Here is a 142,102-nt window from a genome sequence, read left to right as displayed (position 1 = left end):
CGTTTCGGGCGATAGCCGGCGCGGGGTGCGGGGGTGCGGGGGCAGCTCCCCCCGCACCCCGCGCCCGGTGTTGCGCGCGGGCGGTTCTCGTTTGTCACTGGGCCGGTAATGTTATCATCCATCAAAGCATGTTAATATGGTGTTTTAGTTAATCTAAAGTAATTCTTTTAAAATTTTGTTTTAAAATTGATATTCTAAAAATAACAAATTGTATTAATTGTTTTTATTAATAAAATAACTTGATTAAAATTTTACGTTTCTAGCAGCTTTTGGTGTTTTTTCTTATTATTATACTTTTACTTTGTACAGTAACACTAAAATAACAGATCCTATTAATTTTATGCGAATGTTTGTATGAATGCTAACAATGTTTGCACTTTATCCCATAAAAACTTTGCCCCCCTTTTTCATGTCCTTAGGGGTAGGAATTCATCAGTGGCGAGTGCAGTACTTAATCATTATTTTGCTTCAATGTTATTTTAAAACTGCGATATTATCTCCTAAGATAATTATTGAAATCGAAGAATCCCAACTAATATTATAAATGCGAAAGTAACTCTGTCTGTCTGTCTGTCTGTCTGTCTGTCTGTCTGTCTGTTACGCTTTCCCGCTTAAACCTCGCAACCGATTTTGATGAAATTTGGCATAGAGATAGTTTGAGTCCCGGGAAAGAACATAGGATAGTTTTTATCCCGGTTTAGGAAACAGGGACGCGCGCGATAAAGTTTTTCTGTGACAGACAAAATTCCACGCGGGCGAAGCCGCGGGCGGAAAGCTAGTAATAAATAAAGGCAAGTATGTTTAAAAATAAATACTTGTGTTGAATAACTTATTTATTTGGATAAAGCGCATGAGTATAGAGACAGCCCATATTGCACTGCAATAATAATATACAATAAACTTTGGTAGTTTATTGTATATTCGTTATTCGTATTAAGTAAAGAAACAAAAAAATATTCCTCAGAAATCTAAAGGACTTACTAATAAAAAAATGCTACTACAGCCTAAATGAGTACTTCAGTGACTCAAACTTCAATTAAAAATACTATCTTATTGCTAAGCCTAAATGGGTAACGACATGTTACTGTATAAAATGATAACCACGTCATCTTATAAACATTCATGAAATGCAATAAACACATTTTGACTTTGACTTTGAGTTTGAAATTATGAACTAAATCTGCCGCCCTAGGCTTCAGCCAACTCAGGCTGCTGGTAAATCCGCCACTCAAGGGCGGATCCAGCTTTGGCGCCAGGAAGGGGTCACATAGTCGTGTTCAAGTCAAAAACTTATAATTTAATTTTGATTACTAATATGTAAAAAGTAGGTACTCGCCGTTGATATTTATGCCGAATCCACTCCAGTCCAGAAGCTTGAAAACATCTTCTAGTTTCGGAGATATGACTGTCTCACCCCTCGCTGCAACTGTATAGGTTTCGAGTTCTGATCCTGGAGGCGGACTGACATTGTGGCGTTTTCGTAACTCCACAACTGACAGGTTCGTGGAAATTGTCCAAACGACTGGGTCTAAGTTCTTTAAAACCCGTCGTTCGAAAGGAACCAAAAAGATCTCTGACCAATAAACTTATAGAAGATAGACGAAACTTGGTTCTGCATTCCTCTGAAGATGCTGCTCAGTATCGGCGTCTTAACAAACAGATCTTCAAGTCTTTGACTCGCGACCTACGCCAATTTAAGTACCTAATACAGATCGTATCATATAGGCGATTGAGCGTAACAAGGGCTCTAAAGGGTTCGCAAGGGATCTGTCTGTTGGCCAAAGCCAACTGACCAAGCTGAAGACCGAGGATGGCTAGATTGACCCGACACTACACCGAAGATATCCCGGACGTCAGTCTGTACGAGATTAGAATGGTTCTCAAACAGCTGAAAAACAACAAGGCACCGGGTGATGATGGAATCACGGCTGAGCTTCTGAAAACAGGCGGAACGCCGGTACTAAAGGCTCTTCAGAGGCTATTCGATGCCGTCATACTCGAGGGAAAAACGCCTACGGCATGGCACAGAAGTGTGGTGATACTCTTCTTCAAAAAAGACGACAAAACCTTGTTGAAAAATTATAGACCCATCTCACTTCTGAGCCATGTCAACAAGCTGTTTTCGAGAGTCATCACGAATCGTCTCGCACGCAGGCTTGACGACTTCCAGCCTCCCGAGCAAGCCGGTTTCCGGAAAGGCTTTAGTACCATAGACCACAATACCACATACATATTCTACGGCAGATTATACAGAAGACCGAAGAGTATAATCAGCCAGTTTGTCTGACGTTTGTGGACTATGAAAAAGCCTTCGACTCGATCGAGACCTGGGCAGTGCTACAGTCTCTCCAACGGTGCCAAATTGACTATACAGGGTGGAAACGATAAGTGATCTCACTCGATTATTTCTAAACTATACATGATATCAAAAAACTAGTTACTGATCCTGAAAGTGCTTTATGAGCTCTATCAAATGGCATTAAAAATAGGTTACAGAATAAACTGGATCTATCCGAAAATTCAATGTTTCCAGCTTCCATACATTTGGTAAAGTCACATTATTTTACAAACTACACATGATATCGTAAAACTGATTAATGATTCTTAAAGTGCTTCACAAGCTCTATCCAATGGTATCAATATTAAGTTACAGAATAAACGGGATCTATCCAAAAAATCAATGTTTCCTTTTCCATACATTTAGTACTACCACAGTCATGACACTCATCTCTTGACAATATTATAGCAAGTAAAGCCTAAAACTAATGTTTTACATGAATAATTTTAAAGAAGAATACAATTTAAGAATTTATTTTAAGAGTTTATTATTAAATTAAAAAAAAATACACTTCTAATATTGTGTGTCTGGCATACATTTAGTATGGAAGCGGGAAACATTGAATTTTCAGATAGATCCAGTTTATTCTGTAACCTATTATTGGTACCATTTGAAAGAGCTCATGAAGTACTTTCAGGATCAGTAACCAGTTTTTCAATATCTTGTATAGATTATAAATAATCGAGTGAGATCACTTAACGTTTCCACCCTGTAGATACGTCGAAGCGCTGAAGGGCTTGTACGAAAACGCCACAAAGTTATTATATTATATTAAATTAATTCTTCTTCACTCAGCATGTGGCTCTCTCTAGGTCAGGACCTAGAGCATAACGCTGGTATTCTGTGGCAGCAGACACTAATATTTAAGTTTAACACAAAAAAAATAACACAGTGCTCTTCAAGTGTGTGTTGCGTGTGTAATGTATGTATTGGGTATCCTACTTCCTACTAATATTAATAAATGCGAATGTTTGTATGGATGTCTGGATGTTAACATGTTTGTTACTCTTTCACGCAAAAACTACTGCACGAATTTTGATGAAACTTTACAGTATTATTGTTTAAAACCCAGAATCCTCCTATCACATAAAAAAAAAACCGGCCAAGTGCGAGTCGGACTCGCGCACCGAGGGTTCCGTACAAACCTGCAAGGTTTACAAAGTTCGTTCATTACGACAATCGAGTCATAACTATGGTATTTTTATTGCAAAATGAAATTCATAACATTACAATGGGGAAAGATGGAGGAGCATAAAGGACATCATCCACGTTTCATATATTTTTGGTCCAAAATCAAAAGTGCCGGCCAACAAAAAAAAGTGCTGTATTCTGACAGAATACGTCTGCCTTAGCATTTGTTACCAAAGCCGTAGCTCCACTGTGCGTCGAGTATTTGAGATCTAAAAGTCATCGACTATTCATACATTTTTTGTTCAAAATCAAAAGTGTCGGCCAATAAAAAAAAAGTGCTGTATTCTGACAGAATACGTCTACCTTAGCATTTGTCACTATGGCACCAAAGCCGTAGCTCCACTTTGCGTCGAGTATTTGAGATCTAAAAGTCATCGACTATTCATACATTTTTTGTTCAAAATCAAAAGTGTCGGCCAATAAAAAAAAGTGCTGTATTCTGACAGAATACGTCCGCCTTAGCATTTGTTACTATGGCACCAAAGCTGTAGCACCTCTGTGCGTCGAGTATTTGAGATCTAAAATTCATCGACGATTCATACATTTTTTGTTCAAAATCAAAAATGTCGGCCAATAAAAAAAGTGCTGTATTCTGACAGACTACGTCCGCCTTAGCATTTGTTACTATGACACCAAAGCTGTAGCACCACTGTGCGTCGTAGTATTTGAGATCAAAGTCAGTCGTTTCATATATTTTTAGAACTCAAATACTACGATGCACAGTGGTGCTACAGTTTTGGTGCCATAGTAATAACTGCTAAGGCGGATGTATTCTATCAGAATACAGCACTTTTATTTTTTGGCCGGCACTTTTGATTTTGGACCAAAATGGATGATGTCCTTTAAGACAAAGATCTCTTTATCGTTTAAGTAATCCTTTATTTTATAGTATTTGATATGAATTTCAACTTGATAGCTCTACGCGTTCATGAGGAAAAAAGTAATCCCAACTAATATTATAAATGCGAAAGTAACTCTGTCTGTCTGTCTGTCTGTCTGTTACGCTTTCCCGCTTAAACCTCGCAACCGATTTTGATGAAATTTGGCATAGAGATAGTTTGAGTCCCGGGAAAGAACATAGGATAGTTTTTATCCCGGTTTTTGAAACAGGGACGCGCGCGATAAAGTTTTTCTGTGACAGACAAAATTCCACGCGGGCGAAGCCGCGGGCGGAAAGCTAGTAAGTTTATATTTATTAAAAAATATATATTTTGTAATGTAACTAAAAATTTAAGGTTTTCGGAATTTTTCCTTTATGTGTGCTATAAAACGTTGCTTCATGCCAAATTTCAAGATTCTAGGTCGACTGGAAGTACCCTTTAGGTTTTGATTCCCTTGCGAGTACTTGCGAGTTTCAAAATATGCAGCTTAAATTGCTGTTTCTTTTGATTGCGTTGACATAGAAGTTTGATTTTGTTACAGCTTAAAGGTATTATAGACCTGAGTATTTGGTATAAATTTCAATTTAATACCTCTACGCGTTTATGAGGAAATGGGTAGTAAGTTTAAAATTATTAAAAAAATATATATTATGTGATGTAACTAAAAATTTATGGTTTTCGTAATTTTTCCTTTATCTATGCTATAAGACGTTGCTTCGTACCAAATTTCAAGATTCTGAGTTCACGGGAAGCACCCTGTAGGTTTTGATTCCCTTGCAAGTGTCGAAAATTTGCGGCATAAACGGCTGTATCTTTTGATTGCGTTGGCTTAGAAGTTTGATTTTTTCACAGCTTCAAGGGACAGTGTACCTGAGTATATGATATAAATTTCAGCTTCATACCTCCACACGTTCCTGAGAAAAAGGGTCTTGTAAATTTCAGCTTCATACCTCCACACGTTCCTGAGAAAAAGGGTCTTGACAGACGGACGGACGGACGGACGGACGGACAGACGGACAACAAAGTGATCCTATAAGGGTTCTGTTTTTTCCTTTTGAGGTACGGAACCCTAAAAACATAATATTATAGGCTATAATTTTTGACGATTGTGATAAACTAAATTTCATGCGGGTGAAGCCGCGGGCAAAAGCTAGAATAAAACAGAATGTGAGTCTTGATAAAGTGCACATAGTAATATGAAAATGGATAAAACTAGTTAGCCTTATACCAATTTAGTGCCATAATTTGTTTTGTATTTTATTTTTATTTATTNTATCTACACTAATATTATAAAGAGGAAAACTTTGTTTGTTTGTTTGTTTGTTTGTTTGTTTGTTTGTTTGTTTGTTTAGTTGTAATGGATAGGCTCAAAAACTACTGGACCGATTTTAAAAATTCTTTCACCATTCGAAAGCTACATAACTCACGAGTAACATAGGCTAAATTTTATTTTGGAAAAAAATAGGGTCCCGTAAAATAATTAGGATTTTCATAAGACGTGGAAAAGCGCCATCTATCGTCATTGGTTAAAATCTTCTTGCGCCTGACAAACATTTTTGAGGTACGTAAATGTTCATGAAGGCAAAGCTGTCAAACGCCATCTATCGACATCATTAGTAAATAAGTAACTAAATATTACATGTACTATGAATAGCGCTGTTCATGTCATGCTGTCATGCCGTAAATAATATTGAACATTTAATAAATAAAGATATTTTATGTAATTGAACCATTCACTGTATGTACCTTTTTGAATCATTCACTGTGTTTAAACGAGCAAATCAAAGTGTTAATTAGTGACTTTTTACAACTTCCTTGCAAATTCTTACTATGTGCCGCCATCTACCGAGATGAATATTAGGGTACGGTTCAGCGGCGGACAAATGGGATGGGCGCGTGGGCGATTGTAGTTAAATAGGATAAGAATTACTTCGTTTTTATTTTCTGTATGTAATTTGTAAATTTTTTGATAGGGTCTTTATTTTAATTACTTAGGTTGGTAGGTACTCATTTATTTGATTTTAATGATAATTACTATAGGTACGTATAATTTTAGTAGAAAGAAAGGTCATTGAATGACTAAGTGACTCACTCACTCATCACGAAGTCTCGGAAACTACAAGTCTCAAAAGAGTTCTCATAGGGGTTAATGGTCTATCTATTCCACTTTGATCACCTGGCTTTGATCACCAAGATGATCAAAGTGGACTCCAGTTAAATGATTTTGTTAGTGTTCTTTGATCACCTATAAATAAATCATACCTCTGAATTGTCACATAGGTACATGTCCAATTTGTTTATTGCGGTTTTTAGAAAATATCAAAAATGTTACAAAACAAAATATTATGTAGTACAACAATTGGACATGTGACTATTCAGAGGAGGTGTGATTTGTTTGTAGATGATCAAAAGACACTAAAATAATAATTTAACTAGAGTCTACTTGGCTCACCCAGGACATCGTATCCGTGGGTGATCAAAGGCACAGAACAAATTCAAAGGACACTAATTGTCGCTGTAAGTCCACTTTCACGCTGTAAGTCCACTGGCTTTGATCAGCCAGGTGATCAAAGTGGAATATAGGTACCTCCTTTTAGAACGTAGGTAGTCACTAAGACGAAATTTTGCAAAATTCAACCCTTATGGGAGTTAAAAAGGGGGTTAGAAGTTTGTATTGTAGTCCTCGGTTTTTAAAGTAAGAGACTTGAAAGTTAAAATGTATGCTAACTATGATCTCTAGATATTGTGGAGGTGTACATATACTGTTCGGTACACTTTGGTACTGTGTACACATCGGTTTGCCGACGATTGTGGTCATGCCAGAATCGTTGGAAGATCTTGACACAATGCTCGAAGACCTTAATCGATTTTCCCAACAGGGCCTACCTGTTGGGAAAATCGATTAAGGTCTTCGAGCATCTTGAGGATGAACATGGACAAAACGAAGCTTATGTCGAATGTCCATGTTACGCCCTACCCAGTTTCAGTTGGGAGCTCAATTCTCGAGATTGTCGACAAGTAGGTATGTCTACCTCGGACAAACGATCCAGCTAGGTAGGTCCAATTTCGAGAAGGAGGTCAATCGTCGAATCCAACTCGGCTGGGCAGCGTTCGGGAAACTACGCAACATCTTTTCGTCCAAAATACCTCAATGCCTGAAGACTAGAGTGTATAACCAATGCCAATGTGTGTTACCAGTGATAACTTATGGCTCGGAAACGTGGCCTCTCGCTATAGGCCTTATACAGAAGCTCAGTTGCACAGCGTGCTATGGAGAGGGCTATGCTTGGTGTTTCTTTGCAAGATCGAATCAGAAATGAGGAGATCCGTAAACGAACCAAAGTCGATGACATAGCCCGACGGATTAGCAAGCTGAAGTGGCAATGGGCGGGGCACATAGTACGCAGAACTGATGGCCGATGGCGCAGAATGGTTCTGGAATGGAGGCCGCGTACCGGAAAACGTAGCGTGGGACTTCCACCTACAAGGTGGACCGACGACATCGTAAAGGGAAGCGCTGGACGCAGGCAGCTTCCAATCGATCAACATGGAAAGCATTGGGGGAGGCCTATGTTCAGCAGTGGACGTCCTATGGTAGCTCGATTGATGGTTTCATTTAATTTATTTAAACCAGGTTACCTATAATAATATTTTTTCGTTAATTTAGGAAAATATCAAATTAGCCCGTAATCCTGAATCCTGATACATAAAGTTAGCCTATTAATTTAACACAGGTACGACTGTACTCAGTGTTGCACTATCAAATGCAATTGACGCGCCTCTATGCCAGGGTTTTTATGTTCCTGGTCAGGCTATAGTGCCCTTATTTAATTTCTACTCTCCATTAAATTGGGCTGAAAAAGTTAAAATGAAAGGCATTTTAAGATTCCACATAGCAATAATATTATGTGGCATGGAAATTCATGGAATGGAATGTAAAATTGCTAAACATATTAAATAATTTCCTGCAATGGAACACGCCAAACAATGGGAGGTTGTTAAATGTCAAAGTCAGTCAGCCAGTTTTTTATTTAAAAACAAGGTCTGCGCGGCGTTGTCGAACGTTTCCCCAAGCTGTCGCAGCAGGATCGTAATGAATTTAATCTAATTACTGCGTGCGTCCCCGAGCGCAGCGCCAGCGAGCCGCAGTGCACGTCCCCAGCTAGCGAGCAGCGCATCAGGTGGGTTTGTTTACGTGCACGCCGCCATGTGATCCTCGACTACTGCGTCTCGGCCTTCGACGCGTCGCCGCCGCTCGATCGAGGCGCGGCCACGTGCTTTCTAGTGTAATCCAGTTAGTCGTTCGTCGGAACTCGCGGTGTAGTCGCGAAGAGCGCAGCGGCAGCGCTCGTCGCTCGCTGATTAGTGTCGTGGCGTGCGGTGGCGGAGCAGAGTTGACCTGTAGCGTGGTCTGTGCAGGTTGGAGCCGACGGAGCGCGAGCCGCGGCCGGGAAGCCACGACATGAAGCCTCAGGACGACTACAGGAACGGCGACGGTGAGTCCTTGTAACTTTGTTGCAGTCCTTCGCCTCTTAAACGTTCTTACATCACAGATTCAGGGTCAATGTCGGCTTCCTTCCTAGTTTGCTTGTCAAATGTAATTGGTTTACTTTAACTACTTATAGTCGATGAAGTAGGTTTTTTTAATTCACTTTAAATAATGTCAATGTCATTGACTACAGTAGGTATTTTTTGTATATTGCAAAAACAAACTTGGTTTTCTCATTGCAGAGCACAGTATTGTGATTTCACAAATTATATCTACTTGTAGTTGACTGACTAAACAAGATTTGGTTGTCCGTGAGCAGTTCAATGTGGAGTCAATTGAATCAATTGGCTGCCAGAACTCCAATGACCATAACAATACCTAGTTGCAATTGCCCACTGTGATTAATGTCTCGGCATTTTTAGCAGTTTATTTTTCTTAACAGTATGCATCTACATTGTTTCACTTTTAATATTATCCATATTTTCATAACATCATTTTAATTTATTATATGTAATGTGGCAAGGGCAATTACCAGATAGTTTAAAGAGCTTACTGTTATCAACTGATATAGTGCCTGGAACAGTGTAGTAGATAACCAGCAGTACATCAACACAGCTAAATTATACTGCCAAGCGCCTACCTTTAACCACAGAAGAAGTACTATGTACTTATGTGCTTTTGAGGCTGCTTTATTCTTTACCTCATAATCTTGACTCTTTTTTTATTTACTTTTTTATTTCTATTCTAAACTTGTTTACAACACAACAGGTGTTTGCATGTCAGGCCTAAATCATATGTTATTGACTAGTAAACATTCTATGATTGTACATTTTATTGGACTTAAATCACAATGCTGGAGCTGGTTTAGGGAAAATAATGAAGTAGTGTGATAACTCAAGGAAAATGTGTTTTGAAGAGCAAGTGGTGATTTATTTATTTGGTACACCAACAAGGTCACATACATAATACAGTTCATACATTTTAACATGGTTTAACACATCTGTGATCTGGAGGTACTCTCTTTATTGACTCATCATAACTAAAAAGCTTGTAAACAATAAACAGTAGACTTAGGCTGGGTTGCACCATCTAACTTTAACTTTGACAAACGTCAAAAATCTGTCAAACTCCATACAAAAAATACTGGTAATTGTTATAGTTACGGTCAAAGTTAGGTGGTGCAACTCAGCCTTATAGTTAGTTGAATTGGCTGGAACTTCACTTCAAGTACTCATTCACAAGCATAATGCAATTAGATTATAGGGAGCTTCAATTGTTATATTAGTTTCTGTTTGTTTGTTACCAAATTACTATTATTGTATCGAATTACATATTAGAACTCATTTATAGCCTGACCAGGAACATAAAAACCCTGGCATAGAGGCGCGTCAATTGCATTTGATAGTGCAACACTGAGTACAGTCGTACCTGTGTTAAATTAATAGGCTAACTTTATGTATCAGGATTCAGGATTACGGGCTGATTTGATATTTTCATAAATTAATGAAATACTATTATTATAGGTAATCTGGTTTAAATAAATTCAATGAAACCATCAATCGAGCTAGTAGGATTTATTTTATTATTCATCAATATCAAATTCAGAACTTGAATATTCGACTGCAATGTCTGCTCATGAACGCTTCAAACTCGGCACTTCTTTCCCAATTCCATAAAATTCAACACTTAGAAAGTGACAATTTTTTTTAAAATAGGTAGTTGAAACAAACCACACATCATTTTCATAGTGGACTGTACTATACGATAAACATGTCAGTCAATTTGACAACCTTTGTCGGAAACATTATTCAATGAAAATATTATCCGAACCATTAGTATTTCTCTTCGACAAATACTTTAACACATTGTGAACCACTTTTCTTTTACGACTATAAAAAGATTTTAGCAATTTAATTCACGAAATCAATTGCGCACATTTAAAATAAAGTTTGTTTACACTTTGACAGCAATAGACTGACATGCAAGGTGACATGTGAATGAAGTTTTCAGTTACTGTTGCCATTAAAAGAAATTAGTACCATTAGTTTTCCGCAACATGGCGAGGGTTTTTATGTTCCTGGTCAGGCTTTACATTATCACATTGTGAAAAATCTTGTGATGCAATATTGATTTATGGTTGCTGAGTATTTTTTTCTAACGGGTAAACTGTCAGCGTACCCTACACAGTCAGCGTGTCATTGTGTTCGTGTGTCGGGCGCAGACGGCGGCGGCTGCGGCAGCGCGTCGGGCTCGGAGGACAGCTCGGGCGCGGAGGGCGCGGACGAGCTGTCGCTGCGGGACGCGGCGGCGCCGGCGCGCGCGCTGCTGGCGCTCAACGCGCTGCGCAAGTCGCGCCAGCACTACGACGCCGTGCTCGTGGCCGACGGCGCCGAGGTGCCGGCGCACCGCGCGCTGCTGGCCGCCGCCTCGCCCTACCTGCTCGAGGCCTTCCAGGCGCCGCCGCCCGCCGGGCCCGCGCCCGCCGCGCTGCGCGTCGAGGGCGTCGACGCCGAGGCGCTGCGCACGCTCGTGGAGTACGCCTACACCGGCCGCGCGCGCGTGCGCGAGCCCGCCGCCGCGCGCCGCCTCTACCGCGCCGCCTGGCGCCTGCGCGTCGAGCCCGTGCGCGCGCACCTGGCCAGCCGCCTGGCGCGCCGGCCCGCGCCCGCCGACGCGCTGCTCACGCGCGCGCTGCCCGACCTCGAGCCGCACCTGCTGCGCGACCTCGACGCCTACATCGCCGACCACGTGAGTCCGCCGTCCGACGCTCCGGCCGCACCGGCGTCGCAACGGAACCCGACCTGACCCGCGTTCCTTCGCCCGCAGTTCGACGAGATCTGCGCGAGCGGCGCGCTGGCCGCGCTGCCCAAGATCAACATCGAGATGCTGCGCGAGAGCAGCGCCGAGGGCGGCGAGGAGACGGCGCCGGCGGTGGCGGCCGCCGCGCTCACGTGGCTGCGCGAGCGCCAGGCCGCCGACCTCGACGTATGTAGCCCCGGCCCGGTGCGTGTGAGGCGGCGACGTGTGACCTGGTACCAATGAGCCGTGTTTCCGCAGCTGGAGGAGCTGTGCTCGCGCACGCACCTGCTGTTCGTGGACGCGCGCGGCGCGCTGCGCGACTGCGGCGAGTTGCCGGCGTCGAGCGGCGAGGCGCCGGCGCTGGGCGAGTACCGGCGCGAGGCGGCGGAGCGCGCGCGCGGCGGGCGGAGGTGAAGGCGCCGGTGGCTGCGTCGACTGCGCTGGGCGCGCGCGTGGCGCGTGCGGGCGGCGCGGCGGAGTNTGCGTCGACTGCGCTGGGCGCGCGCGTGGCGCGTGCGGGCGGCGCGGCGGAGTGCAGCGTGGTGGCGGCGCGCACGGCGGGCGGCGGGTGCACGCGCGCGCTGGTAGCACTACGCGGCCGGCTGGCGGCGGCGCGCATCTCGTGGCGCGCGGCCGGCGGCGACATCACGCGAGGCGGCGTGCTCGGTGAGTGCCGATTTCCCTGTAGCCGTTGGTTGTGGCCTCTGAGGCCACCGTCTACGTATCTAACGCATTCACAAACATTACTATGAGGTCTCACAGTGCGCGTGGACGCATAGGGTGACACACGAACCAATCACAGAGCTCTATTCAACGCTGTGCGTTCGATTTTCTGTTTCACTTAAGCAAACATCGTTTGTGAATACGGACGTAAGACTCGATTGAAAAGATGTAGTTAGAATAAAAAGTTGAAACTTTTTCCAAATCTTTAACTGGAAGTAGGAGGCTGTGACCGATTTGTGTCAATCATGCTCATTGTTAGTGACGCACGCGGTGTATCTTATTGTTTTCGGTTGAGTGACTCTGAACTTGACATGAATTTGGCGGTCATTCAAACGAACCCGGCCGGTTCAACAACAGCTCGTTTATTCAGTAGAGGTCCAGAACGTACTGTTGAGCTACGATTTATACGTTACAAAATACATTGACCACTCACGTGGTCGGTACCGTAGATTCCAGGCGTATTATTTTATTAATATGTAAATAATATCACTTGAGATCCTATATTCAGTTACCGTAATATTGAAGTTTTTTTTGTTTAATAATAGGTCGTCAATATCTTAACGTAGTGGTTCCAAAAGAGAAACCACTCGACGCGCACATTTGATCTATCATTATGACGCAGCCACCGTCGGTCAAGGTGTCTAATCTATCATTCTTAATCTTATCACTACACCGAGACCGAACGTAACGTGACGCACTCGTGTATTTCGAAAGCGAGACAAAGAAAGACGTTCGGGTTTGAGGTCGCGTGTGCGGTCCGCAGGCGGCGCGCGCGAGCCCTCGGGCGGCGACCGGCTGGCGGCGCTGTCGCGGGCGCGGTGCGCGCTGGGCGCGGCGGCGCTGGGCGGGCGGCTGGTGGCGTGCGGCGGCTACGACCGCGCGCGCGTGCTGCGCGCCGCCGAGGCCTACGACCCCGCCACCAACACGTGGGCGCCGCTGCCCGACCTGCGCGGGCCGCGCGCGCGCTTCCCGGCCGCGCGCCTCGGCGACGCGCTGTTCGCGCTCGGCGGCAGCGACGGCCACGCCGACCTCGACTCCGTGCACGCGCTGGCCGCCGGCGCCTGGACCGTGCGCGCGCGCCTGCCGCTGGCCCGCACGCACGCCGCCGCCGCCGCCGACGATGCGCGCCGCCGGCTCTACGTCATCGGCGGCTGGGCCGGCGGGCTCAGCCTGCGCCGCGTCGACTGCTACGACCCCGACGCCGACGCCTGGTCTGACGCTCCACCCTTGATCACTGGTTCGTATTTTTCAAAGAAGAACGGTCATCTGTGACCCAGACCCAACAGAAACGAGACATACCTCAGTTTTTTTGTCATGTCTTAATTAGTTAAATTGTATATTTTTTATATTCGAAATCTATGTATAACACCAAAATATTACCCTTTGTTTTTGTTCAGGCTTTATACAAAAACATACAAAATGCCTATTTTATCACCAAAATTCACTTGTTTAATTTTGCTAATATCATCTCTTCGATGCGCGCAGGGCGGTCGCAGTGCGCGGGCGTGTACTGGGCCGGCGCGCTGTGGGCGCTGGGCGGCTGCGACGCGTGGCACTGCCTCGCCTCCACCGAGACGCTCTCGCTGGACGCGCCCAACGCCGTCTGGACGCCGGGTCGGTGCCGCTTTTGATCTACACTCGACAGCGAATAAATCGCACCACCCGCGACAAGCACTTGCAAACGTATGCATCCCCACTTCACACCAATATTGGTACCATTCAAAAGCCTAGTTCTAAACTTCATTTCATTATAGGAAAGGTTTTTACCCCAAAAATGTTTCTTTACAAGGATCCAGAGTCACTTCTTCAAAAAATAGATAGTTACGCTTGAGCCAACTTTTATGGCTATAAAACTGTTAAGTTGGGATTAATCGCTATCCATCTGTTAAAGAGGACACGTGTGATCATCATTTGGTTTTATAACCATAGGTCTAATTGATCCCAGAGGTGAGCCCAAAATGAGGTCTTTTTTCAAGTCACATTTATGGTATTTGTTAATCATTTATTAAGAAATTAAATGTGTTTTTCTTTAAGGATATTTATTGGGCTTTAAAATAACACCAATATTGTTGGGGCACCATTATTGTGTCAAAAGAAAATCTTTAAAGTTCGCGTCGCGTGTGGTGCGATTTATTTGCTGTCGAGTGTATATTATGTAGTGGAATAAGGTCGCGGGGAGTGAGCGGTAGTGACGTGCTTGGTGCGCACTGTGCAGGGCCGGCGCTGCCGACGGCGCGGCGCTCGGTGGGCGGCGCGCAGTGGCGCGGGCGGCTGGTGTCGGCGGGCGGCTCCGACGGCGCCGCCTCGCTGCGCCGCACCGACTTCCTGCTGCCCGGTGAGACTCGTTCCTTCACAGCTGCACGACTGCATCCGAGCGCGTGTCGGTGACCTGTTCACTTGCGGCCAGGGTGGAAAAAATCATGATTTTTTTATTTTAATCAAAAAAATCGTGATTATTTTGATTTTTATTACATTTTGCAATCATTGCCTTAGTTTTACATGCCGGAACAAGCCAAAAAAAGTAAATTGTGTAAGATGGTATGACATATTTTTACTGAAACAAGAAAAAAACTTTCGTCAATAACAGCTCGTATTAAGTGGTGTCCGTTTCCATTACAAATGAATACCTATCTTAATACAATTATCAATTTTATTATTTTTTTTCGCAAAAAGAAAATCTATGGAAAAATATTTTTTTACCAATTTTTCATACAAAACGGCTATTTCACACTTGAACACCTAAATCAACGTTGTTTTCGAACATTATAGTTGATTAATATGCACTCCCAGTGTTGCATTAATTCCGTTTTCGGATATTGATTTAAATCAGTGATTTTTATAAAAAAAATCATGCAATAAAAATCGTGATTTAAATCAACTCGATTTAAATCAAGCAACCCTGCTTGCGGCGCAGGCGCGGACGCGTGGTCGGCGGGCCCCTCGCTGCGGCGCGCGCGGGCGGCGCTGGGGCTGGCGGTGCTGGGCGGCGCGCTGTACGCGGTGGGCGGCTTCGACGGCAAGGAGTTCCTGGCCTGCGCGGAGACGCTGCGCGAGCCCGACGCCGAGTGGACCACGCTGTGGGCGCCGTCCGCGCCGCCCGCGGCCCTCGCGGCTCCCGACGAGCCCGGCGAGAACGGTACCGGCGACGGCGAGCCGGTGTACTGATAGCGGGGTGCAGGCGGCGACCCCGCGCTGCGATCGCCGGCTTTTACCGTGGTCCCCCCGACATGTCCCCCTGGTGGATCCACGGGTAATTTATTTTACCCGTTGTCCCACCGTTCTGAACGGTGTTTGCCAGTGGGTCTACGGGTAATTTATTTTAACCATGGTCCCACCGCACTGAGTGGCAAACGTTGCATGTCACCTATGTCTGGGATGAAATATCAAACGCCGAGTAGGATATGAGTGACTTTAACTCACATGTGTGATGTGAAGATAGTATAAAGATATTATGGTGCCGTACCTACCTATAATTATTTTCTATATTAATTACTAGCGGCCGCCCGCGACTTCGTACGCGTGGACCTCGTTTTACTCCATTAGGGGTGGAGTTTCGTAAAATCCGCTCTTAGCATCTATAGCGCATACATTTTAAATTTCAACTCTCTTACTTTAAACACATAGGACTTTCATAATATAAACTTCCAACCCTCCTTTTATCTCCTTAGCCCCCGTAGTTGATTTCTAATGATACATTTTCAGTATATGTACCACCACCACCACCACCATTTCAGCCATAGGACGTCCACTGCTGAACATAGGCCTCCCCCAATGCTTTCCATGTTGATCGATTGGAAGCTATCTTGGACTTGTCATGCTCACTAAAATGTCTCTGGGGTAGTGGCGTGTGAGGCGGGTCGTTACATTCCCTATAATATGGTCGAGTGAAGCGATGGCTGGTTCACACGTCATGTCTGTGAACAGGCGCTGCCTTCGGGGACTGGTCAAGGAAAGATATACCTGACATAAAATATATATGTATCAAAACGCAACAATTAACCTAGAAATTAGCACGGCACTAAATAAATATATTCAAAACTGCCACGCGGTCTCGTGCTAGATGGGCGTCTTAAAGGCCACCTTCTATCAACGGGAGCGCGTGGTAAGTAACTTGCTTCTGAATGTATTGTAACTTCCTACTTTTTTATATTTTTAAACCGGCAGACAGTGGTGACTGAGTTTGTTGCGGCGCTTCTTCTCAGCACTCGCCAAATGTTTGTCTCGAAGCGCCGGTAGGGCAAAAAAAGAATGAGACATGTATAGGCTCCTTAAGAGCATTTGACGATTTGCAAGAACTAATTTAATTAGTCTAAACAAATAAAGAAAATTTTGATTTTGATTTTACTTCCGAGCGCGTGTCGTTGACCTGTTCACTTGTGGCGCAGGCGCGGACGCGTGGTCGGCGGGCCCCTCGCTGCGGCGCGCGCGGGCGGCGCTGGGGCTGGCGGTGCTGGGCGGCGCGCTGTACGCGGTGGGCGGCTTCGACGGCAAGGAGTTCCTGGCCTGCGCGGAGACGCTGCGCGAGCCCGACGCCGAGTGGACCACGCTGTGGGCGCCGTCCGCGCCGCCCGCGGCCCTCGCGGCTCCCGACGAGCCCGGCGAGAACGGTACCGGCGACGGCGAGCCGGTGTACTGATAGCGGGGTGCAGGCGGCGACCCCGCGCTGCGATCGCCGGCTTTTACCCGTGGTCCCCCCGACATGTCCCCCTGGTGGATCCACGGGTAATTTATTTTACCCGTTGTCCCACCGTTCTGAACAGTGTTTGCCAGTGGGTCTACGGGTAATTTATTTTAACCATGGTCCCACCGCACTGAGTGGCAAACGTTGCATGTCACCTATGTCTGGGATGAAATATCAAACGCCGAGTAGGATATGAGTGACTTTAACCCACATGTGTGATGTGAAGATAGTATAAAGATATTATGGTGCCGTACCTACCTAAAATTATTTTTTATATTAATTATAGATTTTTTTATAATATTATAGATACCCAGGCTAGGTGACAAGCAATGTTTGCCACTTAGTGCGGTGGGACCATAGTTAAAATAAATTACCCGTGGACCCACCAGGGGGACATGTTGGGGGGACCACGGGTAAAAGCCGGCGATCGGACGCTGCGGAGGCGGGTATGTCCCGGCGCGACGTTCCGGTCGCGGGCGGCGCGCGTGGAAGCGTCCCGTTGCGAGGGCGCAGCTTCCTTTCGTACCGGAGCGCGTGTGACACGCTGTCTGAAGTTTCTATTTCTTTACTTATTGTTTGACTGAGCAGACTTCAAGTTGCAGTAACCGTTAGGTTGATAAAATGAGAGTATTCTATTGAATCATGTAACAAAAAAAACCATGAAAATTGTCTTCGATATGGATTACTTTTGCGATAATTGATCATTAGATAATTTGGACAGCGTAATGTGTATTGGGTCACTACGAATTAAGATTAATGTCTAACTAATCTGTAAAGTCACGCGAGCGCACGTCGCAATTTCTATTGATATACATACTTCGCTACGATAGGCTACGGAATATATGTAAGAAGTGAGCACCGTCATCAATAAATTATATTAGTGAGGTTTTGGGTGTTATCGTGTAATATTCAAGTGTACAAATAATCTTTGTTATAAAATAACATCGTATTTTGTAGTAATTTTGAAATATTTTGTGTACGATCAGCGTGTGTAAGAGATACTTTATAAAATGCCGTTATTGGTTGGTTAACAAATGTTTGTTCCTGTACCGGCGCTCGCTCGCCGTGCCCGAGCACGCGCCGCCCGGGCCTCGTCCCGTGGCCTGGCAGGCACCCGCGTCACNGCCCCGTAGCCTGGCAGGCACCCGTGTCACGGCCTGGCAGTCACCCGCGTTGTGGCCTGGCAGGCCGAGGCCCGACGCGCGGCGCGACCCAGTGCCTTCGTTTGTTTCCGCGAACTTCACCGACAAAAGTTCTTAGGGACGGTTTCATTGTGATATTTAGAGTAATTATGTTCGTTCGCCGCGCCGCTGTCGTCGGCCGTCGACGTTACCCTGGTTCCGAGATTTCGTCTATCGGGACTTTGTTCCTTTGACCACGAAACATATTACATTTGATTTTTACATGGCGAGGACACTATGAATAAATATTTGAATAGACGGGATCTCTGAATCGGGTTCACCTTTTGACTATGAAATGTGTTTCGAGACGTTTACCCGCTGTGCGAGCGCTGACCGAAGCCCCGGGACTAAGTTTTATATGTATAGTTTAGTCGTGCGGTGAGATGGTTAAAGTAATTAGATATTGTGACATCGCGGCGCCGCTCGTGTGCCATTGACCGAGAAAGCATAAAACAAACTTGTCATACACATGCGCGCTGTACGACTAGTGTCGAGCGGCGCCGCGACCCGCCTCGGCGGTCACAACTAGATTGTACGATTATTTTCTGTACTAGGTATTATAATTTGCGTCCTACGCTGTTACTTTATTTTTACTTTTAATTTGAAGACGCCCCGACCGCGCCAGATCTTCGGGCTTTTACTGTCCTGTTAACGTAATTTTAGAAAATTCTAATTTATTAACATAAAGTTATAAAACGGCGGTCTCCTCGTCTTCATCTAACCAAATGTTACGTAGGCGGTGATTCACTCCTTGCATGAACGAACCATGACTTTTACTCATTTAGATGTAGTTGTACAATCACTGAAACCTGTCATTTACCTACACAGTGGCCTTGCCGACAGTGAATTGGCTGTGACAATGAATACTAATTTTGCGTAAATTAGTATTNATCCCACAAGTATGTAGTAGCGACGTTACATGGAAACGAGGAGATCTCTGTGGAGCGGTAGCAATAAGATAAGTACCTACTTAGATTGTGGCGGGCGGCGCGGCGGGGCGCGCATAGTTAATATTTACACTAAAAGACATTTAGCAGAATGGTCGAGGTCTCCACACCTCACGTATTCATCGCCGTATAATGTGCACACAAAAGGAAATGAATTTTGTATACTTTTAAGGAGCTTAATGAAATTGCATTTAAGAAAAACATTCCCTTTACGATGCTTTTAATACAATGAATTTTATACGTTTTAAAATAAGCAACCCTTTGCATTTATACGATTTTAATATTGCGATATTGCACGATGTTGGTGTATTTTAAAATCAAACGGAAGTGAATGCGCGAGGTGTAGGGCGAGAGAGCTTGTATGTATTGTGTGCGTGTGTGAGTTCACTCGGAAGAAATCTTCGGATTGGTCCCCACCAACGAATCCAATAACGCAAATTATGATGAATACGCGGCGTTTTTATTGCGTCGATATTTTTGTGTTATGGATAGGGGTCCCCTCTTGCAGCCGTGAAAAAATAGGATTGTGATAAGGAGTGTCCAATTTTAGTATAATCCAGTCCATAGACAGATCGTATCTCTTGCCGTTGTCACAGGGTGTTTTTTACTAAATACTAATTTCATCTAAATTGCGATCAGTTTTTGGGTTGAATTATAGTAATTCATAAGGTCATCGCTCACGTGAAGTTCCATTATCTTATCAACATCGCCTTCACTAAATATAAACCGACCACGGGCGAGAACTGTTGCTGGTTCCAATTCTACAAAAAATAGCTATTTTCATCTTTGTAACGGGGCGATGTTAATCCGGTAATGGGGCATTCTATGCCGCGGCTTTGATCCGGTGGGTCCGACAGTACGCGATGTCAATGTCGTCTAAAACGAGAGTCGCGAAGATTTCTTCCGCGCGGAATGGCTGCGCTTGCCGCGATGTGCGTTACTACTGTCAGTATTCAGTATTGTTTATGTTTAACTCAATAAATATTCCATTTATTATTACAATCGTTGTTTCTTTTCACATTTCCTGGGGATTACGTTATTACATAATTTTAATTTGATTAAATTTGGTGGATTAGTATAAGCTGACAATGTATCATGTGATTTGTATTAATGACATGGGCGTCGTCGATCAATTAATCTAAATTACTTTCGCATTATTATTTTGTAACAAATAGGGCAACAGAGTTAGTAGTAAAGCCCGGGTTTCACCAAGGCGGAGCGGAGCGGAGAAATGTTTCGTATAATTAATCAGATTGAATGAACTTGACAGAATGAAATCTGATTGGTTATTTAAAACATTTCACCGCTCCGTCTCAGTGGAAACCAAGGCTTAAAAGGATACCAATTTTTGCTCCCAGTGATTTTAATACGATTTATTATCTCCCGTGAATATAAGTGGGATCATAACATTTTAACATCATATCGTCAGTATAAAATATTGACTAAATTCAATACAAATCACAAAGCAAACGCTAGGCTTTAATTCGTACTATCGTAATGCAACGTGCCGTTAGGTGTGCACGGCGGCGCGCTCCTCGAGCAGCAGCTTGGCGAGCGCGTGGCGGTCGCCCAGCTCCAGCTGCGCGAAGCCGGACGCGCTTTGCGCCCGCAGGCACGTCTCCGTGTCGGCGCCGGACGGCCCGGACGCGGCCCCGGACGGCCCGGACGCGGACAGGCGGCAGGGCGGCGGGCGGGGCGCGAGCACGAGCGCAGGGTCGGGCGCGCGCAGGCAGCGCAGCTCGGCGCCCGCCAGCACCTCCACCACCGGCGCTTCCGAGCTGCCCGACCACGCCGCCAGGGCTGGGAATAGTAACTTACATTGAANTTAGAGAATTGCAAACATTAGTTAGTCCTAAGAAAGTCAAAAACATGTAACGGAATCTCCGACTTACCACTTTAGTGGAGCGATTACAGAAAATAATGGCCAGAAAATAATGAAATTAAGTACATGTTTTTTTGTGTTATTATGAAAGTTCAGAAAACTGCGCAGTTTTTAAAATTATTTTGGACCTATGGAAGTTCTTTTTTTTTTTTACTTTTAAGTTGAAAATTTTAGGATGTTCCGCTAAAAGCATATTTTTTTATGTTTCTAGCAAAAATTTTGTATCTTGCATCAAAGATAGGAAGTTGATCATTTTTTTCAAAAATCTGCAATTAATAGGGAATCTGTCAAAAAAAAAGAAATCTGAGAAAAGTCGACCCTAAAAAAAGATAAAAAAAATTAAAGCCTGCTGGGTCATACAATTTGAAAAAATCACAAAATTAACGATAACTTCTAAACTATGAAAAATCGTAGAACATACATGGGGGTGAAATCGATAGGTCTAGTCCTCACCTGCCTTCGGCTTGACACCTTACAAGAAACACCCTGTATATTACGATTAAGATAAATCGCTATTGTTTAGTTAAGGGACATCTTTTATATTTTTTATATTTGCAACTACCCACATTGCATGCCGCGGCAGTAATTAAGATAGCACTTAGTTTTAAGCACTTTTAGTTATAGTAATTTCTATGCGTGTTTGTCTTGTTGGTTGCCTTATAATTAAAATTAAAATAAAATAACTTTCAAACTCGAATCGCCATACAGATCATCTTAAGTGAAAAAGAGAATACTGGAAACACGATTCGTAAAATTCGTTCTCACAGAAAGCTACACAACCTACTATTCCGATCGAACCTTAACTTCGAAGTCCTCTTATGTTATTCTAATTAATTTCGTTGCGGATCCAATGACAGACAACTTTCCCCCGGGATAAACTTGACCTTCACTGGTTGGGTTTTTATTGGCGGTCGAGCTGTAGATTCTGGCTACACAGGAGTTGTAGCGATGGGAACGAGAGGTGATAATCACGAACCTACTGTTCACACATAGATACCCGATATTCTTATCTTTAACTCTAGTCTAACAGACGGAATCTCATTGGATAAAGGATTTTAAAAATAAAATACGGAAGCTCACAGGGGATATTCCATAGCATTTGTTTAAAATTCGACCGATATATTTTTAGTTAATTGTCTTTTTGAACAGCTTTCCGGCGGCAGATTAACATTTGGCATGAGTTCAGAACGTCCGCGATCGTTCGTAGATTGTCCCAAATTAAAAGAAAACTAAACTGACAACGTTCAACTACGATTCATAAGGGCCAAAATATTGGTCAATACTGAATAAAATCCTGACCATACAGGAACGGTAACGGTTGGGAATAGTCCTGTGTAAAAACAAAAATACAATGGCCTACGTTAAAATGGAGAAGTTTCGTGATGTTGAAAATATAAATAAATATTAGATTTCACTTAATGGGATTAAAATCTGCTCGTTTGCCTCCTATCACATAAAAAAAAAACTAAAAAGCCGGTGAAGTTATTTTTGAAATCCATCTAGAATCGGCGAACTTAAACATAGGCGCTGGCCGTGACGTCAGGCCACCTGTTCATGTTTCAATCACAATCACAATTATGCTTACCACCCCTAACGCATTGTCGAGAATGACACTATAATGTCAAAGCGTTCTTTTTATTTAAGGTCAGGTCTTGAATATGTCAAAAAAGGTGACACAATTCGACTACGAAAGAATCTTGAGTGACCCTGGCTGAAAAAGTAAAAACTACTAGATTCTAAAAATAATTGGATCTGTAAACAGCACTAGACCAGGGGTGATTTACTGTTTGTACTCCGAATGACTTTTGTGATTGCACCGATCAAAATAGCGCTTCGCTCTGCCTCGGTGAAAACCGGGCCTAAGTCTGCAGGCACGAGACTGGCGATGGCCGAGTGATGGGCGGCGATGAGGAATAGTATTGCGATCACCGGGTGCCGCGCCGCCCCGCTGTCGCAATCGCAGTTCCGTGCCCGCAGACTTAGACAGGTGTCCCGGTATAGTGTTGTGCCCTCACCCGCGTCCCAGTCGCGGCGGTAGAAGGCGAGGACGGCGCCGCGCGTGAAGCGGCCGGTGTGGCGTGGCCGGCGCTAGTGTCCCGCGTCACTCACCCGCGTCCCAGTCGCGGCGGTAGAAGGCGAGGACGGCGCCGCGCGTGAAGCGGCCGGTGTGGCGTGGCCGGCGCTAGTGTCCCGCGTCACTCACCCGCGTCCCAGTCGCGGCGGTAGAAGGCGAGGACGGCGCCGCGCGTGAAGCGGCCGGTGTGGCGTGGCCGGCGCTAGTGTCCCGCGTCACTCACCCGCGTCCCAGTCGCGGCGGTAGAAGGCGAGGACGGCGCCGCGCGTGAAGCGGCCGGTGTGGCGTGGCCGGCGCTAGTGTCCCGCGTCACTCACCCGCGTCCCAGTCGCGGCGGTAGAAGGCGAGGACGGCGCCGCGCGTGAAGCGGCCGGTGTGGCGTGGCCGGCGCTAGTGTCCCGCGTCACTCACCCGCGTCCCAGTCGCGGCGGTAGAAGGCGAGGACGGCGCCTCGGGTCGCGAAGCGTCCGGTATGTTGCTGCGGGCGCGCGCCGCGCTCGTCGAGGAAGCGCGGGTGCGCGTACTGCGCGTAGCGCGCGAACGGCAGCGCCCAGTACCACTGCCAGCCCGCGATCGTGTTCATGCGGACCTGTTTCAAGACACAAATCACATTTAATCTAAAGCCTGGTCCGTGAGCACGTAGAATTTTGTCCAATGAACCCAAGCTACCTATCCTTGTCGCTCGCGCGTAATTATATTGCTGTCGCGACTGTGCGACGGGCGCCCGCAGTGAGTGTGCGAGCGCGACAGCAACATAATTACGCGCGAGCGATAAGGATGAGTAGCTTGGGGTCATTGGACAAAATTCTACATGCTCACGGACCAGGCTTTAGTCACTAGTAACGGCAAACAGTAATAAAATATATTCTCAAAATTCAAAGTAGTTGGTCCTTCGAGCCGGATTCATGAACTTACACTGAGTATCGGTTTTGTACGTATAAATGTGGAAATAGGTGCTAAAGTAGGTAGTATAATATGCGCGGTAAATACAATAAACTTACCCTGTTCAAGAAATCTTGATTAAATTCCATGTGCGGCACAGAGAGCAAAATCAGCGTGTCCTTCGACAGTCGCGGCAGCGCCATGCTCAACGCCACCTGCAATCACACAAACAAATTACAACCCGGTCGAGTTAACTGCGCACTTGGCGGCTGTGACGTTACATCGACGCTCTGGTGCGGACGGGGCAAACGTGAGGTGTAGGGTCATCCATTGGTCAGTGGTCCAATCATCAGTGGTGGTCAAGTCATTGGTCAGTGAGGTGTGCATTTAGCTTGATTGGTTTCTATTCTTCCGTAGACAAAGTTGGGATTGACGTTCTGCACTTGTCTCGATCCCGCATCAGTAATCTCCATTCTTAATTCTTTATTAATATTGTCATTTTTGAATTGACATTGACTTGTAACATTGCTGACATAAATTTCTTGACCTTTTAAATAATTTTGGTGGAATTGACATTTCGAATAACAATATACTGTATCATTTCTAATCTAAATGTAATAATATTTGAATAATTTGTGAATACGCCTTAACTTAAATTTGGAGCGTTTCTATTATTAAGCCATGTATCTGCTATTGTTTACCTAAATTCACATTCACAATAAAGTTCATTTTCATTTTTCATTTTCAGTCTGACATGTGTCACGCACCTTCTGCAGGCGCTGCGCCCACTCGTGGTCGGGCAGCGCGGCGGGCGCCAGCGCGGCGCCCACGGCCTGCAGCGAGGCGCCGCGGTGCCGCGCGCTTAACACGTCCAGCGCCGCGCGCGTCGCCTCCAGCGCCGACTCGTCCTCGCCCGGCGCGCGGATCACCACCTGCACAGACACGCAAACTGTACACTTACGCCCGTACCAGGCCTGTTCATCTCCGTGAGTTTACATCGAAAACAAAACACGCACGATGGCCCACCTACAGGATACTATTCGACAAGGCCTCACATACGAGCGAACGTTGACTCACGCACGCGTATCTTGTGTATGATGGAAGAAAATAAAGAAAATGGTGTACTAAATAATGTGCAGTATTTAACTGCCTAAATCAATCATAAAAACACAGAATGTACTTTTTTAAGTTGCCTCAAGACACTGAGAGGTAAATAAATAGTTAATATTATTCATGATAATTCATGCTAAATCATGTATTTCCTCCGCCATTTTCCGCAGTTTGGCACCTCACGTCACATCATTTTACCGAAGTCAGCCCTATAGCTTCGGCGCAGTGCCGATCACTGACGTTTGTCAACTAAATGGTGCTTGACTCTTGAGACAGGCTAAATTACACCATATTACTTATTATTATTCTGTGCCCGTATTCACAAACATTATTATGAGATCTTACAGCGCGCGTGGACGCACAGGGTGTCACATGAACCGATCACAGAGCTGTGCGTTCGATTCGCTGCTTCGCTTATGCAAGTATCGTTTGTGAATGCGGGCGTTAAATACATAAAAAATCATCCATTGCCTGTTATAACCTTCCAGAAAACTTGTTTATGTCGATTGCCAAATGCCAATAGATGGCGTTGTTCATTTATGCGCAAAAAGCTGGACATAAATAAAGTCAAGAATATACCAAAAGACAATGCCGGAAATTGGCGTCTTTTTTTTTTCACGCGGCCATCGACCAAACTTTGTTTTTTGATTACAAAATCCCAACTAATATTATAAATGCGAAAGTAACTCTGTCTGTCTGTCTGTCTGTCTGTTACGCTTTCCCGCTTAAACCTCGCAACCGATTTTGATGAAATTTGGCATAGAGATAGTTTGAGTCCCGGGAAAGAACATAGGATAGTTTTTATCCCGGTTTTTGAAACAGGGACGCGCGCGATAAAGTTTTTCTGTGACAGACAAAATTCCACGCGGGCGAAGCCGCGGGCGGAAAGCTAGTTTCTACATGCAAGGACAGAATGCGACTCACCGGCGCGGCCTGGGCGGGCTGCTTGGGCGGCGCGTGCAGCAGCAGCCGGTAGCGCAGCGCGTAGGGCGGCTCCCAGCGCCACGCGCCCTCCAGGAGACGCACGTCCTCCGCCTCGGGCCAGTCTACATGCAAGGACAGAATGCGACTCACCGGCGCGGCCTGGGCGGGCTGCTTGGGCGGCGCGTGCAGCAGCAGCCGGTAGCGCAGCGCGTAGGGCGGCTCCCAGCGCCACGCGCCCTCCAGGAGACGCACGTCCTCCGCCTCGGGCCAGTCTACATGCAAGGACAGAATGCGACTCACCGGCGCGGCCTGGGCGGGCTGCTTGGGCGGCGCGTGCAGCAGCAGCCGGTAGCGCAGCGCGTAGGGCGGCTCCCAGCGCCACGCGCCCTCCAGGAGACGCACGTCCTCCGCCTCGGGCCAGTCTACATGCAAGGACAGAATGCGACTCACCGGCGCGGCCTGGGCGGGCTGCTTGGGCGGCGCGTGCAGCAGCAGCCGGTAGCGCAGCGCGTAGGGCGGCTCCCAGCGCCACGCGCCCTCCAGGAGACGCACGTCCTNGCGCCGCCTCCGTGACGTAGGGCGCCGCCGCCTCCACGCTGCGGACGCTGCAGTGACTCACCACAACGAGCTGTGTGTTCTTGTCCTGCGCGAGACACACGGGCTCCAGGCGGCGCAGGAAGGCGGGCAGGTCGGGCTGCGCGCGCGCGTCCAGCGGCAGCAGCAGCGTGACGCGCGCCGCCTCCGTGACGTAGGGCGCCGCCGCCTCCACGCTGCGGACGCTGCAGTGACTCACCACAACGAGCTGTGTGTTCTTGTCCTGCGCGAGACACACGGGCTCCAGGCGGCGCAGGAAGGCGGGCAGGTCGGGCTGCGCGCGCGCGTCCAGCGGCAGCAGCAGCGTGACGCGCGCCGCCTCCGTGACGTAGGGCGCCGCCGCCTCCACGCTGCGGACGCTGCAGTGACTCACCACAACGAGCTGTGTGTTCTTGTCCTGCGCGAGACACACGGGCTCCAGGCGGCGCAGGAAGGCGGGCAGGTCGGGCTGCGCGCGCGCGTCCAGCGGCAGCAGCAGCGTGACGCGCGCCGCCTCCGTGACGTAGGGCGCCGCCGCCTCCACGCTGCGGACGCTGCAGTGACTCACCACAACGAGCTGTGTGTTCTTGTCCTGCGCGAGACACACGGGCTCCAGGCGGCGCAGGAAGGCGGGCAGGTCGGGCTGCGCGCGCGCGTCCAGCGGCAGCAGCAGCGTGACGCGCGCCGCCTCCGTGACGTAGGGCGCCGCCGCCTCCACGCTGCGGACGCTGCAGTGACTCACCACAACGAGCTGTGTGTTCTTGTCCTGCGCGAGACACACGGGCTCCAGGCGGCGCAGGAAGGCGGGCAGGTCGGGCTGCGCGCGCGCGTCCAGCGGCAGCAGCAGCGTGACGCGCGCCGCCTCCGTGACGTAGGGCGCCGCCGCCTCCACGCTGCGGACGCTGCAGTGACTCACCACAACGAGCTGTGTGTTCTTGTCCTGCGCGAGACACACGGGCTCCAGGCGGCGCAGGAAGGCGGGCAGGTCGGGCTGCGCGCGCGCGTCCAGCGGCAGCAGCAGCGTGACGCGCGCCGCCTCCGTGACGTAGGGCGCCGCCGCCTCCACGCTGCGGACGCTGCAGTGACTCACCACAACGAGCTGTGTGTTCTTGTCCTGCGCGAGACACACGGGCTCCAGGCGGCGCAGGAAGGCGGGCAGGTCGGGCTGCGCGCGCGCGTCCAGCGGCAGCAGCAGCGTGACGCGCGCCGCCTCCGTGACGTAGGGCGCCGCCGCCAGCCGCGCCGCGCCCAGACCGCGCACCACTTCCAAGCTGCGGATGCTCTGGGACAGGCAGGTGAAGGGTTAACAACACGCATGATGCTCATACGCATGATACTTAAGGCTTCCACAGACCAAACGCGGGGCAGTAGCAGCGCAGTTTGAATGCGAGCCCGCGCAAGTTGTAATACAAGAAACTCTTTGAAGTGTGTCACACCAAATTTGAGCGCGGGCCCGCGCTCCAACCGCGCCGCACTGCAACTGCCGAACGACAAACGAGGCGGCGCGGGTGCGAATTTGTGCTCTTTAAGAGCAAAGGCAGATACCACACGAACGCTGACGTGACGTTGCGTTGTGTTGTATCTCCGTCCTAACAACGCAACACACATTGTACAAGTCACAAAAACTTCACATAAAACCAATATTCCAGTGGCATGTCTCATTTATTCCGAAACAAAATTGACTAAATGTACTGGCCCTCAAAAAATTTACATATCGCGATTCAACCTTCACACAGCGCCATCTATCGGTAACTCAAAACACTACATAATAATATATGAAGCTTTTCATTGAACACCCCTCCCCACCTCTTCTCCCTGTCTCTTTGTACATTTCGTAGTTTTGTATGTAAAATAAACAGATCGTCGCTACAACGACGTAGCGCAACGTTATCTCTGAAGGCTTCCACAAACCAGACGCAGGTCAGAACGGCAGGGACGGTCGTCTAATCCTATTAACATAGTATTTTAAGATCATTTTTTTACTAACGAAATATGGACTGCGTTGTCTGATAATAAATATGTTTTATTTTTATTGCATTTATTTATTTAAATGCAAGGACAGAATGCGACTCACCGGCGCGGCCTGGGCGGGCTGCTTGGGCGGCGCGTGCAGCAGCAGCCGGTAGCGCAGCGCGTAGGGCGGCTCCCAGCGCCACGCGCCCTCCAGGAGACGCACGTCCTCCGCCTCGGGCCAGTCTACATGCAAGGACAGAATGCGACTCACCGGCGCGGCCTGGGCGGGCTGCTTGGGCGGCGCGTGCAGCAGCAGCCGGTAGCGCAGCGCGTAGGGCGGCTCCCAGCGCCACGCGCCCTCCAGGAGACGCACGTCCTCCGCCTCGGGCCAGTCTACATGCAAGGACAGAATGCGACTCACCGGCGCGGCCTGGGCGGGCTGCTTGGGCGGCGCGTGCAGCAGCAGCCGGTAGCGCAGCGCGTAGGGCGGCTCCCAGCGCCACGCGCCCTCCAGGAGACGCACGTCCTCCGCCTCGGGCCAGTCTACATGCAAGGACAGAATGCGACTCACCGGCGCGGCCTGGGCGGGCTGCTTGGGCGGCGCGTGCAGCAGCAGCCGGTAGCGCAGCGCGTAGGGCGGCTCCCAGCGCCACGCGCCCTCCAAAAGACGAACGTCCTCCGCTTCAGGCCAGCGGTTTAATGCCCACGCGCGCGCCGTGCGCAGTACCAGCTGGAAACGACATTTAATTAAAGCCTGGTCCGTGAGCACGTAGAATTTTGTCCAATGACCCCAAGCTACCCATCCTTATCGCTCGCGCGTAATTATATTGCTGTCGCGCCCGTTGCATAGTCGAGTCGTCATAAAACGTAGAATTTATTTATTTATTTATTAGGTACACCAACAAAGTCACATACATAATACAGTTCATACATTTTAACATGGTTTAACACATGATGCGTATATGACCTCAATTATAGGTATACACAGCATTTCTTTTTGCAATGTTAGGGAACTTATACACTAGAAAAAACAAAAATCAATTGAATAGGGCTTAAGCACCGAACCAATATAAAGGATTTAGTAATTGTTCATTTTGTTCGGTGCCTAAGTCCTGTAGAATGACCTAATCGTTGAATAAATGAGTCCCACCTTCGGAAGAGATCCGTAAACAAATTCAAATCGCTGAAGTAACAATGAGCAGGGCACATAGGACGCAAATCTGATCGCCGATGGGGCAGCGAGGTTCTGGAGTGGAGGCCACGTACCGGAAAGCGCAGCGTAGGACGTCCACCCACAAGTAGAAAGAAGGCGCTGGATGCAAGCCGCTACCGATAAATATGGAAATCATTGGGGGACGCCTTTGTCAACAGGACGTGCTATGATGCTGAATGCTGAAATGGTGATGATGATGAGTCACCTCTAGTGCTTCCTTGGTGGCGCCGGTGATGAGGCCAACAGCGCGGTGGTCGTCCGGCATGAACGCGTGCGACTCGTTGAACAGCGTCCAGCGCAGGTGGTCGAACCTGAATGGATAAAACGAATTTAAAATTAACTTTTTAGTTTTTTTTTGCAAATAGGCTTTTAAAAGGCACTTTTACACGTCCCAATATTAACCCTACCACCGCTTCGGGACAATAAATGGGCCAGTGCTGAGAAGAAGCAGCTCAAGAAACTCAGTCACTATTGTCAGCCTCCTTTTCAAGGGTTTACAGTCTTTAAAATATACAAATTATAGTCATAAGTATTGATGTGTGCTAGAACTGTAAAATGAAATCAATTTGTAAATGAAGATTTTGAACGATCTACATTTGGAGACTCGTTACATAGGCCGAGAAATTGATAGCTGTTGGGCTAGAATAATACAGCATGTACCATGGACTCGAAACGTAATGTAAGTGGATCTGAGCAGCGCATAACCGGTCGATGTAAAAGTGCTTTTTTAAAGTTTTATGAGTATTTATGATGTGGGAACTCTGGAAATCCTTGGAGAGGTCTTTCTTGTAAAGCCTGGTCCGTGAGCACGTAGAATCCCGTCCAATGATTTAGCTGTTGGGCTAGAATAATACAACATGTACCATGGACTCGAAACGTAATGTAAGTTGGCCTCTCACTGGATCTGAGCAGCGCATAACCGGTCGATGTGGAAACTGTGGAAATCCTTGGAGAGGTCTTTATTTTGTAGAGAACAATCAAGATTGAAATCTAGTTTTGCAAACTAAGTTTTTTGCAGCGGTGGGTGTTGGACACTGCAAGGCAGACTACAACCCAATTGATCTAACTGCGCACCTCGCTGGAATCTCCCTCCCAATTACCCGCACAGCTCCCCGTTTTCGCCCCGATTCGTACCAGAGCGTCGATGTGACGTGACAGCTACCAGCTTTTTTTTTGTCGGGAAATGCTTTGCGCATACCATAGGCTGATGGGGGCGGTCATGGATTATGTGGGACTCTCCCAGCCAAAAGGGCGGGACTAATACTCGACGGTGTTGAAACGGAGCCGCGAGTTATTATCTTAGAATTGGACATTAGCGAGCCCCTCCAGCTTCGAGGGAAATGGCGAATCCTCCTTCGAGTCATTCACTAGCAGCGCACTGGATACCAACGGTCGTGAGGCCCCTAACTGAGGAGGTGCGTGAAGGGCCCTGGTTCCTGGAGCCGCGCCACCTCGGGCACGGTAATAATATCATACAGTATTANTTTCAGTCAGTTTGATTTGAAATAAAAATTATATTGTATTAAACCAGCTTTTGCCCACGACTTCATCCGCCTGAAATTAAAGTAACCATTATGATTAGTAGATTTAAAATTATTTTAGCACATTTTTTTAAATTAAATCTACTAACATAAAACGACGCGCATTTTTATCCTATTCCATTCACAAAGTAATTTGTTTGTCTAAAAAAAATACAATCACAAAACTAGATAGAAATTCTAAGTAGACAGATGTAATTAGAATGGGTACTGTAGGTGAGCAGCCCTATCGCATGTTGTCATACCGTGACGTACCGCGGGGCTGTTGACATTTATTTCAAAAATATGGCCGAGTTGGAATACTGTATAGATAGTATTACCGTGCCTCGGGCCGGTCGCGCCCCGGGAGCACCCTGTATGTGTGACCTGGAGTCGGGCGGCGGCGCGGCGAGCCCGGGGTCGGCGCGCAGGCCGGCGGGCCAGGTGGCGTTGCGGTAGCCGCGCGGGTGGCGGGCGGCCGTGTGCACCAGCTGCGCCCGCAGTCGCGCCACTGAGGCTCGATCCCGCTCCAGGAACACCTGCCAAGAACACATCAATATGTATAAATAGATCATCCACGAAGACGCGCCCCACCAATTTTAAGTCGAGAAAAGCGCGGTGTGCCGGGAGTTTGATCCGAGTAATCTGAGCGTCATTATTGTAGTGTGTGTTCGGTTACTGTCCGCTCATTTAAAGAAGATGGTATATAGATGAATGAAAGTCACTGGTAGAAAATATAACTATATTGCGAATAATTAATATTACGCTAAAATGGTCGAATGGTAATGAGCACGCGCGATTGGTATGGTGATTCGACGTGTACTGAATATAAAACTAAAATTATGGTTAAAATGAAAAAGTAGGCCAATGCGCGAAAATGCTGACGGCGCGCCGAGGCGCCGTGTTTGTGCAATGTACGTAGACCGTACAGTGTGCGTGTGCTGATTACACTCAAACATTAGCGAAAGAATGGTGAGGCGCGTCTTCGTGGATGGCACGATCTATAACTTGCTAGACATTGCGTCTTCACGGCACGTACCTACTTGCTAGACATAATCAAAAAATATTGACACTGATTTCCATATTGCACTTCCTAAGTCTTGGCTTAAAATGTAGACATTTTCAGTGCCGTCTTGATCAGGGTAAATCTATATTGCGCCGCTTTGGTCCCAACTTACTATTCCTATGGGTACTCACAAGTGGCAGCGTTTGTTTCGTTTAGTAGATGACGTGAATCTCCATAACATTTCAGCCTTGTTATCTGGCGCCAAGAGCCATAGTTAATCTCACTGAACCTCAGTGCCAACACTATTATTGCAATGTCAAATTCAAATTATTTATTGCATGCCACATGGGTAAGAGTTGGTAGAACATAATTTTGTACATGTGACGCCGACGATGTGTAACAACCAGACAATTGTAGGCTTAATAAAGCTGCGTATTTCAATAATACGTATGTATGATTATCTTAATAAAGATTGTTCAACAGCCAAGTCACACAACATTAACAATAATAATAAAGAAATCGCAGTAAGAAACCTTAGACTTGGCACGACTTTGTCTAGATTTCATTACTTTTTAGAGATAAACAGGCAGCTCCATCGAGACTTGGCTAGTTTTTTACAGAATGTTTTTGGTGGGATAAATGTTGTTCTGTTCAAGCGACTCACCCTGGAGACGTAGGCGTGCAAGCGGTAGAACAAAGCGGGCTCGGACACCGGGTGGGTGGTGACCGCGTCCGCCAGCGCCGGCGTTAAAGAGCCGCCTTCCTCTAGCCGCGCCGACGAGTAACTCTCACCCTGCCACAGACCATGCGGATTAGTTTGATGATACATTATCACAGAACAGATTTGTAGGTTCATAGTCTTGGGGCTGATTGCAAAAACACACACAGCAAAAAAACAAAAGTTATAGTCTGGTCCGTGAGCACGTAGAATTCGCACACTCACTGCGGGTGCCAGTCGCACAGTCGCGACAGCAATATAATTACGCGCGAGCGATAAGGATGGGTAGCTAGAGGTCATTGGACAAAATTCTACGTGTTCACGGACCGGGCTTTAGATGATACGTGATTAGTACAATATACACATCATTGTCACAACTTTCTCTTTCTTGCCTCAAGTTTAGGGAAAATACAAACAAGGCAAAAGTAATCTCATGAGTCATTCTTCGTTTAAAAGTGTGATAATGTCACAATTTTACTCAGACTCCCTCCTACACTTAGTCGGGCGATAGTTGTGCACGATTCTAATTTGTATGAAGAATCGGTTGATGTAATGTCACTGTCATACATATCCATATTATCCGTACTGCTTAACATCCCGACCCAACTACCAGTCGACAAAGAATCTGTAGTCTGCATTGAAGCCGTAGATTTTTTTAATCAGCCCAGCGGCTTTATTCGAGATTTGATGTTGTTTATTCGGCTATTGGAGATATGTTGTGGAAGTTTTATATCGAAGAATATCGCATTCTTCAGCCGAAACAGGTAGTTGTGTAGCCAGATGGTTGCTATGACACTCAAGGCGTTGCTTGAACAGACAGAGGAATATGGAATCCATAGAATGGAATACTGGTAGGGCGCAAAAGATAAGGAGACATGTAAAGTGCCGCATAAGGGCTACCATTTTTTTCCTACTATCCTATCCTATCCTACTAATATTATAAATGCGAAAGTTTGGATGTCATGATGTCTGGCTGGATGTTTGTTACTCTTTCACGCAAAAACTACTGAACGGATTTTGAAGAAACTTTACAGTATTATTGTTTATGACCCAGATTAACATATAGGCTATAATTTATGACGATCTGTGACAAACTAAATTTCACGCGAGTGAAGCCGCGGGCAAAAGCTAGTTTACTATATTTTGACGTTCATAAGTGCCACCAGTGGTGTAAATTGAATAAAATATTTTTGATTTAGATTTGAATGGCTGGCGGCATTCTGAAAGGCGTTACCTGCAGCGCGGTCGTGCAGCGCTGGTGCGCGGCGTGCAGCACGCAGCGGCCGATGTTCTCGTGGTGGCGCGGCGAGTACGAGTTGCGCACGCACCAGTCCAGCTCGCCGTGCACCGCGCGTAGCACCGAGTTCGACAGCAGGATGCCACCCTCTGCAAACAAATAGAATAGAATAGAAAACTTTTTATTTGCAAGAAAGGTATACAAGCAAGCAAGACATAGATTCAAACAGAGAGAAATAACGAGTGGACAATTAACTGCTTGTGCCCCTCTAACAAAAAGGCACCCGCTCAGCGTACATCAAGACCGCCAGGGCTTGTCTTGAAACTGATTTTTAGCGGGGACCCTCTGTTGTCACGGCGTACCCCTGCTGACGGAGATATAACAAATAACATTACATTAGTACCCTCTACATACAATGAGTACCTAAGACCCTGTTCGCGCCACGCATGCAACCTCATTAGCGTCGCGCCACATCACTAGCGCCGGGTGCGCGTGCAGCATCGTTGCACTCAAAGAAAGAAATCTGCACAGAGCAGACAGCCATTTTTGCTTGTATTTTACAATTAGTGTCCGACCGAAACTAGTTNATCCAAAAGTTAGAGTTAGGGGTGTCGCGAATGTGCCGAACGGACGTCGATGGCCTAGCTAGTGTTGAAAATGACAAGGTGATAGAATTTGACTACCGTCATTTACGGTCAAATTTGTCAAAAACAAGCTATTAACAGTCAAAAATGGTCATTTTCAGTCAGTTTGATTTGAAATAAAAATTATATTGTATTAAACCAGCTTTTGCCCACGACTTCATCCGCCTGAATTTAAAGTAACCATTATGATTAGTACATTTAAAATTATTTTAGTACATTTTTTTAAATTAAATCTACTAACACAAAACGACGCGCATTTTTATCCTATTCCATTCACAAAGTATTTTGTTTGTCTAAAAAAAAATTACAATCACAAAACTAGATAGAAATTCTAAGTAGACAGATGTAATTAGAATGGGTACTGTAGGTGAGCAGCCCTATCGCATGTTGTCATACCGTGACGTACCGCGTACATTTATTTCAAAAATATGGCCGAGTTGGAATACTGTATAGATAGTAGGGTGGTCCTTATTTTTCGACTTTTGAATTCTCTCCGGGGCACTTTCTCATTCGATTATATACCTCTAAATATGAAATTAGCTTTTTTTGTTTTTTTTTTGGTTAAGATTTAGAGGTCGCTACCAGCTGTTAAAATATTTACAAAAAGCTTTGAAGATCTTAAATCATGGTTTCATAAATGTTTTATTTAAGTGTTTATATCACATTTTAGGTGCAAATGAACATCGCATAGATAGAATAGACAATCGCTTCTTGTCCCCTTCTCCCCTCAACCCCTCTTCTGTACCGACCATGGTACCGACGCGTCGAGATACTAACAAGTAAACTCTTATATCTTAAAAATAATTGATTCAAATATGTACATTGTACATAATATCTTAGTTCATAGCAACAACAATAATTTTGTAATATTTTTACTTGGCTTCGGCTAAAAATAAATGAATCTAACAAATAAAGATTTCGTGTTTTTACTTAAAATTCAAACCTTGGTAGCGACCCCTAAATGTCTTTTAAAAATTAAAAAAATAATAATGAAAGACTTTCATATGGTATATATTCAAATTACGTGGTGCCCCGCAAAATATAAGAAAAAAAAATTTTTTTGTAGGAATAAGGACCACCCTAATAGATAGTATTACCGTGCCTCGGGCCGGTCGCGCCCCGGGAGCACCCTGTATGTGTGACCTGGAGTCGGGCGGCGGCGCGGCGAGCCCGGGGTCGGCGCGCAGGCCGGCGGGCCAGGTGGCGTTGCGGTAGCCGCGCGGGTGGCGGGCGGCCGTGTGCACCAGCTGCGCCCGCAGCCGCGCCACTGAGGCCCGGTCGCGCTCCAGGAACACCTGCCAAGAACACATCTATATGTATAAATAGATCATCCACGAAGACGCGCTCCACCAATTTTTAGTCGGGAAAAGCGCGGTGTGCCGGGTATTTGATCCGAGTAATCTGAGCGTCATTATTGTAGTGTGCGTGTGCCGATAACACTCAAACATTAGCGGAAGAATGGTGAGACGCGTCTTCGTGGATGGTACGATCTATAAAAAGACTGGTCCGTGAGCACGTAGAATTTTGTCCAATGACCCCAAGCTACCCATCCTTATCGCTCGCGCGTAATTATGTTGCTATCGCGCTCGCACACTCACTGCGGGCGCCCGTCGCACTGCGGGGTCATTGGACAAAATTCTACATGCTCATGGACCAGGCTTTAGACATAATAAAAAAAAATTGAAACTGATTTCCATATTGCACTTCCTAAGTCTTGGCTTAAAATGTAGACATTTTCAGTGCCGTCTTGATCAGGGTAAATCTAGATTGCGCCGCTTTGGTCCCAACTTACTATTCCTATGGGTACTCACAATGGCAGAGTTAGTTTCGTTTAGTAAAGTACGGTCAACTAGCAGCGATACAAAAGGTCGATACGACTGTCGAGTTGACAATATATTCTGTCTCTTCCCATCTTGTGTATTTGTCGTAATGTCTCGTTCTCCCGCCAAAATATGGCAAAGTCAGACGGGTTCACCCATGATATTGGTATCGCTTCTCGTTGGCCGTACTTTAGATGAAGTAAATCTCCATAACATTTTAGCCTCGTTATCTGGCGCCAAGAGCCATCGTTAATCTCACTGAACCTCAGTTCTAACACTATTATTGCAATGTCACATTCAAATTATTTATTGCATGCCACATGGGTAAGAGTTGGTAGAACATAATTTTGTACATGTGACGCCCAGTGAAGGCGTTGCAAAAACTTAAAAATAACATCAGTCATCAGTCAATCGTCAGCCGTTTGGTGTAGTGGTTTGAAATGGACTACTATTCCAGAGGTTGCGGGTTCGATTCCCGCACAGTACAAACATTTGTGTGCATGAACATATTTGTTTGTATTGGACTGGGTGTTTTCTATGTATAATATGTATTTATTTACAAAAAAAAAGTATTTAAGTATGTTTATATCCGTTGTCTAGTACCCATAGACAAGCTTTGCTTAGTTTGGGACTAGAAACGCAGTGTAAAATGTCCAAGGATATATAAACATTTATCTAAAACTAGCTTTCCGCCCGCGGCTTCGCCCGCGTGGTTTGTTATTCCAAGTCTGATTCTTTTTTGTTATACCACGTTTTATAGTGACTGACGTTTCATGTCAAATCACACGGGAATGCTGTCGAACGGGATAAAAAGTATCCTATGTCCTTCTCCTGGCTCTAAACTACCTCCCTGACAATTTTCAGCTAAATCGGTTCAGCCGTTCTTGAGTTATAAGTGGAGTAACTAACACGACTTTCTTTTATATATATAGATATACAGGGTGGAAACGTTAAGTGATCTCACTCGATTATTTCTAAACTATACAAGATATTGAAAAACTGGTTACTGATGCTGAAAGTGCTTCATGAGCTCTTTCAAACAGTACCAATAATAGGTTACAGAATAAACTGGATCTATCTGAAAATTCAATGTTTCCAGCTTCCATACTAAATGTATGCCAGACACACATTATTAGAAGTGTAATTTTTTTTATTTATTAATAAACTCTTTAAATAAACACGTAAATTGTATTCTTATTTAAAATTATTCATGGAAAACATTGGTTTTAGGCTTTACTTGCTATAATATTGTCAAGAGATGAGTTGTCATGACTGTGGTAGTACTAAATGTCTGGAAGAAGGAAACATTGAATTTTTGGATGGATCCAGTTTATTCTGTAACCTATTATTGATACCATTGGATAGAGCTTGTGAAGCACTTTTAGAATCAGTAATCAGTTTTACGATATCATGTGTAGTTTTTAAAATTATGTGATTTTACCAAATGTATGGAAGCTGGTAACATTGAAATTTCGGATAGATCCAGTTAATTCTGTAACCTATTATTAATACCATTTGATAGAGCTTATGAAGCACTTTCAGGATCAGTAACTAGTTTATTGATATCTTGTATAGTTTAAAAATAATCGAGTGAGATCACTTATCGTTTCCACCCTGTATATAGATTAAATAAAATGAAATGAACATTAAAATTATCAAATTAAATATTATTGCTGTCGTTCTGTTCAAGCGACTTACCCTGGAGACGTAGGCGTGCAGGCGGTAGAACAAAGCGGGCTCGGACACCGGGTGGGTGGTAACCGCGTCCGCCAGCGCCGGCGTTAAAGCGCCGCCTTCCTCCAGCCGCGCCGACGAGTAGCTCTCACCCTGCCACAGACCATGCGGATTAGTTTGATGATACAATGTCATTATCACAGAACAGATTTGTTCAGTCTTGGAGCTGATTGCAAAAACACACACAGCAAAAAACAAAAGTTATAGTCTGGTCCGTGAGCACGTAGAATTCGCACACTCACTGTAGGTGCCAGTCGCACAGTCGCGACAGCAATATAATTACGCGCGAGCGATAAGGATGGGTAGCTAGAGGTCATTGGACAAAATTCTACGTGTTCACGGACCGGGCTTTAGATGATACATGGCCACTACTTTCCTAAATAAAATATTGTTAGCAGTCTCGCAACTGGTTCCTTCTAGTATAGACCCTCTGTTCTAACTATGATTGGCATACCTAGTATTGGTATGCAAGGCCTGAATTCTTATTATGTTGATATTACTCGTACAAATATACATATGTACTTACTTTTTGAAACTGCTTTGATTGTAACTCAGGGGTATAATGTGGTATGCAATGAATAATAGTTGTATAGACAACCATGTAAGAGGCGGTTGGACCTTAACAAAAATTTAATAGACACAGGAAATAAAAGCAAGATAGAAGAATACACACAGAAAGACACAGGAAATAATAAGGAAACATTGAGCAAATGATTAATCACACAGGAACATTATTTGATTGAAGCTGTGATAATTGCCATGGGCGTATCCAGGGCAGGAAGGGAGGGTAGCTGCTGCCCCCCCCCTGGAAAGTGCTTTGAAGGAGCTAAGTCAAACAATCTGACCTAAAAAATCTGCCTTGCTTCCCCCTCCCTAGGCCAGAAGCTGGGTATGACTTGCTCCCCCCTAGGCCAGAAGTTGAGTATGACCACGAATCGGGCCTGACCTGCAGCGCAGTCGTGCAGCGCTGGTGCGCGGCGTGCAGCACGCAGCGGCCGATGTTCTCGTGGTGGCGCGGCGAGTACGAGTTGCGCACGCACCAGTCCAGCTCGCCGTGCACCGCGCGTAGCACCGAGTTCGACAGCAGGATGCCGCCCTCTGCAAACAATTAACATTAAATTAGTACTAGGGATGTTATGGATATGTAGTTTCGGTTATGGATACAGGATTAATATCATACCGGTTTCGATTACGGATATTTTTTTATTTCGGATATTCGAAAGTTACGGTTACAGATATCCATAACATCCCTGATTTGTACCCTCTACCACAGAATAATAATAAGTACTACGTACAGAAGTTTTACTTCGCGAAGGTATTTAAAAAAATGTATGCTCAATGTCATTAACAATATGGTGGAATTTAGCCTGTCTCAAGAGTCAAGCACCATTTAGTTGACAAACGTCAGTGATCGGCACTGCGCCGAAGCTATAGGGCTGACTTCGGTAAAATGATGTGACGTGAGGTGCCAAACTGCGGAAAATGGCGGAGGAAATACATGATTTAGCATGAATTATCATGAATAATATTAACTACTTATTTACCTCTCAGTGTCTTGAGGCAACTTAAAAAAGNTATATGCACCTGGTACCTACTTACTTATGTAAGTGCTATACTAAAATAAAGTTAGACTCAGTAAAATGTAGAGTACGTGTGTAATTCTCTACCTTCTCTACACGATGTACGGAATTCGGTGGTGAACACAACTCGCTCTTGGCTGATTTTATGAACATTTTGAGGTATATGTTAAGGTTATGAGGAAAGCGTGCCGATCACATACCATTAATATGGCGATTACGATATTATTTATACTATACAATCGATTGAAATGATATGTGTGTAAATGAGTTGAAGCATGAATAAATTAGACTTTTAAAGACAACTCGCGTGTCTATAAGGAAACGTGTCGGGCTTCCTTTCCTTCTTAAGATAAACGGATACACAAATTGGCAAGACAATTATTATTTTAATGAATTGACATTAAAAGCATTTAAAATAAATTGCCAATTCCAATAATTTACAAATTAATTGGGCTATTCAAGTAAATAACTTTTTTTGTAAATTAAACATGTTCCAAAATTCATACATACCTACATGTAAGGGGGCGTCCATAAATTACGTGAGACAATTTTGGCTATTTTTCAACCCCCCCACCACAGAATAATAATAAGTACTACGTACAGAAGTTTTACTTCGCGAAGGTATTTAAAAAAATGTATGCTCAATGTCATTAACAATATGGTGGAATTTAGCCTGTCTCAAGAGTCAAGCACCATTTAGTTGACAAACGTCAGTGATCGGCACTGCGCCGAAGCTATAGGGCTGACTTCGGTAAAATGATGTGACGTGAGGTGCCAAACTGCGGAAAATGGCGGAGGAAATACATGATTTAGCATGAATTATCATGAATAATATTAACTACTTATTTACCTCTCAGTGTCTTGAGGCAACTTAAAAAAGTACATTCTGTGTTTTTATTATTATTTAGGCAGTTAAATACTGCACAGTATTTCCATTTTCTTTATTTTCTTCCATCATACACAAGAATACGCGTGCGTGAGTCAATGTTCGCTCGTATGTGAGGCCTTGTCGAATAGTATCCTGTAGGTGGGCCATCGTGCGTGTTTTTTTTTTTTTCGATGTAAACTCGCGGAGATGAACAGGCCTCCCTCTACATACAATGAGTACCTAAGACCCTGTTCGCGCCACGCATGCAACCTCATTAGCGTCGCGCCACATCACTAGCGCCGGGTGCGCGTGCAGCATCGTTGCACTCAAAGAAAGAAATCTGCACAGAGCAGACAGCCATTTTTGCTTGTATTTTACAATAATATTATTATTTATTTATTTTATTCGGAAAACCAACAGCAATACAATACAAATAATGGGACCTTAAATTGTCACTAAAGTGCTTGCTATTAAGAAAGAAAGAAAGATACATTTATTACAATGGACATCACACAAATACAGGCAATTACATAGACATTTGGATCAAATATGTAATTGCTCAATAATGAATAATAAATAAAATAAATAAAATAAATAACATGACAGTGACACATAATACTTAATGTAAGAAAAAATAAATTAAAAACAAGAGTAAACTGAGCAGTGCCACCCATTCACCAACAAGATGCCCACTGCAACGGGACCCCACACAGACCCACTACAAACTTAAAATATTGATTCTCACCTAGGGTACAGTAGTGGCTGTCATCTTCTGCGATTGTGCCCATGTAGACATCCTGACTGACGCTCAGCTTGGACACAAGCTCGGACAGCCTCCGGGCGTTAACAAATGATGTGTCCGACACCAAGAAAAAGAAATTATACTCTTCGAGGTAATTGTCAGCCAGATATTTCAGAGCATGGAATGGTTTGAGCATTTCCCGAGTGTCAGTGAAGCCCACGACATTAGCGCGCCCGGGGGCGGCCTGAACGCTGGATGCTGCGATGAATACTCGGAATGCAGGTTGGAGACGGGCAGCGGTTTGGTTGAGAGCAGCCACTCTTGAATCCAAGGCATCTTCTGAGCTTAACACCCCAGCAAGTAAAGACCCTGTGGAAAACAAAATTATTTTTTGTAAAACAATAAACACGATCTAAAATTAATTATTAACTAGCCCACTACTGCTTTCAAAGTAAAACGTTTTCATTTCACTTGCTAGAAGTGTGTCCTGCTGATAAACTGACATGTCAGGATTTAGTTTACAAGTCTCAAAATGCAGAGTAAACAATTTTCTTTTATGTCTAGTTGACTTTACTCTTTTCATGAAGGTAACCTACAGCATAGTAGTTTAAAACCTCAGCTTAAATTTGCCTTACTAGCTAGATAATTTACAGAACCAAAAGTAGGTCAGCTCAGCTTGTCGATGGCGACAGTTACCTCTATGAATGAAATAGATTCATAATTTCCATGTTGATAGGGTGTACACACCTCTCATGCCCAGCTCGGTGCTGTAGTAGCGCGGGCGCTGCACGCTGCGGCCCGCCGCCGGGCCCGCGGGCCCTAAGGGCTTCTCCTCGCGATGCGGCTCGAACTCGTCGCTCAGCGCCGCCGTGCTCGCCTCCGCGCACGCCGCCACCTCCTCCTCCAGTGGAATCGCGGCCAGCGCCACCCACAGCCCGATCACCACCCCCACCAGGAAGTACGAATTGTGCTTCACTTGCGAAACCACGAAACGGGACAACATTGTTGGGCTTTTGATACATTCACATTGGGAGTTTTATAGAAGTGGGTTATATGCGAAAGTCTAAGTAAAGAAGGCACAGTTAGTAAAGATAAGGTTTGAAGGAACTAATCTAATCACAAATTGACGATAAAAATAAAGTTTATCAATCTACCCAAAACTTGACGATCTGACGTGACGAACCATTACTGTCAAACTGACAGTGACAAAAACTGACAAGAAACTTTTTTTTAATAGAAGTTTTACGGCTTTGGATATAGATCCTTACGGCAACAAGAAACTTCCTCACCGTTTCTGTTTTTACCCGACTGCGCCAGAAGGAGGGATATTTCTTTTCGTTATGGCTTTGTGCGGTTTGCACATATTATAGCCAGTGTCAAGGTATAAAAAGTATTCAATTATTGGATTAATAAATAAATATTGGTTGGCTAAACACATATTTCAGAAAATAAAACATGAATTTAAGAATTTAGATGACGCTTCATTTTCCCGCCACGCTCCTTAAACAACTCAAAAAAAACATCAAAACCTTTTTTAAGAATCTTCGAGGAAACTGTACAGGGAGACGGCATTTATTTATGCCTGTTTACCTACGGACAAAACAGTTGGTGGCCATAAAATTGTATTGGAATGCGAGTAATAATTATTATACATTTTATAATTAACATAAATATTCCAAAGTAAGCAAAGAACAATATGGGCATTATTCATAAAATATTTGATTTATTGAGCGTTCCCTTTTTATCTATTCTAAACAACTGTCCGCTAAGTTCTCTGGTATAGATCGATTTAAAGCGATAAGACCTTCTAAATTGTGCCGTATCTATAGTTTCTTTCTTTTTATTTTCTTGTCTTATTTTATTATACTATGTGGTGGTGTAGATTTCTTCTATTTATCTACCTGCTAGGTACAGTTTACCCAAAACGTATAAAGTAAGAATTAGGCCTAACAGAGCCTAAGTAAGACTAATAAAAAGGCGATTTCATTTTAGATTTAATGAAATTGAACCACACTGAATGATATTTCATTGATAATTAGTTTTTTTTATTAAATTTCCTTAAATTTGTTGCCACGCCATGTATGTACCTACTCATAAAAAGTAAATCTGCGGAGGAAATAGGTGACATGTTTTGCCCGGTGGAATGTCCCCATTTGGAGTGATCACAATCGTGCGCAGACTAGGTAATCAGCTCTGTGTCTTGTGTGATATTACACACAATAACCGATGAGGAAAATTCGCAAATCTGCCTACTCTCTGGAAAACACTTTACGCTCCATGCCTACAAAATCTGAGTAATTGGTAGACAGGTTCTAGTTTACCTTTTATCTGTAGGTATTATGGATGATTAAACAAAACAATGCGCAGTAGTTGAATACCTACAAAATATTGTCTTCTGTTCAAGCAAGCTAAAATATCATGAAGGTATGGAGAAGTCCTACCATAAAATCCAACAAAGCACCTACTTACTTACTCATTATAGTTCCATCCTACCTAATGAATCAAGGATTTAAAATATTAGCTTAATATTTTGTATTATTTAATCAAAATTAGACAATATATTATTTTTTAAAGTTATCATAGCCACGATAGCCGAACGGTGAATGGGGTCGGACTGGCGGACTCGAGATCCGAGGAACGCGGGTTCGAATCCCACCCGCTCGATTATTGGTGAGCCCACTACTCGTACGTAATACATGGAGGGGCTAACGGGACTATTAGTAATTTGTGCAATACAAATTGCTAATTTATTTATTTTACAAATTGCTAATAATCTTAAAAAAAAAAGTTTTAAAAGCAAAAAAGAACTCGCTGTCTCAAAGCTTTGGTGGTACCCAGTAACCCAAAGAGTGCAAACTCAACCCTACTAAAGCTCCGTTGTCCATCCGCAAGACCGCAAGTACCTACTTATATGCACCTGGTACCTACTTACTTATGTAAGTGCTATACTAAAATAAAGTTAGACTCAGTAAAATGTAGAGTACGTGTGTAATTCTCTACCTTCTCTACACGATGTACGGAATTCGGTGGTGAACACAACTCGCTCTTGGCTGATTTTATGAACATTTTGAGGTATATGTTAAGGTTATGAGGAAAGCGTGCCGATCACATACCATTAATATGGCGATTACGATATTATTTATACTATACAATCGATTGAAATGATATGTGTGTAAATGAGTTGAAGCATGAATAAATTAGACTTTTAAAGACAACTCGCGTGTCTATAAGGAAACGTGTCGGGCTTCCTTTCCTTCTTAAGATAAACGGATACACAAATTGGCAAGACAATTATTATTTTAATGAATTGACATTAAAAGCATTTAAAATAAATTGCCAATTCCAATAATTTACAAATTAATTGGGCTATTCAAGTAAATAACTTTTTTTGTAAATTAAACATGTTCCAAAATTCATACATACCTACATGTAAGGGGGCGTCCATAAATTACGTGAGACAATTTTGGCTATTTTTCAACCCCCCCGCCCCCCTTGGTGAGATTTGGTGAGATTTTGCCTGACCCCCTCCCCCACCCCCTAATCTCACGTGATATTTAAAAAAACCGAAATTTAATAGTTTTGGAGTAATTTAACTGAGTTTCAAAGACTATACTTTAGATGAAGTAATTGCTTGTTTCTGAAATATATTTTGTTAACGACGGACAACTACGGAACCTTACACTGCGCGTGGCATGACACGCACTTGGCCAATTTTTTTACTTAAGATTTAAACCTAGATTTCTGGCAAACTATTTCTCTATTTCTTGCGGAAAAAATTACGTGATATTTCCTGAGACCCCCCCTCTCCCCCACGTGAGATTTAGTGAGGTTTTTGTTGACCCCCTCCCCCCCCTAAAAGTCTCACGTAATTTATGGACGCCCCCTAAGTGCCTATAAACTTGCACCCAAATTATATAGATCAAGCTCTACTTCAAGGGCGACAAGATTTAGTACGAATAAAAATATCTCAATTAATCTGAAACGGATTTTAAGAATTAATAATACATAAATAAATATACTTAATTAGCTAAGTCACGATAGCCGAACGGTAAAGGGGTCGGAGTGGCCGACTCGAGATCCGAGGAACGCGGGTTCGAATCCCACCACCGCTCGACTATTGTGGTGAGCCCACTCGTAACACAAGCTTATTTAGCTTAACACGAGGGGCACAAATTACTAATGTCCCGTTAGACATTAGTAATTTGTGCAATAAAAATTACTAATAATCTTAAAAAAATACTCTTAAATAACATTTCAATATAAAATGTATTATTATACAGGGCGTCCCCAAAACTCAACGTCAAGCGGGCACCGGGAACAGGCTAGCTCAAGCAAGACAGTGAGAATGGTAAGGCGTTAGGTAAACTTCATAACTTTAAAGAAATCCTAAGGTCCAAACGAATTGATTAGGTACCTACAGCCTTTCTGCGCCAGCAGTTTAGCAGGTGTGATTGAGATGCGGCGCACGTCTGCGATTCCTTCGCGATAAGCGCTCTACACGTTTGGTTTTTGCGGCAGCAAAATTGGTTCGTGGCGTGTGACTCACGGATTTTTACAATTTGCATTTATTCTGGACTAGGCAAAATTTCCTTCTATTTCTAGTTTGGAGTTTTTACAGTTAAGTACTACATTAATTACCTTCATAAAAATAACACTTAGCTAACGCGGTTTATTAATTTCAACTGACACACACTCTAAAGTAGGTCGGTCGAGATGCACCAGCTGGCATTTGTTTTGTTAGGCGGTCTAAATATTTCTTGACAGTGTAAAAAAGTATAATGCGCAAGTTTCCTTTTCATTTTCATTTAATTAATTTTCATTATTTTAATTACGAGTAGGTAAATGTCGCAGAAATGTTATTAACAGTCTAGCGTTAGCAAACGTTTAAAACACCTAAACATTTATAACATTTAGCCATTAAATGGTAATTTAATTTAATATCCTTTGTGGATACATAAAATGCATGTCAACAGCATTTTTAACAAGAAGCGTGTAAATCTCTAGTTGCAAATGAGGTAACTCTAAAAGCTCTAAAACTTTATACTAAGCTAACTCTACGGAGTTGACATTGTCCAATGGGCTGATGGCCTTCGTAGAAGTGGACATTATCTGCTGGGATCTTCAATGGGTAGGTATTGTAGATTGACTTAAATAACGTCACACAATAACGAAACAATGACAAACCGAATTAAATCAATTATTATACTCAGATATTCATACCGACTAGAGGCGCATACATCAATCATAAATAAACAGGAACAACAAACAATGCCTGCCTATGCCTTGCTAATGGAAGCTGAATATTAACGCAGGACTGAGTATGGTGGCGGAAGGAGTATTGATACCACTTATTTTTTTGTTTACTTGTAAAACATAACAAACTAAAAGAGTATTAGGCTTCTTCTTTACCTGAGCAAACCGGTTATGTGGTCGTTGCATCATGTAATGTGTTGCATGTGGATGCCATATTCATCTGCCCACGCGAGGCCACACCAGTCCTGATGAAGACGAATTAGATTAGAGGATACGAGGATGCTAATATATTTTGAATAAACACACTGTTTACAATGTAGGAGCTATAGCAAGCACGTGCTACATGTTAGTGTTGATACCTACGCGCAGCCGGCCGCGTTTATACGGCGCCGGCTGCGCGGGAGCGCCGCAGTCCTTTGCCGGTAAAGCTCACGCGCTTACCTCTGCTCGTCTTCAGAAAATACTATTATACTTAGTCACTTGCAAATAAATTTCGATTAAAACTAAGTGATAAACAAGAGTCTCCTCTCGTTTGGTTTAAAAGTGGAACGATCATTTATGGCAACCCTCTTGCTCCAGCCGACCATTGTGTGCACGTCCCCCTGTGGCAAGTTGATGACAGTCCAGATAGGAGTGGACAATAATAGTGGGAGTAGAGAGACTTTATTGATAGGGTGAAGATGACGGTGGTGCCTGAAGTGTCACGCGTGAGGGGCTTGTGCCACCAGTTGCTCATGGTTCTACTAAGTGAGTACATAACACACATATAAATACAGTTATTCATAAATGTCATCCACTTGGTAGATTAACCTGTTTAGAATAAAAAGACTTAAAACTTTTTTACAAAAAAACTTGTTACAAACGTATGTAGTCTACTTAAAGTAAGCGCCGCACCGACATGCGACACAAATAAGTTAACGACTGAATGTACGAACTGGAAGTACTGCTCCCGTGCCCGGGATATGAGATCAGGATGGAAACTAACTCCCTAGTGAGCGTAGAGTCCTTATTACCTAAGACACAAAGTCCCTAGAGCCCTAGTTCTACCTAACAATAGATACTTAGACATAATAAGGGTGCGAGAGAGGGCTGCTTTCAGGTTGAACAGGGCAGCAACGTTAGGACGGTAGGCAGGCGGCGGTATCAGTGAATGTGTCACTAATTTTTCGTAAAAAATGTCCCTACTTGATTTTTTTTACCTCCAGCTTAAATAAAATTAACCCGCAATTTTTTTTTAACTTGAATAAAGAAAATATTATTATATTCAAGAGTCAATTCACCCTTGCTTGAATGTGCTGTGTAAGTATTTGTTAAGTTTAATTAACCTTTTGTAACGTGGTAGATAGATCAGTCTAGACCGCAGTGCAGGTTTCAATCCGGTTTGGGCCGCGCGCGCAAGAAACCCAATTTTTTGCGACTTTGGTTGCATTTCCAAATGACTAAGTTCCAAAAGTAAATTTATAAAATAACGTAAGTTGATTTTATGATTTTTAAATTAACAATCGAGTGTGTGTTTTTTCACTAAAATACATCTCACATTTTCTTTACTAATTTCAAATCTTATAAATATCATTATTTTTATACCGGTGATATTTTAGAGGATAATAGCTAAATATATCCTTAACTATGTAAACAACAATACGATCGCAGTTGGCAAACAAGTTGTAAGGAGCGTAACGTAAAGTTTTCCTTTTGTGAACCGCAGCCGGCTCGTCTACGAAAAACCCAGAGGTCAGAAGTCATTGATCAAATTGATTCATACTACTATAATCATAATAAAGAGTTTGTGTAGGTATTTACGAATAGACTGATGTAGGCACGAGACCTTGTGGAAGAATCTGATGATTAGAGGGCATTGATATCAATGCGTACTTGGTGAAAGTATGAGAGTACTGTTAGATAGTAAGCATCAGTTAGGCACTTAACCTGTCAAGTACTAGCAAAAGTAGGTACACACTATACATATAACATTCAATTACTATATCTAATTGCAGTCACAATATCATATCTTATGATCGCCCAGAGTGAACAACGTGATAAATGTAATACCGAAGTAGGAGTATAATCTCGTAAGTTAATAAAATAGCAAAAAAAAGCAAAAACAAAATGTTTAAATAATTGGAAATGTTCACAATATTACAATAATTAGATTAGGTAACTTTGCGTTATTAGTTATTGCAGGTGACTCCCCGCTCGCGCTGGTAGTAATTAGTATGATAATGAGATCAATCAAAGATCGAGACCTGCTCCATGAGAGACACGTGTCACACGTGCGCATATAAGACACACTCGATCGTTACTTTGACAAGAGATGCGGTGCTTATAAATAAATTACGACACACTGAACGAAGAAAATTGTTCCACTTCAATGTCAATAATATTGACGATTCGGTTGTGATGCTTATCATCACCACGCACTCTTTCTTTAAACTTAATAAAGATTTAATGATCGCGCATCGACGCAATTAAACTCGGGACACCCTATCAAATAAAGGTTCCAACCATAATATCAGAATGCGTTTGAAAGAAAGACTAAGTTAACTTAGTCCAAAGACTACTATTATATACTGACTTAGTCTTTAAAGACTAGAACCACGAAATGCGTGTGTCTACTGCCACTGACATACTAATGTAAGAACGTAGAGTCAAGTCGCTAATTATCAGATTCAGTTCATTGAGTTAGGTTAATTCAATAAATGAAATGAGAAGCATTTTGGAGGGCTACTAAGTATTATTTGAAACGAATAGGAAAATATTTAGTCTAACCTATGATCTGAGAGTCTAACTCATTGATGTCATAGACACTTGCCCAGACAGCCTCCAGAGCATTCGTTATCGCGGCGCCTGATGACAGAGAAACCTATTTCAGTAAACGTGCCCACCATGTCTCTTGGGATGGCGATGGGGTGGGTGTCGCTGGTGAGCGGCGAGCGGGAGGAGACGGACGGCGTGGATCCGGCGGCGGGTACCGGCGGGGACCCGGCGGCGGCGGCGGAGGCGGAGGGAGCGCGCGTGGTGGCGGCGGCGGCGACCACGTTCCTGGCATCACTAGTCGGCGTCCCACTGAGTGCGCGCGCGCTCTCTTATGGGCGAAAATTCGCACTTATCGCGACGTCGATGTGCTTTGTGGTGAGTCATTAAATCCAGTATTTCGCATTCTACTCACGCTTCCTAATTTGTGCCTAGCTACCCTCAATGTCGCAGTTGGCCAGCCAATTTAAAAGTGTGAAAGTGCTTCTTAAAAGCCTTTTTGCAAAAATAAATGAGTTTCAAGAGTTTTAATGAACGGCATTAATTGTTTTTCCTCGACTACCTACATATTTTTCAAAAACGATACACGCTCCTGCGCTTGACTCGACAGTCAAGTTTATTAATTGAGACAGTAATAAAAAAAATTGTTTGCGTTTTGCGACATGTACAAAAACGCTTGTCTTCAAGGTCAAAGTCGTATTATTAATGTTACATCTCGTAAAGTTTAAGAAAACCCACTTACGTATATGCTCGCCTTGCCCTGTCGTTGACGAGAGTCCCCCTTAAATTGCCCTCTGTCGTTGACGAAAACGAAACTCTGTTGGTTGCAGGTGTGCTGGTCGCTGAAGCTGGTAGGCGGCGGCTGGTGGGTGCTGGCGGCACGCGTGGCGGCGGGGCTGGGCGGCGCCGGCGCCTACTCCATCGCGCCGCTCGTCGCCAGAGAGGTACGGGTTATACCTAATGCACAGGCACAAACATTCAAAGATATTAATTAAATATACACAAAGTATACCTGAAAATAAACCTTGTATTTTCAAAATGGCTCTACCTATGTATATGTTACGGCTAAAGATAGGTGTGAACATAAACTTAAGATTAGCCGGCTAAACTTAAGTTTATCTGCGAGAAGCAGCTAAAGTTCGATAACATGTTAGTTTGCGTCGTGATATTCCATCTTTAGCCGGCTAATGTGCACATTAGCCAAAACGAAAAGGCTAAAAATGTATTCGATGGGCGCGCCAGGCCGGCGGTGGGCTTGAGGAGGCGGTGGGGATACAACGAATAGCTCCATATTATTTAACAATTGTGACTACCTAGATATTGTTTTAAGTAATTAACACTGAAGATGTTTTATTTTGTAATTTTAAATACCTACTTACAGAAGATTCTGTAATGACCAAATGGTTCCTTATTATTTTATTTTAATGATAAGGTATGAGTACCTAGATATTGTTTTAAGTAATTAATGTTTTGTTATTGTAATAATTGTATTTTTGAATACCTACATAGGTACATAAAAGTATGTGTAATGAAAGTGATTATTTTTTAATAAAGTTTTCGTGTCAAAATAGTCCTTCTACATTTTTAGCCAAGGGCCTGCGGTTACACTTAAGTTTAGCCGGCTAAAGATAGAAGAAACTAACATTAACACCTCGTCAAAGATAAACTTAAGTTTAGCCGGCTAATCTTAAGTTTATGTTCACACCTATCTTTAGCCGTAACATAATAATATATACCGAACGTGTTTGGCTAACCCTCTTCCGAACGTAGCTGTATGATTTGCCTGTTGCATTAATTTGCACAGATTTTTCTATTCAATGCTAGGCTCTCTTTTTTTACAGTTAGTGACCGTATATGTATAAACCAATCAACTGTTGAATAAAAATCTAACTGTGCTATTCGTGGTCGTCAGATGTGCGAGAAGCGCGTGCGTGGAGCAGCGGCGGCGGCGCTAATCCCTGCGCACAACGTGGGCTTCCTTCTCATGTACCTCGCCGCCGACTTCGCGCTGCCGCACACGTGAGTCACCAGCAGGGATGTTATGGATATCCGTAACCGTAACCGATTCAAAAGGTTCGGATAGTTTCGGATGTAGGCAGTTTACCTTTATTATAATGCCATCTACCTATGTAGTATCAATTTTTATTTTTTTATTACACTTTATTCGATGTAAAGTTTGCGGCCATGAACCGGCCGGCGGAATGAACCGTGTTGGACAACTATTGCAATATGTATTCTAAAGCACAGATATCCGTAACCGTAACCGAAACTTTCGGATATCCGAAATAAAAAAAATCCATAATCGTAACCGAAACCGGTATAATATTATTCCTATATCCGTAACCGTATCCATAAAAAAACTCATAAATCTCATTTATTTTTGCAAATAGGCTTTTAATAATTAAAAAGCACTTTTACACGACCACATAACCGAAACTACATATCCAACATCCCTAAATATCCATAAGGGACACCAGCGTCACCACCACTTAGACAGACTGACTACATACTTTTTGTCGGCCGGTAGTTGGGTTGGCTGTTAATCAGTAAGGACATGTATGAAAGTGCGCACAGTACACCAATTTGGTATCGGCTGAATCGGGCCCAACTACTTATCGGTCAAAAAAAGTCGGTGGCAATGTTTGTATTCCGTTATTAGTGCACCACGTGGAAGAAATTACTATTCTCTCATAGACGAATTGGCAAGAATAAATAATTATTCTGGCAAGAGTAGACTCCTCGTGCCGAAAAGTCTATGCCCTTGGTCTTGGATCACTCCTCTAACTACCTACCCGGTTGCAGTGAGTCACTTTTAATCAAAGAAAAACCATTGCAACTGGTCACTATCAATTAAACACAATTAAACGCTATCAATTAACTTGTTCTTACTCCTACAAAGACAACTACAAGATCTAATGTTATTGAACAATTTGCGAAAAACGTACATCACTGAAGTTGTTAAATGACCTGTGAAAATCGCTTTTTAAGCACTCATCTTGATAAATCTCGCTCATAACACTCAACTCCAGCTCTAAATGATTAAAAAGTAGGTGGCGACGAGCCTGGGCTTAAAGCGGACGTAAAATTTCAATAACCGTTCATCTGGCGGTCGCTAATGGAGGCGGGTATCTGCTCGACGCCCGGGAATAGAAAATTCAATTAAAAACCCCGTTGACTAATATACGCAGTCGACAATGTCCAGTGGATATTGCAATTCTGTTTCCAAATAAGGAAAAATATTGTTTTGCCTGCTCTTGATTGATAATAAAATAAAATTGGAAATACATTTTCAATTGCACCCTACATTATTGATGGTTCCATGATGACCACCAGCTGACCTGAATAAATGCACTGTTCAAATTGCAGTTACCTATCCATGAACATGCTTAGCAACGACCAGAATATTATAGAGCATACTTAATTAATGAGATTACTTTAACGCATATGTAGCAACGTCTCATCATCATCATCATCTCAGCCATAGGACGTCCACTGCTGAACATAGGCCTCCCCCAATGCTTTCCATGTGACCCGGTTGGTAGCGGCCTGCGTCCAGCGCTTTCCTGCTACCTTTAGGATGTTACCAGGGCCAGTTTTCGGTGGTGTGGGTAGCCAGTCCTCCCCCGGAGATTCTTAGCACCCCCCGCCCCGCTGTCACCCTGCCTGCTACCGTAGCCAGGAACAGCGGGGCCACCGGAGCAACGTGTAATCAACGTGACTGAATGTAATGATTGTTCCTTAGGACGATCCTGTGGAGCTGCCTGAGCCTGTCGCTGCTGCACTGCGCGGTGTTCCTGCTCGTGCCCGAGTCGCCGGCCTACCTCGCCGCCAACAACAAGGACAAGGTACAGCCATTCATTACCTCACTGGATAAAAAACAATCAAGTTTTTGTTTTTAATAGGATAAGTAATAGGATTGTACCTACAACTTACAAGAAACTTTAATAGGCAATTGGTAATAGACATGATAATTTGTTAGCGAAGCGATTGTGTATAGGCGTGGTGGATGGTAGTACCTAACTCCTGAACGTGGGGAGTTGATTCTCGTTGATCAATCTGGACTGTTCAGTTACTTAGCTTTATTATTAGTTTTTTTTAAGAGATAACTTGGAATTGTCATTCTCACTAAAATGTCTCTGGGGTGGTGGCGTAGTGAGGCGGGTCGTTACATTCCCTCTAATATGGTCGAGTGAAGCGATGGCTGGTTCACTCGTCATGTCTGTGAACAGGCGCTGCTTTCGGGGACTGGTCAATCCAAGTTATTCAAATTTATTAATGCGAGTCATTTCTACTAGTATTTAAGTATCTTAATCTCTAAGTCTAGATATTAGCACGTTACTACCTTGCTTAATATGCCACGCAACTTTGTATACCCATTCTTATAAGATACATCATACAAGAATGCGTGGTAAATTCAGTGAACTGCTCCTGAATCAAATGTACCTACTACTGCTTTTTCTATTTGTTTATATTAACCGGCAGACAGCGGTGACTGAGTTTGTTGCGGCGCTTCTTCTCAGCACTTGCCAAATGTTGGTCTCGAAGCGCTGGTAGGGTAAAAAGATTATGAGACATGTAGAGGCTCCTTAAGAGCAAAATGACGATTTGTAAGAACTATTTATTAGTCTAAACAAATAAAGAAATTTAGACTTTGACTTTGATTTCTATTTGGATCATTTTAGAAAACATCGATTCTGAACAAAGTATGCACTATGCGGGAGAACAGCCTCAGTGAAATTCTGATCCGGTTAGGTACTTTGTTGAAACACAAGAAAGTAAATTTACTAATGCTTCATGAGTATGACATTATCTGGTGTAGATTTTTTTATGACGGAGTTTCTAAAAGAAAACAAATCCTTACCATGTTACAGGAAGCAGTGGCATCACTGGCGTGGCTGCGTGGGGTAGACGTGGACCACCCCTCGCTGGCGGAGGAGCTGGCCGCGCTGCCACCGCCGGATAACGGCGTGAGCACCTTCGCGCTGCTCAAGGACATGAGTGAGTCTGAATCATCAAGTCGCTTAGTCTCCACTTCAGTAACACGACTCTCTTGAAATTATTCTTAAAATTTCAATAACCGTTCATCTGGCGGTCGCTAATGGAGGCGGGTATCTGCTCGATGCCCGGGAATAGAAACCGGGGACAGTCAACAATGTCCAGTGGATATTTCAATTCTGTTTCCAAATATGGAAAACTCCCTACCCTGTCCAAACAGGTTGTAGAGGTCACATACTCTCTAAGTCGCCTCATAAGATATCTACGGGAACATTGCGTGTGGTCCAATTCTACTCTGCTGGATGGAATCCATGCTTTTCTCTCTTAGCATAACTTAGCGGACCTCTCTGCAGTAAGCAGATCTATTTGCAACTGTAATCGTAGTCGTAGTGATCCAGTCATACTATGAGGGAGTGAACTTGACCTTCATTGGTTGGGTTTTTATGGCGGTCAAGCTGTAGATCTTGGCTACACGCTTTTTTGCAGTGTGGGAATGAGAGGTGGGAATAGCCCCGTATGAGTGAGTGTACGTCTTTATCATAATTTCAAACCATTTATTTTGAATGTGTATTATTTCCAGTAAGCGACCGCAGTCGCCGGCGCGCGTTCATCATCAGCTTCGTGGCCATCGTCGGCCAGGAGGCGTGCGGAGTCTACACGCTCATGCAGTTCGCTGAGCGGACCTTCGTGCTCGCGCGGGACGAAGCCACCACTAGCGCCCTAGAAATTATGCCAGACAATGCAACCTATGCGCTAAATTCCACTAATACATGGAATATGAGCGATATGCTGACTACAACTATGGTGCCAAATGCTACAAGCGCGCTAGAACATGGCCTGAATGCAATGAATGCTACGGTGGTGCTCCGTACGAACGCGCTGCTGACACCGGCCAGGCAGGCAGTTGTGTTGGGAGCGGTGCAGTTGGTCGCCTCTGCCATTGCTCTGTACCTTGTGGAGAGGGTTGGGAGGAGGGTAAGTTGTGAACAATTTTTAATATAAATTCTGTAATTAATTGAAATAAAGAAAAAACATAGCTCGCAGAACTGATGGGCGCTGGGGCAAGAAAAGTTCTCGAGTGGCTGATTAGGTGGACCGACCATCCGGTGAAGGTCGTGGCAGGTGCCTGGAATCTGGATGCGGGCGGTGAAGGACCGGTCGATTTATTTTACCAGCTACATTTGGGACGTGTATAAGTGCCCTAGTAAGGGCCTATGTACTGAATAAATTATTTGATTTCGATTTTGAAATCCTACAGCAGTGGATGTCATTTGGCTGAAACGAACGGACGAAAGAAAAAGGAGTGAAAGAAAAATTGTATACCTAAAATTATTCATCGAGGTACAGGTACCAAAATGGCATCTGCTCTGTGCCGTGACGAGAGAGCGTGTTAAAACCCCTGGTATACTGCTGTGCTACCGGAAGACGTCCTACAAGGTGGACCGACGACATCGTAAAGGTAGCGGGGAAGCGCTGGAGGCAGGCCGCTACTAATCGATCAACATGGAAAGCATTGGGGGAGGCCTATGTTCAACAGTGGACGTCCTATGGCTGTAATAATGATGATAATGATGACTGCTGTGGATGCCATTTGAAGCAAAAGCGAAATATGCCAATGAGGGCTATCGTTTTTATACTTAACAGTTGGCACCCCTGGCGATTGACAGGACCTTACTCTACAGTGGCGCCATCTTGATGAGTGCAAATGCGATAGTCCTCCTACCACTTTAGCGCTCACCAGTTGGTGCCACTGTCTTCGCTACTAGCAAGTGACAGGACCTTACTCTACAGTGGCGCTAACTGGTGAGCGCTAAAACGATGGCCCTCATTAAATGCTGGCGGTCCTTTTGCAGCGGCTGCTGATCACGTCAGCGTTCGCGACGGGCGGCTGCCTGGCGGCGGGCGCGGGCGCGGCGTGGGCGGGCCGCGGCGGCTGGGCGGGCGCGGCGCTGGCGGGCGCGGTGGCGGCCGACAACGCGGGGCTGCAGCCCGCGCCCTACGCCATGCTCGCCGACATGTTCCACTATCAGGTAGGTTCCTGGAAAAATAATACTTATTACTAAGGATCAGACGGTTGATCTGCGGGCGATGAGGATCGGTTGTTGTGGAAAGGAGAGATCTTTGTCCAGCAGTGGACGTCATTTGGCTAATGGAGAGGGCTAAGGACGACTACTTAATTCAGAGCTAAACATAATTATGTTGTAGCTTAAATGAATACTGTGTGCTAATAGTGGTTGAAAAGATATATTTCCTTGCTTGCAGCATCGAAGAGTAGTAAAGATTAGATAAGTAATTTATAAACGAATGAGATGGACAGACAATTTTATAATGGTAGCAGGAAGGCGTTAGATACAGGCCGCTATCATTCAGCCTATTTGAAAATCATTGGGGGAGGCCAATGTTCAGTAGGCTATGTACGACCTGTGACTGAAATGACGACGATAATGAAGTTTTGAAGCGTGGCTGGTCTGTTCTTAATCAGTTATCTGGGGGCACGGCNGCGCTGGCGGGCGCGGTGGCGGCCGACAACGCGGGGCTGCAGCCCGCGCCCTACGCCATGCTCGCCGATATGTTCCACTATCAGGTAGGTGCCTGGAATAATAATACTATTACTAAGGATCAGACGGTTGATCTGCCGGCGGCGCAGGACCGATTGTTGATCCTTGAGGGAGGTCTTTGTCCAGCAGTGGACGTCATTTGGCTGAATTGACGATAAATGGAGAAGGCTAAGGACGACTACTTAATTCAGAGCTAAACATATTATGTTGTAGCTAAAATGAACCTACTGTGGGGAAATATTTTTACAAAAATCTTTTTTTTTTAAATTGTAATTGCATGTCATGTAATTTGTCATGTGTTTAATAAAATAAAAAGAGTGGTTGAAAAGATATATCTCCTTGCCTGCAGCATCGAAGAATAGTGAAGATTAGATAAGTTTAGATTGAGTGATAATTGGCCAATCTCGACATCTTTGAGGGAGGCCAATGTTCAGGGGATTTACGTCCTATGGCTGAAAAGATGATGATGATGAAGTGAAGTTTTTGAACCGCGGTTGATTGATCAGTTATCTTCTTTCCCTTACCTAACCTGGACATTGTTCCCCAGTTCCGCAGCGCAGTGATGATGCTGTCGTCAGCTGGCACGTGCGTGGCGAACGCGGCGGAGGTGATGGTGTTCCCGGCGCTGGCGGCGCGCGCCGGTCTGCCGGCCGCGCTACTGCTCGCCGCGCTACTCACGCTATCTTACGCCATCTTCGCGCTATTCGCCGTGCCCGAGACGCGCGGCAAAACGCCTGAACACATCTACTCGTTGTTAGACAAAAAGAGGAAAGAGAAGGATGTCGAAGGCACGGATGAAAAGGGAAGGAGGTCGGAGCCAGAGTCTGATAGCACTCGTGTGTGAACCCAAAGAACTTTGTAGGATAAGTAATGTTATGTAAAACTGTTAACTACGATAAGTATCAGACAATGTTAGTGATGTAAACGTTACATAAAGTTCTGTGATAGTACTAAATAAAGATGAGTGAGACAACAAATTAATACAATTTTAAAATAATAATTCTGAAAGAAATTGCAAACTATATAGGTAAGTGCATTGTAAATTAATTTCAATATTTTTAAATAACTTCAGTGTGACAGTCTTATAGCTGCAAGGTGCAAAGCACAATGGTGACGTAGGTCGTTAAGTGACTATTCAAAAAGTAAATAAATATTTACATGGTTTTTTACTTCAATAAAAATCTAGGTAACCAGGTATAATATAAGTTTTTGTAATAAGTAGATAAGTTTTTGTTGTTTAAGAGATAAGTAAGTATAAATAGAGAAACGAGTAGTTCCTAATAGTTTTTGATAAATTAATAGTTGAATTCTTAGTTTTATTACTGGGCTCTACCAGTCATTAATCGCTATAGAGTAAAATTAGACAATAATCGGGCTGGTGTATTGCGTTCTTACTGTGCTGTGTTGGGGGCCGGTTGCCGCGCAACCGCGTCCACATCAATACTGATTTGCTGCTAAACGTGTGCCGATCCGTTTCCAATCTACTGTTTCTCTTTTATTGCATTTATCTCGCAATTTCATTCGAGTGAAACCAAACAAAACACTGCACCCATTGAATTTGAATTGATTTTGATGTTTCAAAGGGTTTGTTATGAAGATAAAATGACCGGATCTTAAACGGAACCAAGTGGTAAGTTTTGTTTTGCTAATTATTTTCATCAAAATAAGTGGCAGCCATAACCTATCCGTCCCCCGGACACGGCCTGAGCCGAGGTCCGAGCCTACCGTGGCGCCCTCAGGCCGCGTCCGTAGTCCCCTCGATCGGGCCCACTAGAGTGAGCCCGCCGTAGGCTGGACTTGGGTCCAACACCGCGGTGGGCAACCCTCTAGTTGGGTTCGCCACTGATCGGGCGCCTCATGCGCTCGATACGGCCCGATCGCGAACGTCGGTCTGCGGCCGACGCGGACGAGCCTGGGCTTCGCTACGCGAAGCCCACACTCGGCCTCGTCGGCACGCGCACCGACGATCGCCAAACGGCTAGAGTACCTTCTGTACTCGCCACTCTGCCCGGTGAANTGTTTTTTACTATTTAATTCCATTAAATATCGAAATAACCGTCGTATTTTATTTTACATGTTACGTTACTTCGTTATTTTAACATTACCGGTAAAATAACGAAATAACCGTTATTACTTTATTTTTCCATGTTGGCAACACTGTTTTTAGAAGTTAACATTAACGATCACGGTGAAAATGTATTCACTTCTTTGCTAACCATCGAGCAATAATTATTGGAAATATAATTTCTACCCTGCACCTCGTGATTTTATTTCTGAAAAAGCTGGTCAAGCTTTTATCAGAAGTGGGATCGGTCGTAATTGCTGATCCCAATGGGGCGAAAGCGATCCAAACGCTCACGCCACGCAAATAAGCGCAAACGAAAATCCAACGACTACTCCTCGGATTCATCGGTTACCAGTTCAGAAACTGAGTACAGTCCGCGCAGAAAAAGAACTCGTAGTCCAAGGAGGACTCAATCAAAATCATCAAGGCGTTACCGTTCCCGGAGTGCTTCCGAGCGAAGATGTTACACACCGCAGCGGGCGAAAAAGAACAATGCAAGCAGACGAAAACAAGGTGTAGCCAGTGGGTACGAGCGAAGCACACCAGAACTGGCGAAGACGGATACTGCGACCGGACGGGATAACAAATGCCGCCCTCCAGCAGCGACAGGTGACCGGGCCGGTGCCGAGGAGCACCCGCCAACGAGTGGATCGTGTGCAGCAGCAGGGGGTACCACATCTACCGCTGCCGACAACACACCGCAGACGAAGACTTCTTGTGAGTACAATAATAATTCAGTTCCTCCTAACTTGTTAGTAAACTTTAGTGATTTTTCACAATTATTACAGTCCTTTGTTAGACCTAATATGCCGTCATCTATTAACCCTTCAACAAACATGATACCAGAGTTCGATCCATCGGTTAAAAGCCATCGTATCGATGCGTGGATAGCAAAAGTTAACGAATGCGCTAGTATATATCGTTGACGTGGACCACCCCTCGCTGGCGGAGGAGCTGGCCGCGCTGCCACCGCCGGATAACGGCGTGAGCACCTTCGCGCTGCTCAAGGACATGAGTGAGTCTGAATCATCAAGTCGCTTAGTCTCCACTTCAGTAACACGACTCTCTTGAAATTATTCTTAAAATTTCAATAACCGTTCATCTGGCGGTCGCTAATGGAGGCGGGTATCTGCTCGATGCCCGGGAATAGAAACCGGGGACAGTCAACAATGTCCAGTGGATATTTCAATTCTGTTTCCAAATATGGAAAACTCCCTACCCTGTCCAAACAGGTTGTAGAGGTCACATACTCTCTAAGTCGCCTCATAAGATATCTACGGGAACATTGCGTGTGGTCCAATTCTACTCTGCTGGATGGAATCCATGCTTTTCTCTCTTAGCATAACTTAGCGGACCTCTCTGCAGTAAGCAGATCTATTTGCAACTGTAATCGTAGTCGTAGTGATCCAGTCATACTATGAGGGAGTGAACTTGACCTTCATTGGTTGGGTTTTTATGGCGGTCAAGCTGTAGATCTTGGCTACACGCTTTTTTGCAGTGTGGGAATGAGAGGTGGGAATAGCCCCGTATGAGTGAGTGTACGTCTTTATCATAATTTCAAACCATTTATTTTTAATGTGTATTATTTCCAGTAAGCGACCGCAGTCGCCGGCGCGCGTTCATTATCAGCTTCGTGGCCATCGTCGGCCAGGAGGCGTGCGGAGTCTACACGCTCATGCAGTTCGCTGAGCGGACCTTCGTGCTCGCGCGGGACGAAGCAACCACTAGTGCCCTAGAAATTATGCCAGATAATGCAACCTATGCGCTAAATTCCACTAATACATGGAATATGAGCGATATGCTGACTACAACTATGGTGCCAAATGCTACAAGCGCTCTAGAATATAGCCTAAATGCAATGAATGCCACGGTGGTGCTCCGTACGAACGCGCTGCTGACACCGGCCAGGCAGGCAGTTGTGCTGGGAGCGGTGCAGTTGGTGGCCTCTGCTATTGCTCTGTACCTTGTGGAGAGGGTTGGGAGGAGGGTAAGTTGTCAACAATTTTAAATATTCATTCCACAATTAATTGAAATAAAAATAAAAGTTCAGTGGGCGGGGCACATATCTCGCAGAGCTGATCGCCGCTGGGGCAGAAAAGTTCTCGAATGGCTGACTAGGTGGACCGACGATCCGGTGAAGGTCACGGGAGGTGCCTGGATGCAGGCGGTGAAGGACCGGTAGTTTTAGAAATCCTTGGGGGAGGCCTTTGTCCAGCAGTGGACGTCATTTGGCTGACACGAACGAAAGAAAGAAAAAAAAAGAAAAAAAAAAACGTAACCCTAACTAAAACTATTCATCAAAGTACAGTTACCAAAATGGCATCTGCTCTGAGCAGATGTCACGGCACCATGGTCGTAAGGTACTCTCTGCCGTCACAGAACTCACAGATGACGGCAGAGAGTACATTACGACCATGGTATTCTGCGGATGTCAGTTGCGCAAAAGCGAAATGTGCGCTTACATACTGGTGCTCCTTTTGGAATGGCTTGGCTATGGCTTCCGCAGAATAACAGCGTCATGTTCTGGGTTTTACTACCTCAGAGCATGACACATGCTGAGCGGTGGCCGTTTTTGGTTCTAACTACCTTTTACTTATTCAAACTATGTGTTTTTTTTGTTGGAACCAAAATAAATGTTTTCTTTGTTTGTTTTGCAGCGGCTGCTGATCACGTCTGCGTTCGCGACGGGCGGCTGCCTGGCGGCGGGCGCGGGCGCGGCGTGGGCGGGCCGCCGCGGCTGGGCGGGCCCGGCGNGTCCAACACCGCGGTGGGCAACCCTCTAGTTGGGTTCGCCACTGATCGGGCGCCTCATGCGCTCGATACGGCCCGATCGCGAACGTCGGTCTGCGGCCGACGCGGACGAGCCTGGGCTTCGCTACGCGAAGCCCACACTCGGCCTCGTCGGCACGCGCACCGACGATCGCCAAACGGCTAGAGTACCTTCTGTACTCGCCACTCTGCCCGGTGAAGCTGGAAAAGCTCCTCAAGCTACCAGCGCGCGTCCCTTCAAAAAAAAAAAACCTGAATGGATATAATAATTACTAGATAGTTAAAAACTATGCACTTAATTCATTATTTAACAATCCCAGATTGCATTTCATTAAACCCTAACTAAAATGTGACTTGCAATAATGTTAACGTTTTGACTTACCTAATTGGATTTCACAATGTTACAGGCATTGTATAGCTAAACCGGCCTTTGTGCAAGTCATTGGGGGAGGCCTATGTTCAGCAGTGGACGTTATATTGTTGAAATCATGATGATGATGGTGATATTTACGCCTTTTACTTACTCGAAAGGTCGCGGGAAGCACTTGGATGGTGGCAGTGCAAAACCGGTCGTTGTAGAAACTCCTTGGGGGAGGGCTTTATCCTTTTAATTTTTTATTGACATTTACACTGCGCTTCTAGTCCCACCCAAACTAAACAAAGCTTGTACTATGGGTATTAGACAACGGATAATAAACATACTTAAATACTTTTTTTCTTGTAAATACATACTTATTATACATAGAAAACACCCGTTCGTTTCAGCCAAATGACGTCCACTGCTGGACAAAGGCCTCCTCCAAGGTTTTCCATAATGCACGGTCCTGCGCTGCCCGCATCCAGGCGGTCCGCCCCGGGTGCCAAGCATCAGGGGGTGACACAAGTCGCGCAGATTAGTACTCCCTGGCACATCTGCATGGCAAATCTGCGGTCTATGTCATGATACGGGGGGGTGGGGGGTGCGGTTGTCTTTGAATCGGTAGGAAACCCCAAAAATCCTGGGGGGGTACCAGGGGGTGCCATAGGACTTGTGACGGGGGGGGGCGGTCCAGTTTTCTAGATACATAACTGCTGTCTACAAAATACAAAAAGAAATGAGATCCCATCAAAAACAATACTTGTCAAAAAAACCAAGTCTCGCAACTCAGTTGTTCTACGGTAAAAAGTTGTGAGATCCATGTAATACCAAGTCCAGGCCAGGAAATCTTTAACGTTTTACATAAATATATTGACTTGGCCATCGCATGAAAACACGTGTAAATTAAATTATTTAGTGAAGAAGAAATAACTTCTTTCCCTTACATAATGTAACATTGTTTCCCAGTTCCGCAGCGCAGTGATGATGCTGTCGTCAGCTGGCACGTGCGTGGCGAACGCGGCGGAGGTGATGGTGTTCCCGGCGCTGGCGGCGCGCGCCGGTCTGCCGGCCGCGCTACTGCTCGCCGCGCTACTCACGCTATCCTACGCCATCTTCGCGCTATTCGCCGTGCCCGAGACGCGCGGCAAAACGCCTGAACACATTTACTCGTTATTAGACAAGAAGAGGAAAGATAAGGATGTCGAAGGAACGGACGAAAAGAAAGAAAAGGATGTCGAAGGCACGGATGAAAAGGAACGGAGGTCGGAGCCAGAGTCTGATAGCACTCGTGTGTGAACCCAAAGAACTTTGTAGGATAAGTAATGTTATGTAAAACTGTTAATTACGATAACTATCAGACAATATTAGTGATGTAAACGTTACATAAAGTTCTGTGATAGTACTAAATAAAGATGAGTGAGACAACAAATTAATACAATTTTAAAATATACATCGTTCTGAAAGCAATTGCAAACTAAGTGCATTATAAATTTCAATATTTTTAAATAACTTCAGTGTGACAGTCTTATCGCTGCCAGGTGCAAAACTGCAAAGCCCATGGCGTAGGTCTACATAGGTAAAGTTTAAAATTAAGTAAATAAATATTTTAATATTAACATGGTGTTTTACTTCAATAAAAACCTAGGTAACCAGGTATAAGTTTTTGTAACAAGTAGATACATCTCATCATAAGTTTTTGTTGTTTATGAGACAAGTATAAATAAGCACGAGTAGGTGCTAGTAGTTTTTAATAAATTAATAATTGAATTCTTAGTTTTATTACCGGGCTCTGCCAGTCTTTTAAATTAAGCGCTATAGAGTAAAATTAGACAATACTCGAGCTGGTGTATTGCGTTCTTACTGTGCTGTGTTGGGGGCCGGTTGCCGCGCAACCGCGTCCACATCAATACTGATTTGCTGCTAAACGTGTGTCGATTCGTTTCCAATCTACTGTTCCTCTTTTATTGCATTTATCTCGCAATTCCATTCGCGTGAAAACAAACAAAACACTGCACCAATTGAATTTGAATTGATTTTGATGTTTCAAACGGTTTTTTATGAAGATAAAATGACCGGGTCTTAAACGGAATCAAGTGGTAAGTTTTGTTTTGCTAATTATTTTCATCAAAATAAGTGGCAGCCATGACCTGAATGAATATAATAATTAGTAGGTACCTACTTAACTATGCACTTAACCCAATATTTAACAACAATCTCAGAATGCATTTACCTAATTAAATTAAAACCTAGCTAAAATGTGATTTGCAATAATGTTGACGTTTTTGTCTAACCTAATTGTATTTTTTTACAATGTTTCTACAGCCATTGTAAAGGTAAATCGCTACCAACCGGCGTTTGTGCAAGTCATTGGGGGAGGCCTATGTTCAGCAGTGGACGTTCTATTGTTGAAATCATGATGATGATGATGATGGTGATGTTTAGGCCTTTTACTTACTCGAAAGGTCGCGGGAAGCACTTGAATGGTCGCAGTGCAAAACCGGTCGTTGTAGAAACTCCTTGGGGGAGGCCTTTATCCTTTCAATTTTTTTTTACATTTACACTGCGCTTCTAGTCCCACCCAAACTAAACAAAGCTTGTACTATGGGTATTAGACAACGGATATAAACATACTTAAATACTTTTTTTCTTGTAAATACATACTTATTATACATAGAAAACACCCAGTCCAATACAAACAAATATGTTCATGCGCACAAATGTTTGTACTGTGCGGGAATCAAACCCGCTACCTCCGGAATAGTAGTCCGTTTCGAACCACTACACCAACCGGTCGACATATAGCTGAAACGATCCTTGATGTATGTTCCAGCAGCTCCCCGCGATGGGCCTGCTGGACAAGCTGTCGGGCTGGCTGGGCCGCGGGCCCACGGAGGTGACGGTGCTGGTGCTGGGGCTGGACAACAGCGGAAAGAGCACGCTGCTCAACGCGCTGCGCCCGCCGGAGCAGCGAGCCACAGCCCTCGCGCCCACCGTCGCCAGCACCCAAGACCATTTCTCTAGTCAGTAGCATGACTCGTTCGTTCNGGGGGGGGGGGGGGGATCGCCCCGGGGGCCAACCCATGCTACGCCGCCACTGCATCCGGGCTCTTCCCGCGACCTTTACGAGACCGTCGGTCCACCTAGTAGGAAGCCTGCCCACGCTACGTCTTCCAAAACACCCAGAAAACACCCAGTCCAATACAAACAAATATGTTCATGCGCACAAATGTTTGTACTGTGCCGGAATCGAACCCGCTACCTCCGGAATAGTAGTCCGTTTCGAACCACTACACCAAACGGCCGACATATTAGCTGAAACGATCCTTGATGTATGTTCCAGCAGCTCCCCGCGATGGGCCTGCTGGACAAGCTGTCGGGCTGGCTGGGCCGCGGGCCCACGGAGGTGACGGTGCTGGTGCTGGGGCTGGACAACAGCGGCAAGAGCACGCTGCTCAACGCACTGCGCCCGCCGGAGCAGCGAGCCCCAGCCCTCGCACCTACTGTCGCCAGCACCCAGGATCACTTCTCTAGTCAGTAGCAAGACTCATCCATCTTCATCATCATAGGCCTCCCTCAATGATTTCCGTAAATATCGGTCGGTAGCGGCCTGCATCTATCGCTCCATCATCTATCTTGCTATTAGTTTTTCATAAGCGCTTTTTTGTCCATAATGAAGAAGCTCTTAGCTTTCGAAAGTGACCCTCAGGCCAAAGATGGAAGCGAGATTCATCACGAATCCTAAATCACAGTAGGTTTCCATTTTATTTTCCCAGAAATAATAAATAGGTCTACTGATTTCTACTGGAATTACTCTTGTGCTTTCCTATTTTTGTTAGGCAGAGCAGAAAAAGTGTTTCTGTTTCTACGTAGATGCAAATAGCACAGCAAAGTCTCAGGTTTCTGCCCTTTTGCCATCTTTTATCACTCCTAATTTCACACGATTTGTGGCCAATAGGTATACCTAATACATCGTCGTATGCGGTCTCCAGATAACGCAACAAATTGTCCCCGGACGCTGAACTGGCTGAACCAATCAGCGCGCGGCGCGGCCATAACTCTCGTGTCGGCAGGTTTACGACTGACGCGAGCTCCTTCGCTGCTGCGGAGCGAATACAAAATGACAAAGCGGCTTAGAGATTAACTTTATTCTACTACACTTGGGAATGTTGAAAGTCCTAAGCGTTTAACGCAACACTTATTAAGACGCAAGTGCACTGTGCAGGAAATTGGCCAAGACGTAATAGTGTGAACACCATCTCGGTTACTTTCTCCTTGGCTCAACCGTGCGTCGCCCATACTTCGCTGTGCAGGCTAGCGCTTCGACTTGGAAAATTTTCCGCATAGTGTAGGTACTTACGCCATTCGATTAAATCAGTGGTTCCTAACCTGGAGGTAATTACCCCCGCAGGGGCAAAACGGAAATTCTAGAGGGGTAACATGGGATGGCACGAAAAAGTATTAAAATAGCAATAAACAAAATAGTACGGTATCCATAGGCTGCGCCAAACTTATTTAGCAAAAAATTGCGTGGTGGGGGTAAATTTGGTCGTAAAATGTATCGTATGCCTTCGGTTACAGAGTACATTTTACGATTGGCAAATTTACTCCCATCACGAAATTTTTAGATTCTGTAGAGCCGCAGGTGACCGCCGGCGGTCTCGCGGCGGCGTGCCGCGGCCGCGCAATGAACTACTTTAAAGCTTAGCTAGGGGTTAACTCAATTCTCATACTTGTTCACAGGGGTAGTGACATTGAAAAGGTTAGGAACCACTGGATTAGATGATGTAGGTAGCACATACTGACGATCTCTGATCACCAGGCGGCGGCGTGGCGTTCAGCGCGTGGGACGTGTCGGGCGCGCCGCGGCACCGCGCGCTGTGGGAGCGGCACTACCGACGCGCGCACGCCGTCATCTTCGTCGTCGACGCCGCCGACCACCTGCGCTTGGGTGAGTGCTCCTGCTTGCAGTGGCGTAACTATAGGGTGGCAGGGATGGCAAAATGCCATGGGGCCCCCGAACCGAAGGGTGCTAGCCCAAGTCTCTCGAGCTGCTTCAGAGATTTGGTATGAAAAATAACCCTAGAATTTGCAACGGGCCTCCACTGTTACGTGTTACGCCACTGCCTGCCTGTTACCTGTTAGCGTGTAGGCATACCTCAGTTCATCATCATCATCTTTTCAGCCACAGGACGTCCACTGCTGAACTAGGCCTCCCCTAATGATTTCCATATCACCCGAATGATGAGGCCTGCATCCAGCGCCTTCCTGCTACCTTTATGTGGTCGTCGGTCCACCTTATGGATGGACGTCCCATGCTGCGTTTTCCGGTACGTGGTCTCCACTTCAGAACCTTGCTGCCCCATCGGCCGTCAGTTCTGTGTACTATGTGCTTTATCCATTGCTACTTCAGCTTGCTAATCTATCGGGCTATGTCACTATGTGACTTTAGATCTTTTACGTGACATCGGGGGTGGCACGGCCCCCCCAGAATGGTCTGGTGCCCCCACCCCAAGATGGTTGGGCTACCAATTTAAAGATGATAGTTGATGGTACTAACTATGAGCTAGATACTGATCGCTGATACGTCAATGCCCATCGGCCGTCCGTTCTGCGTGCTCTGTGGGTGGGCTGTCCATTGCCACTTGAGCTTGCTATCCGTGGGGCTATGTCAGCGACTAGTTCGTTTACGGATCTCCTTATTTCTGATTCGATCACGTAAATATACCTCAGTTATTCTTGTTCTCCTGGCGCAGTGGTGGTCGTTGAAACTTGTTCCATTATGATTGCAGTGGTGGCGCGCGAGGAGCTGGAGCTGATGCTGGCGCACCCGGACATGTGCGGGCGGCGCGCGCCGCTGCTGGTGTTCGCCAACAAGAGCGACGCGCCGCACGCGCTCGCGCCCATGCAGACCGCCACAGGTGACACGCCCGAACTAAAGCAAACATAAACTTTTTCTTTAGCATTTTGTTTTGATGTTTATCGTTCGTTTCTGCCAAATGACGCCCAAGGCCTCCCCCAAGGATTTCCATAACAACCAGTCCTGCGCTACCCGCATCCAGGCTATTCCCGCGACCTTCGCCAGATCGCTGGTCCACCTAGTAGGGGCTTGCCCAGGAAAACTTCGAGCATAGCCCGCTCCATCGCCCTTTGGGTGACTTTGAGCCTTCTTATGAGGCCCATAGTAAGCGACCACGTCTCAGATCCATATACCATCTTTGGCAACACACACTGGTCAAAGACTTGATACTTAAATGCGTTTTGAATATTATTGAGAGCGCTGAGATACTTTTTATTTTTTACATTCATCGGCATTACAAGAAAAAGCAAACATTAAAAATCTCACACAATACAAAACTTCGCCGTAATTAAGATGAATTGCAGTTACTCTAAAACACGAACAAAGAAACAACAAAATAATGAAAACAAGGAAAATTAAGTTAAAAATGAAGTTTGGGCCTATTCATTTTTCGCAATATTTTCTTGTTAAAATTTACTTATCTGTGTGAGTTTCCCTTAACCTGTGAGAGTCGCGACGCGCGTCCCTGGGGGCGGAGACAGTTGTACCTGTCCTGTGACAAACCCTTCTAAAATAAACATCGAGAGTAAGAGTCGGTGAAAGAGCAACGTTTTATTATTGATGGAATCGCAGCTCTGAAGTTATTTTAGGGGGAAGTTTGTTTTTGAAAGTTGTCTTGAAAAATTTAAATAAGGTTTCCAAAAGGAATTATAGGTAAGTAGGTAGGTACTGTAGGTACTCAAGGTATTTCCAAACATGGTATGCTTCATTTTAAACTAAGTAGGTACTGCCAATTAAAATCCCTTCCAGTGGGTTCCGAAAAAGCCGCGCTCGAGGTTGATTCCCCGGCGGTCAATTATTTTGTTTGTAATCGCGACGAGCGGCGCTCGAGTGCGCTTCAATTAGTTGCAGTCGCTCGAGTGCTTTAATGAGCTGAAACCTCGGCCCGACGGGGAAATCGCTCGACTTTTCAAACGCGTATTCGATAATGTGTTGGGTGCAAGTAATACTTTTGTTTTTATCTAACACTTTTCTTTATCATTTTCTCTGAGACTTTTCCTCTGCCATTAAAGTCTGTTCGCCTGACTGTAGCTCAGCTCAGGGAAATTTTTGCTAATTCATTGTTTTTAGGGTTCCGCACAAAAAAGGATAAAAACTGTACCATATTACTAATAACAATCGTTGTATGTCACTGTCACCAGGCTGTATCTTTTCATCATGAGGACTCGTTATGCGAATTTTTAACACAATTTATTTAATTAATTTTAAAATTACCTCTCGAGCGAGTTTGGAGTCGGCCCCAGCTGCTGCTTCGCAGTGAGCTCACGGAGCCGCCGACTCACTCAATGGCCAATCGCCGGCGATTTACTTTAGATTACTCGAATTTCACTGAATTTCGGATCGCAGCCGCAACCACGCTCACTGCAACTCGATAAGCTTAAGGCAATGTTGAGCTTAAACGATTTAGTGTTGGTTTTACCAGAATTAAAGGGGAAAATATCTTTAGCTAGATTCCTGAGTGCTAAAGCGTATAAGCGAATAAGTTTACGTTAGCAAAATGCCTTGTAAAAATATTTTAATCACTTCCTAAATCTAACATTGTCCAATACGAAAATAATCTATGTCTAAATAGTTAGTGTCACCGGCTAAACCGCTACTATTTATTGCGTCGGACAATCTATCTGGTCAGCAGCGTGGAGAGTTTGCTATGTATTAAGGCCTCTGGTAAAATGGAGATGATTTTTGTAATGTAAAACCAAATGTAAATGTAAGACGTTCCTCCTTATGGGTAGGTGGACCGACGACCTCAAAAAGGTAGCAGGTAGGCGCTGGATGTAGGCCGCTACCAACCGATCCCTATGAAAATCATTAGGAGAGACCCTTGTTCAGCAGTGGACGTCCTATCTTACTTATTTCTTACTAATATTATAAATGCGAAAGTTTGTAAGGATGTCTGGATGTTTGTTACTTTCACGCAAAAACTACCGAACGGATTTTGATGAAACTTTACAGTATTATTGTTTATTTATAACGCAGAGTAACATTAGATTAGACAGTATTAGACAACTCATAGTAAAAAATAAAATCATAAAAACATAGACTATTAAAAGGAGACCGTTCGTAACAAACATATAGGCTATATGACGCACAGATCGTCAACAAACTAAATTTCACGCGGGTGAAGCCGTGGGCAAAACCTAGTGACTAATAATTATGATGATGATAATGAACACCAAATGACCTGATGATAAATTAATGATTATTGTTGTAGCACTAGGCCTGGAGCGTATCACGGACAAGCCGTGGCACATTTGTGCGTCGAGCGCCATCTCTGGCGCCGGGCTGGCGGACGGCGTCGCGTGGCTGGCGCGACAGCTGCGCGACATGCACATGCACCACTAATGATCATACTGGACAATCAAACCACTGGGTTGTTCCATCCAATGTAAACTGAATGATACTTCACACTGGTATTCAGACACTTGCAGTCGCAGGATAGGTAGTAACTTACCTTCTTAAGTACCTACTTACAGTTGACAAATCAAAATCCTTACCCGTTACTGATATTATAAATGCGAAAGTAGCTCTGTCTGTCTCTCTGTGTCGCTTTCACGTCTAAACCACTGAATCGGTTTTGATGGAATTTGGCATAGGTAGAGATAGTTTGAGTCCCGGTAAAGGACAAAGGATTTTAGATTTAGTAGTTTTTGTCCCAGTTTTTGAAACAGGGACGCGCGCGATAATGTTTTTCTGNTAACTATTGTTGTTGTATAAAAACTAGGTACTATTGGTCATATTTTTTAAATTTAAGACTTAAAGCAATTTTAAGAATAGGCCTTTACATATTATTGCAGCTATAAGTTAAATACAAATTAAAACTTATTGATACCTTAGTGTAGAATCATAAATACTGTAAAAAAATTTAAATTGATGGTAATTTTCATAAATATACTTTGCAACAGATCCATAATCAGGTGAATGACCTTCCGTTTAGTTGACAGGATGTTTACGCATCGCCACCGACGCGGACGCCATCGCATCTTATCAGTGAATTTCGGACTCGGATTGTTCCCAGTTCTAGCCACCCCTCTACCCCTCACCCCTCTCAACTTTACCCAAATGCACTCTGAAATAGTTTCCTCCAGTTTTTGCCGTTGTTAGTGCTCTCTTTCATTCATTTAAGCCTGAAGATGTGTTCATTTATTTGATATTTACCCGACGTCATTTTCAGCTCTATAAGAGAGCCAATCCTACTACTATTATAAAGGCGAAAGTTTGTAAGTATGGATGTATGGATGTTTGTTACTCTTTCACGCAAAAACTACTGAACCGATTTCAATGAAATTTGGCACATAGGTAGATTATTACCGGGACTAACACATAGGATACTTTTTATTCAGGAAAAATTATATGTTCCTGAAGGAGTCCGATATAACCGAAATCCACCCGGGCGAAGCTAGGGGCAGAAGCTAGTCTTATTATAATGCTTAACTTTCCGAATTTCCATGACCGTTATTAAAGTTTATTATGAATAATTTTAATAATACTTAGTTTTCTATATTGTTTTGGGGACATTTGCCACGCCTACGANTTTTTCTATGACACAAAATTTCACGCGAGCGAGCAAAGCCACGGGCGGAAAGCTAGTGTAAAATAAATTAATTGTGCTTCACTAATAATCTATTCTTTCTTCTTTAATCTACGAGTACGTTGCACAGTAAAATATAAATGATATTATTCCATTTACGAGTAGAGTAATTAGTATAAATAAATAAGTGAAGTCATGTTAATTAATTTCATCCTTTGATTTAAAGAACCTAAGCGTTAGATGGATTAATGTTAATCTTATTATGTTGTTTAATACATACATAATAGATATTATGCACCTTTGTTAAGAAAACAAACTTATAATATTATGTCCTATGTAAATTTTTTTTTAGACATAAGATTAGCAGCCCATAGATTAGCAAGATAATAAGTCTTGATATTATTAGGATATTTTTCACAAAGTATGTGCGGTTGTTATTTCTTAATAAAAATATGTACTCTATGATATGTTCACAAATAAAGTTTATGAAATTTAATGTATTTTGATTGTTTTGCCTTTAGGTTTCTGAATGTGCTGGTAGGTAAAAATATATCATGACGTTTTCCAGCTCGATTTCCCAAGGAAAAGCACTTTTATATTAGACTGTCTTCGTGGCCTAACACACACGTGCTAAGTGTTGACTTAATATTCCAATTGTATGTAAAAAGGATTACCTATCTATCTTAGAATAAAGACGTCAGACAAAGTCTAGGCAAGCGGCCCAGTTTCCAGGAGGCCCACAATGGAGGCTGCGGCGACGGTCCTGGCGTGATTAGGGGCAGATCCAATTCTTTGTTAAACATCCTTTATTGATAATTTAGATCTTTGAACTTATTTGGCCTGGCTAGGTAAAGCCTTTGTCGTATGCCAACGTTGTAATAAAGAAGAAGTAGATAGATTAGCCTGTTTTCTGACTATAAAAATATTTTTACATCGTATTTAATAAAAATATAAGCAATAGACTCAGATTTTACTATACAGGGTGGAAACGATAAGTGATCTCACTCGATTATTTCTAAACTATACAAGATATCAATAAACTAGTTACTGATCCTGAAAGTGCTTCATGAGCTCTATCAAAAGGTGTTAATAATAGGTTACAGAATAATCTGGATCTATCCGACAATTCAATGTTTCCAGCTTCCATACATTTGGTAAAGTCACATTATTTTAAAAACTACACATGATATCGTAAAACTGATTACTGATTCTAAAAGTGCTTCACAAGCTCTATCCAATGGTATCAACAATAGGTTACAGAATAAACTGGATCTATCCAAAAATTCAATGTTTCCTTCTTCCATACATTTTGTACTACCACATTCATGACACTCATCTCTTGACGATATTATAGCAAGTTTATGTTTTCCATGAATAATTTAAAATAAGAATACAATTTACGAGTTTATTTTACGAGTTTATTATTAAATAAAAAAAATTACACTTCTAANAACCAACATAAAATTAATTGCATAATTAATAAGGTGTTTATGGTTTAGGTAAATTATCAAATTTAATTGTTCTTGTCATAGTTGGAGAAGTGGCCCTATCGACACTTAACACGGATCCACTCATGTCACGACCCATCGACACTATTGTGTTCGACCTTTGTTCACTATCATGCACTGCACTGACACTATTAGCACTGGCACTGATACCCTGNTATTTTAAAAGGCTAATGTAAACAGAATAATTGTTTAAGATGTTTTGTATAAGACTACTGTATTTCGTATTATTTTGCACCCACGATGTTATTACTTATTTTCAGGAAACGAAGATCAAATTGAGCCTCCTTCAATCCAAGCAGAGGCTACTGTAGCTACATCGTCTGGTGGGAGTGAAAATAAGAGGGAAGAAACTACTACTAGCAATCAAAAATTTCTAGACCTAAATCTAGACCACCCCAAACCGTCGTTGACGCATTTCGACAGGGATTCGTCAATAAGCTCTGACTCTGATTCAGAAATCAGCGATGAAGAATCTAAACAAGACACGCTTGATGCTTCTAAGAAAAACCTTGGTTGTTTCATATGTCCAAATGAAAGTGATCACATTGGAATAAAAAAAGCTTTTATGGAAAAACATCCAATCCAAGTTCATGAGGGAAAAGGAGTTAAACTTCCGTTTGATCCATCCAAACTCTACTATCGTCTTTTGCCGAATGGAGAAAAAATACACAGAAAATGGTTATCTTATTCCATTGAGCTCAACAAAGTATATTGTTCTTGTTGTATGGCTTTCGGAGGCAAGGATAACAGAGATTCCACATTTATTACTGGACATGATGTTACACCAAAACACATTTATAAATCGCTGGAAACTCATGAAAACTCCCATTATCATGAACTTGCGGCCAAGACAGCTTTTCAATGCCTAAAAGGTCGTGATATTGAGAGTCTTCTAGCGGGACACCAATCTAAACAACGGGAAAGAGAAGTTCACACAAGAAGATTAGTTGTTCATCGTTTGATTGACATAGTTTTTTTTCTGGGTAGACAAGGCATTGCTTACAGAGGGGACAAAGCAGAAGGGGCCTACTCACTTGACTCTGTAGAAAATCATGGTAATTTTCTCGAACTTGTCATGATGGTTGCAAACTATGACGTCATTTTACAAAACCATGTGAAACAGTGCATTGAGGAGAGTAAGAAACATAAACAAAAAACAATTGAGAAAAGAAAACTTGTCGGAAAGTCAACCAAAAGACAGTACGGGCGAGGCTCCTTGATCACATTTTTGTCCAAATCGTTTATAAACAAGTTAATTAAAACGATTGCTACAATTGGACGTAATATCATATTGAAAGACCTCAAAGATAGTATTATTTACAGCGTGATGGTAGACTCTACCCAAGATGTGGCAGTGATGGACCAATTAGCTATATGCGTACGCTACGTTGTCCAAGGAAAGGTTTATGAAAGGCTACTAGAGATGACTGTTATTGATGACTCTAGTGGACAAGCATTGTACGAGCGAATAACATCGGAATTAGCAAAGTACGGAATTCAAGCATCAAATATAGTTGCGTGTTCATTCGACGGGGCAAGTAATATGAAAGGGTGTTACAATGGCTTACAGGCTCACTTCAAAAAGGCAAATGAAAATATGATTTATACTCACTGTATGGCTCACGTCTTAAACTTAGTAGTAGCTGACTCGACAGTAAAGTTTCTTCAAGCAGAAAACGTATTTGGATTGGTAGAGGAATCTGCAGTTTTTCTGAGTACATCTTACAAACGAATGGCAGTGTGGGAGAAAGAAACAAAAAAACAACATACCGCCCACGACAAACTTTATAGACTGCAAAAAATAGGAGCCACTAGGTGGTGGAGTAAACATAAGGCTCTGTCATCGATAATTGATGAAAGTGTTTTAAGGAGCGGGGAAATTGCCACGGACAAATTAACTAACGTCATTACCGTATTCAAAGAAATATCTGATGGTAATTTTGATTGCAAATCCAGATATATGGCCAGAAATTTGGCAAGTCAATGGGTGAAATTTGAAAACCTATTTATTTCATTCGTTTTACTAGATATGTTTCTTGTTATAACGCCTGTTTCGAAATATTTGCAAACTAAAACATTGGACTACGCTATTGCTTGGGATTTGGTTCAAACACTACTTAAACAGATCAATGAAAAAAGAAATGACAAACATTTTGAATTTTTGTACACGAAAACAAAAGAGTATGCGACTGCTGTTAACAGTAAATTGGAAGATAGCAATATTGATTTGGAATTACAATTGGACTTTACGGAAAGAAGAATTTCAAAGAAAAAACGAATGCCTGGGGAACAATCCAGTGATGATGCTCCTGAAATATCAGCAGCTCAACATTTCAAGCATGTATTTTTCAATATGTTAGACTGTGCTAGAATAAGCATAGAAGAAAGATTTTGCCCCAACAGAGAAATTTTAGAGGACCTTTCTTGGTTAAATCCAAGAAAATTTAATGACATAATCACGACAAAAGACTTTCCGGCTGGAGTCCTCTCTTGTATCTCAAAACTTTGCAATGTTGAAAGAAGTATATTATTAATAGAACTTAAACAATTTGCAGATCAGTACAAAAGTTTCATAAAAGTTGTAAAAACTCAAGATGAACAGATCCCAGACGAAGAATCAAACAAAGCAGAAGAAATTTTAAAAGACCGTGAACTCGATTCGGAACCTGAATCAGAAGAAGACAATTTTCGTGGTTTCTGCAATGACAGTAAAAAATGTTTCAAGTGTTTGTCATGCGCCTTCTCAGTTATTTTTGAACTCTCTGGATCAGGATTGTTCACTAACTTATATGTAGTTTATAAATTTATCCTAACGATACCCTGTACACAGGTTACATGTGAACGGGTTTTTTCGAAGTTAAAAATAATTAAGAATCGTCTTAGGGCTAGTTTAGGCCAAGACCTTATGTCTAGCCTTATTTTTATGAACATAGAGAGAGACTTGTTTTCTGACATCGACAGAGAAGAAATCATTAATGTCGTGGCCAGTAGTAGTGACGAACTTAAAAGAAAACTGATGGGATAGGCTAGGCAATCGTTAATAAGGCTACTATCACTATGGTAGGAATTTTTGTCGTCTTTCTACGGTTAACACAATTTTTTTTTAACTTCTTTATGTAATAATTATTTATGTTATGGGGGGGGNGCACTGACACCCTGGCTGCTTCGCAACTCGAGGATGACAGGGCGCTCTTCCTGCGCGCCTCTGTCCCGCCAGCTCGCCAACACGCACCGGCCCTTCAGTTTGCAGCCGATGTAAATGACGACGACGACTATCAGCATCGCCAGTATAGCGTAAATAGTAGAATAGTGTGTGACACTGCTGTTCTGTAGCAGTTGTAAATCTTGCGATTTCAGCACTTCTATTCTTTTGTTTATTTCATCAAATAACTGATCATGATTCTCCAGGTTATCTAGCACCTTTTCGTTCATGGAGGTGTTTATCATATCGTTAAGAGATGAGGTATATTTAGGCAGGACCGGTATGTCAATGTCCTTATGTATGTACATTTCATTGTAGTAGTCATGTTGAGCATGTATTGTAAATATGTCACCTTTTAGAACGCAGCCTTGGCCGATATCAATGACCCCGTTCCCTTGTAGGTACTTAGTCTCGAGTCCAGCTGGGCACAAAATGCGAACTGAGCATTCTCGGCAACACGAGTATAGCCACGCGCCAGACGATTGTAATTTGATCCACCTGTCGGTACATTGTCTTATCTCTGAACGGCAGTAAGTTTGTTTATTGTTACTTGTGAACAATCTCAATTCACATAATGATTGATCAAAGTGCACATTGTATATGGGATGAGTTTCATAGCATAATAATTTTGAGTTTTTGAATTTTATGCATGAATCCATGTCATTGTCATTTATAGGCATTATTAAGTCCTTTTTCATGTTAAAGGCAATGTAAGTGGTAGATGGGATGTTGTAAACAGTTCTGTCAGACTTTATCCATGGAATAGGGATTATTTTATTAAGCTCGAACAGATCATGACTCAGAAGTGGTATTTTGATCTCTATAATTAAATACCTTTGTGTCACTTTTACGTGGACTTGTAGGAGTTGATACAAATCTCTTATGTTGTCAGTAGGTATAACCAATTCCCCTTGTAATTGGCCTGATATGATGTTCAGCTGATTCTGCAGTTGACTCGGTGATATCAAATGTATGTCAAGTTGCCCATGGTAGATGTTAGTTATGGTGTCAATAAGTGTTTCTTGAATACGTCTCAGGTTGGAAATGATGACATCAGTAGATAAAGCTGTAGTTATAGTGTAGAACATTTTGAGATGATGTGCATTAGCTAATTTGACGTCATTCACTTCTTGGGACAGATTCTTCAAAAGCTGATTGATGTATGAAAAATGTTGATTCATGACGACTTCATTTCGTTTCAAAATATTGTTTTCAGCTTCCAGTATCGAAGTTTGGTTTTTCAACATTTTGAACAGATGTTTTTCCGTGTTTCTTACGGCTTCGANAAGGGTGCGATTTTATTTTTTGTCAGTTTTGTGTGTTGTGCAATAATGACTAAAGCCTGGTCCGTGAGCACGTAGAATTTTGTCCAATGACCCCAAGCTACCCACCCATCTTTATCGCTCGCGCGTAATTATATTGCTGTCGCGACTGTGCGACGGGCGCCCGCAGTGAGTGTGCGAGCGCGACAGCAACATAATTACGCGCGAGCGATAAGGATGGGTAGCTTGGGGTCATTGGACAAAATTCTACGTGCTCAGAGACCAGACTATATCTATGTATTTACCTGGAGGCCTAGTCCTCTTCACATTATTCATCTTTCTTCGTCTAGGCAACCTCTTCTTCATATTCGACGAGAAATCTTCTTCCTCCGAAACGATCTCCGCCGAATCCCTCCCCATTATAGACGAAAACCGATTCGGCCTCGCCGTTTTGCTCCAAAAACTCAACCTTTGCGGCTTTTTCGTCACCTTTTTGTACATTTCTGTCGTCGTCAGATTGTAGACGAATATCGGCACTTCGGTATCTTTAACTGTGGTGATGCTTTCGTTAAATTTGACGTCATTGGTCAGTTCAGTTCTGACGTCATCAAAAGTGTTGTTGATTATGTTCTCGTTGATGTTTTCGGTGATGTTGATGGAGCGCTTCCGTCTCTCATAATCGTAGCTAGGTTTTTGAGTCCTGATTTTGGATCGGACTTTGTCGGAATAGTATTTCTGACGCGGTGCCTTCTTGCGGTAGTTCTGATCTTCGTCAGAGTAGTGTTCTGTTGGAAATGTATTTCAAAGATAAACTGCCTATTTCAAATAAAGCATTTTGTTATATTTTCGTTAGATAATTCAAAAAAAGCTGAGACTACTTATAAAGCAAGATTATTGTTTAGTTAAATGATTATAATGTCTTATTTTTGTCTTGTAATAAAAGTAATTTAATTCTTCTCTTTCCTACCTTCATTTACAGGTTCTGCCCCGTCATTTTGCTTTGCTCCTTCTTCCTTATCCATATCGTTATCCTCTGGCAGTATACCATCATCACCTCCTGTGTAAACGTATCTAGAAATATAAATAAAAGGGACTTTATTTGTGAGTAGAAGTCTTGTAAAACAATATCATTGTAAGCATTTAGAAGTACTATAAAACGAAACAGGAAAAGTACAGGTCCTAACATAGTACCCTGTGAGATTCGTCTATTTACTAGCAACCGACGTAATCGCAATGCTTTCGTTAAATCTGACGTCATTTCATTCAAATATAGATCGCTACCATTCTTCCGCTAATGTTTGAGTGTTATCGGTACACGCTAAATCATCCATGTGTGCAAACGCACACTACAATAATGACGCTCGGATTGCTCGGATCAAACTCCCCGCACCCCGCGCTAACCTCGACCAAAAATTGGTGGGGCGCGTCTTCGTGGATGAAACGTTCTATAACTCTTTAACCCTTTTATTTTATTTATTTTATTTTATTTTAACTACAGGTCCCAAATCCTTACCTGGTACTCCAGTCCATCTGCCTAGCATCGTCGAGCCACTGGTTGGCAGCGAGGGTGGTCTCCCGGATCATCTTGATCTGCATCTGAAGGAATATCTTGCGGAGCTCCACCGTGATGAAGGAAGATTTGGTGGCGAAGTCTTCGGGGTTTTCTACCTTTTCTTTCATGTTACCTGAAGAAATAGGGTGATGTAACTAAGCTTATTTACTTATAGCTAGGACACAGATTAAGGTCTGAAACTATATTCAAACTCGATTCAATCTCATTCAGTCACAGATTCTTTCCTTTGATATTTTATGTCTAAATATTGAAATTCGAGAATCGATAGCAAAAGTTATCGGTCAAATTAACTACTATCAGCTACAGTTCCAGCTTCCCATTGCCGGTCATGTCGTCTCGTTCTATCGCAAAGAATCACCATTTGATGAGAGCGAGAGAAAAAACGAAAATTGGTAGCTGGAACTGTGGCCGATAGTACAAACTATGGGGCAAGCATAGTAAAAAATAGGAACATTTTACTTGATTATTATCATAGTTGGGACGCCACGAATAGTCCAATGGGCTATTATAAAATACATACCCCTGAGTGGTTTCTCCAAAGTATTCTCCAGCCTCAACAAAACCGACCCAGCCTTCCAAGGCTCAAGGGTCAGAATGTTGATATGCCGAGGCAACCCATGAAGTCGGAGTGATGAGAACTGCAATAATGACACATCTAAATAAACCTGATCTTCGGGCAAAGAGTAGTGATGGGATCACTGGAGACAGTCCTTTGTTTGGTAAATTTTCATTTCGACCCTCATCATTTTAGTCAATGTAAATCAAATACTTTTCTCTCATGAGAGCTAAGTCTCTCTCTCGTCTCTCTAAAGAATCATATAGAGCATTATCTTCCGCTTTTCACCCAGTCACACCTAGCTAGCTACCTTTTAGAGAACGTAGCTCGAGCAGGGGGAAAACCTGACGACTGTTTGCTACATTACGTTTGTTTTTCTAAAGCCTAGTCCGTGAGCACGTAGAATTTTGTCCAATGACCCCAAGCTACCCATCCTTATCGCTCGCGCGTAATTATACTGCTATCGCGACTGTGCTCACGGACCAGGCTTTAGAGTCGGTTCTCTAATTTCGTATTTATTGAAACATTTCACCTCTTACCCTCTTGTTCCTAACGTTCTGCCACTTCCTTCTGTTTATCTTCTCCCCAGAAGCAAAGAAGAGCCACGGTTCCATCTGCCATCTTCTAGCAGCGTGAGCGACTCTCTCAGAGAACGTCAAGTCGTCCACTGGAAGAATAGAGATTAGTGTAGAAACATACAAACTCCTATCGAATTTTAATTTCAAGATCTAGAACGTAAACACGTTGTGAATTGAAACACATAAGAGTAACTACATAATTTATGGCCTTTTTTTTGTGGCGGTGGAAATGCTTTGCGCACCGTCACCACTGCTAAGGGACATGGTGGTGTGTAGGATTCCCGGCGCCCTGAAAATGGCGCTGATCCGTCCTGAAAAGGACGGTGTATACCCAATAAACCTCCGCGGCGTTCCGTCTACGCCCGAGTGGGGGTGTCGCGAGTAGCCGGCCGTAGCCTTAGACTTCCGCGATACCACCGACATTTTTTATGGCCTGGTAAATCAGTAATAAGTTATGGAACTAATCTCAACTGTCTTTCCGACCACTAAAACTAATGAAAACCAGGATAATTTACTTGGCCTTGATGGCCAAGTAAATTAAACCCAAATTGAAACCCAACCAGTGAAGGGATTTTTTTCATTAAAACATTTAACTGATGATACAATAATTGATGTGTCCACGTGGGAATGTGTCTGATTGAAAATGTGTCCCGTTGAAATTGTGTCTCGTTGGAACCAAATCTGAGTAGGTACTAAGCAGTCCCAGAGGTAGCTAACTGTCTTGGAACAGTGGTAAGAGTAGCCGCTAAACAAGCGAAAGGTCGTGGATTCGAGGCCCTAAAACAGCAGACTTTTTTTAACTGTACTAGACTTCTAAGTGGACCGACGATCTGGTGAAGGTCGCGGGAAGCACCTTGACACAGGCAGCGCACGACTGATCGTTGTAGAAATCCTTGAGGGATGCCTTTGTCCAGCAGTGGGCGTTATTTAGCTGAAACCATGAACTGACCTTCTTGTCTAAAGTTTCCAAAGAGTATTCTGTGTTTCCCTTTCACCACTAAACCAGCTCCATGTGCTTCTTCATTCAGAGACTCTTCAAGCCCAAACCCATCGTCTGTCAGAAGCCGTCTGTGGACCTGCCAATAANTGTCCAGCAGTGGGCGTTATTTAGCTGAAACCATGAACTGACCTTCTTGTCTAAAGTTTCCAAAGAGTATTCTGTGTTTCCCTTTCACCACTAAACCAGCTCCATGTGCTTCTTCATTCAGAGACTCTTCAAGCCCAAACCCATCGTCTGTCAGAAGCCGTCTGTGGACCTGCCAATAAAAATATTTACAACTAGCTTTCCGCCCGCGGCTTCGCCCGCGTGGATTTTTGTCTGTCACAGAAAAACTTTATCGCGCGCGTCCCTGTTTCAAAAACCGGGATAAAAACTATCCTATGTTCTTTCCCGGGACTCAAACTATCTCTATGCCAAATTTCATCAAAATCGGTTGCGAGGTTTAAGCGGGAAAGCGTAACAGACAGACAGACAGACAGACAGACAGACAGACAGACAGACAGACAGACAGACAGACAGACAGAGTTACTTTCGCATTTATAATATTAGTTGGGATAGTTGGGATGGGATAGTTGGGATAGTAAAGTACCTTACATAAAACAACCATATTGTTTTTATCTTTCATCCATATCTCCATGATTCATTTATTTAAAAAAACCCTATAACTCCTTGTGGTAAGCTGGATATACTTTGGTTATCGAGCGGCGGCAGGGATCACCTTAGATCACAGCCAATCCGACTCCACTTCCACCCTTGGGAGTGAAATATTTTCTTCAAATTCGCATGAAACCACCCTTTTGATAATACCTATTCAACAAAAAAATAATCAGTCAAATTGATTTATAATCGGCGGAGATATTGCGTATAAAAAAGTTCATCCCCAATTTTCCACCCTTGGGGGTTGTTTTTTCTATTACTAAATTTAAATGGGACCACCCTTGAGGTATTACCTATACGCCGAAAAAAGATTTGTTCAAATCGGTTCATAATTGGCGGAGTTATCGCGTAACAAACATAGAAAAAAAAAACATACGGGTCGAATTGAGAACCTCCTCCTTTTTTGAAGTCGGTTGAAAATAGGGTAGAGTCTCCAATATACGTCAGAATATAGCCAGCTCTTTCTCCACTTAAGGAAAACATAACATCGGTTGGTGAATATTTTGATTAATCTACCTACTTATGCAAGTACAGTCGCGGAATGAAAAGGTTCGTCACCTTAGTGTCGGTTTTCGCTTGCACTAGGTAATTTTTTTTTTTTTGGTTCCATTCGTTCCTTCTGGAACAGGCTAAGGTCAAAGACCATGCTGCCTAGTCATCAGTAATCTTCTTGATTTTTTCATTTCCAGGGTAGCTTCATTTTTATAGTATGCTTCATATGCTTCTTCCTCCTTCTTCAGGTAGAATCCCCCAATCTTAGGGGAATATCCACANTATACAGTGGCCTACACGTTCCCCAGACCTAACTCCGTTCGATTTTTACGTCTGGGGACAAGCTAAAGAACTGGTGTACGTAACGGATTCAAACAATAGAAAAACTACAACGAATAGAAAACGCCTTATTAGTAATAAAAAGAGAAAAGTGGCTGCATACGACAACAGTCGAAATTAGAAGAAGATGTCTTGAGTGTATACGTTGCCGAGGCGGACATTTTGAACAAAATTTGTAATAATTAATAAACGATCAAAATAATTATTTTCGTCTTTAATTTCAAGAAATCCACATTGAAAAACTATAGGGAAAAGGTTTTTACATTGCAAAAGATAAATAATTTTTACCTGTTAGGTGTTCTACGTGCTATTCACACAAAAAGGAGCTATAAACAAAAATTTCGCAAATCAGTCCGAGTAGAGTCAATGCACTAATTTAAGGAATTTGTGAAGTTGTTGTTATTATTTAAACAAGATTAGTATACCGTTTGAATGAGGATAGACTAGAGAAGTTTTGATAAAATCCGAAGATCGCTATCTCTTTAAAAAAAAAAATATACCCTTGTAAACTTAAATGTTCAGTCCATTTTTAACTTTTCGGAAAACTTCAAAGCTGAATTTTAAAAAAACTAGATGATATTTGCCAATAAATTTAGATTTGATGAAACCCTACATTAATGCACGTCAAAACAAAATATTTACTTTAGGGCTGCGCCTAGTAGTTTTTTTTTTAATCGAAATTAAATGATGCGATTTGGGTATTTTGGTGAAATTACTAAAAAAATTAATTTAAAAGTAGCCGCCTGGTATGGAACGTGTTATGGGGGCTGAAAATATAGGAAATGACCCATTCTACCCGCCAAATCATTTTGGCACACGATGCGCCAAACACCCTGTATATCCTCGAACCCTGATTTAATCTCTCAAGTGAGAGGAAAGAAAATCTCGTTGAGTGATTTTGTTGAGTTGAGAAGTTTCATTGCCACGTTTTGTTCAGATACACAATTGGTGTAGGTAATTTGAGTTAAATAAATGGCAAAAAAAATAATTTTAAAGCCATTGGCGCCGACGCAACCGTCAAGGCACAAGATATTTACGAGCGGCGTAATTGTGGCTGACTACACAGAATCAAGTCTCAACAGCAAACCAAAGTGATGTAGTTACAGTTGGATGGATGACATGATTGCAGATTGAGCTAGTTCAGGCAAGCAGTTAAATGATGAACAATACTAGTTGCAGTAAGTACTAGTTCAATGAACTTGCATGGCATGAATATCGGACTTGCGAAGAGAATAACAATGACAGTGCAGTCCATGACAATGAGGGCTATCGTTTTAGCGCTCACCAGTTAGCGCCACTGTAGAGTAAGGTGCTGTCACTTGCTAGTCGCGAAGACAGTGGCACCAACTTGTGAGCGCTAAAGTGGTAGGAGGACTATCGCATTTGCACTCATCAAGATGGCGCCACTGTAGAGTAAGGTCCTGTCAATCGCCAGGGGTGCCAACTGTTAAGTATAAAAACGATAGCTCCCATTTATTATATGGAATTAACAAAAATAGATTAAAAGGTAGGTGAATAATATTAAAAAATTACATCAATCCTTAAAAATATATGAAAAGAAATCATGTTATTAGACAATTATACATAATCATCAGTTTTAATTAGGTAGGCATCCAATAACACCTTAATGACATTATTCCAAACTACGCCTAAAGTGTCTTATAATGTTTTAATGTCAACTTCAATAAAAGTTACTGACTTTTATCGAAGCCAGTAATTACAGTCATCATTATACCCAATCATACCTTAGCACAGGCATAATAGTGTCAGCTGACAAAAAGTGATCGGACATTATGTACTCTAGTTTCATAGTGATAAAACTCATATTCCCTATCTATATGGTTTATCACTGCTCATCAAATTGAGCAATAGCTGACCCACTAATGAGGTTAATAGACAGACGGTAGTTATCATCATTTGTCCGATTAAGTGTTAAAAGTGGCTAAAGCCAGACAATTATGCTGTACAATGGCAGGGCGTAATCATCAATTTGTGCATACTTTTCATGGGTTGAGTAGGATGAATGTGGCAGTTTATCACACGTATTATGAAGACAAGACAAGTATAACTAGTAATCATATAGATATAGTATAATTATACCATATTTAAGGATTTTAAAAACTGTCCTCACTCAAATAAGTCTCTTCCCCCTGGAAAATAAGTCCATTATGACAAATCAGTATAACAGATCATTTTAGAAATATCCTAAAATAACTCAGCCTTTTTACAAACAAATTACCTAGATTAGATATGACATGTAGTTCCAAAATCACAATTTATTTGATAAGATTATTATGCAAGCACAATTATTGAGAGATAGCAATGATAGTGGTATCTTGACATCGTTTCCATCATGATAATAATCAAATTAACCCCTTGACCTTGATTTAGATTTATGTGAATTATTTGATATGTAAAGTAGGTGTTCAAATAAAATTCCTAATTGGAAAAACTGGTATTCTAGAGAGAGCATGACTTTTGTATTTCTTTTAGAAAGTAAACTTGTAAAGATAACAAAGGAAGATTAGAAGTTAATCAGACATAAAGAGCTGAAAAGTGAGAGATAACAGTGCCGTCGTGACATTAGCGATTAATGCGTTCTCATAAAGACAAATAGAAGGGAATACTTACGGCGAAAATCGTGTTCTGCAATCCAAACGGGATTGGCGTGAGTCTGGCAAAGAACACTATTTTGAAGGCTTGCGGGCCCGCGATGACTTTCAGCAGGGCCCGCGCCGTCTCATTCTTCAGCAGTCGGTCCAGCGGCAGGTAGCTCCGCATTGCCCGCAGCGTATAGTGGGCCACAGCCACTCCAAAGTTCGCACATACCAACACAGTTCCCAAACCGTGCAAAATCCCCAACAAGTAACCACTTGTTATTATCAACACCAAATACCCAATAGTCACTGGGAAACTCACCAGTAAAAACAATCCCACAAACAACAAAAATATTATCCAAGGGTCCTGAGAGTTCACCCAAAATAATATCGCCCTCAAATACTCCTTGAAGAAGTACAGCACTAACACCACACACGTGAGCAATATAATCGTTACAATAATATTAAACAAATAGCCGTACGTCGTCCTATTGTTAATTTTAGCCCATAAACTTTTCTTTCGGGTGACCGCGGTCGGGTCAGTCTGACACTCTTCGACGTCCACTATTTCCATTGTAAAAGTTTTTATAAAAGTTAAACACTATTTATTTTAAAATACACGTTATAATTTCATACGGGTTGGCATTTGCCATGGCCTACTTTCAACGTCTGTTTATTTCACGCACAGCGCTAGGACTCCGATCAATCCGGGGACAAAAATTCAAGAATACAACAGTGCGTGACGTGCGTGACCATGACCAATTGAACACAGACTAGGCCATAGAGAAAAGTAATACATAGGAAANTTAGGATAATCTTCATTCGGACGATTAAACCTACAGTGCGCACATCTAACTGTTTTATTGTGTCTCCCGAACGTCACACATTACAGGCAGATAAGGTAGGCCAGTATCTATATTACACAAGCAACTGAGCTTACTGAGCAAAGCAGAGTGCGAGTTAGGCATAGCAACTATTAAAGCATAGACACTGACCCGTCCCAGAATCGCAAAATATGGGTTAAAATATAATAACACTACCAAGTTTGAGGCGCTCTTCGTGTAACCAAAGTTACAAAGAAGCTACGTCAGTATCAATACTAATAATATATTATCAGTGTTTTACTATTGTTACAGCTCACCTGTAATCATTCTGCCCAAACTGCTACTCTACAAAGAATATTGCTATAGATAAGTCAATGGTAAAATTCAAAGGAAGAAGTTCTCTCAAGCAGTACATGCCTAAAATCCCACTAAACGTGCACTAAATCCACAGGGTTTGGATTAAGTGTACATCCTCTGGCTACTGCCTTGACTTTGTGATCTATACTGGAAAAGTTGGAGATAAAGTGGAGACAGATTTAGAAGGTAAAGTAGGTAAAAACATTAGTACGAAGTGCGTTCGGAGAGCAACAACGAACCACAAATGGTCTAGAATCTTGGCACACCGTAACGTACCAGTAAAACCTCTGTTGAACATATTCAGCAATCCTTTCACGATTTCAGTTGAAAATGCACCAGCCAATGCAGTTAGAAATTATCGACATTTAAAACGACCAAGATTTACGCAACAAATTCAACAAAGGAGACTTGGTGAACTTTTACCGCTGCATTGATAAAAATATCTACAAAAAGTTGCACATAAATGCTCTGCAATGTGCCAGCTTATTTGGTTCTAGCTAACAAACTTTTTCAATACTAAATAAATATAAAACAAAAAATCGAAACCGCCTTACAAATTAAAAAAGTTTGGAAGCAGTTTTACGTGTTACAAATAAAGAGCCAAATATAAAAAGATTGTGGCCCCTAGTCTTAATAATCTGTACATCTCTGGCCCAGACACAACAAGTGCACACAGAGTTGAAACATATAGTTGAGTTGCAAAAATTGCAAACTTTTGCAACACCAAAATGGAGGCAAAAGGCGTGGAGGCTGCAAACAAGTATAATGCTATAGGTTCGCGATTTGTACCAATTTGTACGAAGTGGTTACCGTTGAGAGGCCAGAATAAGGGGATCGAGCCGTGATTGAACAGTGGGAAGCCAAGGACAGAAAAGCACAAAACACAGCAAGCGAGTCCTCGTGTCCAGTCTCATAGAATAGAATGGAGTACTAACGGATTTTGAAGCAGATTTAACGAAAGCACAACATTTTTACTTTAGAAATTTAACAAAGGGAACTGTTCTATAATCCCAACATATTATAAGATACAAGCGATTAAACCTGAAACACAGGTTTAACCTAGCTCAGGCTAAAAAGACTATGAACTAATGTAAAATCTAGCATAATAAGTTCTCATAACGCTCTTATTTTTTTTAATGAATAAACTATTAAAACTATTTAAACAAGCCTGATATCCAGACTTTAACGATTGAAATACAATCATAAGGCGCAAAAGTAGTAAAACTATAAGATTTATTACACCACAACTGCAGCGAGAATTTCGACAAATCTATACGGGTTTTCTAACACACATGGGTCCGTTGCATCGAAATAACAGACACATAATATTGTACACAGATGGGTGTACATACCAAAACCGAAACGTCATCTTAAGTAATGCTCTCCTCAACACAGCCATGCTGTATAATGTAACAATTGAGCAAAAATATTTAGAAGTAGGCCATACCCAGATGGAGGTAGACAGCATGCATGCAATGATAGTAAAAAACTAAAAAAGCAAGGTTCTAAAGGACCTAAAATAAAATAAAAAAATCCTGACCGCGAAGCATAACACCTTCGGAGAATCTAATGTCCTAGTTACCGCCTGTTGCAAGATAAGGAATCATTTGGACGTCCGTAAAGTAGTTGTTATGGTGACAAGGTGGTAATTTCACCCTTCTTTTTTAGTCTAAATAGCCCTGTATTTTCATGCTGCAAAGGAAAACACCGGGCTAAGTTAGGAAAATAAAAGGTACATGCTAGATGAGAGTGGCCCTTTGCTCAACTCATCGTTGGTCTTTAGCACTAAATCGAAAATGGCAGACTACCACCATGATATGAATGCCTCACACTTTAACAAATGGCGAAGGGATGCACCCTTACAACAACAATATTATTGTAATTGCTGGAAGTAGTACAGCAGTAGTTTTTATTTGTAGCAAGGTTCTGAAGGACCTAAAAAAAAATAAAAAAATCCTGACCGCGAAGCATAACACCTTCGGAGAATCTAATGTCCTAGGTACCGCCTGTTGCAAGATAAGGAATCATTTGCTCATATCATCGTTGGTCTTCAGCATTAAATCAAAAATGGCAGACTACCACCATGATATGAATGCCTCACACTTTAACAAATGGCGAAGGGATGCAGTACAAGACAACAACAATATTAGTAATTGCTGCAAGTAGTACTGCAGTAGTTTTTATTTGTCGCAAGGTTCTAAAGGACCTAAAAAAAATAAAAAAATTGTGACCGCGAAGCATAATACCTTCGGAGAATCGAATGTCCTTGGTAACGCCTGTTGCAAGATACGGAATCAAAACGTGGTTGTAATGGTGACAAGGTGGTAATTTCACCCTTCTTGTGTATTGTAACTTGCCCTGTTTTTCGTGCTGCAACGGAAAACAACGGGCTAAGTTAGGAAAAAGATACATAATAGTACTATATGCTGGATGAGAGTGGCCCTGTGCCCAACTCATTGTTGGTCTTTAGCACTAAATCGAAAATGGCAGACTACCACCGTGATATGAAACCCTCATACTTTAACAAATGGTGAAGGGATGCAGTACAACAACAATATCATTGTAATTGCAAGCAAGTAGTATTGCAGTAGTTTTTATTTGTCGCACAAGGTTCTAAAGGAACTAAAAAAATAAAAAAATCCTGACCGCGAAGCATAATACCTTCGGATAATCGAATGTCCTGGGTAATGCCTTTTGCAAGATAAGGAATAAAATTGACGTCTGCAACGTTGTAGTGGTGGTGACAAGTCTAACTTGCTCTGTATTTTCATGCTGCAAAGGAAAACACTGGGCTAAGTTAGGTAAAAGATACATAATAGTATATGCAGGATCAGAGAGGCCCTATGCCCAACTCATTGTTGGTCTTTAGCACTAAATCGAAAATGGTAGACTACCACCGTGATATGAATGCCTCACACTTTAACAAATGGCGAAGGGATGCAGTACAACAACAATATTGTTGTAATTGCTGGAAGTAGTAGTAGTAGTTTTTATTTGTAGCAAGGTTCAGAAGGACCTAAAAAAATAAAAAAATCCTGACCGCGAAGCATAATACCTTCGGAGAATCGAATGTCCTGGGTAACGCCTTTTGCAAGATCCCAGCAGCTATTGGCGCTAGCGAAGAGTACGACGACCGCCGGCGCTAGTGCCGAATAGAACTGGCTTTGAAAATGTATTTATCAGGTTATTTCTTTCCAGGAAGTTGGGCGGACTGGTTAAGCCACTATCTTTAAGCCACCCAGCAGGTACTGGCGCTAGCGAAGAGTACGACGACCGCCGGCGCTAGTGCCGAATAGAACTGGCTTTGAAAATGTATTTAACAGGTTATTTCTTTCCAGGAAGTTGGGCGGACAGGTTAAGCCACCTCGTCACCACCTCGCAACATCTGGGGGTTGTCGATTACCTTGCGAGATCTGTCTTTTGTGGCTGGATAATTACACAGCAACGAAACAACCCATATTTTATGAAAAACATTTTGTGGACAGACGAAGCCACATTCACCAGAGCGGGTATCACCAACCATCGAAATTTACATGTCTGGGCCGCTGAAAACCCTCACGTAATTAGAGAGACATCTTTCCAGACTCAATTCTCTATCAACGTATGGGCAGGAATTATTGGCGATCAACTCATCGGCCCGTTTAAGTTACCAAGCAGACTTAACCAACAGGCGTATTTGGACTTCTTAACAAATACGTTGCCCTTGCTTTTGGGTGACGTTCCATTAGCGACGAGAAGGCGAATGGTGTTGCAGTTAGATGGAGCTCCAGCACATGTTCGTGATTATTTAAATGAAAGGTGGGTCCAGTGGATCGGTAGAGGAGGACCTATTTATTGCCTGGCCGCCAAGATCTCCGGATCTTACACCATTGGATTTTTATTTTTGGGGGTACATGAAACAGAAAGTGTACGATGTGCCCATAGAAAGCCGCGAGCAATTGACGGCTAGAATTTTCACAGCTGCAGCAGAAATAAAAGAAAATCCTGCAGAATTGCGTCGAACAACACAGTGTTGCCATGAGGGCCACAATGTGTTTACAGGAGGGTGGGGGCCATTTTGAAAATTTAATTAACTATTTTTTTTGATTTTATGATGATTTTGATGATTTGTCACGACTTTTTGAAATTAAAATCAAGGAATTTTGTTTTCTAATTAAAGGCGATTTTTCCCTCACCAATTTGTTTTTTATTTCAAAAAATCCTCTTCAATTACAACTGTCTACAGTATTTTTGCGCACGGGTTATGCATGGCTTATTTTTATTGCTTTAATACATAGAAATAAGAATAGCAACAAAAAATTGTTCTGAATTTGCTTTTATGTGTAAAAAATTTAAAAATTCATATCAATGAATGTATGAAACATGGACGTAGAGATGATTTAATTTGTTGCCAAATATATTTTTTTCTTTCTAATTATTAAAATATACCAAACATCCATTTAAGATTCATTCTCACATTAGAAGTTTTAAAATAGTCCAAATATTTATTTAAAATGAAATGTTCTACTTTCCTGTCATGTTCCATAGAAGATTTTTCTCATAAAAACCTAACCCTATCATGCTTTTTTATTTTATTTATTTATTTACACTTTTGCACATACAATTGTACAGTGGCGGACTTAATGCCAGGTGGCATTATCTGCCAGTCAATTGCTTTCAGTATACTGGCCTTGGTAACATAGTCTCTCAAATCCCACTATATTTTTATGGAAGCGTGCCCCTTGTTCTTGCGAATAAGCCCCCATTATTATTTATAAATGTATCCCAATGAGAATTTGACGTGCATCTTTAGAGACATTCTACTATGAAGATGGAAAATTCAAATCGCTATAACTCCTTAAAAAGCAAATATTTTCGATTTGTAATCGCACTTAGACTAGATGACAAAATTTCAATTATTTGTCCGTCAGACAGATAATTAGAAAATATTACACTGATATTTCTTATTTTCTTTCATGATTAAATAATAACAGTGCTACATCGAATTGAAATGGCGCGATACGTCACGCTTGAGTAGAATTTTTACTTAAAAGTGACGTCACGCGACATTTCAACTCAATATAATACTGTAATTATTGGATTATGGAAAAAAAATAAAAATATGAGACTTATATTTTCTAATTATCTGTCTGACGGACTAAATAGAATTTCGATTTAATCAGTCATCATCCCTATTGTAAAAATTAATTTAGATTAGCAAAATAATTAATAGACGCAATTGTAAAAACTATAATCACTGAATTCAAATCAAATAAAAACACCAGCACACAAAAGAGAGAAATTGTACTTAAATATGGTCTTTGAACATATGAAATATCACAGTGTATTATATTATTAATACACACTATTAAACCAGGTGTGTTGCAACGTTGCAAGACAGTAGTAATTTATTTTTAGCATTAAGTAACTTAAATATTGACACCTGCCAGCACATGTATTTATATCGTTCTAGATAAGTTTTATATCCGTATGATGTTGCCAGATGTACGAGTAACTTCAATATTGTAGAAAATACTGTAAATTTTTATCTTTTAATTGATGACAAAATACACTTTAATACTGAACAGAGCAACTTGTATTTACTATCATTAGATAAGAGCAACATAATTGATAGAAACAGGACTTAATTTATCCTATGGGAAGTCTATGTTCAGTAACAAGTAAGAAGTTAAATGCTAAAGCATTAGAATCTTTGAGGTATGCGATGCACCAGTGAGGTGAACTTTGTGTCAAGAAAAAATAGGACTATTTTCTTTGGTTACACAATATCTATGGTAGGACCAACAATTGACTATTCAATTTACTATTTTTCAACAAATTGTATTTTTAAACACAAAATTTAATAATATGAATCTGAAAGCAAGTCTTTATTACACAAACATGCTCATCTTCACTTTAGAACCCTCCACCTCCAATAAATAAGTCAATGAATACACCAAACAAACGTCTCACAGTTTATACCTACGTCAGAAAATAAAAAGATATGATGAAAGATGTGCAACAATACGGTAGCTATTTCAATATTTGACAGTGCAGACAATGGAACATCTTTGTAAATACAATTTAATTATGTATGAAATACTATTATTATGCAGAGAATACTACGCACATAAGATTTAAATCATCTTTTCCTTATTTGGACATTCATATTACCAACATGCTGAAATGCCAAAACAAAACCAAAGAAATATCAACTATTTTATAGAACATTCAAGAACCATAAGTTACCCTAACTTTAACTTATGATTTACATTTAAATGTTTTTTTACTGACTTTGTGTCATGATGTACCTCACTTGAGGGTAACTCTAGAAAAACCAGTCTGGTACATGTCAGGTGAGTAAGCATGCATGCTCTCCCAAAATTCCCAGATATAATTTGAAACTGACTTGTGCTGAAAAACCATTAAATTTTTTCAATTTATTACAATTTTTAAACCACACACATTCCTCTTGTGGTAAAATGATAGACTTAATAAGGTTTACCAAATTATATGAAAGCGAGACTTGAAAAACATCCATTATCGATCAATGACCATGATATTGTGTTGTCGTTAGATAAATTTTTGAGACACAACTACCTTATTAAAAGACATCCAAGACATTTTGACTACCTGCTGCCCTAACCTCTAACCACCATGTTACAAAACTTTAAAACCACCAACCTACCTGACATTTAAATCCCAAAAAATCCACCCTTTTATCTCCTTCTTAGTACAGTAAATAATTAGGACAAAATCAACCAACGACAGACACTTCACAAGTAAATGATAGAAATGTAAACCACTGAATACCTACTTATTTAGACCAAATTAAAAACGCCAGCCCTGTGTCACAAGGTCAGCTCAATTTCAGATGAAAATCAATAACCATCAGGCAGACACAGTTAGTACCTATTCATGGCAATGCACTTAGCATGTCATTGTATTTTATAGTATACGAAAGGTGTCAAACTCCATCATGTGCACCGTGTAACTGTCACATCAGAGATCTAGACAAAGCTAATAAAATGCCCATTTGAACACAAAATCATGTGTAATTTTTGTGATATGAGATAACAATGATATTACTGCAAAAATTACAGCAAGAAATAAACAAACCACGCGACCAGGGTTTGGAATCGTCGACTCTCATTATGATCACTTTGCCACAACAATGATAACCTAAATAAATAAGACCAGTGAGGCTGTAAATTCAGTCAATAAATTCAGACAAATCTTTCAAAAATCAAGAAATATTGGGAGAAAAACGACAAAAACACAAGCCAACGTTGATGAAGCAAGTATGAAAATGAACGAATGAAATTGAAATTGAATGAATGAATGATCAATAGCAATGACAAATGACAAGCNTTAGTGTCAGCTCATGAGTGAGTATCATCTATCATCATCGGTTGCTAACCAACATCATGATGCGTGCGCTTCATATGATTCTGTGGCGCGGCAACCAAATAAAAAGCCTAACAAAAGCCGGACAGGCCGGACAAGGCAATATTTGGCCGGACAAGTCCCTAAAAAGCCAAACATGTCCGGCTAAAGCCGGACGCCTGGCAACCCTAGGTAGAATCCCCCAATCATATGGGAATATCCACAGTCATTTAACTTATTATGATCCATGTTGTATGTCTTCAGTAGTTTGATTTCGTACTATCCAGGTTAATTCGTTAATGTTCATTTGTTTCAAATATTTCTTCATGTCCAATTTCCATAGTTTTCCAAAAAGGATCATGGATTTCATTTCCAAGTCCATTATTTTAGCAAGCAGTTGTCAGTCAAAGTCACAGATGTCAAAGTAGACGNCGTTCAGTCAATTCAAAACACAACAAAGTGCATCAAAGCAAGTCAAGTCAAAACACGTGTTTAACTGGCAGAAAGAAAGCTATTTACAATATTTACAAACACAACAAAGATTGTAGGAACAGTGTTTAAATAGGTATATACATTTACATATTTACAATTAACAGAATTAGATTTGCCCAACCGTATTGCTGATGAATTTAAACATAGGAATATAACTTGAAACATTTAGAAGGAGATCCTGTATGGAGCACGGGACTGAACCAGGGTTATAAACTTCAATCAGCTCGTCCATAAGCACAAGGCGCTGAATGCCAAAGCACGAGCAGTCAAAAAATATATGTGCTAAGGATTGGTCTAATTGTGAGTTACAGTACTCACAGTGAGGACTGTTGACCATTTTCAAGCGAAAAAGGTGATAATTTAACCGACAATGGCCAAAACGGAGTCTCAAAATAGTAGTAAAAAATTTTCTGTTATAATATGTGGGGAAGTATTTGCAAAACCATGGCATGGTTCCAATGGGAACTTTATATGTTGCATACCATAAGCCTTTGTTTTGAATTTCAACTATTTGATCCCAATGCTTTTTCCAAATGTGTATACTTCTTTCCTTCAATAGAGGGACTATATCAGAATGCGGTATAGAAATATTAAGACTATTGGAGGAGTCCGGAATAGTATCTGAAAAATTGGTTATAGACCTAGCTAAAAAGTCAGCTCTTTCGTTTCCTAACACACCAACATGTGAAGGTACCCACATAAATGTAACCTTTATATTCTGAACAGTGAACAAGTCTAACCAGGATTCTTTAATTAAAGCGATAATATAATTAGAATTAGCATTAAATTTATTACTTTTGAGATTTACAAGTACACTCATGCTATCACTAACTATTACCCAGTCACAACATCCCTGATTTTTTTGCTTTATGTGTTTTAAAGCTGCTAAAATAGCTAAGGCCTCAGCTGTAAATATACTTGTATTTGAATTAATTTTATAACCAATACCAGAATTTGATAGTCTATCAAATACAGCAAATGACACTGCAGACTCAGTTTTAGAACCATCAGTATACAAAAACCTATGACCAGTCAACTCAGAAAATTTCTTGTATACATCTTCTTTTGTGGATAAATCATGATCAATGATGATGTTAATTGCAGGAAATTTGCTATTATAATCTCCCAGATAACATGGGAGAAGAGAAGATCTATGAATTTGAAGTGTTTCAAGAAAATTTACATATTGAGTAAAGCCCAGGAGTAAGTATACAGGATTACGAATTGAAGTTGGAGGGGACTGTTTCAAATTTAAAAACAGGTGATTATTATTTTTACTGTATAATTTCAATAAGAACTTTTCTTTTAAATATAAAAACCTTATACTCAATGGTGGAAGTTTGCACTCAACTTGCATTACATTAATGGGAGTGCTTTTAAATGCTCCAGTAATGAGCCTTAGACTTTTATTTTGTATTTTATCTAATGTTTCTACTAACTTAGTATCACCAGCAAAACAAAGNGGTTTTGCTTGTTTATTTTTCTATCCCATCAGTGCAATGCAATGATGACATTGACCAATTGACAATAGTTTTTTTTATTTACAAGAAATAATAATGGCAGGTTGAACCAACAAGAAGGTTTTAGTTTATCAATCATAATCTTCTTGACAAGATAAATCGTCAAACAACTTTGATCTGAATAATTTTGAACTTTACTGACGAACAGTTAAAGATTATTTTCTCTAACTCGAGATTATTCTGTAACATAGTTTCAAAAGGTAATATGTGCTCGCGATTCGTTGAAGGAATCAATTTGAAAACTGACGAACCTTTTCATTCCGTGACTGTACAATAAGGACTGAGTTTCTTGCACTGCTTATTCTCAGCACTGGCTTGCATTATTATCCTGAAGAACATTTAACTGGGACGTATAAAAGTGCTTTTTGAAAGCCTAACTACAAGATAACTTTACCATCAGCTCGATCTCTCCTTCATTATAAGACGTGCCTCCTTGCGCTCGGTCGGTCAACACACACAACTCAACACTAGTGTTGAGCGAATGGATGCAGATTCGAGATGTGACAGGATAGTAGCATGAGGCTACCGGTTTTTTCTGTTGGTGGCCTGAAAAATATTGCGAATATCAATTTCCAACGACCAAAAACACTTAGTATTATGACTCGGTGTCAGCTGATTATTGTCTTTTCTGTACTAAAGACTTGTGCATTTCAAGTGCACAAATGATTAAACAATAATTTTGAATGGTTGACACTTGACTTACTAATCAATTGCCGTAGGTACCTACTTTCAAAGTGCGATTCACCAAGAATTTATGTAAGTTGACCTCACTCTCCTTATCATTTAAATACAGGGTGTTTGGCACATCGTGTGCCAAAATTATTTGGCGGATAGAATGGGTCATTTCCTATATTTTCACCCCCCATAACACGTTCCATGTCAGGCGGCTACTATCATATTAAGTTTTTTAGTAATTTCACCAAAATACCCAAATCGCATCATTTAATTTTGATTTAAAAAAAAACTACTAAGCGTAGCCTCAAAGTAAATATTTTGTTTTGACGTGCATTGATATTGGGTTGCATCAAATCTAAATTTACTGGCAAATATCATCTAGTTTTTTTTTAATTCAGCTTTGAACTTTTCCGAAAAGTTAAAAATGGACTGAACATTTAAGTTTACATGGCTATAAAAATTTTTTTAAAAGAGATAGCGATCTTCGGATTTTATCAAAACTTCTCTAGTCTATCCCCATTCAAACGGTATACTAATCTTGTTTAAATAATAACAACAACTTCACAAATTCCCTAAATTAGTGCATTGACTCTATTCGGACTGATTTGCGAAATTTGTGTTTATAGCCCCTTTTTGTGTGAATAACACGTTAAATACCTACAGGTAAAAAATATTTATCTTATGCAATGTAAAAAACCTTTTCTCTATCGTTTTTCAATGTGGATCTTGAAATTAAAGACGAAAATAATTATTTTGATCGTTTATTAATTATTACAAATTTTGTTCAAAATGTCCGCCTCGGCAACGTATACACTAAGTAACGACATCTTCTTCTAATTTAGACTGGCCCTATACAGTGGCCTGCACGTTCCCCAGACCTAACTCCGTTAGATTTTTACGTCTGGGGACGAGGTAATGAACTGGTGTACGTAACGGAAGTTCAAACATTAGAAGAACTACAACAACGAATAGAAAACGCCTTTATAGTAATAAAAAGAGAAATGAGGCTGCATACGACAACAGTCGAAGATGTCGTGAGTGTATACGTTGCCGAGGCGGACATTTTGAACAAAATTTGTAATAATTAATAAACGATCAAAATAATTATTTTCGTCTTTAATTTCAAGAAATCCACGTTGAAAAACGATAGGGAAAAAGTTTTTACATTGCATAAGATAAATATTTTTACCTGTAGGTATTTAACGTGTTATTCACACAAAAAGGGGCTATAAACACAAATTTCGCAAATCAGTCCGAATAGAGTCAATGCACTAATTTAGGGAATTTGTGAAGTTGTTGTTATTATTTAAACAAGATTAGTATACCGTTTGAATGGGGATAGACTAGAGAAGTTTTGATAAAATCCGAAGATCGCTATCTCTATTAAAAAAATTTTTATAGCCATGTAAACTTAAATGTTCAGTCCATTTTTAACTTTTCGGAAAAGTTCAAAGCTGAATTAAAAAAAAACTAGATGATATTTGCCAGTAAATTTAGATTTGATGCAACCCTATATCAATGCACGTCAAAACAAAATATTTACTTTGAGGCTACGCTTAGTAGTTTTTTTTTAAATCGAAATCAAATGATGCGATTTGGGTATTTTGGTGAAATTACTAAAAAACTTAATATAAAAGTAGCCGCCTGACATGGAACGTGTTATGGGGGCTGAAAATATAGGAAATGACCCATTCTATCCGCCAAATCATTTTGGCACACGATGCGCCAAACACCCTGTATAACATAATAATGATGATAAGTGCTAAGATGATGGCGCCAGAACAAAGTTACTGTATTAATTTTACCATTCTTTCCCACCACTGCAACTTATCTCCAATCCAAGAAACCACCAATGAAACTCAACTATTGAAGGACAAGAGTAAGTAGTCCTGGGAGATAGCTGACTGTCTAAGAACCGATAACGAATCGAAATCAGAAATTGGAGTACCTATACAATATCGATAAGCCTGAATCTCCTTCTCAATCGTTTCGCTCTTGGCAGAGTTATCGTGGTTACGTTGAGGCGTCCATGTCAATTGTAGAGACTGACCGGCTTTTTGCACGAATAGGTATAGATCGTTTCATCCACGAAGACGCGCCCCACCATTCTTCCGCTAATGTTTGAGTGTTATCGGTACACGCTAAATCATCCATGAGTGCACACGCACACTACAATAATGCCTTACGGATTGCTCGGATCAAACTCCTCGCACCCCGCGCTTCCCTCGACCAAAAATTGGTGGGGCGTGTCTTCTTGGATGAAACGAATTATAAGGTTAAATGGTTCCTTACTAGTGCTATCATTCCAGCAAGACCTCCTCATCATCTGCCGACCATTGGAGTCGGTGGAGAACTCCCCGCTGTTTGTGATGTTGGTGGAGAACACGCTGACCACTTCCTTGCCCAAGTCTGTGCTGTAATCAGAGTTAATCATCAGGTAATTGAGTCTCCATTGCAGGAGCACGACCCTTTAATTTACCAGGGGTAAATGGAAGATTTGGCCTACAATCCTCAAGCTGACCAGGTGGGTAGGGGATGAGAATCAGATATAGGTAAGGGTTTAGTTGAGTACTCATCATTATCCACTGCTGGACGCTTTCCCCCCAATGAGTATTTTCAAATCATAAAGAGTCTTTCGCTGACAAAATTCTCATCACCCTAATTTCAGAACCGGAGTTATTGTAGGAGGTCAAGACTCACTTTGAATCGCTACGCCATCTTAGTTAATTTAAATTACAACCCGATCAAGTTAACTGCGGAATGCGATTCTTCCTCCCACTCACCTGCACACCTCCCCGCGTTCGCCCCGTCCATACCATAGCGTCGATGTGACGTCACGGTTTCCAGTTCACTGTAGAACATAAATCTTCTACGAAATGCTAAAATGTCTTAGAAGGTTTTTATCATCCAAGCGCTGACAGCTCATTTTGAGCAAGGTCGTTATGGAAATCGTTGGGGGAGGTCTTTGTCCAGCAGTGGATGTCATTCAACGAACGTCAGTTCATCAAACATTAGAGCATGTCAAAGACATTTGTTTGTAGTAGAAAATAGTCGCTCACCCAAGAGGCACTGGTCCAACCACCCACTCCACTTCCAAAAACTCCTCGCCTCTATACAGCCTGATGACCTGGGTGATCCAGTCGCTGAAGCGCTGCCTGATCTCCTTGACTAGAGACCCTCGGACCGCGTGGTAAGTCACTTTTTCGGTTACCTTTAAAACATGTATCATTAAAACAAAGGTGACTGAGTTTCTTCCGCCACTTCTTCTCAGCACCAGCTATATAATGTTATCTTAGTGGCGGTAGGGCAAGCTACATTTAGGACGTGTATAAGCGCCCTGGAAAGGGCCTTATGTACTGAATAAACTATTTGATTTGATTTGAAAAAGTCTGTAAATCAATCACTTAAACCAGAATTGGGAGACAACTTCCTTACGAAACACATGATTCAATTCCTGAAAACCGAGTAAGTTTACAATTTGCTGTAAAAAATGATTTTTAGTGTAGCTCAATGCTGTGGTCTCCTTTAAACTCCTTTAAACGTTACTACAATACTAACTACTATATTACTATAGAAATGGACTGTGGTCTCTCAGTTTACTTCGGCATATGGCGTGTCGATAGATACGTTTGACGCTCACGTCGTACGCCGCGTATAGCTTTTTTACGAAACCATCAGCTTCGATATTGTCATAGTTTAATTTACATTGTGACTAAAAGACGTACCACACTTATCAACCCGGAAAAGAATCGTAACCGTATCAACTCGAGACGGTCACTATTCTTCGTATGAAACTCCATACTGAACGCACACTTACCCGCATACTAACGTAAACGCCTCGCCTCGTGATTGACAGTGCGCACAAGGCGATACGGTGTTGTTCCCTTTCCGAGTTGATAAATCTGCTATGACTTTGAAGGTATACTCACAGGTGTGGGTCTATCGCTATCAGGCCTGAAGCTATATGCCCCTGACTGCAGCGTCTGCTGGGCCTGCTTGTAGTAGTACCAGTTCTGGGACACCTGGACCTTAACTCCATCCACGTGCTGGATGGACTCCAGGAAGCCGGTGTCCTTGTTGACTGACACTCTAAGGTACTGGGAAGAAAAAGTAGGGGGGTTAGTTGTAAAACACCAGCATAGCACTTAGCTCACAGGTCTAGCGTTGAACTGAGTCAGTTTTTGAGGTGTGGGAGCGGCACATAAGGGGTGACAGAGCTGAGAGCATACAAATCTGAAGCGCATCTGAGGTCTCGCTGATTTTTGACGTCACAAATACTCCCTCCCCCGTGCATACCACAGGTACTGACTTAGTTAAGCGCTAGACGTAATATACTAGAGACAGATAGCTAACATCATAAGCAACAACATTTTTGTAGGTACAGTCAGCGTCATATGTAGTGTGTGACACCCAAAGTGGCCAAAAAGTTGACACAACAACCTTATTCCAATAATAAAACAAATAACAAAAAACCGGTCATGTGCGTGTCGTGGCACGCGCAGTGTAGGATTCCGTAGTTGTCCATCGTTACCACAATATATTATATCAGAAGCAAGCAATTACTTCATCTTCAGTTTTTCTTGAAAGTCCATAAAAAGTACTATATTATCATTAATTTTCCCAGATTTTTCAAGCTAACAGTTTAGTTTTTAAAGGGGGGGGGGGGACCCTAACTGTACTATGCTTTTGTAAATACGAACAATACGAGTATGTACTGAAAACTCACCTCGTTAGTAATGTAAGGAATAACTTCCATATCTGCCTCAGAATTTGATACTGAATGTTTCTTAGCGTAAGAGTTTTCTTCCTGAAATAAATAAAAATAATTATTTTGATTTAAAGAAACTGAGAGCTTATTATCCGAACACCAGGCCTCCCCAACCCGTCTGGCCAGCGTGGGGAGTGTAGGACAAATCCTCTTGCCTCTGGTCAATTGGAGGGTCGTGCTGCTGCAGTGGATACTAAATGACCTGATGATGTAAATTCTTCTAAACAGTTCCACACTTACCAACGGGTCTTTCACATGTGTAAATAATAAATATGCAAACATCAGGCCTCTGGTCTGGCCATTAAGCCAAAGTAATTGTAATAATATGCCAGAGTCATTGCCTTTACAGAGGGTTTTCCTCCCGCCCTCTCGTAGTCTGTAAACACTAGTGAAAGAACATTCTCAAACTTGAAGACCAACTCCTGGATGATGGATTATGAGGTGATGATGAGTGGTAGCCGCTACCAACTGTGCGATGTGGAAGTCATTGGGGGAGGCCTATGTTCAGTAGTGGACGTCCTGTGGCTGAAATGATGATGATTCTTCAAAATTGTTCCACACTTACCAACTGATCTCTCACAGGGGTGATGTAGTATGCGGTGAACCCTAAAGGAGGGATGTTCTCAGCCTCGAAGACCAGATCCTGGATGGCTGAGGAGGTCCTCCCTGGGACGTTGATGACCGCCTTCGGGAGAGGCACTAGTTGGTACTCCACTTCTTCGTCTGTAGAATGGAAAAATTTTAACAGCATTGTTGTGTTCCGGCTGTTAAAGGTAAGATAGCTAGTTCCTCAGTTCCTCTATGGTTGAGGAGCATCACTTTCCATCAATTCAAATGAACGGACGACGCCGCGAGCCGCCAGTCTGCTTGTGAGTACATAATGTAGCTCATTAATAAATGTCGCGTTAAGACCCGGGTCTTTCTAAGTGAGATACAGGCCAAGAGTTTCCTCGTCCGTTTGCAGGATGGAATGCACATGGAAAATGGCAGACGAGGTGAAGAAAATTGGCAAGACTTGGAGCGAGATCAAACGCGATGCTCAAGACCGAACGCGATGGAGGACTGTTGTGGATGCCCTCTGCCCCATCTAGGGGACATAGGACATTAAGTCCGGACTTGTTCTAAGTATATCTACCTTGCTAGCTACCATATTTTATCTATAGACACAAAGTCAAGATGCGTTTCGTTAGGTGGTGCTTCAAAATGGGTCCGCTTTGAGGAATTCCTCTACAATTTACCATTATAATCCCTGATGGAGTAGTGCAGAGCGATTGCTGGAAGTCTCACGTAGTGGTACGTCTTCACGCTGAGCGGGTTGTACACCAGCAAGAGAATAGCATCTTGAGTTTCCAGGAACTGGAAAAGAAGTCCGTTATTAGTTCAATCTTCTGTGGCGATACGGCGAAATATTTGCTGTGCGGCGTCGCAACGCATAGTATGCTATGGCTATGGCTCTAACTGAGTAGGGGAAAGTAGTACGAGATGATCCCCTTAAGCGGGAATCGCTGTAAAATACATATTTTTCAAGGTAAACCAAAAATAAAGACGATTACTACTAGTATATTTATCTATCCAACTTTCCTTATACTCAAAACCAGAAATTAATTGAGGTTTCACTAAAATATTTCATTTTTTGCAAAACCTTACAAAGTGATCATCTTGTACACCCCTGTGGGTAAGATGATCCCCCAGGTAGGGGTAAGATGATCCCTATGATTCTGTTCTATGATCTATTCTTTTCTGGTTATATTCCTTTCGGAGTACCTAATTATGCGAACAAATCGTTAAAAAGTTAGAAAAGAAAAACATTTACGAATTAAATAACGAAAATAACTGATTCTTTCTTAGTACCTGCTAAAAAGCGTTTAAATAATTGAAACGCTTTTTGGCTGGAGCTGTGTTGAATATATCACAAATAAATTCACCTGCTTCATCACCCTCTACCCCAGCATTTATGCTTTATGGCCCCATTTTCCACATGCATAACATTTTATCCATCCTTCACTCTTGGTATCGCTTGAAAACTTTTCTGTTCAGTACAGCCACTCAGTATCATCTCCTTCAGACTCAGGTGAGTTATATGAAGTTCTCTTTCTTTTATTTCACTTCCCTTTACCTACTCCATTAACTTTTTTGTTTTAATTCCCAGGGATGATCTCGTACATATAGGAAGGGATCATCTTGACCCAAGTCCCACTTTTTGTTAAATATTTGCTAAAATAATCTACAAGTACGCGGCTACGTTTTTATGGCCAAAATATTAAAATTGAACATAATAGAAAGCCTAACGACAATAGTAATTACATTTAACATTGTTTGAATAAAAGTAACATAAGCTCAAAGTCATGCCTATTTTAGATCAGAAGTATACAATTTTTCTTTTTTCTTGTCAAATTCGATGTATCGCTCACGCCACCTTTACGATTTGACTGAGGCGGGGATGTGTCCAGAGCTATGTTTTACCAGTGAAAGAAATTAAATGACGTTAGTGGTTTCAGCACAATCGCGAAAGATCATCTTACCCCAGGGAATCAACTCGTACTACTTTCCCCTAGGTTCCTGTCATAATGCATGAAGCATAAAGCATGTGACTTACGTACGTTTTTTATTTTGTAAAATAATGGAAATAACTTTTATATTCAGAACCTTCTAGCGATAGAAAAAGATTTTGCTTTCATGATTACTAAAGGCGTTAGGTAAATGAATAAAACCAAATAAATAAAGTATGTGTTATACACGAGCAGCTAGTATCGCCAGCTTTAAGCTGCGAATTCATAGTAAACTACAGTATTCTATGAAAACACATGCACGGAGACTATGCTTTGGGCGGTTGGCAGCAGGGATAAATTTCAATTGACTATGCAAGAGTGGTCCGTGTATGTTTATCATTGGCTAACTGCTCGAGCTGCCCATGTATGGCGGGCCTAAGGGGCAGATAAAAATGACTGAGTTTCTTTCGCCAATTCTCAGCGCCAGCCGATATGACTTATCCCGAAGTGGTAGTAGGGCAGCTATATTTAGGACGTGTAAAGTACCATAAAAAGCGCCTACAATAAAGAACTAGAATTTGCTAAATTAATAAAAGTCAGTCATAATGGAAGGCGCTGGATGCAGGCCGCTACCAACCGGTCATTATGGAAATCATTGGGTGAGGCCTATGTTCAGCAGTGGACGTCCTGTGGCTAAAATGATGATGATGATGATGATGATGATGATGACTCACTCTACATTGACTAACGTTCATCTGGTGGCACGTCACGAACTGCTGATTGTTCTTCGACCTTCTGCTGCTGCCCCAAGTTGGCGTCAGGTAGCTATTGAGAAAAACAAAGATTTCTCAATAAGTAAGTAAGTATGTAGGTATCTAAAATAATACCATACCTCCTCTGTGACATAATGGATGCAATAAATAACTACTTAATTGAGTATTGAAAAGTACCTCAAAAGATTTGAAACCTTCTTGCTGCAGGTATCCATCGCCTCGCTCAGGAGTCTTGTGAAATCATTCGCTACATGTTGCTGACTTGTTCCTGTAATAAAAATTAATAATTTATTTATAAGAAAGATTTTCTAACAAAACACCACAAATACCAAAACGTAAATACGACAGTAGCCGAAATTACGAAACTGCCAAGTAAATAAACATCATTAATAGCTAAAATATGTATCTTAAAATGCAACTTACACAGCTATTTTGAAGGGGATATTTTAATCATCATCATCATTCAGTCTCCATCCTGCAGTGGGCTACCTAAGAAAACTCCGACAAACTTTACTTCGACATTACGTTACTCCGACATTTCTGAATATCGACATGACTTTACTTCGACACTACACTACTCCGACAAAGGATATATGGCTTCAGGGGATCATGTTCAGCAGTGGACGTCATGTAGCTAAAACGATGAAGAAGAAAGCCTGATGCTTGATATTTAGCAGCCGATATTGATGATGATGATGCTCACCAGTAATGGCGTCATGATGGAGCGTCAAAGCCACAGCGTGTCTGAGGAGGTGTAACTCGTAAGAGTCACCAGTGCGGGCTATCACTGTGATCTGTTTTACCACCTGAAAGAACAAAAATATTATAATTATTGTATGTATTACATTCATCATTATCACTGAACATAGGCCTCACCCAATGATTTCCATGTCAGCCGGTTGGTAGCGGCCTGCATCGCAGCGCCTTTCTGCTCTATGACCTATTTTGTACCTTTAATATATCTTCGTAAGATACACCAAGGTATAGCAACAATGCGTGTTGTATGATGTGACATGTATGTATGAATCTTTTGGTCTCAATATGCCAACCTTTAAGCCAGTTGCTAAGCTAAGTTAGTTGTGTGCATACTGCAAACTATCGCCCTTCACAAACAGTGAAGTATCAAATCGAACGCACAGCGTTGAAGAGCACTGTGATTGGTTCGTGTGTCACCCTGTGCGTGCACGCGCACTGTGAGACTTCACAGTAATGTTTGTGAAGGCGTATGCAAACACTATGAGAAACTGCGTTAGCTACGAACTAAGCTATACTAACTCAGCTTACCTAGTTCTTCTGCAAAAAAATAGTTATTTTGGGATTCCAGCAATTACCTGAAGAAAAAGATGCGCCCTTCTAGCCAAATATTTGAGGGTAGGTCTAGAACTGTAGTACCCAGTCCAATACGTAGAAGCGTCGCTACCATATGGCACGTGATCCCCCTGAAATCGTAAAAAACATTGTTGAATACAGGTTAAAAAAAAAACCAATCAAGTGTGAGACAGCCTTAATACTCACTGAGTCTCTTATTAACCGACTTCAAAAAAGGAGGAGGTTATTTTGTTCGACTGTATGTATTTTCTATGTATGTTCACCGATTACTCCGTCAGTTGTGGACCGATTTTCAAAATTTTTTTTTCTTTTTTTGTAAAATTTAATAAAAAAAAATAAAACCGACTCCAAAAAACCTACACTAAAAAGTAGAAAAATAATTACTAATTACCTACTTATTTATTAGGACGAATTAATATTTATGTAGGTATACCATGATTGATACTTCTGGAGTCGGTGCCAAGATTATGAAACATGTAAAGTTTGCCTGCACCGACTCCAAAAGTACTTTTTAGTGTAGGTTTTTTTTCATTCTGTTCGAGATAAACTGCGCACCTCGCTGGAATGCGACTCTCCCTCGCACTCACTCGCACCAGAGCGTCGATGTGACGTCACGGCCGCCAAGTGCGTAGTTAACAGACGCGACCGGGTTGAACACTACTTAGTTTTTTCGCCAACAGAATTTTATTGCTATAAAATTAAGTGGCAGTAGGCGTGGCTCATAGCTGTACAGCTGATGTCCGCAGAAAAGTTCTCGAATGGCAACCACGGGCCGGAAGACTTAGTATGAGGCAGACCCTCACTAGGTGGACAGACGATCTGGTGAGGGTCGCGGGAGATGCCTGGATGCGGGCATCGCTGGACCGGTCGTCATGGAAATCCTTGGGGGAGGCCATTGTCCAGCAGTGGACGTCATTTTGCCGAAACGAACGAACGAACTTACTTTTTCAGTGTACATAGCTTTGTCCCTTCTCCCATACAAGTAGATGGCCTTCAAATAGCAAGATGGCGACGAGTAGAAGATATTGATGTCTGACAAGTTAGCGGGGTGGGTGTTGACGTGGCTGGAAAGTTATAATTATTATCGAGACTGTAGGCAGACTGTAGGTAGACTGTAGGTATATCTATTGAGACTATTCTGAGAGAAAAAAAAACAAGGGGTAGAAGAGAGATAAAGAGAGGGAAAGGGGTTAAGAGAGAGATAAAGAGAGAGAAGGTAAGAGAGAAATAAACCGGGGAGGGGGAAAAGTGAGAAATTCATTGGAAAGGATACATGAAAAACATTAAAGAAAAATGTTAAAAAGTTACAAACATGTCAATGTATTTAGGTTACTATCTTAATTTACTAACTTTAGCCTGCACCTTCGCCTACATGAGTTTCGGTATATAAAAAAGTTGAAAAAACGGGAAATATTATTCAAACTATTTACACCCGTATGAAGTCGCGGGAACAGCTAGTTTATAATAATATTAGCGAGATACTTGATTAGAAAAGAAAAGAAGATATCTCTGAATTTCAATTCAATCCAGTTTCATCAAACAAACTGTAGATAGACTAACTTGATAAGCTTGTCCATATTCATGAACCAGTTGGCCGCGCTCTGGTACGTGAAGTCGCCGCCCATCGTCACCATGATGTTGTCGTGGTCGTAGTACTTGGCTTGCCGCTCTATTTGGGCTATGAAGTCGTTTACCTGAAGAAAGAAGGGTCAATTATTTAGCAACATAAGGGTTTAGAATTGGAGGTTAGATACAGTGGAAAATAAATTGACTACTGCTACTCTTCCCGTGGACATCGAAGTGACTCAAGGAAGGACAAAATATTAATGTGGACATCAGGCGTCCCCAATCCGTCTGACAAGTGTGGAGAGAATAGACTAAGTAAATCCTCTATTAGGGATTGAGTTTCTTGCCCTGCTTCTCAGCTCTGGCTCACTTATTGTCCCGAAGGAGTGTTGGAGTTTAAATAATACTGGGACGTGTAAAAGTACCTATTTTTTGAAAGCTTATTTGCAATAAATTACTTTTATGATTTTATTAACCTGTAGTGCATTAGAGAGGATCGTGTTTCTGAGAGGCTTGATGAGGACATCTTCTACTGCGTGCGATTAGCTCCTCTGAAAGGAATGAGTATTCCCTGGCCAAACGGGTTGGGGACTTTGGGTAAACCTGTTGTTCGCATTCCTTAGTCGTCTCTTACGACATCCACGGGAAAAGTGGACATACGATAATATTATGTCAGCTATCTGAAACATTATCAAGAACTAAACCGACTCTTACCCTTCTCTCAGCATTGTAAACTTTGTTGTCAGGGTCGTCGATGATCGGCTCATCATTGCAGAGAAAGTCGAAACAGAATCCATCAGGGGCATTGTACAGGTTGAAGAGAGTGTGCGTCATGATGTCCGACATCTTGCCTGTAATATACACACTGGTTGGGTTATTGGCGGTCAAGCTGCAGATCCTGGCTACACAGGAGTTGCAGCGGTGGGGACGAGAGGTGGGAATAGTCCCGTTTTAAAACAACACAACTGGGACTTAAGGATGTTTCAGCCAAATGACATCCACTGCTGGACAAAGGCCTCCCCCAAGAATTTCCACAACGATCGGTCCAACGCTGCCTGCATCCAGGCGCTTCCCGCGAACTTTACTATGTTTAAATTATACAAAAGGCAATCGTTACCGACTGATTGAACTGTCAACACAGATCTCAAACCACTGAACGAATTGCGCTGAAATGCACGCATTTAGTTATTATGGATCCGGTAAGAAAGGATTTTCGAAAATTCACTTTATATTGCGAGCAATAGCTGAAGCTTTAAATTCTACTTATCATTTTCTTTTCTTGATACTAAATAATAGTTTTTTCTTTCTTTACTGTTCAAGCTGTCTTACCCAAAACGTCGCTGCCTCTCCACATGAACTCCATTCTGTCCTCTTCTATCATGGCTTCCCTTTCTTTATGGTCTACTCTTCCTGGGGAATAAAAAAGAGAGGTGGGATTAGTCCCGATATACAGGGTGCGATTATTTTTCTTGTAATTACCTTCATATGTACTACCACCACTGAGATGGCGTTGTTTTACAAAACCACACCCTGTATACCATGTTCAGAGTTCACATCAAGTCTCTCCAGCTAGCCCCACGCTAGTAGGAATGTAGGTCAAATCCTCCATTTGCCTCTGGTAAATTAGAGGGTCGTGCTCCTGCAATGGAGACTAAATGACCTGATGATACCTATAAAGAGTCCATCGAAGCCCATCTGTGCTAACAGCGAGGCCTGCTCTCGAGTATGGCCGTAGGTGTCAATCTGCCACGCTGCTTTCGGCTTGCCGCAAATGCCGAGCGTGTCGTTTAGTTTTCTGTAACAAAAGAAGAACGGTCACGCCCCATCCAAAAAAAACCCAGTCCCGACAGAAACGAGACATACCTCAGTTTTTTTGTCATGTCTTAATTAGTTAAATTATATATTTTTTATATTCGAAATCTATGTATAACACCAAAATATTACCAATTGTTTTTGTTCAGGCGTTATACAAAAACTAATACAAAATGCCTATTTATCACCAAAATTGGTAAATGTATGTACCTAAATGTCTATTACAGCTGCTTTGGGATGTATCTAGGTGACCTGGAGATACAGCCGGATTATATTTTGGTGTTATACATAGATTTCGAATATAAAAAATATATAATTTAACTAATTAAGACATGACAAAAAAAATGAGGCATGTCTCGTTTCTGTCGGGCCTAGGTCACAGATGACCGTTCTTCTTTACTGTTCAGCGAGATCAATTTTAGCAAACTATCGATAGATCAATCAAATTAGCTACTCTATTGTGTCAATCTATCCTATCGACTAATACAGAAGAAATAATAGGCAGTTACTGCTAGCAAGGGCTTCGCTAGCTACCTACTTCTTCTTGCACTTATACCACAGAACTATCACGAAGAAAGGCAGATCTAATATTTTAAAGTAATTAGGACTATAGGATACAGTCACAGAATATATGGTCAGTTATTAAAACAGTCTAACAGATGTAGTCGTATAGTTATTCGAAGATCAACATTTTGACGACAGAATTTCAAGCCAAATACTACCTCTACTGCCACACAGACAAACCAGGGATCACATCAATACCGAGATAATATTACCCTAAAATGGATAAATAAAGAAACATGACGGCAGACTCCTGAAAGCATGCCTTCCCTTAGATCCTAACGCGTTAGCGATGATTAGGATGGGTCTCCTGGGGTCGGCTTATCCGGCCGGCCCGGTGAGGTCCCTCTCACCCAAGCACTTGCTTCACTTCATGGATAGGATTCTGGCGGATGAGAGGGAATAAAGGTAAAGGGAAGCACAATTAAAGCCAAAAGAGGTAAGATAGCCAGTTCCTCCGTGGTTGAGGATTCCGGGAGAAGCTTGCTACCACCTTCGGCCTGATCGTCACTTACCATCAGGTGAGATACAGGCCAAGAGCTTCCTCGTTGTGGATAAAAAAATCCAATGGGTCGACCCTGAATAAGTTCAGATAAGATGGATCCTTATGAGGTTACCTGAGTCCCCAAGTATACTGGTCAATCAGTTGCAGGTAGTCCACCGCCGCCTCGTCGTTCTGCACCCAGCCCCCTCCCGCGAACTCCACCCTCCCCTCCTGAACCAAACTCCTGAAGGTCGCCCTGGTGAGTGGCCTCTGTTCTTTCCACCAGCGCCAGAAGTAAGCTGACTCGGAGAAGGTGAACCTAGGAATTTAAAAGGAGAAATAAAAAACCTTTTTTTTCTCCCTCTCTCTCTATCTCTCCTGTCTTATGTCTTTTTCTTAGCCACTTCTTCTCAGCATCATCCAATACGTTTTCCCGAAGTTGTGGAAGGGCAAGCAATATTTGGGCTACATACGTACATAAGTACCAATAAATCAATATGTTTATTTTTGACATCACAACAGTTCATGAATGTATCCTGTTTAAAAATCACTGTAGAGGCATAACGTAGGCGCCTTCTTTGGAATTAATAATGTCTTCTTACAGAAGATGATTTTAAGCTATGTTAGATTGTAAGGCGTTCTCAATTACTTGCCTTTATAAGTTACGATCACAGATCACAAGACCTAAAGGCTTACGACCAAAGTCTAATGTTAGAGGACGCTACTGCCTATCGATTTGACCTCCGTACGTAAAGTTATTCAACACAAATTATTGTCCCGAAGGACAAATGGGTAGTGCTGAGATGAAGTAGCACATAGTGATGGCCCGCGTTCCCGACTCATATGGCTACCGAGGGCAACGTCATGTTTTTAGTGGGTAGGCCCTGCCCTTCTGGCAGAGAGAACCCCACATAACCCACTAGCTGCCCCCGCGGCTGGTGGGTATACAAATCAATGTATTTTCCTGACGAAAAAAAGCGCTGTTGTGCTACTGTTATGATGTGTTTTTATGTACCTCTATCCCTCCATGTATTTGTGTGATGACTTTAACTTATACTTACTTCCTTCTCTTGTCGTGGAGCAGCTCAGAGAGAACAGAATGGAAGATCAATTGGACGTTTGCAGAGCTGACGGTAGTTCGAGCTGTAAATTAATTAAGTTTTAAAACGCCATCTATACGTGTATTAATACTCCAAAAAGTATGAGTAGATTAAAGATAAATCAAGAAAGAAAATAGGTGACTAATCCTTCTTCTATTTCCCACCACTGCAACTCTTGCACAGCCTTCCAGACTGGATCTACAGTAGGGTTTTCATTGGCGGTCAAGCTGTAGGAATAATCCCCAGATGCGACACCCATATTGCTTGCGTACGTGATGATTTAGATCGATTTAGAACTTATCATGGCAAGTTTGAAACTCTCAAGTTTTTGGGTGGTTATTGTAACTTACTTCCATAGTAATATTCGTCAAAGGTCTTCACCCAACCAGCGTCCATGTGTGAGTGAGGAATTAGATGGACGTTCAGCGCTCCCTCTCTTGTCAGAGGACATTGCTGAAACATAGAGAGATGCTTAAAGTCGAAATGTTTATGGAAGATAGTCTCACAGTGCGCGTAGACGCACAGGGTGACAATGACACACGAACCAATCACAGAGCTCTATTCAACGCTGTACGTATGATTTGCTGCTTCGCTTGAGCAAGCATCGTTTGTGAATACGGGCGTAAGTGTTAGATTTAGCGTAATTTAATACTTGTTTCATTGCTAAAATAGCCTTAATATCAAATTATTTAATGTTATGGTCATGATAATGGTCATGGTCATTTCGTTATTTGAACGTTTCTGTTGAAATAACGAAATTATATTTTAAGTAAGGTATTGCATTATTTCGTTATTTAAACAATTCCATTTAAATATCGAAATAACCGTCGTATTTTATTTTACATGTTACGTTACTTCGTTATTTTAACATTACCGGTAAAATAACGAAATAACCGTTATTACTTTATTTTTCCATGTTGGCAACACTGTTTTTAGAAGTTAACATTAACGATCACGGTGAAAATGTATTCACTTCTTTGCTAACCATCGAGCAATAATTATTGGAAATATAATTTCTACCCTGCACCTCGTGATTTTATTTCTGAAAAAGCTGGTCAAGCTTTTAATAAGCAGTACGGAAGTAACTGTACTATGCCTGTTTTCTTTAGACTTGTAGTAGTCTTGATAGGTTCCATAAAAAAAGAAAAAATGTAATTTTCAAGGATATCAATCTTTATTTAGAAAAAAATAGTAACAACTCATTAAGAATGTATCAAATATGTACCTTAATCAATACAATTATACAAATGTGTGAGCTGTTTGAAATACATACACGCAAATTCACGCAATTTATCCATTCGTAAACAAAACTATTTCAGAATGCTGAATAACATAGCGGCAATTGAAAATATTCACTAGTCAATGTGTACGATCTAGGCCTATTGCAACAAACAACCTAGATCGTACACAAGGTTACACGCAATTGCATACTTTGCCGAGTTGAAAGTGCACCGCACATCGTTTTACGCGCGAGGGACTCGCAATCATACGCTGCGGCGTGCAAAGGGCGCGTTTGATACGGGATATGCACTCGTTGGGGCAATTTCTATCGTTTATTTATTGTAAACTCCACTTACAGTTTGTGCCAAAGCGTAGAATGAGCCATTTATTGGTCGATTATGCATACAGTAATTTAAATTTCGATCTTGTTACGGGATAAAGTGGGAACGAGTCCATTCGGCAAAAATTTACCAAAAATGCAGCTAAAGCCTGGTCCGTGAGCACGTACAATCCCGTCCAATGACCCCAAGCTGCTATTTATATTATGAAATAGCAATTGGCATAGTGAGGGATGCTTCCTTGCTTGATTGAGTGACTTTTTTTTAGGAAATAAATTAAGAAATAAATAAAATTCATCATTTACACAATGGTACAGGTTAACATTCTTGAAAATGATAATAGAATCCTACATTGGAAAATCCTTTAGTTCCTTTTTCTCCGTTAATATTGTAAATCTATGCAAAACAATTCAATCCACTACTTCTTTCTCTCATACTTGAGCTGCTGCTTTTTCTCGGCTAGACTAGATTTACATTAATTATGAAAATGATTTAGCGAGGTATTTAAGAATAGGGACTTTATCATCAAAAAAGAGCTCCGCCAGCTGAATGAAAACTTAGAACTGTACGCGGACAAGATGAGCTACATAGAACAAGAGAACAGAGAGTTAAAAGAGAAGGTAAAGAATTTAGAAAATATAAACAAGCATCTATCAAATAATAACAAAAATCTTGAAACACGAGTTGCAGCCCTTGAGCAGAGACATAGTGAATTTGAGCAAAGTCAACTAAGTAAGCACGTAGAAATCGTAGGAATACCACCACAACAAAAAGAAAACATAAACCAGATTGTTTCAAAAATTGCACTAAAACTGAAACTTGACACAAAACTGGTGAAATCTGCGAGCAGAATAAATACCTATAAGGGAAAAGCATCCTCCATCAAGATAGAACTTACTGACGAACAAGAACAACACCTGTGGCTCCAAAGTGCACGCACGACGAGTATCATACTCAAGGATATAACCCCAGAAATACAAGATAATACAGAAAACGATAAGATTATCATAAGACCGGCCCTAACCAACTTCAACAAAGAACTCCTCTGGCAAGCTAAGCAAAATCTCAAGGACGCAGGATTCAAATACATCTGGCAAAAAAACGGAAAAATATTGGCTAGAAAGGACGACAAGGAGAAGGTACTACATATTCGCAATACTGAAGATATAAAAAAACTAACAGGAATTGTAAAGAAAGATTAAGTATCTTATCTGGTTCCTACTCTTATTCTTAAATATTCATATTTGGCTACATATTATAAATACTAATTGCTTACAACTTCCTCTATAAATGGCCTCCAATATAAATGAACTTAAAAATGTAACAAACCTAACTAAGTACTTTAACTACCTACCTAGCCCTCATCACTTAAGTATTATGCATGTAAACATACGATCCTTGTACAAGTATTTTTCAAATCTGTTGCAAAGCATTAGCAATGTTAAAAATAATCTAGATGTAATAATTGTAACTGAGGCGGGTATATCAGAAAACGTAAAAAGTCTTTACGAAATCGATGGCTATACAATGTACACAAAATTAAGAAAAAATAAAAAGGGTGGGGGTATCATTATCTATGCCAGCAATAAAATAAAAATCGAATTAATAACTGATAATATCTTACACTGCGAGAGCTTAATTGCAACAATTGGGTATCAAAACAGCAAAATATTATTATACGCACTGTATAGACCACCTAACTGTAATAAAGATATATTCCTAAGCGAACTGTCAAACCACTTAACTCGTTACTCCAATAACAAAGATGTAATACTCATGGGAGATATTAATATAAACATTCGAATCCATAATGGCACCAGCGATAGGTATCTCAACACACTGGCGGATCTAGGTCTACTGTGCGGGATAACTGAATACACTAGAATAGAACTATTAAATCGGAAAATTACACAAAGCTGTATTGATCACATTTTCTGTCGCATGCACACAGGGGACCTATTCACCGCCGCGCTCGACACCACACTGGCGGACCATCGCATGATCGTGCTATCCTGCCTTGGAATGCAGCGAATACAGAGTGTGCCCAAATTTACTACATTTGACCATAGGGTATTGTCACAAGAGTTAAATAAAATAGACTGGAAGGACGCGGAAATCATGACGTCACCTAACGAAATTTATAACTATATAGAAGTTAGCCTTCAGGAATGTTATGAAAAATCAAAAATAACTANACGCATCAACTATGGTTAAATATTTCTCGCTTTGAATGCTGAGTAAATCTATGTGTACAATTTCGAATGGTTTGGTAGCAGGAGGAACGATGTTAAACTTAGGTTTTATTGGATTACGATCGTACTTGGCTTGTCCGCAGATAGTACAGCTATTTATAAATTTGCTGATCTCATCCCTCATCTTAGGCCAGTAGTAACGCCGAGATAAAGCCAAGTGACATTCGTTTATACCACGATGATTGGTTTTACCATCGTGATATTGTTTTATTATCTCCTGTTGCCTGAGATATTCTCTCACGTTCTCGACTTCAGTTTTAGTTAGTACTAAGTGCATTGCTGAATTTTTAAACGTATTTTGAATAATTGGTATGATGTCATACATTGCTAATGGGGGATTTATCAATAGAGCAGTTTTTACTTTTGGGTTGACGTATTCTTTGATTAGATTAACGATATCGCTTTCTAAATTTGATTGGGATACTTGTACAGCGGTTCTTGTATGAGTATCGAATGGTTTGGAAGTTGTGGGACGTTTCTTGATATCACCTACTACTGATATTACGATCTGCCTATGAAATTTATTTAACGGTTCATCTACTATTGGAATTTCAAGTATAGGGTTTTCTCTACTAGTATGCGCGGATACTGTTGATGAATTAGCTACAGATGGCGGTCGTTCAGACGCGTTGACGGCCATGGAATCTGTTTCCTCATTGTGTATCTCGATTCGCGAAAGAGCATCGGCGTTGGTATTGGATTGCCCTTTTTTATAAACTACAGTAAAATCATACTCAGATAGTTTGAGTCTCCATCTAGTCAAACGTGAGTTCGGCTCCTTAAGGTTCATAATCCATTGTAATGGCTTATGATCCGTAATGATTTTGAACTTTCGTCCGAATAGATAAGGCCTAAAATATTTAGTCGCCCATACTATCGCAAGTAGCTCCTTTTCGATAGTGCTGTAGTTCATCTCGCTTTCGTTAAGAGTACGCGACGCGTAACAAACTGGTTTATCTGTACCACCAGTTCCTTGAGATAGGATCGCGCCTAGGGCCACATTAGAGGCATCTGTAGTTAAGATGAAATCTCGCGTGAAGTCTGGGTATTGTAAGATTGGATCGTTTGTTAAGAGTTGTTTGCACTTCTCAAAACAGTCGGTGTATGAGGAATCTACAATAACTTTCCTACCTTTCTTGAGACATTGAGTAAGAGGCTTAGTAATACGCGCAAAATCCGGTATGAATTTTCTATAATAACCAACGAGACCTAGAAATTGCTTGATTTCTTTAGATGTCCTTGGCAACGGATATTTCTGGATAGCGTCAATTTTGTCGGGATTCGGTTTAATACCGTCTCTAGAGATGATATGCCCAAGGTAAGCAGTCTCTAATTTGAGGAATTCTGACTTGTCCATTTGGACTTTGAAATTTGAATCGCGTAATCTTGAGAAGACCTTTTCAAGGTTAACCATGTGTTCCTGTAGGCTGGTGCTGAAGACGACGATGTCATCAAGGTATACTAGGCAGACAGTATTCTGAAGGTCTTTAAGGACATTGTCCATCACACGTTGAAATGTAGAAGGAGAATTCTTTAGGCCCATCGGCATACGTAAAAATTCATAGTGCCCGTTCTCTACATTGAACGCGGTTTTGGGAATGTCATCAGGGTGCATCTCTACTTGATAAAACCCACTTGCAAGGTCGAGGGTTGAAAAATATTGGCAGTTGCCTAATTTATCAAGGACATCATTGATGTTCGGAATGGGATACTTATCATCGTAAGTTTTTTCATTTAATTTACGGAAGTCGACGACCAAGCGCCATTTGGGCTTCCCCGAAGCGTCAGCTTTCTTAGGAACTATCCATATGGGAGAGCTCCAGGCCGAAGCTGAAGGTCGAATGATACCTTGACTTAACATCTTATTTATTTGGTCTTTAACCTCATTTCTATGGATGTATGGATACCGGTAGCTTTTTGTATAAATGGGCAGCTCATCTGTGGTCTTAATTTGATGTTTTATTTTATTAGTAAAGGTTAGGGCTTCCCCATCTATATAGAAAATATCGGCATATTTAGCGCAGAGTGTTTGTAAATTGGCGCGCTCCTCCGGATTTAAGTGGTTCGTACGTAGGCGATTGAGTACGTCCGTAGCGCGGCTAGGTAATTTCGCATTGTTTAATTTATGCACATAATTATCCGTAGTATATGAGTGACGTGNGGGTTGGTAACATTAAAAAAACAAGAGAAGAGTGGATAAATAATAAAGTAATTTCGTCATGTCTCGCCAGGGACAATCTTTTTAAGGAGTGTAAAAAAGACGTGAACAATATGGTATTAAGATTAGAGTATAATAAATTACGCAATAAAACTAATAAAATCGTTAACGATGCTAGAAATAAATATTATAACAAACTAATAACCAAAAATAAGAATAATCTTAAACAAATGTGGAAAATATTAAATAAAATAGCTGGAAGAATAACTAAATCGGTGGATGACGTCATCAGTAGGGCTTTTGACGGTATAAGTGAAGTTATTTTATCTGACAATTTTGCTCAATCGTTTGACCGTAACGTAAAGTCCATTTTGCCAACATGTAACAGACCCTTACTAGACAAAGCACAATACTCTCGTAGGGTAGACCGATCTATATACCCTAAAAAGGCAACCCGGCAAGATGTCAGTAAAATAATAAAAAACATAAACATACACAAAGCACCAGGTCATGACCAAATACGTATGATAGACATCAATCACATATTAGAAAACATTGTAGGAGTTATAACAAATCTTATTAACACTTCTATAAAAACAGGTACTTATCCAGATAGCCTAAAGAAAGGTATAGTTAGACCTATATATAAAAAAGGACCTCACAATTGCTATGACAACTATCGGCCAATAACTATATTACCATCAATTAATAAAATAGTTGAAAAATACATATGTCNATAATTTATAATCAACATACCGTCGTGTTGCTAAATACCCATTAATCTACCTAATCTATAAATATTAATTGAACTACAAATAACATAACACAATGATAAAACTTACCCTTAACTACCTTAATATAAATTACTAAAACTATAACAAAACTTTCCTCTGACCAAACTATGCACTTATTACACATCGTACACAGAGTCATACTAGTTTACTAACTAAAATAAAATAAAAAAATATATATTTCTTTGGAACAAGTATAACTTGTATTACATAAACATGAAGACACCCTGTAGGTACGTTGCAAAAAAATAAATAGCGGAACGCTCGACCCGAGTCGACGTAGTATCGCGTCGTGCGACTCACCTCCAGCCAGCTGGCAAATTTATTGATACCTACCGCCTTCCTATAATATAAATTTTTTATACTTATAAGCTATTGCGATGAATGTGCAATGTCACAACAAACATTTTTATGTTTAGTGATATAAGAAATGTTAGATTATAAGCCTAACCTTGTAATTAAATTAAATAAATAAATAATCAACAAACATGCTGATTTAGTAGGTAATCCTTTAGTAGGTAATGATTCTTTCATTGATTGTTGGGCATCATTCTCACTAGTCTCACTAGACTATCATACTACTAAGAGTAATAAAGTTCAGCAGCATTGACGGTTCAGAATTGAGATGACGATGATGATGAAAGAGAAGTAAACTTTATTCTTCAAGAAAAGTAGTACCTACGTTTTAACCAACTCCTAATGGAGTTCAGATTGACTTTCGTAGTAATCTAGGATCTAACCATTCATGTTAATATTGTGATTATGAGTTAGACGTGATGGCAAAATAATTAAGGCCAATTCACACATATCAGTGAAGTCACAGTTCAGGCTCAGTACCGGCACAGTGCGAAATATTCTTTCATACAGTTTTTATGAACGCATCCATCCACTTCTGTCAGTGACGACACAGTGCTCTCAGTGTCAGTGCCGACGCCGGCAATCACGGACGTATTCGTTGACGACGATATTTTTGTGGGATCACGGACGCCGCCGCGGCATGAAAAACAAAATAACTTACTTCATAGTTTCTGAACAATAATATTGAAACAGCTCTCTGACATTTTAAAATATTCAAAATATTTCACTGACGCAACACTGCTACAGTGCTGATACTGAACTGAGCGGACACTGTGACGGAACTGTGGCTTCACTGATATTGTGTGAATATAGCTTTATACGCTAAACGCGTTCCGTGTACTTTTGTTTCTAGCGAAGTAACAAAAGGTGCATAAAATAGTTCCTGGTGCAGAATAAAAAACCCATCTCGATCCAGGCACCGCTAAATAGAAAATTCATAAACCGCTTACGTTGTATAGAGATTTTATTTTACGGTGCCCGTTTCGTTTGGCGCAATGGAATTGTTGCGGCGATTCTAATGGAAACCAGAAACTTTATTGCTATTTTTTTCACTAACATCGAGTACCACATTTTCACCTTTTTGCTTTGAATGGTTTTGGATAAAGCATTCTCTAGGATTTTAGAGGATGTGGCAAAGCGCTTGGGTCAGATACTTGGTGGGTTTGCGCTCAAGAATACCTAATACAAAAAAGTAAAGTAGTGGTGGATGGTGTTGTGGAAGTTAACATTCATTAGTCGATTAAGTTTTCTATTTTATCCTTAATTCATTGTGAAAATCTTTCCTTTTATAGCTTAGGACTATCAAATTCTATTATTGGTGCGGCCTGATAGTGTTCGATTTTTGTTTAAAATGTTGTTTTTACGCTTTTGGGTGTAGTAAGGCAAAGTAATTAAACTGCTTAAAAGCTGAAAATAAAACCAATACTTAAAGGCTCGGCCACAGTGAGCTTTGTGAATGTGATGAAGCGTCACACACCATAACAAATGAAACAGATTTGCAAAAAGATGGTAATTTCTTTAAAAGGTACATTTATTTTACACTTTACTGAAACTTTTTTATGTTTATGACAAGATTTATCGAAGGTCCTTTTAGTTAGCTTAAAATGTATCACAAACTCTCCTTACCGCACATTACCCGGTGAAAGCCGTAAATCCTGGAACTGTCCGGTGGGAGTTGGAATTCGCCAGGAGCCTCGAGGCGTACGTTTGCACGCTTGGACACAGGCCAAGGAGTACAGCTTCGATTTCCTGGAACTTTGAAGTTTATGACCGTTTTTTAAATTTCATTGGAGTGCCTGAAAGAATCGATGATATACCTACGGTATCATAAGTTAAGAAATACTTGAGATATATTTATAAAATACTATTGCGGCCGTATATTCAATTTTATCCGATTGATTTCTATTATTTATGTCATTTTTCATGACTTTTTATTGCATCTTCATCCAGTCATCCCCCAGTGTTTCTCCTACCGAGATCTCTTTAATCTCTTGAGAACACGGTCTTAATTAATTTGATTAAATAAATTCATAGCGACCGGAGTCACGGGTTTGCGACCAGTTACATAAACTAACCGTTCTCCCCGAATTATGTCCGCGATAAACTTCGCGCTTTACCTGCTACAAACTTGATGGTCCATTAAATTTGCATCGGACAATTTTACACCGTTTTGTTGGGAATGCGAGTGTAATGCAATAAAAAAGCCGTTAAAAGTTTCCCTTTGGAAATCTGGGCGCTAAGGAACGATTAAATAGTTCCCCTTTACAGCTCCGAAACCTTTTCAATCAAGGTGAAGTATGAAAATTAATTCGAGGAGTAGATCAGAAACATTATCCTCGTGCTTGCTTCCTTGAGCTCGTTAAAGTGGGAAAACTTAAAGGAGTTCTCTGAGAATCTAGTTTCGGATTTCGTAAGTTTGTAAAAGAGCTAAATATAAAGCATAAGAACGACACAATGCGATAATTTAAGTTTCTTACAATTGTTTTACATGATTAGGGTATCTGAAATTGATATTAATTTTGTTCAAAAAATTTAAAAAATCCATTGCCATACCTACTTAGAAATATAATTTCAGGATGAGAAAAAGTGGGCAACGCATTGCGAATTTTCAAATTGTTCAGCAAATTTTCAAAGTAACTTTTAAGGTCTGGAGACCATATATCAAGGAACGCAGTATAGAACAGCCATGATATTAATTCATGGGGCTCCTCCAAGTTCCGGCTGGGGTGAAGTCGAACTTGCTTTGATATATACCTTCCCTTTTAGACGGATCCGTGCACACTTTTACAGATAAAACTTTTAGAAGCTTTTTATAATATTTTTGTCCAGTCAGATATTTAAACCGTATAGGTAGCTCCTAATGTAAAGATGCTGCCTAGATACACTACCTGCCTACAATCCCTTTTGGTCCTATGTCTGTCCTTCGAAGGACAAGCTAAGCCGTCGATCCCAGTTAGCGCCACTGGCAGGGGTCGTTACATAAGCCATGTCTGAGGCCTATGACGGCTCGTAAAGTCTTATTCTAGCTTCTGCTCAGGGTGACACTATAGTAGCGTCGTTTGGCGACCTTTACAGCATTATTGCCTTGTAATAGAAGTGGCATATTGCTAAGCGTTAGTCTTTTACTTCTGGTTCCCATCGGTGCAGCTCCTGTGTAGCCGGGGTCTGATCTAATTTCTGTAACATTCAAATAATGTTGGTATTTTTGGGTGTCCTTTTTCTTTTGCTTTGGTTATGGGCTTTGGTTTGGGTGCTCGTTCTGTTGACTTCTAGCTTGCCATAACCCCGAGTATTACAATCTACTATATGCATTTCCGTGTAGGCATACCTGATGTTAAGCCCAAGTAACATTTTACTCCATTTAAGAGTTCACATTTAGTTCCAATGTGTACTTAAAGCATTAGTANGTCACTCATACTATTAAATAACCAATTTAAATGCAAAGAAAGGAAAGATATTGTTTCACTCTCAGTCGAACGAACTATTGAGCTTGCGTGTGCAGAGCTAGAGCAGTATACCTATAATTATAAGTGTGACAAGCCCCCATCTGCAAATTACCTATTATTCGAATCCACTATGGAGGAAGTCTTAAAAAAGGTATTTAAATCAAATAAGAAAGTGGTTGTATGTGGAGATTTTAATATAGATTTATTAGATAATACTCAATCTATATATATAAAAATGAAACCCGTTTTCCGTTGTCACGACATAACATGAAAACGGCTTGACCGATTTGGCTGATTTTTTTTTTGTAGTTTTCTAATACTCTGTACAAGGTTTTTACGGAAAAAAATATAAAGAAAATCTCTACGCTAAGGCGGTACGAAGTTCGCCGGGTCAGCTAGTATAAAATAAGATTCTTAAACCTGTTTAAATCTTTTAACTTATTAAACCTCTTCAATGAGCCTACTAGAATCACTCCAACATCAGCTACTTGCTTAGATAATATTTTTNAACAATTGCAAAACAATATTTATCTTTCGTACTACTGAAAAGACCGAATATATCCATCCCGCACCAACGCATCCAGCACCAAAGGTCAATTCGACCCGATAACGCGGTGTGAACGTGTTAAGTATGCTTTTTTAATAAAAAAAATCTTTGAACATCAAGTGCCTTTAAATAGTTTCCATCCTTTGACTACAATTTAATAAAAATAAGTACCATAACATAATTATTTTGAAGATTATTTGATATAGACAAAAAATAATTTATACAAATCGAATTATTTAAAAAAGTATCACAATATTGAATATTTGGTGCTCATTTCTTTTGTATTTGAGGACCAACAAGTAACGATCAGATATAATTTTTACATCTCAAAATTTTTTTGCGTAGTTCAAAAGAGGTAAAATAGATGACCATTTAGATTTTTTTATTTGCCGTTTTTGCTAATTTAAAAAGATCATTTAAATACATGCCTTTATATTTTATCAAAGTAGTACGTTCTACCCCTATACATATAAACTTTTTCAGTGTTTGTAAGGTACAGTCCAAAGGGTCTTCGATATTTGCTTCAAAAACCTTTTCATACAAGTCTCGTTACCTTCCGATATTGAGGCGATCTCTCGTCTCGCTCTATCATTCCTGGTATGAAAGAGACGCAGCGTCAAAGGGAATTAGAAGCAATTTCATTGGGTTCAAATAAGAATACCTTTACTGAGGTCTAGTCTACCCCTCTGTGGTGAGCGTAGGGTTGTTACTCACGCCAGTAACGATGCTTGCTTAAGTGAAGCAGCAAATCGAACGCACAGCGTAGAATAGAGCTCTATGATTGGTTCATGCGTCCACGCGCACTGTGAGACCTCATAATAATGTTTGTGAACAGCGTCAGTTGATCACAACAGTTAGGCTACCATCGCTGCGGTTGTAAATATATGAGTGACCATTCTGACCATATGGACATTAAACATGTGTCTCCGTGTGGTGACGGCAGAGTAGAATACATTTGTCACCAACCCCTACTCTTCCCGCGGGTGTCGTAAGAGGCGACTTAGGGACTACACAACAAACAGAGAATGGGCAGCAGCGCTCTCTGAAAAACATCAATCTTTTAAACTGCGATCTCCAACCCGCCTGCCAAGCGTGGAGATTATGGCAAATCCCTCCACCATAGTGGAGGAGGCTCATAGTCCAGCAGTGGACTGTAAAGGGCTGTTGATGAAGAATACCTTTACTGAGGTCTAGTCTACCCCTCTGTGGTGAGCGTAGGGTTGTTACTCACGCCAGTAACGATGCTTGCTTAAGTGAAGCAGCAAATCGAACGCACAGCGTAGAATAGAGCTCTATGATTGGTTCATGCGTCCACGCGCACTGTGAGACCTCATAATAATGTTTGTGAACAGCGTCAGTTGATCACAACAGTTAGGCTACCATCGCTGCGGTTGTAAATATATGAGTGACCATTCTGACCATATGGACATTAAACATGTGTCTCCACGCTGTAGAAGATACGGATACTGTTGCACTATGTTACGTCACAATGTTTATTAATTTTATAGGCCTAAAAATAAAGTGATGTTAGTAATAAGAACTCTACTTGTCAACCCCGCCGACAGCCCAGCGGATTGACGCGGGGGCTTTATTTAAAAAAAAATATGTCGGTGAATTACTTTCTACGACTTTTGACAACATGACATCAACAGTCGACGGTTCTGGTGGGTTTGGTGTGTAGACTGCTTGCATCTAATTTTTTTTATCCATAACGAAGAAGCTCTTGGCTTGTATCTCACCTGAATGGTAAGTGACGATCAGGCTGAAGGTGGAAGCGAGCTTCACCCGATCTTCAACCACGGAGGAACTTGCTATCTTACCTCTTAACTGCCGGAACACAATGCTGTTAACATTGTTGTTATGGCGACAGACTTAGGTACGATGCTGGGAGCTAGCCAGGCGGACTTAGAACAAGCTCTACCACCAACCAAACCGAACAGAAAAATCTGCCCCCACTGGAAATCGAACCCGGGACCTCTGGGTCTGAAGCAGGTTGCTTTACCACTAGACCACAGAGGCGGTTAATTTGTGTGGTAAATACATAAAACAAAGTACTATGCTAGTATTACTTTAGAAGGGACAAATCCGGGCGATAGGCAACCCTAGCCTAGCAATATTAAAGTTTAAAGGAAGATTTCGATTTACATTTACTTTGCTTTTGAAATATCGGTAATGACCTTTTGATAGGGTTCGCCTTTGCATTTTTATTGCGCCAACAATTTTCAGACGGATGCGTTATTCTTGAGTACTGAAAAGAGGGTAATGCTACTTAATTTAACTAAAATAGAGAAACACGGGTCTCAACGTGTCATTTTTTTATATGAGTTACATAATGTATTCACGGCTTGACGTTTCGGCTGCTATGTGCTATTCGATGTGCGACGAAAATAAATGATCATTCATGTATTCGTCGTTCTGTATCACGAATTTACGATAACAACAGTTATGATAGAGATATGCGCGTTTAGACAATTCAATAGCTACGTGGCGAGGATGTAATTACCTTTAAAGTTAGTACTTAATCAATTCAGGGGTTGATTCCCAACCAATCATTTTGATTCACTTCTGCGTTCGCTGGAAGACGACGATAAAGAGGCTAAGTTGCACCATCTAACTTTGACGGTAACTATTACGATAACCGGTGTTTTTGTATGTAGTTTGACAGATTTTTGATGTTTGTCACAGTCAAAAAATCAAAATCAAAATTTTTCTTTACTTGTTTAGACTAATTAAATTAGTACTTGCAAATCGTCAAATGCTCTTAAGAAGCGCCGCAACAAACTCAGTCACCACTGTCTGCCGGTTTAAAAATATAAAAAAGTAGGAAGTTACAATACATTCGGAAGCAAGTTACTTACCACCCGCTCCCGTTGATAGGTGGCCTTTAAGACGCCCATCTGGCACGAGACCGCGTGGCAGTTTTGAATATATTTCTTTAGTGCCGTGCTAATTTCTAGGTTAATTGTTGCGATTGATACAGTGAAAGTAAGATGATGCAACCCTGCCTAAGTGTGGATATATTTTTTCTTTTATACCTACTTGCGTTAAGGGCCAAGGTGCGAATTATACACTCATGACACAACGGCGCTTCTGCTATAAAAGCATCCTGAAATATTCCAGGAAATTTCAGCCGAATTCCACCAGGAGGAGTAACGTTACGTATTTATTTTACGAGCAACCGCGCGATGTGGAATTGCTAAGGTAAATTTTGGAACTTTAAAAAGTGGGAACAAAATTAGTTTTTTTAGGGAGCGTGTTGAAAATTCAACCTCTTATTATTTAAGGGATTTCCGTTGCACAGAATTTTGTACCTACTTATTATGATGTTCCTAATTTTTTCGAATTTTTTTGACTGTCCGCTGAAACTAAGATGTTTCTTAGTGCCCGCTCATATCCGCGTCCAAATAATAGGTAAATAATAGGTACACACATAGGGATAGCTAGCGTTGCCCGTTGCTTCACCCGTGTGAATTTTGGTATATCACAGAAGACTTTTCTCTTACAAAGAGCGGACTAAAAACCATCCTATGTTTTCCGTATAGGTTTCCAACGTATTTTTATATATTTTATCTAAATAAATCTGTTCAGTGGCNGGAGGCCTGCCCACGCTACATCTTCCAGCTCGTGGTCGCCACTCAAGAACTTTCCTGCCCCAGCGGCCATCAGCTCTTCGAGCTATGTGCCCCGCCCACTGCCACTTGCATGACTCATCCATCTTCATCATCATCATTTCAGTCATAGGACGTCCACTGCTGAACATAGGCCTCCCCCAATGATTTCCGTAAAGATCGGTCGGTAGCGGCCTGCATCTATCGCTCCATCATCCATCTTGCTTTTAGCTGTTCATAAACGCTTTTTTGTCCATAATGAAGAAGCTCTTAGCCTGCAACTTACCTGANACTTTACCGAGTTGCCACAAATATTAATTACTAAAACCGCCAGTGCTTTACACATAATGTCCCGTGCTATTCCTGACGAATTACCTAACGTGGAACATGACAATTTAGAGCATAAAAAGGTTGAGTTGTACGTTTTATCTGATTTCGAGGTAACTGGAATTGACTTATTGGATTGCTATTGCAAGGACTTAAAAGATTCTGATATTTACGTTAGGGGCAGTTATCGAACTAAGGAAGGAAATGAATATTGTGTACAAGAAGGAATATATAAACTTAAAAATAATAGGTGTCAATTGGTAATAATGAATGTTAATAGTTCAAGTCAACCTCTTTATTTTCTTAAAGATTTCCTAATAACTCGGGCATATCCAGCTTGTATCGATACAACTCCTGTCGATTTTGTAAATCAAGATAAATTAAAGTGTTTAAAAACATGTTTAAATGATCCTATTGATAGAGACGAGATTAAAGTTAATCAAAACCTAAATACTGACCAAAAAGAAAAAGTTTACAGCTTAGTAGAAAAATACAGGGACTGTTTTGCTAAAAACCTCTCGGAAATAGGTAAAACAAACTTGAGTGAATTAGAAATAAAGTTGACTGACGAAACTCCGGTAGTTTATCGCCCTTACCGCTTAAGTATTTCCGAGAAAGATGTTGTGCGGGAGATGATCAAAGAGTTAAAGGATAATGACATTATAGAAGAGTCCGATTCTGCCTATGCAAGTCCAGTACTACTTGTCTCTAAGAAGACAGGTGGTTATCGACTTTGTGTCGATTACAGAGCATTAAACCGTAAAACTATTAAGGATTTGTATCCACTGCCACGAATTGATGATCAGCTTGACCTTTTGAGTGGTAATAAATTCTTTGTTAGCTTAGACATGTCAAGTGGATATTATCAAATCCCTATCAAAGATAACTGTAGACACCTCACAGCATTCATTACTCCCGACGGGTTGTATCAATTCAAAAGAGCCCCGTTTGGATTAGCTAATTGTCCAGCTGTATTTCAGAGGACAGTAAATAAAATGCTCGGTAGGGCCCATGAAAGATGCGCTATTGCATACATGGATGACCTTTTAGTCTCGGGTGATACCTTTGAAACCTGCCTTAAAAAGCTTGAGCAGACTTTTGTCCTATTGAGAGAAGCTGGTCTTACATTGAATATACAAAAATGTCATTTTTTTGACACTCAGATCGATTATTTAGGATTTGAGATATCTGCCGACGGCATTAGACCAGGTAGTATAAAAATAGAGGCCGTTAAGTCCTTTCCTGAGCCCAGTAATGTACACGAAGTTCGGCAATTTGTAGGACTGGCAAGTTATTTTAGAAAATTTATTCAGAACTTCGCTGCCATTGCTAGACCGTTAACAGACCTTACTCGCCAGACCGTACCTTGGGAATGGGGACAACGACAGAAAGAGTCATTTCAATTCTTAAAAGATAAACTAATACAACGTCCGATTTTGACATTATATAACCCACAATACTCAATTGAATTGCACTGTGACGCCTCTAAAATCGGATTAGGTGGAATTTTATTTCAAAAAGAGCCTAACTCCCCACTTTTAAAGCCAATTGCTTATTTTAGCCGCAAAACAACTATAGATGAGGAAAAGTTGCATGCGTATGAACTCGAGACTCTTGCTGTCGTTGCCTCCCTGAGCCGTTTCAGAGTATATTTATTGGGTAAACATTTTACTATTGTCACTGACTGTAATGCCCTTCGATCCACCTTCGCGAAAAGAGATATAATCCCAAGAGTGGCACGTTGGTGGATAGCGTTACAGGAGTATGATTGCTCTATTGAATACAGACCGGGTCATTCAATGCAACATGTGGATGCCCTTAGCAGGAATCCACTACCCAGTATAGATGACGGCGATATACTAGATCACTTCTCACGTGTCCTAAATATTACTCAAGACGATTGGTTGCTTACTTTACAATTAACTGACCCTAAATTACAACATATTCGATCGGCACTAGAGGATCCAAAATATAATGATATAGTAGATATCAAACAAAACTTTATCGTGAAAAATAATCGGCTTTATCGAAAGGTTGGCGATGGCTTGAAATGGGTTGTACCTAAAAGCGCTAGGTGGCAACTTTGTCAACGGAATCATGACGAGATAGGACACTTTTCGATAGATAAAACATTGGAGAAAATTAAGCGAGATTTTTGGTTCCCCAAAATGAAAAAATTCATCACCAAATATGTCAAGTCATGCTTACACTGCGCGTTTGGCAAAGAACCCGCAGGACCTAAGGAGGGATTTTTGCACAGCATCCCAAAAACTAATATTCCATTCCATACCGTCCATGCGGATCATTTGGGTCCATTCGTAAAAAGTACCCATGGACATCAATACCTGCTCCTAGTTGTAGATGGGTTTACAAAATTTTGTATTATTAAAGCTTTACGTAATACTAAATCTCTGCCAACCATCAGAGCCCTAAAGGATATTTTTTATACTTTTGGACATCCGTTACGTTTAGTTACTGATAGGGGTTCATGCTTTACGTCGGGTGAATTTAAGCGATTTTGTACAGAATCTGAAATTCAGCACACTCTTAACGCGGTATCAGCGCCTCGAGCCAATGGTCAGGTCGAGCGCTATAACCGAACGGTACTAGATAGTCTCAGGGCGTACGCGGATCGATTAGGAGAAAACAAATGGGATCATGATTTAGGAAAAATACAATGGGGGCTTAATAATACCATCAACAAGGGGATAGGTAAGATACCATCGGAAGCATTGTTTTGCAAACGCCCTCTTAATCGTGGGGAAGGTATACTTGGGGAAACCATGGTAGAAACTAGACATAACGACAAAGAGCCTGAACTTATTAGAACAGAGATGAGTGAACATATTGATAGCGATCAATTAAAGCAACAAAGTAGGTTCAATAAGACTAGAAAGGAGGCTAATGTATACTCAGAGGGAGATTTGGTAAAAATCTTAAAACCTTTGCCGTCCAATGACGGGAAAAGTCGCAAACTACTTCCCAAATATACGGGCCCATTTAGGATCACTAAAGTGCTACCAAACGACCGTTATGAAGTATCTACTATTCAAGGTACAAACATATCTAAGGGTAAATATACTAACGTTTGGTCGGTGGATCGAATTCAACCGTGGATTAGAATAGCAAATGAACATAAAGATAGTGATTCATCTTCATCAGATGAGGCAAATGAGGTTTTAGCAAAGGATGATACCACTAATAAATGAAAAGACATTGCGTTGTTAATTATATTTATTAATACTTTATAAGTCAAGTTAAAAATACACATTGTTCTCTGAATAAAATAGTAATAATTATGTGTTATAAGTAAAAATTATATGTATAATTATAAGTCGATACGTTAAAAACCTTATAACATTATGGTAATGATTAACAGCATAATAATAATTATTAGTTTACTTTTACTAGCAAATTGGTAAGAATATATTTTATGTTACAATAATAATAATGCATCTGATTTATAAAAATGTATAACTATTTCACACATATTATGAATAATTTAACGATAATTCAAGATTTTGATGGGACTGGAAGGCGTGACTGGCTCTCTCTGTAGAGTGAAGGTTCACGATGCAGTCTGTTGACGATGATAAAGACTGGAAGGCGTGACTGGCTCTCTCTGTAGAGTGAAGGTTCACGATGCAGTCTGTTGACGATGATAAAGACTGGAAGGCGTGACTGGCTCTTGAGTTGAGTGAAGGATCACGATGCAGTCTTGGTATGATGAATCTGGAAGGTTGGCACGATCACGAAGTCCTGAGGCTGGTTAAGCCCTTGACTTTGCGGTGAGGGGTCAACTGCAGATGTTGTTGTTGATGTTGATATTGACTGGAAGGCGAAGGTGACCTAGTTTCTGGGTGAAGTCTTCGATGCAGTCAAGATTTAATTTTGGTATATTGTACTTTAGATTGTAGATTGTGTATATAAAATGTGTATATGAAAATATAAGAGTACCTGAATTGTTAAAATTGTGAAGTTTGAGGACAAACTTTATATTATCAGGATGGCCGAATGTTAGATTTAGCGTAATTTAATACTTGTTTCATTGCTAAGATAGCCTTAATATCAAATTATTTAATGTTATGGTCATGATAATGGTCATGGTCATTTCGTTATTTGAACGTTTCTGTTGAAATAACGAAATTATATTTTAAGTAAGGTATTGCATTATTTCGTTATTTAAACAATTCCATTTAAATATCGAAATAACCGTCGTATTTTATTTTACATGTTACGTTACTTCGTTATTTTAACATTACCGGTAAAATAACGAAATAACCGTTATTACTTTATTTTTCCATGTTGGCAACACTGTTTTTAGAAGTTAACATTAACGATCACGGTGAAAATGTATTCACTTCTTTGCTAACCATCGAGCAATAATTATTGGAAATATAATTTCTACCCTGCACCTCGTGATTTTATTTCTGAAAAAGCTGGTCAAGCTTTTATAAGTGAGAGAAGTAGGTAGAGACTGGATTTTCCCCGTGGTTGAGGATTGCGGGTGAAGCTCGCTTCCATTTTTTCCGGTTTTTACAAAATTTTTCATTGATGTTTCGCTCTTATTGGTCGTAGCGTGATGTTTCTATTATAGCCTTCCTATATAAATAAATAATTAATGGTATGGGCTATCCATATCCAACACAAAAATATTTCAAATCGAACCAGTAGTTCCTGAGATTAGCACATTGTCCAAACAAACCTACAAACTCTTAAGCTTTATTATTAGTATAGGTAGTTAAGTAGATAATTAATCTTACATACCTTATACCCACACTCAAGTTTAGGCTTAACAGCAAAAACATTTCCAAATAAAAGGAAAAAGAGCAAGAAATACATCGTCTCACCATTACCACATTTTTACATTTAAAAAAATTAAAAAAAATGTAAAAGAAAAAAAAAGAAAAGAATTGCACAAAAAACTCTATCGTTCCAGTTACTGTATGTAAACGGTGTGGGATCAATGCTCAAGAAACCAATCGTAATGTTTACAGTAAAGCCGTGTTCACAGTGGAATAAGTTCACAAATCAAATCTAAGAGAAGTAAAAATGACAATAAGCTGGCAAACCGATCGAAGAAAATAAGACTGTTTGTTAGATAAGATAAATAAAAATAAGTATTCTTTTTGTTTTTGGTTGATATTTAGAGAAGGCCATGTGACAATAAACATCTTTCCTATAAAAGAAACAGAAATTCTCCCCTTATAAAATCGGCAACAAGAAAACATTTGTTTTTATTTTGAGGTGTTTTAAGTATGACAAAATATTAAACAGAAAGGAAAAAAATGAATTATATGAATTAACAGTTAACAAAAATCTGAAAATTTTAAACAAAACTTGTTTTTGTTATGTACACAGCTTTATGTTTTGTCTCCCGCGTTTCTTCAAAACACCGTTTGTTTGAACAACAACAGTTCAAATTCAAGTAAACTTACTGCGCTATAGCTCTTTTAGACGTTATATAATCTTTGAAATGAAACACCCTGTATATTGACCACTAGCTGTGATTTCGTACGCGTGAAAATAGTTTGAATAATATTTCCCGTTTTTGCAACATTTTTCTTTACTGCTCCGCCTCTATTGGCTGTAGGGTAATGTTTATAGCCTAAAGCCTCGATAAATGGGCTATCCAACACAAAAATAAATTTTCAAATCGAACCAGATGATGGCCGATCAGGGATTTAAGGCTTGGTATTNATGTATTCACTTCTTTGCTAACCATCGAGCAATAATTATTGGAAATATAATTTCTACCCTGCACCTCGTGATTTTATTTCTGAAAAAGCTGGTCAAGCTTTTACTACATACACAATACTTGTCAAAAAGATTAAAGTTACCTATAAAAGTTTTAAAAAAACCAGCTAACGCAGTCGTGTCAATAACGCTTTGCGGTTAGTGGCCTTATAAATACAAGATAATATACAAGGTACATATTATTATTACTCTGCGCCAATAGAAACTCTTTTAAAAAAAGATGCCTAATAACAGTGAAGTCCGTCTTCGGTAAAGATTTCAAAGCGAATTAGGCCTGGATTTTACCAAGGCGGAGCGAAACGGAAAAGTGTTTTTAATGATCAGATTTAATTATTTCCACATCTCCTATCCGCTTCGACACATCCTCTTTTCTCCGCTCCGCTTGGCTTTGGTGGAAACCGGGCTTAAATACTGAGTCTGTCCTCGAAGCGTTTTTTTTTATGCTAGACAAGGCAGGTATTTGACCGCAATCGCACCTGGTGTTAAGTGAGATGCAGTCTAGGATGGTACATATCTGCCCTGTAAGTGCCTATTCACTCTCGCCTTGAAAACGCCCGGATTATAGTGTTCAGGAAATACAGCAGCAGGCAGCGAATTCCAGTCCCAAGCTGTTCGCATTATAAACGTTTAAATTCTATTGGCGCATACAAAATGCTATTAAACGTCTTATTCCAATTCATCTTCATCTGAAGACGAAAGCGGTTCATGGTTGTGCTTGAAACGGACACTCGTGACCTTGTCTTCCACAGTGTTGATCATTGCAGGGCACCCTTGCTGGACCCCAGTGGAGCAACCCCATAGCTGCCTTACTCCTGAACGCATGACGTAATAGGTAAAACCGTTATATTTCAGGAACCGGTAACCGGAAAAATTACTCTGGCCACCGCGAGAGGGTTTTCCATCTGAAAAGAAAAAAATATTGTAGACCTGTATGAAGGAAAGTAAAGGTTAAATAAGCAACGTGCAGTGCTACTAAATATTATTATTATTATGTGCAATTAAGTTTTAAGACATTATTTGTAAAATAAAACAGTAGGAAAATATACAGTCGAAATCAAAATTTGCTTTTCTTCAGAGTCATAATGATGTATTAGAGTAACGATTTTTTAATAGCAAATGTAAGAACATTTCTGGACAATATTTATTTCCTTTTCGAGTAAATTTACAATGACTCCACTTCTACACTCGACCCAGCTAGGGTTGCCAGGCGTCCGGCTTTTTACGGTCTTGTCCGGCTTTTTACGGTCTTGTCCGGCCTGTCCGGCTTTTGTTAGGCTTTTTATGTGGCCAGTAAAACGCAAAAGTCGAGTACAGAATCAGGATGTTGGGCAACCGATGATAGTACTCACTCGTGTGCTATGACGCTAATTGCACCCCCCCCCGCGACGACATGTCCGGGTTTTAGGGGAAAATGTCCGGCCAAAAGAAGCATAGAGTCCGGCTTTTGTGTTTTTGGACCTGGCAACCCTAGACCCAGCCGCTTGTCTATCTCTATTAATAATTTCTAAACACACATAAATTAATTGTACAAATAAATAATATTTACACATCTCTCAAAGGTCAACTTATAGTTTTAAGGATAATACGATGGAACATCAAGCTAAAAAATTTTGGTATCTTCTAAAATTGTGATCAATTCGATTTTGTGACAAACACATATAATTTGATAAATAGTGTCTTATTTACTAGATCAATACATCAAACATGAAGTTTTACGAATACTGTAATAATTTAAACATCAAGTGTGCAAGTTTCCTCTCCCTGTTATCCATTTTTGGGCACCTGCACAGGTTAAAAGGTTTTAGATAGATACACACATAAAACATTTATTTGCAGGAACACATTATTATTACTATGTACCACGGAGTACCAAAAGTAAATTGGTAAGTGATAGACTTTTAAAGTAAATATGTAGTTAATAAATATTTTAAGTCAACACAAAACCAAGTACAGCACATCAAGCTATACATTTTCGTTGCAAACTCGCCCCTATCGCAACTACGTAAGATACCGCAGTGTTTACGTTGACGTGCTGTCGACCGTACACTCTTGTTCAGTAAGCCCTAAAAACCTCAGCAAGCGGTTTACAATTTTTTTTCACAAGTAAGAGCTCGTTCCCACGGCAATCCAGTTCTGCGGTATCCAGTAATTCAGGATTTCCAGCACTTTTCGGGACTCCGCAAACGGTGTTCGTGTGAAGGTTAACATTAAACACGGATACTAAGTACTAAACGGGATCCTAACAAGCCCTAACACCAAATAATTTCACTCATGGGTATGTTTATTATTAACCATAACTATTTGCTCTTCAACTGTATGTATGACAGCACGACAGAACCTCGTGGAGCACCTCCACCGCTCCTTGACGCTGGTCTTGATGGAGAACCGGAACCTATGTCCGTCATAAACCAGCATTCGCTTCCCCTTTTTCGATATTATAAAATAATATTCCGCTAACGAACCTGAAATGGTATAAAAGTTAGTATATAGATTTAGACCTTTTAAATGAACACTAATTTAACATTTAAAGCGAGGTTTAGACTAGCAGTAAAACTTACGGAAGTTGACTTCCGCAAACTGTCACCACTATGTAAATCTTGCAGAAGTTGGAACTTGGATTATCACAGCAGTGGTAAACAGCTTATGGTAGTCAACTTCTGCAAGTTTTATTGCTAGTCTAAACTTCGCATAATGGATACAGTGTACCTACCATGAGTTTACGTTAGGTGTGCTCGCTAGCGAGTACGTCAAAAATCTCTATGAAGATTTTGTTTCTTGAAAGTAGCCGCTAGGGGCGCTGCACAATATGTCATACAATTAAATGTCATTTTTTTACGCAGTCGCTAGCGAGCACACCTAACGTAAACTCATGGTAAGCACACTGGTGACAATAACCGAACGGTGAAGGTATCAGATTGGCCGACTCGTGATCCCAGGAACCCGGGTTCGAACCCCACCGCTCGACTTCTATAGTGAACCCATTCGAAACACAAGCATAATAATATTCAGATTACCACAAGGGGTTAGCGAGATAAGCAACATTAAAAAAAAATCTTTTGAAAAAGATTATGTTACAACTAAAAACCGTTGAAAAAGATTATGTTACAACTAAAAACCAATTTGTGTCAAGACTGCCAATTCAACACCTTTGAAGGTGCGTCCACACCGGACGCATGTGCTCGCGAGACATGCTTGGGATCCTGTTCTTCCTGCTCTTGATTAAGCAGAATGTCGAGCGTGCCTCACAAGCCTGGTGTAGACGCACCTTAAGATTCATTCATTACTTACGCTAGTCGCTTGGACTAGAATTAGAATTAGAATTAGAATTTTTCCAGGTCTCAGTGAAGCGTCTCAAATTCTCAATGAATCTGTATAAGGCAAGGTACTGTGAACTGTAACAGTCATCCGCTATAAGTAGATGAAATGGGGGTCCAAAGTTTAAGGCCAAGGTTCCACCAAAGCAGAAAGAAGAGATGCGAAGAGAAACACATCTCTTCTCCTCTTCACTGTGGTGGAAACGGGGTCTAACGCGAAAAAGAAAGCTAATACAAGAAAATCACTTCAACAATTAACATTTATTCTTATACTTATGATTATGTTGATCATGAACTGATACCACAACATCTTTAACTGTGTGGACGTAAGCACGGCATCCGGTAGTGGAGCACCGCCAGCGAGTCTTCGCTCTTGACTTAGAGCAGAATCTATACCTCCTCTCATTGTGGTACAGCATCCGTTTACCTTTTTGCGATATTATGAACTGCGTATCTGAAATTTTATCAACATGTTATTCTTACAATCTTCAGGGTTACACATAAAGGATACTAGCGACAATAGCGCAATGGTGTTGGTGTCGGAATGGCCGAATCAAGATTTAAGCCTTCCACAGACCAAACGCGGGTCAGAAGCAGTGCGGGTCAGTTGCAGTGCGGCTGAGGCACACTGAAAGCAGCGCAGTTTCAAAGCAGTTGCAACCGGCGTCCGGTGTGTCATGCTAATATGGCCGCTATAGTAATACAACAGCGCGGGCCCGCGTTCGCGCCGTTTCTGTCCCGCACCCGTGCCGCCTCGTTTGTCGTTCGGCAGTTTTAGTGCAGCGCGGGCCCGCGTTCAAATTTAGTGTGACACACTTCAAAGAGTTTCTTGTATTACAACTTGCACGGGCCCGCATTCAAACTGCGCTGCTACTGCCCCGCGTTTGGTCTGCCCAAGCCTTTATAAAGTACGCATTCGAACCTCGCCGCCCGATGGACTATTGTAGGTAGTGAACCCACTCGTAACACAAGCATACTTATTTAGCTTAGCACGAGGTGTTAATTATTTTGTGAAATACAAATCTGTACTTAATATAATAAAGCTGAAGAGTTTGTTTGCTTGAACGAGCTAATCTGTTCGCCATTCATCAAGGAATGTAGCTATACACCATCACGCTACGACTAATAGTAACGGAGCATCAATGAAAACTGGAAAAATATACATATATTAGTCACTAAGAAACCTTTTAAAAATCATTTATTCTTATTATTCTTACTATGACTATGATTATCATTGAATGACACAACAACATCTTTTTCTGTAAATACGTAAGCAGGACAGCGCCAGCGGGCCGAGTGGCAGCGCCACCGGGTTATCCCTCCCTTTTTATAGGAGAAGCGATATCTCCACCCGTTATGGCAGAGCATCCGTTTACCCCTTTGCGATACTATGAACTGCATAGTACCTGAAAATGAACATAATCATCACTGTCCATGGCGGCTCAGCGTAGGTTACCTACCTACTAGACGCGTACGCGGCAATGAACGCTTGGAGCACGCATGCACGCAGGTAACATACAAAACGATTTAAGCTTCAGCCAAACCAACGCGTGCAGATCGCGTCGGTGATGGCGACCACTGCGCGTGAATAGGCCAAAGACAGGGTGCGCGTCCTGTCATTTCGCGTTGGTTTGGCTGAAGCTTTAGCTGAACAGGACGCGCGACCAAAGTTAAATTCGCGTTGATCACTAGTTTAAATTGACATAACAGAACTCAAAGAAAAAAACAAAGAAGTACTCGTAAAAGAAACTTTCAGTACGTTTATTTAAAAAATACTTATCAGTCTATGAAGTAATGACACACAGAATAATATAGTAAAGCATTGATTGATTGACTGACTTATTATCTTACACTTTGTAAAAATATATTACTATTTTTAACCACGCTTGAAAATACGTTCTGTATATGTACTTAATAAATGAAATATCTAGTCTGTTGTCACTGCAAAACCCCCTTATTACAAAAAGTTAAACTCTAGTTACTCTTACTTTAAATTGACATTTGGTATGACGTTTAACTTTTTTGTATTAAGACACAATTATTTACGTAAAAGAACTTTCATTGTCATCATCAACATTTCAGCCTCAGGACGTCCACTTCTGGATAGGCCTCACCCAATGATTTTCAGATTGTCCGGTTGGCAGCGGCCTGCATCCAGTATCTTCCTTCTGAGGACAACTGTCTATGTACTTTGTGGCAGGGATGTTATGGATATCCGTAACCGTAACCGAAACTTTCGGATATCCAAAATAAAAAAATATCCGAAACCGTAACCGTAACCGATTCAAAAGTTTCGGATAGTTTCAGATGTAGGAAATTTAAATTGTTTTTTGGTACCTATAGCATTATATGTAAAGGCATAACAGCCTGATTTGCCATTATAATGCCATTTAGTATCAATTTTTATCTTTTTATTAGATGTAAAGTGTGCGGCCATAAATGAACCGTGTTGGACGACTATTGCTAATTGCATTCTAAAGCACAGATATCCGTAACCGTAACCGAAACTTTCGGATATCCGAAATAAAAAAATATCCGTAACTGTAAACGAAACCGGTATAATATTATTCCTATATCCGTAACCGTATCCATAACCGAAACTACATGTCCATAACATTCCTAGTTTGTGGGTGGACATTCCACGCTGCCCTTGCCCTGACACGTTTGCAATTTAGAACTTATCTGGCGTGTAATAATTAACAGTTTTATTAAAATCATGAGTGTGTTTAGTATTAGACTTGATAATTTCGCTGTCGAAAGTGATGACGTTAGCCCTGCATCCTTGGTTGTGGTGTGTGGAGCACACCCATCGTGTCTTGGGAGTGTTCGAGGGCACACTCTTGTAGGAGTATCCACCAATCTTGATCATCGGTTTGCCTTTTCGGGACATCACCATCTCGAACGCACCTAGATAAAATGGATAATCAACATTCGAATCAAGTATCAGGTAATATGGCCCGGTTTTTGAATTGAGATTTCCAGCTATAGTGTCATATTCTACTAATGTATAGAACATTTTAAAAGTTCATACTTGACCAAAAGACGAGCTCACCAAAGCCAAATTTAAAAAAAAAACCGGTCTTGTGAGACATCTAACATTATAGAAAGGCTATGGTAAAATGACAAAACAAGTAAAATGGATTAAAAAAAGGTAATATTTCAATTGTTTCGTCATCATTGGTAACACACAGGTAGATACAGTATCGATTAAAACGGTAATATGTCTGGTAATACTATTGGACTAGTTAAAAGAAACAAAATAGTGCATCATCTATGCAAATTCTCAAGAATACTTGATCGCAGTACTCGTTATGACTTAAACTAAATGAATTGTAAGTAATTAACTTGACACTGACGATTGGTGCAACCCGCACAAATCTACAATAAAAACAAATGAATAAAGTATAATTATAATTAGCTTATTTTCTAGAGTTGTAATGTCATTTGGTTAAAAATGCAAAAAGAGAGGTAAAAATTCTACATCTGGTAAATAACATGAAATTACAGACGCTGCAGTGCTTTTCCTACATATACAAAGCACACTTATCAACCCGGAAACGGATCGTAACCGTATCAACTCGAGGTGGTCAGTATTCTTTGTATTCAGAAACTCCGTACTGCAACGCACCGCACATTAACGCATGTATTCACATTGCTTGCTTAAGTGAAGCATCAAATCGAACGCACAGCGTTGAATAGAGCTCTGTGATGGTTCGTGTGTCAACCTGTGCGTCCACGCGCACTGTGAGACCTCATAGTAATGTTTGTGAATACGTAGCGTAAGGGCTTCCACAAACCAAACGCGGGTCAGAAGCAGTGCGGGTCAGTTGCAGTGCGGCAGTAGGCACACTGAAGTCAGCGCAGTTTCAAAGCAGTAGCAACGCGGGCGGTTGTCAAAAAATTCAAAATTCGAAAACCGCTTTCAACGCGCTGCTACCGCCCTGCCTCCGGTGTGTCATACTAATATGGCCGCCATAATAATACAACAGCGCGGGCCCGCGCTCGCGCCGCTTCTGTCCCGCTCCCGCGCCGCCTGGTTTATCGTTCGGCAGTTACAGTGCGGCGCGGTTGGAGCGCGGGCCCGGGTTCAAATTCGGTGTGACACACTTCAAAGAGTATCTTGTATTACAACTTGCGCGGGCCCGCATTCAAACTGCGCTGCTACTGCCCCGCGTTTGGTCTGCCGAAGCCTTTAATGCCTCGCCTCGCGGTAGACAGCGCGGCGAAAGGACGATACGGTATTGATCCCTGTCTGGGTTCATAAGATCAACGTCTTTATTGTTAAAATCGTTGGTATTACTTCAGAAAGTTAGGCAAGCCGTGTGTATGGTCGTTCCTCAGTCGTATTATGACGTCAGCCAGCGTGTGCGCATACGCTTTGCACTTTATAACTTGGTTGTTGTGATGCGTCGAACAGTGCCACCGTGTCTTCCCGTTGCGGTACTGCTTCTCTTTGGAAAACCTGAACCCTCCGATCAGTAGTAGTTTTCTTCCTTGTCTTGATATCGTCACCTTGTAAGGGATTATTGTACCGGGTTTTATGTCTGTGGGATTAAATGAGATACTCAGATTTGGGTATAATTGGCGATCACTATCTGTGGCGGACAGCCGCTCGGGCGTACGGAAATAAGAAAATACTTTCGGTTTAAAATAAAGGTTTATTTCTGCGATAAATTCCCAGACGGCTATCAAAAACATATACTAAAAAAACTAAAAACGAAAGGTATCGAAAAGAGTAAAAAAAGTATAAAAACATAGACAATAATATCAAAAGAGGTTGGTCCACCTAACGGTTCCCAACACTATCTGAATGCAAAGATACTTTAGAATTTAGACAATAAGTTACTACATCAGCAATTATTTTTTAAGTACACATTTTTTTGCAAAATTATACGTACCCTTAACCACTACATAAGGTGTAACTGCTCGAGCTCGATGCGCCCTCGTACATCTATATAAAAACTAGCTTTCCGCCCGCGGCTTCGCCCACGTGGAATTTTGTCTGTCACAGAAAAACTTTATCGCGCGCGTCCCTGTTTCAAAAACCGGGATAAAAACTATCCTATTTTCTTTCCCGGGACTCAAACTATCTCTATGCCAAATTTCATCAAAATCGGTTGCGAGGTTTAAGCGGGAAAGCGTAACAGACAGACAGACAGACAGACAGACAGACAGACAGACAGACAGACAGACAGACAGACAGAGTTACTTTCGCATTTATAATATTAGTTGGGATGAATCGCAAAATGTGTTGGTAAGCGCATAACTCAACAACGCCTGGACCAATTTTACCAATTCTTTTTTTTAAATGTTTGTTGAAGTCCAAGGATGGTTTTTACAATGAGAAAAGTTTGAATAATTTCCGGGTAAACCCTAAAAAACTCGAAACTTCACCCCTAAGGGTAAAACGGGGTCCACGCGTACGAAGTCGTGGGCGGCCGCTAGTACATTAATAAAGATAGGAAATAAATATTTTTATGAAATGAATAAATATTTATTCACTTAAACAACCCAGTGTTTACAATAGTATGTAATTAGAACTATATTAATCTAGGGTTAGTTTTAGTTTTAAAATGACAATCGATTACAAATATGTAACTTAATAATAATAATTACGTAACATATTTACCTAATCAACTTAGTTATAATATTATTATAGTAGTTGAAGATAAAATTATTGTAAACACGATCTCTCCTATTCTTTCGATGTCCGATCTATAGAAAATAAATTACCACTAACTATAAAAAATAATCTAGTCTAGCTTCATGGTTGTGTGACTCGTCCGCAAGGAGGATGCTATCATCCATCGTCTTCACAAAGGCTTTGCATCCTCGACTGAGGTGCGTAGAGCAGCGCCATCTAGTAACTCTACTAGTAGATGTCTTTTTCGCCGCGTAATACCGGTACTGGTTCAGTTTTAGCAGCCGATTTCCCTTTTGTGATGTTACAAATTTTGCCAATCCTAAAACAAAGGTTTTTAGGTCCTTAGTATGATGGCACTCAATTCTGAAACAATACGTACAACCCTATTGAGGTAACTGCGCA

General features: G+C 41.5%; 7 protein-coding genes across 7 annotated transcripts; 4 read left to right on the top strand and 3 right to left on the bottom strand.

Moving 5' to 3' along the window:
* The first annotated feature begins 8,232 nt into the window (after positions 1-8,232).
* On the top strand, positions 8,233-15,735 carry LOC114359691 (influenza virus NS1A-binding protein-like). Its single transcript, XM_028314169.1, has 9 exons — positions 8,233-8,591; positions 8,830-8,906; positions 11,073-11,647; positions 11,726-11,884; positions 11,957-12,098; positions 13,185-13,658; positions 13,907-14,035; positions 14,637-14,756; positions 15,336-15,735. Exons 2-9 carry the CDS (start codon positions 8,873-8,875, stop codon positions 15,584-15,586), a joined length of 1,884 nt encoding a protein of 627 aa, XP_028169970.1. The 5' UTR covers positions 8,233-8,591; positions 8,830-8,872; the 3' UTR covers positions 15,587-15,735.
* Positions 15,736-15,822: 87 nt separating this feature from the next.
* Positions 15,823-17,369, top strand: LOC114359690 (kelch-like protein 3). Its single transcript, XM_028314168.1, has 2 exons — positions 15,823-15,826; positions 16,807-17,369. Exons 1-2 carry the CDS (start codon positions 15,823-15,825, stop codon positions 17,055-17,057), a joined length of 255 nt encoding a protein of 84 aa, XP_028169969.1. The 3' UTR covers positions 17,058-17,369.
* A 3,215-nt stretch (positions 17,370-20,584) lies between these two features.
* On the bottom strand, positions 20,585-42,906 carry Chpf (Chondroitin polymerizing factor). Its single transcript, XM_028314167.1, has 15 exons — positions 42,455-42,906; positions 41,711-42,076; positions 39,464-39,615; positions 38,482-38,610; positions 36,066-36,258; positions 34,317-34,468; positions 33,029-33,157; positions 31,746-31,897; positions 30,047-30,152; positions 28,750-29,358; positions 26,722-27,957; positions 24,836-25,000; positions 24,188-24,283; positions 23,598-23,775; positions 20,585-21,030 (listed from the first exon to the last, which is right to left on the bottom strand). Exons 1-15 carry the CDS (start codon positions 42,708-42,710, stop codon positions 20,741-20,743), a joined length of 4,209 nt encoding a protein of 1,402 aa, XP_028169968.1. The 5' UTR covers positions 42,711-42,906; the 3' UTR covers positions 20,585-20,740.
* A 4,416-nt stretch (positions 42,907-47,322) lies between these two features.
* Positions 47,323-70,918, top strand: LOC114359688 (uncharacterized). Its single transcript, XM_028314166.1, has 18 exons — positions 47,323-47,707; positions 49,830-50,089; positions 50,542-50,655; positions 51,624-51,730; positions 53,454-53,556; positions 54,583-54,709; positions 55,287-55,681; positions 56,560-56,736; positions 57,812-58,106; positions 60,243-60,344; positions 60,922-61,316; positions 61,987-62,079; positions 63,423-63,746; positions 65,287-65,476; positions 65,789-65,986; positions 67,276-67,404; positions 68,246-68,374; positions 70,745-70,918. The coding sequence occupies exons 1-18, from the start codon at positions 47,641-47,643 to the stop codon at positions 70,873-70,875; spliced, it is 3,336 nt and encodes a 1,111-aa protein (XP_028169967.1). The 5' UTR covers positions 47,323-47,640; the 3' UTR covers positions 70,876-70,918.
* A 2,631-nt stretch (positions 70,919-73,549) lies between these two features.
* LOC114359687 (lysosomal alpha-mannosidase-like) lies at positions 73,550-112,402 on the bottom strand. The gene is made up of 27 exons (XM_028314165.1): positions 112,291-112,402; positions 111,902-111,983; positions 110,974-111,159; positions 109,654-109,778; positions 109,313-109,393; positions 108,698-108,834; positions 107,978-108,111; positions 107,361-107,481; positions 106,420-106,527; positions 105,792-105,894; positions 105,266-105,356; positions 105,050-105,140; positions 103,065-103,182; positions 102,392-102,549; positions 101,785-101,865; positions 100,988-101,155; positions 100,118-100,269; positions 99,351-99,472; positions 96,778-96,929; positions 81,870-81,996; positions 80,702-80,829; positions 80,127-80,244; positions 79,547-79,718; positions 79,001-79,104; positions 78,339-78,818; positions 76,715-78,050; positions 73,550-73,709 (listed from the first exon to the last, which is right to left on the bottom strand). Exons 1-27 carry the CDS (start codon positions 112,400-112,402, stop codon positions 73,550-73,552), a joined length of 4,947 nt encoding a protein of 1,648 aa, XP_028169966.1.
* Positions 73,741-76,700, top strand: LOC114359692 (uncharacterized). The gene has a single exon (XM_028314170.1). It carries the CDS (start codon positions 74,135-74,137, stop codon positions 76,592-76,594), a length of 2,460 nt encoding a protein of 819 aa, XP_028169971.1. The 5' UTR covers positions 73,741-74,134; the 3' UTR covers positions 76,595-76,700.
* A 26,194-nt stretch (positions 112,403-138,596) lies between the features above and the next one.
* LOC114359686 (uncharacterized) lies at positions 138,597-140,651 on the bottom strand (the record flags this gene model as incomplete). Its single annotated transcript, XM_028314163.1, has 2 exons — positions 138,597-138,963; positions 140,357-140,651. Coding segments are annotated over 2 exons (434 nt in total), but the record flags the coding sequence as incomplete, so codon positions are not given.
* Between the last annotated feature and the right edge of the window lie 1,451 nt (positions 140,652-142,102).

This window comes from Ostrinia furnacalis, unplaced genomic scaffold (assembly GCF_004193835.3).
Source record: "Ostrinia furnacalis isolate ACB-3 unplaced genomic scaffold, ASM419383v2 OfSCF4595, whole genome shotgun sequence".
Taxonomy (NCBI): Eukaryota; Metazoa; Arthropoda; class Insecta; order Lepidoptera; family Crambidae; genus Ostrinia; species Ostrinia furnacalis.
This window is presented reverse-complemented; position numbering and strand designations above follow the sequence as displayed.

Excerpts from the sequence above, each read along its gene's own strand:
- LOC114359688 (XM_028314166.1), top strand. The coding sequence starts at position 47,641 with ATGACGGTGGTGCCTGAAGTGTCACGCGTGAGGGGCTTGTGCCACCAG. Across the intron at positions 56,737-57,811 it reads CCGACATGTTCCACTATCAG|TTCCGCAGCGCAGTGATGAT; the intron begins GTAGGTTCCTGG and ends ATTGTTCCCCAG. Across the intron at positions 67,405-68,245 it reads CGCCGACCACCTGCGCTTGG|TGGTGGCGCGCGAGGAGCTG; the intron begins GTGAGTGCTCCT and ends TTATGATTGCAG.
- LOC114359687 (XM_028314165.1), bottom strand. The coding sequence starts at position 112,402 with ATGTTTCAGCAATGTCCTCTGACAAGAGAGGGAGCGCTGAACGTCCAT. Across the intron at positions 111,160-111,901 it reads CTCCACGACAAGAGAAGGAA|GTTCACCTTCTCCGAGTCAG; the intron begins GTAAGTATAAGT and ends TTAAATTCCTAG. Across the intron at positions 100,270-100,987 it reads ATAGCGATAGACCCACACCT|GTAACCGAAAAAGTGACTTA; the intron begins GTGAGTATACCT and ends CATGTTTTAAAG.
- LOC114359691 (XM_028314169.1), top strand. The coding sequence starts at position 8,873 with ATGAAGCCTCAGGACGACTACAGGAACGGCGACG. Across the intron at positions 11,648-11,725 it reads ACGCCTACATCGCCGACCAC|TTCGACGAGATCTGCGCGAG; the intron begins GTGAGTCCGCCG and ends CTTCGCCCGCAG. Across the intron at positions 13,659-13,906 it reads CGCTCCACCCTTGATCACTG|GGCGGTCGCAGTGCGCGGGC; the intron begins GTTCGTATTTTT and ends CGATGCGCGCAG.
- LOC114359692 (XM_028314170.1), top strand. The coding sequence starts at position 74,135 with ATGGAAAAACATCCAATCCAAGTTCATGAGGGAAAAGGAGTTAAACTT.
- Chpf (XM_028314167.1), bottom strand. The coding sequence starts at position 42,710 with ATGTTGTCCCGTTTCGTGGTTTCGCAAGTGAAGCACAATTCGTACTTC. Across the intron at positions 36,259-38,481 it reads TGCACGCCTACGTCTCCAGG|GTGTTCCTGGAGCGCGACCG; the intron begins GTAAGTCGCTTG and ends TGTTCTTGGCAG. Across the intron at positions 23,776-24,187 it reads ATCAAGATTTCTTGAACAGG|GTCCGCATGAACACGATCGC; the intron begins GTAAGTTTATTG and ends GTCTTGAAACAG.